Source organism: Chrysemys picta, chromosome 3, assembly GCF_011386835.1.
Source record: "Chrysemys picta bellii isolate R12L10 chromosome 3, ASM1138683v2, whole genome shotgun sequence".
Classification (NCBI taxonomy): Eukaryota; Metazoa; Chordata; order Testudines; family Emydidae; genus Chrysemys; species Chrysemys picta.
The window spans coordinates 148,056,249-148,197,023 of record NC_088793.1 but is presented as its reverse complement, the minus strand read 5'-3'; the positions used below and the strand labels follow the sequence as shown (position 1 = coordinate 148,197,023).

The window sequence follows — 140,775 nt, the reverse complement described above, 5'->3', positions numbered from 1 at the left end:
AATTAAACATTATAAGCCAAACACAGTGAGAGCTACATTTGCATGTCAAGTTAACATGAGGATGCGAAGTTGACATGGGGTCAGCACACCAGAGACCAAACAACGAGGGCATTTCAAATGTTTACGGGCCTCTACCTGGGGAAAAGAAAGCCGTTTGGGGTGTCCATTTATTGAGGAAATCACTTGAAGGGGACAGGGTATTCATGAAAACTTGGATCCTGGTTTTGACTGAAAACCAGCAGCACTGTGAAAGACTGAATCCTTGGGAGAAAAATCTTCATTAAATAGGAATCTACTTTATTTAATAGGAAATTTTATTAAATAGGAAAGCTAACCATTAATAAGTATAGATGTAGTATTGCATTTTATGTTATATGTATAATCCTGTTTCCACTTATCTTCACTCACTATCTTTCAAAACTTAACCTTTGATCACAAACTTATGATTGATTCACAATAAATATATTTCAGTGCTGTGATGTTATAAAGGACCTGATTGTGAGTTTTACTAGTCAAGCAGTGTGTGTACACCATCACTTTTGGGAACAACTTACTTGGCAATTTCTGTGACTGTCCAATGGTTAAGGACTGGATACTACAAGGGGATGCTTTCAGAGGGGCTCAGGGATTGGAATGCACCTATTGCCAACCTGCAAGGGGAAGTGAGGGCTTGCAAGACTCTGAGGAATCTGTTTCGGTGGCTAAGACTAGCAGATCAGGACACCCAGGTTAGCACCAGCAAGACTCAGTCCTGGGCACCCCAAGAAACTGTCACACCACCCTAGTAAACATGGTCACCAGCTCCTCTGCAATTCTCTTGGCAGTAGCACTGTGTAAATGAAACGCCTCAGGATATCGGGTTATATTGTCAAATAACTAAAATGTATCTGTTCCCCTGGATACGCCATTCTAATGGGTCCACAATATCCATTACAATCCTTTCAAATTATATGTGTACGGTAGAACTCAATAGATGTCTTTAATTGTTTCTGGTGCCACCATCTGACATTCAGGGCAGAACTGACACCATTCAGCTACTTCTTCAGGAACACTGGGCCAGAAAAATCTTTGTAAAATTGAGGCTAATATCTTGTCCCTCCCCCTATGCCCACTTAAGGAACTTCATGAGCCATCTTTACAAGCCCTTGCCTAAAACCTTGGTAACTACCAGCTGTTTCACCCACTTTTCAGTCTTAGGATGCTCACCTATCCATACAATATACCATTCAGCACTATACTGTAAGGGATTTTAGTTTGACCAACATTCTTCTCACCTAGTCCTTTATAGAAAGGTTTGAGGGCATTATCCTCTTGCTGATATTTAGCAATATCCATATTTTTTTCCATATTGTCAATATGGATACTTGCAGCCCTTAGCCCTCTTCCTTTCTCCCATGGTAGGGTGAGTCTTTCCCCTCTCCTTCAAAAGTATCTGAAAAAAGATCCTCGTCCTCTTCTTCCTTAAAACGTTTTCCAAACTGAGTCTGACTTCATGTGGTAACAGTCATAAGATCAGCCTCCTTTATTAAAGTTAGTGAAATGAGGAAGATCTTTCCTCGATACTACTGGGAAAGGGAATTTTTCAGCCATGCCCGTTCTCATAGGAATACTGTCTTGTCCATCTACTTGGAGCTTAACTGCTGCCAGGGAACATGCTTTAGTATCTCCATGGACACACCTAACGGTTATTGAGTTTATTGGCTGTGTATGTTTCAACACATGTTCTTGAACCAGGGGCTGGTGGTTTCCAAGTGAAGGTCTCCCCCACCCACCATGGAAAAGTTAACAATTTTTCCCCAGGAGCAGGTCTTAGCCCTGGAAAAAAAACCTCCTCAGGTGCCACAGTTTGTCATAGCGGTAGCAATTTTCTTTTTAGGTCTCCCATCCCACAATGTTCACCTCACAAGTAATGATGGGATTTGTTCTTAACCAGATTCAACATTGTTCCTGCTTCTGCCTTGCAGAGACAAAATCCTGACATTAGGAGACAGAGTTCCCCAGGGTCTCTGTTCTATGCTCCTCCACCCAGCTCTGAAATCACCTAGCAGGTTGGATAGAAACTGTTCCAGGACAAAGTATCTCAGTCATTTGAGCCATAGTGCAATGTTTCTGGATTTAATCCATTTTTGAAATAATTCCTTCAGATGGTTACTAGCTTCTCGAGGGTCTTCAGAATTTCTATATCAGAAGGACTAGGACCTCTGTTACTAGATCTTTGGATTATACCATCTCAACAGGGTTTCCATAACCCTTCTGTAGTCCTAGGCTTCTTGGCTCTCCAGTCCACTAGGCTTGTTGAGCCTTTCCAGTGAGATATGGGGTAAGCTAGAGGATCTTGTGGCCATCTGCAGGTCCAAGTTACCCTTTTGAATGTCAAGAGACATGCCTCCATATCATCTTCTATCTCTGGTATTAATGGTCTCATTTCTGGATTCCCCCATCCTGGGGTCAGGCGGGTCATCTCAGCCCACTGCTGATCCTCCTATTTGTGTTGCTGTTCTTGGCGTTTTCTGAACTCTGCTGTTAGTCACTGTTCAGTCTCCATCTGCTAGACAGCTAACCATCTTAATATCCCCGTCTCTTTGGGTGAGTCCCCTTGCAGTCCTTTTGATGATTTCATGTCTGCAACTGGGGACTTCAAAGACCACCCATCCTCCACTTGGGGCCCTGCCATCCAGGCTCTGGTCCATGCCTGGGGTCAGGCCCTACCTCCAGTTGCTGCTCCAGTGGCTCCAGCTAGCTCTTGCTCTGACCATCTTTCTTTCCTGGTCAGTCAGTAGCTGACCAAAGGTCTTCCCACTGGGTCTTTTGGGCTTTGTTCCAACTTCCAGGCCCTCAGACCACCCTGTCACAATGCTACAGAGCAGCAAAGGCTGGAAGAAACATGCATCATGTAGGCAACTATTGGTGATACAAGTTAGGCAGGCATCCGAGGGACAAGGCTCGAGAAGTGCAGCGCAGCCTCAAGATAAGTGGTTAATATTGTATGGCATGAGCACTTCATTGAGAAATGCCACACCCTAGATCGAGTTAGTCTTTTCTCCAACACATACAGGGATAGTTAGTGAAGTATACTCAGAAAACCAGACGTTGGATTTGCCACTGTTGGTGGCCAAAGTGGACTTAATTTGCAAAATCCCTTATTTGTTGGCTAAACTCTCTCTGTGCACGCACACCACTGTAGTCAGAACTCACATTGAACCCATTGTGCTCTACCAGGTGAGGTCACTAGGCACCAGTTGTAACTGTGCTATTCCCGTGTCAAAGGGGTATCACAACTTTCATGTCCCTTTTTCTGATATTTGTTAGCTCTAGAAGTTGCTGCCCACTCTCAGACTGACTTCTCATAAGCCCACAGGGGATCTGGTGCTACATGAAGGAAAGATTATTTTTTAGTAATATTTGGAAGGCCCGCTCTGAAGTTATGGCAAAGTAAAGCCTGCATGACACTTTATTAAAAGCTTCTCCAGTTGCCTCAGTGGAAAGATCCCCAATTTGGAAATGGTGATATAAAACAGATCTTCATCTAGTTTTACAAACGATGCCGGACTCCAGCACCTCAAGCTCACAGATGCATTTACATTTAAATCTATTTCAAAGATTTGCTGAGCCACAAACCAATTTGAAATTCTGCTGCCTGGGGCTACCAGGAATAAGTTTCTGTACAGAATGAGTGTACGGCAAGGCTGACTTGGATTTGAATGGAACTGAGGTCTCCCTGGCTACAAAGAAAGATTAAATTCACCATGGTTCTAGCCTTGTAATTAGCATCTGATCTGCCCAGGGTCACAGTCATCACTGGCTGTGATTGGTGCAGACAGAACAGTTCTCTGCATAAATCCTGGACTTGAAAGGTACAATGGTGAATGCCAGGGGCATCTCTCTCAGCAGAACGGACTCAATTTTGCTCTCAGCTGCTCATCTGGTTTTAGCAGCATGCTCGAAAGTGACCTTGACCTACCATGAGCTTTTGGGAGACGCTGTTATACATGGAGTAGCGGGAGGAGGTGCCCTCCACAAGAGAGTCTGCTTTGAACTCATTGCTGCCAGAGCCGAAGACCGGTCGCCTCTCATCGCTCTCACTGTCAGACCCACTGCCGCTACTGGAAGACTCTGAAAATGAAACAGAGGGGAGAAATTAACAAGCGTTTGTTTCACTAATCAGAGGGGAAGCTATATCCTGGGATTCCAAATTCACATCCCAGAAGGCTAGGGGATAGTGGAGAGTCTGCTTCAATAGCTCAGACTGGCTGTGAGGAGATGCAGACTTCAGATACGACTGAAGACAAAATACCAGCTGTCTTGCTACTTCATTTCACCATAAAGAAGGTGAAAGCCAACCCCCCTCACCTCAGGGGCTGCCACTTGACTTCTCCCTTGAGAACAAGCAGATATTTACATTTGTGAGAAACACCAATTCACATTCTTTTCTGATTAGTATAAAAAATGTTTTAGATATGTGGATTTACCGTACCAGATAATACCAATAGGGAAGGTGGGGGGTCATTCTTGACCATAATGATAATCCACTTATGCCCTGAACCATGATATTTAATTATCCTTATCTTACCGCATATAGGTAGGACCTAATTCTTTACCTTGCATATGTAAGTTTAGATGTACTGTAGCCTTGTATATAGCACATCTTCTCCCTATAATTGAGCAGTACACTGAAATGCTGTCAGAATGTGGTCCGAATTTCAGCGATACTGGGGAGACCCCATATGGCAGAATCTTCCATGACAACAAGGAGTGGGCAGCTGCCTAACCCCTTGGAGGTAGTGTTACCAGGGCAGTGGGACTGTTACTGAATGAGATTATGGGGGAGAGATGGTGCACAAAGCTCCCTCCTGGAGCAGATGCACAGCCTCTGCCTTTTCCTTCGTAAGAGTAGCTACTCGACATTCACCAAGTGGCTCAGTGAGGCATGCTGGAGACCTAGAGTGAAATACCAGCCCAGCACTCTGGATTCCAGGAAGGCAGATACCAGGATTTATCAATAATAAAAAAAAAAAAACCAAGAACAAAATAAAGCTTTTTACATGAAACCTGTTACACTGGAAACCAAACTCTACCCGCTTGCTGGGTGTAGGTCCGTGTAAAGGGCTCCAGCTCTTTCTCATATACCTGCTCACAAAATCTCTCTGGCCCAGTCAGCATTAAGGACTTTACGCTGGTGTAATTAGACTGATGGAGCTACACCAGTGCAAACCTCCAAAGACCCCATCTCACCCAAAAACAGGGAGCAGTGGGCTAAGGAGCAAGAAGGCCCCGGCCAGCCTGAACACCAGTGGTAGCAAGCTTCCCAACTACCTTCCTCCCACAGGGTTCTCTCGGGCATCATCCAACTGATATCACCCCACCAGAGGGCTCTGTGGGAACCCCAAAAATGCAACCCTCTGCTTGGGCCTCCTGCTCCAAATGCTGACACCCGTCAGTATCCCCCGTTTTTTAAATCGGTTTGAATCTGAATTTAATACAAAATATGTTAAGGCCTAAACTTATATCATCTTAAAATATTTGAATAAAAAAAAAAATGCTGCATCCATGAGCTTCTATCAAAAACTTGGAGTTAAAGGCTGCTTTTCTAAATAAAGAAAGAATCAGGGAAAAAACATCTAACTTTTGAGTTCAAGCTTTATAAATATGGCACAATAGGTCAGTCCAAGTAACTTAGGTGAGTAGGCACTTAAGCACTAGTCACTTTCACTTACGTATATTTGGAAAATTTCCCCGGCTGACCTGAAATAATCAGTTTAATTCAATGACTACAGTTAATCTCTCTGTTTAATAAATTATTTAGTTATAAATGTGAAACATGTTTTGATAAGAGAAGTTTATGTAGCCAAAACATTTGTGTTTAATAAAAATAAATGTTATATGCTGTTTTGTGCATGTAAATAAATACCAGTTACCATCCTAATGCATAAGAACGGCCATACTGGGTCAGACCAATGGTCCATCCAGCCCAGTACCTTGTCTTCTGACAGTGAACAGTGCCAGATGCTTCAAAGAGAAGACAGACAGATAGAGGAGGGCACTTACTGAATGATTCATCCCTTATTGTCCTGTCCCAGCTTTTGGCAGTCAGAGGTTTAGGGACACCCAGAGCATGCGGTTACATCCCTGACCATCTTGGCTAATACCCATTGATGGATCTAGCCTCCATGAATTTATCTAATTCTTTTTTTAATCCACTTATACTTTTGGTCTTCACAACATTCCCTGGCAACGAGTTCCACAGGTTGATTGTGCATTGGGTGAAGAAGTATTGCCTTATGTTGGTTTTAAACCTGCTGCCTATTAATTTCATTGGGTGACTCCTGTTCTTGTGTTAGATGAAGGAGTAAACAACACTTCCTTATTCACTTTCTTCACACCAGTCATGATTTATAGACCTCTATCACACACCCTGTTAGTCTCATCTCTTTTCCAAGCTGAACAGACCCAGTCTTTTTAATCTCTCCTCATATGGAAACTGTTCCATACCCCTAATCATTTTTGTTGCCCTTCTCTGTACCTTTTCCAATTCTAATGTATCTATTTTGAGATGGGATGACCAGAACCACATGCAGTATTCAAGCTGTGGGCGTACCATGGATTTATATAGGGGAGTTATATTTTTTTTATAGTTTATTATCCATCCCTTTCTTAATAGTTCCTAACACAGTTAGCTTTTTTTGACAGCCGCTGCACACTAAGTGGATATTTTCAGAGAATTATCCAGGACAACAAGATCTTTTCCTAGAGTGGTAACAGCTACGTTAATCTCAAATACACATACAAAATGATGGAGTCTACGTTTTCCAATGTGCATTACTTTGCACTTCTCAACAATGAATTTCATCTGCTATTTTGCTACCCAGTCACCCTGTTTTGAGAGATCCCTTTCTAACTCTTCACAGTTAGCTTTGGACTTGACTACCTTGAGTAATTTTGTATCATCTGCAAATTTGTCATTTCACTGTTTATCCCCTTTTCCACAGGATTTCCAGATCCTTGGGGGACCCTACTATTTACCTCACTCCACTATGAGGACTGACCATTATCCCATGACTGCTTACTTTGCTTAAGACCCCTCAGGTGTGGGACCTTGTCAAAGGCTTTCTGGAAGTCCAAGTACACTATAGCTAACGGATAACCCTCGTCTACAAGCTTGTTCACACCCTCAAAGAATTCCAATAAATTGGGGAGGCATGATTTCCTTTTTCAAAAGCTGTGTTGACTCTTCTCCAATATATTGTGTTCATCTGTCTCTCTGATCATTCTGTTCTTTACTATAGTTTCAACCAGTTTTCCTGGTACTGAAGTTATGCTTACCAGCCTGTAATTGCCACGATCACCTCTGGTGCCTTTTTCAAAAAAATCAGCATTACATTAGTTATCCTCCAGTCATCTGCTACAGGGGCTGATTTATGCAATAGGTTACATACCACAATTCGGAGTTCCACAATTTCATATTTGAGCTCCTTCAGAACTCTTTGGTGAATAGCATCTGGTCCTGGTGACCTATTATTCTTTAATTTATACATTTGTTCCAAAACCTCCTCTATCGACATCTCAATCTGGGGCAAATCCTCTGATCTGTCATATAAAAAGAATGGCTCAGATGTGGAAATCTCCCTCACGTCCTCTGCAGTGAAGACTGAGGCATTTAGTTTCTCTGCACCTCAATCATCCATTGGCTCACTGGTTATTTGGCAGGCATCCTGCTTCTGATGTACTTTAAAAGAAAAAAAAAATTTGCTGTTGGAGTGTCTTTTGCTAGTTGGTCTTCAAATTCTTTTTTGGCCTGTCTCAGAATACTTTTACACTTGCCTTGCTAGAATTTGTGCTCCTTTCTATTTTCCTCAGTAGGACTGACTTCCAATTTTTAAAGGATGTCTTTTACTTTCTAACTGCCTTTTTTACTCTGTTTAGCTATGGTGACTTTTCGGTCCTCTTACTTTTTTTTGTTTGTTTGTTTTTAATTGGGGTATTAATAGAGGCTTAAACTAAATTTTAGTGTTTTTAAATAGTTTCCATGCAGCTTGCAGGCATTTCACTCTGACTGTTCCTTTTAATTTCTATTTAACTAGACTCCTAATTTTTGTGTAGTTTCCCTTTTTGAAGGGAAATGCCACCGTGGCGGCTTTCTTTAGTATCTCCCCCCTACAAGGATGTTAAATTTAATTACATTATGGTCACTATGCAGCTATATTCACCTTTGTACCAGATCCTCTGCTCCTTTCAGGAGCTTGCCTCTCCCCTTGTGGGTTCCAGGAACAGTTGCTCCAAGAAGCAGATATTAACAGTGCCTAGATACTTTATCTCTGCATCTCATCTTGAGGTGACATACCCAGTCAATAGGGGGTGGGGGTGGGGGGGGAGGAGAAGAGAATAGCTGAAATCTCCCATTATTAGTGGGTTTTCTCTTTCTATAGCTTCTCTGATCTCCCTGAGCATTTCACAATCAGTCACCATTCTGGTCAGCTTGTCGGTAGTATATTCCTACTGCTATTATTCAATCAACTGGAATTTTCATCCATAGAGATTCTATGGTACAGTTTGATTCATTTAAGATATTTACTATATTTGACTATGCTTTCTTTCACATTTAGTGCTACTCCCTCACTAGCATGATCAACTTTGTCATTCACTTATATATTTATTTTGCAGCTTAGCACAAACCATGAGCAAAACTAAGTCGTAAATAAGCAATATCACTCACAATTTTCTGAGCATACTAACAATATACAGTTAAGAATCTAAAAATATTAAGCTATATAATTGCTTAAATAAATGTATAGTTATATTGTACCCTCTTGAGTAGAAAAAAATACACCTCTACCCCGATATAACATGAATTTGGCTATAATGAGGTAAAGAAGCGCTCGGGGGGGGGGGGGGGGTCTGGCTGCGCACTCAGGCGGATCAAAGCAAGTTTGATATAACGCAGTTTCACCTATAATGCAGTAAGATTTTTTGGCTCCCGAGGACAGCGTTATACCGGGATAGAGGTATATGTACCAAATCTAGCATAAAGGCTCTATGTAGTTATAAATAAACATGTTTTATTGGCTATATCAACATGTAAGAATGCACCTTTCTTTAGAAAGGTAACTGAAGTACAAATGGAAAAGTTGATTAAAACTGATTATTTAAATTGTGGCTTAATCCACCCTGGCCCCAAGGATCCTTGGCATCAACACTCCCTTCCCAGTGAGGAGAAACAGCTCTTTCAGAGACATCAGGTTGTCAGGGATTTGTAGAATATTTGTAGTGACCACTCAATAACTCTCTTCATTAGCTGGGAACATTGAGCAAGACTAGAGACCAGAAACTGTGTGGCAAGTGTCACCACTGCCACATCCCAGTTAAAGAGACCCCCACAAGTGGCCCCACAAGCCAAGCTGGCAGTCTAGTAGCTACCATGCCTACAGCCATTGGCAGCTAGGAAGGTTTCTGCACTGCAGGGCACAAAGCTGCCTTCTTCTCCCATATTGAGCTGGAATACTGCCTGAGGCCCAATGTTTTCAAAGTAGAGAAGACATCAGCCACAACTCCCATCTCAGCCAATAGAAGTCACTCATTTAACACTTTTGCACAACTTTGTGATCAGCCATTCAGTGTAAGCAGAACTGCTGGGCACCACTGTGGTTAATGCTATCCAGGTACCAATTAATAAGTTACTAAATTTCATCTGAGTTATAGCCAAATGGTGAATTATTAAACCAGCTTTAATAGCAATTTTTAAGAAAGCATTTGACCAACATGAAGGTTGGGTTTTAAAGCAAATACATTGGTTTGGGAGAAGGAGTTAATCCAGTGGTCAAATACAAAATAAACATATCAATGTAAAACAGTAAGCGTTCACACTAAATTCAATCGCAGTCATCTGCAACCAATGTGGCAGAGCCTACTGTGGGCACACAGAGATGCCCGAGGTGTGCCAAACTGAAGGCTATACTGGCAGCTTCCCAAGAGCTGGAATGTGACACCTATATCTTTTCTGCTTCTTCCTAATGGACAGATAAATGTGGAGGTGGTGAGGGGGGCAGGGTGTTCAGATATTTCAGGCCTGTTTTTTAATGTTAGAAATCCAGGTAGTGTCTGAAGAACAAGTGAAACAAGAGGTCATCAGAAGAGCCAAGAGAACGAAAGTAACAGCAGTGGAGAGAAGGGAAATGTAACCGCTTTTAAAAAAACTCTGTTCATGTTATTCAAATTCAGTGACTAATTAACACTACAGAGAATGGATGCATTTGGATTCAGCACACTGCCCCTTCAATTAAGGTGCATGAGCTCGCAATATGCATCTTTTGAGAAATTCAGAAGGCCCTCCAGGTAAGCCCATCCATGACATTCTCAATATTTCTAATGTACAAAAGAAAAAAAAAAGTAGATACAAGGGACAAAGCAAACAAAGGTTATAGGATTCATTGTTATTTCAGATGGCAGTAAAGAGTGTCCAGATAAGATTATGAAGGAGAAAAAATGTGTGTCTCCCCCTCTCCCCACCCAGTTCGGGGACAGAAACTATGTAGTCCTTCCTTCTAGAGAGGGTTAAGGCACTGAACTGGGATCCAGAATACCTGCAGCCAATCCAGTTGATTAATTAAATCCCTGAAGAGAAAAGCAGCCTTTCCTACGGTCATTTCCTTACAACTCTGATGCCCCTACTACTACTAATCTTACCTTGAGTTGCATGATTACTACATGGAGGTTCATCATCGGAAGTGGAACTGAGGTTCAGTCCCAGATCTTCCGCTCTCTTTTTCTGCTTCTGGTTGCTGTTAAATTCAGGCTCTGCTCGTCTCTTCATTTTTACTGCAAGAAGAGATCAAAGAGTAACCATCCAGCAAGTTCACTTCCTCCTACACCTTGATGCTGGGGCAAGGTCTCTGTTGTTGCTGCAGCCCAGCAGAGTACATGATTTTTCATGCTATTTGGGCAGTATGCTTTGCCTCCAAAACCGGTCACAGATAAAAGTGGTTGCTTTTCCCTGGAAGCCATCCAAACCTGTTAGTCCAAAAACACGGAACCAGGACACCCAGCAGCTTTCCCTACTGTGGATTAAATAGGTCAACAACTATATGTGAAACTCGCCAACCAGGAGACGAGAGAGTAACTGATGAGAGGTCTCCCCACACTTGGGAACTCAGACGTTTGATTTGGCTCCAAAAGGGCTTTTTAACAGTGCATGTTCGAGATTCATACTGCACTTGCAGTAAATAATTGAGGGAATACAAAATCAGTTCAGTGGGTGTTTTCAGTTTCCTCTGAAAAGCTGCATAAAGGAGCCAACTTCTTCTGAAGGAGACAGAACATTCTGAAACCTGATCAGTGTTCGCAGGATTTTTTTTTTTTAAAGTTAGTTTTCCTACCCTTTTTATAGCAAAGCTGTAAATAAGGATGCATACGGAAGTGTCTTTCCCATTACACTACATTAGTTGGGACCCTCCTTTCAGATGATGTCATGGTATCCTCTCACACTGAGGATACCTCTCCAGAGGAGGAAACTCCAGTTATTAGAGACAGGCAATAGTTGTGGGGGATTTAGTCATTAGAAATGTAGATAACTTGGTTTGCGATGACCGGGAGAACCGCATGGTGACTTGCCTGTCTAGTGCAAAGGTTGCAGATCTCGAGTCATCTAGATAGACTTAAGTGTAGTGCTAGGGAGGAGCCGATGGTTGTGGTACACGTAGGTACCAATGACATAGGGAAAGATAGGAGAGAGGTCCTGGAGGCCAAATTTAGGCTGCTAGATAAGAGATTGACATCCAGGACCTCCATGTTAGCATTCTCTGAAATGCTTCCAGTTCCACGCACAGGGCCGTTAGACTGGCAGAACTACAAGGTCTCAATGCATGGATGAGATGAAGGTGGAGGGAGGAGGGGTTTAGATTTATTAGGAGCTGGGGAAACTTTTGAGAAAGGGGGAGCCTATACAGGAAGGATAGGCTCCACCTAAACCAAAATGGAACTAAATTGCTGGCACTTAAAATTAAAAAGGTCGTAGAGTAATTTTTAAACTAAGGGCTGGGGGGAAATCGACAGGTGCGGAGGAGCACGTGGTTTGGACAGAGATATCCCTTAGGGGAGGATCTATTAATGGAGATTCTCCATGTCCTAGAAAGGAGAAGAGGATGGAAGATGATAAAATACAGGTAGGATCTGATGAGAAACAGTCAAATGAAAAAAAAGTCCAATTCAATTACATCATGTAATGGCAGACAGCTAAAAAGTGACAAGTTTTTAAAGTGCTTCTATACCAATGCTAAAAAGTCTAAATACACCTTTACCCCGCTATAACACAACCCCGCGTATAGTGCGGTAGCAGCGGGACTCTGGCGGCGCTTTAAAGGGTCCAGAGCTCCGGCTGCTGCGGGGAGCCCCAGGCCCTTTAAATCACTGCTGGAGCCCTGCCGCCCCTACCCCAATATAACGGGGTTTCAGTTATAACGCAGTAGGGATTTTTGGCTCCCCACAACTGCGTTATAGCGGGGTAGAGGTGTAATAAGATGCGTGAACTAGAGTGCCTTATATTAAATGAGAATATTGATATAATAGGCATCATAGAAACTTGGTGGAATGAGGAAAATCAATGGGACACAGTAATACCAGGGTACAACATATATCAGAAGGACAGAACAAGTCGTGCTGGTGGGGGAGTGGCACTATATGTGAAAAAGCGTAGAATCAAATGAAGTAAAAAAATCTTAAATGAACCAAACTGTACCATGGAATCTCTATGGATAGTAATTCCATGCTCTAATAAGAATATAGCAGTAGGAATATATTACCAACCACCTGACCAGTATGGTGATAGTGATTGTGAAATGCTCAGGGAGATTTAAAGAGGCTATTAAAATAAAACTCAATAATAATGGGGGATTTCAACTATCTCCATACTGACTCGGTACATGTCACCTCAGGATGGGATGCAGATAAAGTTTCTTGACACCTTAAATGACTGCTTCTTGGAGCAGCTAGTCCTGGAACCCACAAGAGGATAGGACTAAATCAGGAAGTGCCTAAGTGACGCACAGGTCGTGGTCCAAGAGGTGAATATAGCTGGACCACCTGGCAATAGTGACCATAATAATTAAATTTAAACATCCCTGTGGCAGGGAAAACACTACAGCAGTGCAACACTGTAGCATTTCATTTCAGAACGGAGGGCTACACAAAAATGAGGAAGTTAGTTAAAGAGAAATTAAAAGGTACAGTGCAAAAAGTGAAATCCCTGCAAGCTGCATGGAAACTTTTTAAAGACACCATAATAGAGGTTCAGTGTAAATGTATACTCCAAATTAAAAAAAAAAAAACACAGTCAGAGAACCAAAAAAGTGCTACTGTGGCTAAACAAAGTAAAAGAAGCAGTGAGAGGCAAAAAGGCATCCTTTAAAATACTAGAAGTTAAATACTAGTGAGGAAAATAGGAAGTGTAAAAATATAATTAGGAAGGCCAAAAAGGAATTTGAAGAACAGCTAGCCAAAGACTCAAAAAGTAATAGCAAAAAAAAAAAAAAAGAAAAAAAGAAAAAAATGTGTAAGTACACCAGAAGCAGGAAGCCTGCTAAACAACCAGTGGGGCTACTGGACAATCGAGATGCTAAAGGAGCACTCAAGGATGATAAGGGTATTGTGGAGAAACTAAATTAACTCTTTGCTTTGATCTTCACAGCTGAGAATGTGAGGGAGATTCCCAAACCTAAGCCATTCTTTTTAGGTGACAAATCTGAGGAACTGCCCCAGATTGAGGTGTCATTAGAGGAAGTTTTGGAACAAATTGATAAACTAAACAGTAATAAGTTACCATGACCACATGGTATTCACCCAAGAGTCCTGAAGGAACTCAAATGTGAAATTGCAGAACTACTAACTGTAGTCTGTAACCCATCATTTGGTACAGAAGCTGATTTAAATGACTGGAGAATAGCTAATGCGACACCAATTTTTTAAAAGGGTTCCAGATGTGATCTGGCAATTACAGGCCAGTAAACCTGACTTCAATACCAGGCAAATTGGTTGAAACTATAGTAAAGAACAAAATTGTCAGACACACAGATGAACATAATTTGTTGGGGAAGTCAACATGGTTTTTGTAAAGGGAAATCATGCCTCACCAGTCTACTAGAATTCTTGAGGGGGTCAACAAGCATGTGGACAATGGGGATTCAGTGGATATAGTGTACCTAGATTTTCAGAAAGCCTTTGACAAGATCCCTCACCAAAGGCTTTTAGGTAAAGTAAGCTGTCATGTGATAAGAAGGAAGGTCCTCATGGATTGTTAACTGGTTAAAAGATAGGAAACAAAGGGTAGGAATAAATGATCAGTTTTCAGAATGGAGTAAAGTAAATAGTGGTGTTCCCCAGGGGTCTGTACTGGAACCAGTCCTATGCAACATATTCATAAATGATCTGGAAAAAGGGTTACGCAGTGAGGTGACAAAATTTGCAGACGATACAAAACTACTCAAGATAGTTAAGTCCCAAGCAGAATGCGAAGAGCTACAAAAGGATCTCTCAAAACTGGGTGACTGGGCAACAAAATGGTAGATGAAATTCAATGTTGATAAATGTAAAGTCATGCATATTGGAAAACAATCTCAACTATACATATAAAATGATGGGGTCTAAATTAGCTGTTACCACTCAAGAAAGAGATCTTGGAGTCATTGTGGATAGTTCTCTGAAAACATCCACTCAATGTGCAGCGCCAGTCAAAAAGGGCAAACAGAATGTTGGGCATCATTAAGAAAGGGATAGATAATAAGGCAGAAAATATCATATTGCCTCTATAATAATCCATGGTACGCCCACATCTTCAATACTGCAAGCAGATGTGGTTGCCCCATCTCAAAAAAAAGATATATTAGAATTGGAAAAGGTTCAGAAAAGGGCAACAAGAATTATTAGGGGTATGGAATGTTTTCCGTATGAGGAGAGATTAATAAGACTGGGACTTTACAGCTTGGAAAAGAGACTACTAAGGGGGGATATGATTAAGGTCTATAAAATCACAGCTGGTGTGCAGAAAGTAAATAAGGAAGTGTTATTTACTCCTTCTCATAACAAAAGAACTAGGAGTCACCAAATGAAATTAATAGGCAGCAGGTTTAAAAACAAAAGGAAGTATTTCTTCACACAATGCACAGTCAATCTGTGGAACTCCTTGCCAAAGGATGTTGTGAAGGCCAAGACTATAACAGGGTTCAAAAAACAACTAGATAAATTCATGGAGGATACATCCATCAATGGCTATTAGCCAGGATGGGCAGGGATGGTGTCCCTATCCCCTCTTTGCCAGAAGCTGGGAATGAACGACAGGGAATGGATCACTTGATGATTACCTGTTCTGTTCGTTGCCTCTGGGGCACCTGGCATTGGCCACTGTCAAAAGACAGAATACTGGGCTAGATAGACCTTTGGTCCAACCCAGTGTGGCCATTCTTATGTTACCGAAGAGTTTGTTGACAGATAAACAACCACTGCGTAACCCAGGGGAGCAGTAACAAGTGATGGTCGACTATCTTCCACTGAACTCAAACAAGCCTGAGGAGTTTGCTGGGGAAAATGCCAGTGAATGGAAAGGGACATAGTGTAAGAACTAGGTTCTTTTGGGGTAGGTGAAGTGCTGAAGGAATCTCACTTAAATAATTAACATGAAGAACAAACAATCTCTGTCTGTAGTCTACAGGATTAAAACCCAAGGAAATAAAGAACTGAAAGCTAACAGACTGGCAGCACCATAGACCTATCCAGACTAAAAATCCACCCAGGTGGTGCGGGGGGGGGGGGGGGGGGGGTCTTGAAACTACTCTTAAAATCGCGTCAGCAGAAACGAACTGAGCACAATTCTGCCCTGAGATACACATTCGCGACATCCCACGAAGTCAGTGGGTGCTGCAGGTTTGTAACCAATGGCAAAATTAGACCCACACGTGACAGCAATTGTCTCCTACTCCGAATTAGGATGTATGTACAAAGCCCTTCACAAAAGACCGCAGCATCAGACAGATTCATTAGCCCAAAGGGGCCCACTTCATTGGGGGCCCGCGGTCCGCTCTCAGTGCGGCGTCTTACACCCCCCTCAGGCTGTCCCCAGAGGGCAGCGCAGAGCGGGTCCCATTCGCAGCGGTGTTTGTTTCTCCAGCCTCTTTCCACCGCCGACACCCGGGAGCGCTACACAGGCGGCGAGCACGGGCGCGCCCGCGACGGGGGGATGCGAGGCGAGGCGCGGCACACGGGGAGAGGCACAGCACAGCCGCCGCGCAGAGCTAGGCCCTGGGGGCCGGGGCAAATGCCGACCCCCTGCAGCTCCCCTGGGGGAGCAGGAACGCCCCCGCCGGGCGGCGGGCGCAGGGGAGCGGCAGGGCCGAAGGTCGGGGCGAGGGTCACGGGCGGCACTCACTGGGGCGGGGTCTCAGGCCGGCACCATGGCCCGCAGGCGGCGGCGGCGAGAGAACCAGGCCGACTCCGCTCCGCTCACTTTCGTTTCTCCAGCTCCCCGTCGCGCTCAGGGTCCTCCCTCTCTCGTGGCGCGTACCAGTGACGTATGGGCTACCCCCCACCCCCTCCCGCGCCTGCGCCGAGAGTAGCTAGGGCTGGGGCCACCCGAGAGCGGGTTGAAAGCAGACGGGGGGAGGAGAATAAGGAGGCGGGAGAAGGGGGCGGGACCATTAGTCTGGGTCCGTCACTGCGGGGCGGGGCATCCTTGGCCCAACCCCCGCCCCTGGGAGGGGCTGGAGCACGACGGGCAGAGCCGCGCTCTGCAGTACCCGGCTTCCGCCCTTCCCCGTTCCCGCGCCGCCGGGGGCGCTGGCACTGGCAGTCTCTCGCCATAGAAATAGGAACCCTAAGGCCCCAGGGGCTGCTGTCTAGAGCTGGATGGGGAGCAGGAGCGGGGGAGCTAGGCCCAGCACTGCTGCTGCTTGGGCGGGGGGGGGGGGGGGAGGGGGGCTGTTCCCATTGAGCAAATCGTTTCTCTTCTTTTAGCTGTTTTCCCTTCTCCCACCTTAACAAGGAGTCCAGTGGCACCTCACCTGAAGAAGTGGGTGTTTTTACCCACGAAAGCTTATGCCCAAATAAATCTGTTAGTCTTTAAGGTGCCACCGGATTCCTTGTTGTTTTTGTGGATACAGACTAACACGGCTACCCCCCTGATACTTCTCCCAATTGTCTTTCTTCTCTGTTTAAGGCTTGTCTACACTGGCTCTTTACAGCGCTGCAACTTTCTCACTCGGGGGTGAAAAAACACCTCCCTGAGCCAGGGCCAGATTAACCTTTTGTGGGCCCAGACCCAAACATATTTGTGGGCCCCCATGGGGGCAAAGGAGCATGGCATGGAGAGGTCAGTCCCCAGAGCAAGTAGACAGCTGGGGCAATGGGGCGTAGCATGGTGGGGCTAACCCAGTGTAAGGACACTGTATACAAATTGGCAGTTGCCAGACACACACTGGCCTGGCCCGCCCCGCCCTGTGCTGCCAGGGTGCCCCTTCCCCTTGGGGGTGGGCATATGCCATGCCACATAGCCCCTGACTCCCTATGCCCAGCAGCCCCTGACACAGACCCTCCACCACAAATGCACAGTAGCCTGCACACCAGCACCCCTGCCCAGCACCCCACTACACAAGATTTTTTGTTATAAACTGGGGACGCATCACTTGGAAGTAACAGATGAGAAGGACCTCGGAGTACTGGTTGATCACAGGATGACTATGAGCCGCCAATGTGATATGGCCGTCAAAAAAGCTAATGCGGTCTTGGGATGCATCAGGCAAGGTATTTTCAGTAGAGATAAGGAGATGTTAGTACCGTTATACAAGGCACTGGTGAGACCTCATCTGGAATATTGTGTGCTGTTCTGGTCTCCCATGTTTAAGAAGGATGAATTCAAACTGGAACAGGTACAGAGAAGGGCTAGTAGGATGATCCGAGGAATGTCTTATGAAAGGAGATTAAAAGAGCTTGGCTTGTTTAGCCTAACCAAAAGAAGGCTGAGGGGAGATATGATTGCTCTCTATATCAGAGGGATAAATACCAGGGAGAGAGACGAATTATTTAAGCTCAGTACCAATGTGGACACAAGAACAAATGGATATAAAAACTGGCCATCAGGAAGTTTAGACTTGAAATTAGACCAGGGGTAGGCAACCTATGGCACACGTGCCAAAGGCGGCACGCGAGCTGATTTTCAGTGGCACTCACACTGCCCAGGTCCTGGCCACCAGTCCGGGGGGTTCTGCATTTTAATTTAATTTTAAATGAAGCTTCTTAAACATTTTAAAAATCTTGTTTACTTTACATTCAACAATAGTTTACCTATATATTATAGACTTATAGAAAGAGACCTTCTAAAAATGTTAACATGTATTACTGGCATGCAAAACCTTAAATTAGAGTGAATAAATGAAGATTCAGCACACCACTTCTGAAAGGCTGCCAACCCCTGAATTAGACAAAGGTTTCTAACCATTGGAGGAGTGAAGTTCTGGAATAGCCTTCCAAGGGGAGCAGTGGAGGCAAAAGACATATCTGGCTTCAAGATTAAGCTTGATAAGGTTATGGAAGGGATGGTATGATGGGATAGCCTAATTTTGGCAATTAATTGATCTTTGACTATTAGCAGTAAATATGCCCAATGGCCTGTGATGGGACACTAGACAGGGTGGGATCTGAGTTACTATGGAGAATTCTTTCCTGGGTGTCTGGCTGGTGAGTCTTGCCCAGATGCTCAGGGTTTAGCTGATCGCCATATTTGGGGCTGGGAAGGAATTTTCCTCCAGGACAGATTGGCAGAGGCCCTGGGGTTTTTTCGCCTTCCTCTGCAGTGTGGGGCACGGGTCACTTGCTGGAGGATTCTCTGCACCTTGAAGTCTTTAAACCACAAGTTGAGGACTTCAGTAGCTCAGACGTAGGTCAGGGGTTTGTTACAGGAGTGGGTGGGTGAGATTCTGGGGCCTGTGTTGTGCAGGAGGTCAGACTAGAATATCATAATGGTCCCTTCTGACCTTAAAGTCTATGAGTCTCTCTCTGTTCTAGAAGGGCAGCACACTGATGTTTTGTCTAGGGTGGCAGATTCTTTTGAGCAGTCTCTGGCTTAGGTGCAGGATCACTGCAACACTTAGGCATGTACTTCACTTGCCTGTTTAACAAAGTGCTAGGCTCGCATTCCCCTCCCCATCAAAATGTACACTGGCATTTATCCACAGCGGGAAGCTACGTGGATCTCAATGTGCTTTACAAATAATTAAACCTCACATCCCCGTGAGGTTGACATGCATATATTATCCCCTTTATACAAGTGGGTAAAACAGGCAGTGAAACGGAAAAGAGACTTGTACAAGGTCCAACAACAACAGCAGTGGCACAGTCAGAAATAGAACCCAAATCTTCCAACTCCCAGTCCTGTGCTTTAACCACAAGTCCATGTTCACCCTAAACCAGGTTTAAACTGAGTTAGTCTGATATGCTTTTAAACCCAATCAGCCAACGCTTCTGAATGTCCAGCACAGACAAGACTTTAATCTGACCTATTAAATAAATACAACTAACAGGAAATGGCCAGAAAATGGAAAAGTCATGTTTTTGTTGGGGAAAAATAAATAGGATGTACCATAAAATTTAACAGTTTAGGTTTTCCCAGAAAAATCCTGTTTCCAAAGAACCAAAACAGAATTTTTTGGCTTTCTAGCTGCCCATGTAGAAGGCTTCTGAAATTGATGAGAGCCCCAGCCCAGCAGCTGGAGAGGCAGAGAACTCTGAAACTCAGCTGTGGGGTTGGAGAGGCAGAGAGCCCAGCCGCTCAAGTCTCACCCAGAGCTCTGGGCTGGAAAGGCAAAGAGAGCCCAGCCCTAGAGCTGATAAGGAAGCTGAGCAGCTGGTCTCTCTGCCTCTTCGCCCCAGAGCTATGAAGGGAAGGTGCCTGTGTGTGTGAAGCAGCAAGTCAGGGCACTCAGCCTCAGCAGCCTTCCTTGAAAGCTTTTGTTAATTTCACTGGCAAAAAGTGAAATAGACAAGATCCTTCTGATGTAGGGATATAAAAGGAGGTACCAACAGTGATTCCCCCAAGTGACCGTGACCCCTTCATAATTTGTCCCCCACACTTTAAAATCCAACAGTTTCACCAAGTATAAAAATCTCTTGAGTCTTCTGTTAAAACTTGTAAGCTACTGTCTGTAGAAACCATTGATTATATCTATCCTGTGAAAGATACTTTATTACTATGTAAACCTTACAAACAAGTTAATTGACTTTGTTCTTGAAGTAATTGATACAATGTAAACAAACACTATAAGCTGTTAAGTGACTTTCACTTCATTCAACAGCTCCTAGGACAGACCCCCACCCTCTGTGATTAAAGGGCCGGGAGTCTCAAATGAATTAGCACACACCCCGAAAGTGGTGGAGACAGTAAATTAAAATATGGTTAAGATATGGAATGTATGTTGATGAATGCTTGATGTACATAAATGGGACAATGTTGGTTTTCCAAAAAGGACATTTATTTTGGTTGGAAAAAAATCACTGATGAAAAAATTTCAACCAGTTCTAATCACTAATAACAGGTTTCAGAGTAGCAGCCGTGTTAGTCTGTATCCGTAAAAAGAACAGGAGTACTTGTGGCACCTTAGAGACTAACAAATTTATTAGAGCATAAGCTTTCGTGGACTACAACCCACTTCTTTGGATGCATCCGAAGAAGTGGGCTGTAGTCCACGAAAGCTTATGCTCTAATAAATTTGTTAGTCTCTAAGGTGCCACAAGTACTCCTGTTCTAATCACTAATACTAATTCGTAAGGTGCAAGTAGGTCCGATTACTTACCTAAGGATCACCTAGTAAACTAAAGCTCAAGCAACTGATTCCAGGAGCCACATTGGATATATTTCCCTTCTCAGCAAGCTGAGGCAGAAGAATGGTTAACTCTAAAGAATAAAGTGATAGCTGTGCTAGATACAAAGAGCTCAAACAAGGACCATATAGAATATTCGCCTTCCTGAAAAAATATCCACTCTGAAGAGAGGCATTGTAAGGAGTAGAGCCTCACTGACAATTTTGTTTGTCTAGACACCATTAACAACTGCTTCATGGAGCAGCTAGACCTAGAAACGACAAGGAGAGAGGCAATTCTTGATCTAACAACTTGTCCTTTTCAGTCCTTGGCATTTCTTTTGACTCTGCAAGTAAAGAGTTGCAGCTGGTACCTACTGTGATGTAGATTCCTGTCCACTGGGAACTTGACTGAGACCTCCAGCTCCACTGAACTCCTAAGTGGCACTCAAGATCTGGTCCAAGAGATGAATATAGCTGAACTGTTTGGCAATAGCAACTATAATGTAATGTAATGCAATTTAACATCCTGGTAGGGGGCAAAATACCAGAGGAACCCACCACAGTAGCATTTAACTTCAAAAGGGAGAACTACACAAAAGTGAGGAGGCTAGTTAAACAGAAATTAAAAGGAACAGTCACAAGAGTGAAATGCCTGACAGGTGCATGGAAACTTTTTAAAAACATCATAGTAAAGGCTCAAACTATATGGATAGCCCCCAAATAATAATTAATAAAAAATAAAAATTAAAAAAAAAAACAGAGGACCAAAAAATGCCACCATGGCTAAACAGAGTAAAAGAGGTGTTTAGAGATAAAGAGGCACCTATTAAAAATTGGAAGTAAAATCCTACTGAGTAAAATAGAACAAATTCTGGCAAGTCAAGTGTAAAAATACTAGACAGGCCAAAAAAGAATTTGAAGAGTCACTAGCAAAAAACACAAAAGCTAACAGCAAATTGTTTAAATATATCAGAAGCAGGAAGCCTGTCAAACAATCAGAGGTGCCACGGGATGACCAAGGTCCTAAAGCAGCACTGAAGGAACACAAGGACATTGGAGAGAAGCTAAATTGATTTTTTGTATCTCTTCACTGCAGAAATTCCCATACCTGAACCATTCTTTTTTGGTGACAAATCTGAAAAACTATCCCAGATTAAGGTGTTTGTAGATGTGGTTTTGGAACAAATGGATAAATTAAACAGTAATAAGTCACCAGGACCAGATGGTATTTGCCCAAGTGTACTGTAGGAACTCAAATATGAAACTGCAGAACTAATAACTGTGGTGTGTAACCTATTGTTTAAATCAGACTCTGTACCAGGTAACTGGAGGATAGCTAATGTAAGGCCAATTTTTAAATGAGGCTCCAGAGGCAATCCTGGCCATTACAGGCCAGTTAGCCTAACTTCAGTACCAGGCAAACTGGTTGAAACTATAAAAGAACAATTATCGGACATACAGATGAACACAATATGTTGGGGAAGACTCAACACAGCTTTTGTGAAGGAAAATCATGCTTCCCCCATCTGTTAGAATTCTTTGAGGGCGTCAACAAGTATGTGGATGAGGGTGATCCAGTTGAGATAGTGTACTTGGACTTTCAGAAAGCCTTTGACAGGGTCCCCCACCAAAGGCTCTTATGCAAAGTAGGCAGTTATGGGAAAAGAGGGAAGGTCCACTCAGGGATGAGTAACTGGTTAAAAAACAGGAAACAATGGTAGGAATAAATGGTCAGTTTTGACAGTGGAGAGGGGTAAATAGCAGGGTCCCCAGAGATCTGTAATGGGACCAGTGCTGTTCAACATATTCATAAATGACCTAGGAAAAGGGTGGCAAAGTTTGCCAGCGATACAACATTACTCAAGCTAGCGAAGTCCAAAACTGACTGTTAAGAGTTACAAAGGGATCTCACAAAACTGGGTAAGAAAATAGCAAATGAAATTCAATGTTGACAAATGCACATTGGAAAACAATACCAACTGTACATACATAATGATGGGGTCTAAATTAGCTGTTACCATTTAAGAAAGATCTTGGAGTCAGTTTGGATAGTTCTCTGAAATCATCCATTCAATGTGCAGGGGCTGTCAAAAAAGCTAAAAAAAGTTTAGGAACCATTAGGAAAGTAATAGATAAAATAAGACAGATAATATGCCACTATATAAATCCATGATAAGCCCACTGCTTGAGTACTGCATGCAGTTCTTGTGGCCCCATCTCAATAAGCATATTAGAAATAGAAAAGGTACAGAGAAAAGCAACAAAAATGATTAAGGCTATGGAACAGCTTCCATAGGAGGAGAGATTAAAAAAATTAGGACTTTTCATCTTGGAAAAGAGACGAATAAGGGGAGATATGATAGAGGTTTATAAAATCATGAGTGGTGTGGAGAAAGTGAACAGAGAAGTGTTATTTACCCCTTCACCTAACATGAGAACCAGGGGTCACCTAATGAAATTAATAGGCAGCAAGTTTAAAACAAACATAAGGAAGTACTTCTTCACACAATGCACAGACAACCTGTGGCACTCGTTGTCAGGGGATGTTGTGACGGCCAAAAGTATAACTATGTTAAAAAAAAAGAACTAGATAAGTTCATGGAGGATAGGTCCAACACTGGATATTTGCCAAGATGGTCAGGGATGCAACCCGTGCTCTGGGTGTCCCTAAACCTCTGACTGCCAGAACCTGAGACTGGATGACAGAGGACTGATCACTCCAAATTGCCATGTTCCACTCATTCCCTCTGAAGCCTCTGGAACCAGCTACTATCGGAAAACAGGTTACAGGGTTAGATGGACCATTGGTCTGACCCAGTATGGCCCTTCTTATGTTCTTAGTCATTGACCTTGTTCCTGATGTAAGTCCTACCAAGGACCTTAAATCTGGGAAAGGGTTAAATGCAAGATGCCAGGTTTTATCCTTACTCTTGTTTTCCAGTAGACATTCACTTACCAGACCATGTATTCTGTCACCACCATAAGGTAAATCTTATCTTATTGGACTAAGAACTCTATTTGTGCCTTAGAACCCAAAATATGTGAAACTGCCCACTATTGCTCCATTTGAAATATTGCTGTCACCATGTGGTGCCTGTTAAGGTAATCCCACTTAGCAGAACTCATTTTTCACACAGTTGTTCCTTGGATAGTCTGTCCTCAGTGTGTTTCTGCTGTTCTGCTCCTTGCAAAGAGCACATTTAATTTTAAAGGGGGGAAATTTACAGTTGTGAAGGGCTATTTTGTTGATAAAATGTACATGCAGGGGAGCAATGTCTCCCTGGACCTGGTCTATCACATCATCTCATCTACACACAATGCACCTACTGACAGTATTGTAAGGTGAGCAGATTTCATTCATCCTAGTCCTCTTTGCATTGCGGTTTTATCTGGCTTTAGGGAAGAAAAGAAACCACCCGCAGACACACTGAGAAATTAATTTCTTTGACTTACGTTTTGGAACAGGTATAATTAGACAATGACAGAAATAGCAAAGAAGCAAAATAAATATATTTAGTAAAAATAAAACAGGCAGAAAAAATAATACAGCAACATGGCAAAATACATCTGATAGAAGAAATCTGTAATCCTTGAGCTCCAAAGAGCTTATCCTATGCTAGATGGAAACGGATCTCTTCCACAGAGAGACCTGGGTTAGTGTCAACCATTCTCAATCCTCTATTGACACTCCCCACCCCAAGTGACTAGCACTTCTAAAGAGAATATACATGTAGGAATTGAATGTCAAAAGCACAGGAGAGCAAGAAACCTCAAGGTAGTGTTGGCTCCTCCACAGCAGGAGAGAAACTTTATATTGAAGTTTAAGGAGGGTGACAGTTACCTGCACCTTAGTTTCTAGACCAGACATTTTGTCCCTGTTACAGTCCTGATCACATAAATCATGTCAGGAGGACACACTCGCCTTGTGGAATGGCATCACTCTTCACACATTCTTGAAATGAGTCCTTTCTTTAGCACAGGATAGTTTAAATTAAGAAATACTACATCCCCAGGGTTAGGGTGCTGTGTGTTCCACCTATATTAAATTGTTGGCTTATCTGCCCCAACAAATGCAGGGCAAAATGGTCTGTGTGATTTGTCATACAAATCCCTGAATGCACGAGTCTTTTGGAATAACTTCATAAAAACAGTAAAATGCTGAGGCTGCTATGACTATCAGAAGGGAAAATGTTTTTAACGTTAAGCAACCAGATCTATAAAAATGAGATCAGGACCCATTTTTATCATTAAAGTCAAAAGTAATTAGCAGAATGAAATTTGTGTCCCTGGGTGTGGCAGGCAGAACAGCGGAAATGGTTCACATTTCTCTCCTTAGAAGCAGGAGAAACACAGAAACGGGTAAATACATACACATGGATAGAGAAATACTACTACAGATGATTGTGTTTTTCTCTCTCACACAATCAAACGGTACCTTTCAGCTAACAAAACTAACTCAAGTATATAGGCCAATGAAAACAGAGCTTCACAGTCAGGCGCTTGCAAAAACGAGGCAAGATTTGTTCACCGACCCCTCAGTGAGGATTTTCTTTGCTGCAAGGCTAGTATTATGTCCCAGCTGAACAGCAACATTTTGTAAACAGTAAAAATATGTAGATACAGTACTTTCCCCCTTCTTGCCTTGTGTTTTGCCCCTGATGCTACCTCCCCACCAGGCCAACAGGACATTCCATTAACTCAAATAGCAATAGTACTTCTGAAGAGAGAAACGTTCTCTCCGCTTCTGGCAGGGACTGACTAGGTTTTTTAAGTTATTGTTCTTAGATGTGCTCATTTCCCATCTCCTTTAAGCAGGAAAAGGCCTGGAAAGAGAACGACTAAGATGCTTTGTGAGCAACGAGTACAGCACTGGTTCGGGCTGACACTTGGGTAATTGTATCTTCTCCATCTCTACCTAACAGAAAATAAGTCACATCAGTAGAGCAGCCAGAGACCCAGCACCCCAACCTACAATGAACTGAGCACACTGGGACTGAAGGGCGGTACAGGTACTGTCAGCCAAGTGTTAATGACATAAAGACAAGCATGAGTCAAGCTGTCATGTAAAATCACACAAGGAAAACCCATCTTAAACTGGCACTGTACTGGTGTGTTAGGTGTACCTCTGCTATCTGCTGGGTGGAATGGCAGGCCTGCTCAAATAGCTATCCATTCTCTCCACTAGCTGAAATAAAGGAAACGGACAAACATTTGAATAGGTATAATTCAACCCAGCAGACAAGCAGCGGTGCATGCAGGGAAACCAGGACGTTATTCTACTGATCAGGTCACAAGTGATCGTGGAAATCAAAGTTTGTATGTAAATGTACTTAGCATGACAAGCATTAGTTACCCCCACAATTCCAGTTTGGATGCTTTAGAGGGCAAGAAATTATACATTCATTTAAAAACAAAAACAGTGCTCTGATAAGCACTCTTCGTCTGCAGCTCGACTTCCAGGCTGTTCAACACCTATTTTTCCAAACATCCAATCCATTCACCTCTGATGGCAGTAGATCCAAGCACACTTAGGTTGATTCTGCATGGCTCACAGGCAATCCAATCTGCGATATGGGTTTTCAGATGCCATAGATATCATAGATATTCTCGTAGTCAGAGTCCTCCTCAAAGTCATCACTGTCATAACTGCTCATCGACAAGATGGAATAGATAGAAGAAATGATACTGCTCTCACTGTCCGTGGCTGGGTTCACTAAGACATCCTGTTTCTCTGCATTCAAAACATACACAGATACTGTAGTTAGCTGGTGGCTAGATTACAGGCAGGGCTAATTGCTAGAATTCTCTTTGAAACTTTAGTACCTCCTCTGACTGCCACACTGTACGCTTTACAGCAAGTTTTTCAAGCTGTAGGTCTGGAGACCATCTGGGTGGGGCTTGTCTTTTGTATTTATAATCTTGAAAAAACAACATGAATGGGATTTTCTTTGATTTCTTGTATGCTTATTCCAGTTCCAACAGGGCTGCAGGAATAGCACTGAGGGCAAGGAGACATTCTCTTCACCTCTTGTTAATGCTCTCCCTGTTGGCACCCAACCAAATGCTCCCTTGTTGGTACCAATCAATGTGGAGTCGCCAGAGGAGATTGCAGCAGCTGGCTACCTCAGAGCCTTATCAGTAGGGAGGGTGAAAATGAACAAAGTCAAAGAGGGGCATCAAGGAGCAAAAGACTTTGGAAGACAACAAGGGCTCCATTCAAGCCTCTGGAAACTAAGAGCCTGCTGGGGCAGGGACTGTCTGCTGTTACTTGTTTGCAGAGGCCCTAATCTTTGACTGGAGTTCTTAGGTGCTATTGGAATATAACTAACCATTCCCTGTTGAGCCTGTCTCCCAGCCAGTTCCCTTCTGGAATCCACGTATAACTGGAGCTCATTCCAGTTTCAGCCAATCTTTCCACCACTGCATAGAAACAAGCTCATCCATCTCACTGAAATGTGTCAAAATAAAGGCTATTATAAAGCTTTCTTTGCCTTAGTATTCTATTAATAGTTAAACAGTGTATCGGGCTCACATGAAGGTGGATAAAATCCTGAGAGGATAAAATGTTTGAGAACCACTGATTTCCTGTATGTGAGAATGAAGTGGATTCCCATAAAGACACCATTTCATCTGGTCACATTAACTCCACGACAAGACACTTCAATGCTGCTTTGGTGTACTCTACAGATGTGCATATTAGGATATTACACCTGAGCAGAGTCAGTTCTGCAGAGATGAAAGCAATCCATGAAGCAGTGCTGGAAAGCCTCTGAGCAGTGCAGCATTTTCTGAGGGAATCAGACTGATTTGGCTAAAGGTGGTTTTTTTCAGGTTAGCATTGACAATGTTTAGTGATGTCATTCTGTTTCACCAAGGAGGATCTGAAATATTTCAAAAGCACCTTTCGTTAGGATGGATCCCAAAGAGCTGTACACATTATACATAAAAGGGATCATGCACCCTCCTCTAAAAGGGAACCAAGTAGTGATTTAATAGCACACAGAAACAACCGTTTTTAGGAAGAGCAGTGGAGAATAAATTCTGTATTTCAGCACCTAGATAGTAGTGGTGGGTGCTCTAGAAACAGATTTGGAACAGGGATGTAGAATGGTGTTACCCACATTGGAATTGTGTCAGGATATCAGCTTCACACCCTTACTACTCTTGTTTTAATGACAAGTGGACAGGACCATGGTTTTGTGCCTCAGTCATGCTGAGGCACTAAATTCAATATTCACTCAGAGGGAAGAGTGAGCAACCTGCTGAATGAGCAACACTACATGCAGCACTCCAGTTATCTTCAGTGGTCTCCCACCCAATGCCAACTATAAATTACCCCTCTAAAAAAGCAGATTAGAAAACAATATCTAGCAACTGTGTTCTGGTGCCAAGCTTCTCGCTGGCATGTTGCCCATGGAACTTGCCAACCAGCCCTCCCACCACTCAGCTTTCATATTGATCTATAGCCAGTAGGTTTAATCCACTGTCTAGAAGTCACTTGGTAGATTTTTCAAGACCTGCTCTGAGCAATGATAGTTTATTAAAAATATCTCCAAATAAACTAATACTGCTTGGCCTCTAATAGTGAAGTCTTCCCACTTCCCTGGTTTGTAGGGTTCATACGATATAGTCTCTAGAAAGTTGCCCAAAATATTTTACAATGCAACAATCTGGCTATGTAACGTATTCTAAACCGTTTCCCATCCTAACCTCTGAAAAATCTATTGGAAATACTGACACAGCTTTAACCTCATACAGGAATAAAGGTTCATTCCCAGGACTCTGTGCATTTCTAGTGCATTCCTGTGGTATACAGATGCCAAAGAAAGTTCTGTTGAGGACACGGAGACAAAGACTGCATTTCTCACACCTCATCCACCCACCTCTCACCTTTGCGCTCTCGGATGAGAGCCAGGCGGTGCTCCTTCATCTCCAAGTTCAAGTTTTCTACCATCCTGTCAATGCAGTTGTCCAGAACCAGAGAGCGCGTCTTGGATTGTATCTCCCGCCTGCAGATGGGACACTCCACTTTACGTTTCATCCATTCATTGATGCAGTAGGAGCAGAAGCTGTGTGCACAGTTCAGAGTGACAGCCTGCAAAGGTCAGGAGGAAGAATACCATCAGAGCACTGAGATTGGGATAAAAAATTCCTGTGAAACTAGCAAAACATCACATGGGCATTTCCTCTTAGAGAAAATATTACAGTGCCCTTCTTCAGTACCTGCTGTCCAAGGATCACACAGTACTTATGAAACAATCAAGCCTCACAAGCCAAGATACATAGAGATTATCCCTATTTTTCAGATTGAAAAACTGGTAAGTGAAGAAACTTACCCAAGATTACAGCAAATCTGTGGCACACTCGGGAAGAGAACCAAGAACTTCAAAATTCCAGTCCCGAGCCTTAAACACTAGACCATGCTTCCAATTTAAAGCATATTTCCTGAGGCACCACTCCATAGTGAAACTAGATGGAGTTTAATTTTCTGATTCTCAGACACTAGAACAAGGCCATTGTGTTCAGGTTTCCACTGCTACGAAGGAATTTCTAAATGACTCGTTTAAACTAAAATAAACATTTCTATTCATACTTTAATAGCCGACATTTCAGGCCTAATCTGAGTTGAGTGTCCCTTCTAGGATTACTGAAGGGGAGTCAAATTCTACCCTTATTTATAGCTATGCAACCCCAGTTAATTCAATGTAATTCTGTACGTGTAACTGACAATAGACAGTGACAATATTCAGTAAGGGGAGCAAAACACAAAAATTTTGGTCAGTGTGAATAATTTCCTAGATCTAAAGAGAAGAAACTTAAAAAAAAAAAAAAAAAAAAAAAAAACACTGCTTTGACTTTCAAAAATAAAAGCTTCTTAAATCCTTTCCCTTCCAAACAAAGCCATGTCAGTCACTGTACCTCAATGAAGTGTTCAGAGCAGATTGTGCACTGCAGCTCATTCTCCAGTACATCATTCATCTGACTCAAAACCTCCTCCTTTTGCGCTCTCGCCTTCTCCTTCTCCTCCTGTAAGGAAGACACACATGGTCACCTGCTGAGGAGCAAAGGGTTTACCAAATAAGGGGTGGAGGAGCAGTGGAGGAAAGAGATGGATATAGCACACAATCCCAGGGTTTTCTTGTCTCAGGTCTGCATTCTTTCTATATGGAAAGGAGAAGACAGGGGTTTCAAATCAGCAACCACAGCAGTACAGAGAACAATCCCAGCCAGTGCAGAGATAGTTGTTACAATACATAGTTTCAACGACTGATGTCCTACTTTGGTGAAGAAGGTGCAAGCTGAGTCAGCCTTTCCAGAATATCTTCCAGATCTTTCCTAACTACTTAAAGGATATTTCCTAGAAGCAAAAATTCACCGCAGGATGAACTCGGCATAAAAGATCTAAGGTCTGAAGAACTATTGTAGCAGCAGGAATAGAAAGTACACCTCTACCTCAATATAATGCTGTCCTCGGGAGCCAAAAAATCTTACCGCGTTATAGGTGAAACCACGTTATATTGAACTTGCTTTGATCCACCGGAGTGCGCAGCCCCCCCCCCCCTCCCCGGAGCACTGCTTTACCGCGTTATATCCGAATTTGTGTTATATCGGGTCGTGTGATATCGAGGTAGCGGTGTATCTGTTCAGCCAAAATGGTTCAAATGGAGGAGTGCAACAAAATAAGTAAAGCCTGGGAATTTAAGATGCTTCCTTGCTCTCGTGGAGTGAAATGTAACAGGTTGCTAGTCACCAAGGTATACTAGGCATCTGGTCTACTTCCTAAGTAAAATGGAGAAAGTCACAACCGAAGCTACATTTAAAACAATCCTAAGGTTGTGAAAGAACTGAAAGTCAAAGGAAATGCAGCCAAAGATGGGAGATGCCATGTCCTCCTAGAGTAGGCACAATAGGGAGCTCTCTCGATTGCTTTCCATCATGCCCTAGTGCAGGAGACATGCCTTGTTTCAGTCAATTCCTTTGCTCTTTTCAGTCCCAGATAGAAATCGTTGCAGTTTTAATTATATGAACTTTAACAGAAAGTAAAACACTAGCTTTCAAACTCACTCAGTCTGGTAGGGCTTTTTTTGAGGGAGGGAAGATTGGGCCACTGCTCCTGCACATTGTGCCATGTTCCTTTGCTCTGCACTCTCTCTTTGAGTTTGAGCATCCTCCACTAATGCCTATTCACAGTGCCACTCCATATAGGGGACTGTCCAAGCAAGACATCTTGTCCCTGCCATCTGGAAAGCAAGCCAGTCACCTCCTCAATATACAAGATTTCCATTGCTCCAGGCAATAGGAAGCTTTGAGGAAAGTACTGAACAACCTGTTTCCTCCATGGCAGCAAATTGTGCTGCTCTAATGAACAGAACAGAAAAATCAATTTCTGTTCAGTACCTTAGTCTCTTCCAACTCTTTATTCTTAGCTTGAATTATCTCTTCAAAATCCTTCTTATTACGGCTCAGCTCATCCATCAGGGCACGATGCTGTGAAAATATAAATCAAGAGAGATTCTCATAACTTGCCCCAATGAAACGTACATGCTCCCTACCATCCTACTCACTCATTGATTTTTGCCATTTTTTTACTGAATCAATGCAACATGAGCCCAACTCCTAGGGATTTAAGGACTCCAATTACTTCTTTAGATGAGGAACCAGAAGGATCAGTCTTCTATAAGCAAGTAAAATGTATGCCACACAGTAACGCACAACAGGAAAAAACTCAAGCACTAAGCAAACAGACTCACAGTTAAAAAGGGCAATACCCTTATGTAATACATACATCTCTGGGGAGATATAAATCATACCCCAGAGTTGTGCCTCACTATACCAGGTAGTGGCATAGGAATTTGGGGGTTAAATCCCAAGAGGTTCCAGGGTTTTCCAGCTCCCAGTGGGAGTGTCTCCTTGGGCTGAGGGTAACCGGGATAGCCCTAGTTAGCTTCTTATCCATAACTCAGGCCTTGTCTACACTAACACTTACTTCTGTATAACTTATGTCGCTCAGGGATGTGAATAATCCACACCCCAAGAGCTGGTATGGATAGCGCTATGCTGGCCGGAGAGCTTTTCCCACCGATATAGCTACCACCTGTCGCAAAGGTGGCGTTGTTATGCTGATAGGAGAGCTCTCCCGTCGGCAAACAGCATCTTCACCAGACGCACTGCAGCTGCGCCGAAGTAGCGCTTCTAGTGTAGACTAGGCTCTGAGCCTAACAAAAAATCTGGACTCCTTTCAGGAAGGAGCAGATGGTGCTGCCTGCTTAGACCCCAGGACAAGGAGCAATGGAGACACAAGAGCTGTCCCATTCACATTAATTTACTTTAGTATTTAAACACAAAAAACAGATGAACAAAGTTCCTTTATTTTGGTCAGGCTAGAAAAAAATATAAATAAACCTGAAACCCAAGAGGACTCTTTCTACTTAACCTGGGATATTCCTACTGAGTATGTCCAGCTGCATGGACTCCAGGCCCACTGTCCGAATTTTTTGTACTACACCTCTACCTTGATATAACGCTGTCCTCGGGAGCCAAAAAATCTTACAGCGTTATAGGTGAAACTGCATTATATCGAACTGGCTTTGATCCACCAGAGTGCGCAGCCCCTCCCCCCCCCCCAGAGCACTGCTTTACCGCGTTCTATCCGAATTCGTGTTATATCAGGTCACGTTATATCAGGGTAGAGGTGTAGTTAAATTAGAATTAAGCAGGATGGAAACTGATTTATGTTCTTTGAAGTCTGACATCTAAATATCGAGATAACAGATTTAAGTATTGTACTGGCACCATCACCATTGTACCTGGCTAATTTCACCACAGACATGGCATGTTTCATAAGCTCCCAAAAGCTGACTGAAAGGAAGAGTTTTAGTTTCAAGCTGAAACTCACAGAAGTGACTTTCTAACACATATGCTAGTTACAAAGGACAAGTCAGTCAGAAGCAAGGAAGCTTTCATCTTCAGCCTCTTGCTAAAAAGCTGAATACTAAGTCTGGGCTACATGAGATTCTGAATGTAGAGCACACTCAGGATGAATGAGGGAAGTATTTGATAAATCTGAAACCCTTATATAAGTTCAACATTTTATGCAAAATCAATGTATTTGTTATTTCATTTCTAGGAGTACATGCCCTCTAGTCTTTCTTAACAAATGACTAATTAGAATGTAGATGAGTTAATATCTTTTATTGGACCAATTTCTGTTGGTGAGAAAAACAAGCTTTTGAGCTACACAGAGCTTTTTTTCAGAGTCTTGAAAAGATACTGAGGACTGGTCTACTCTACAGACCTATTTCAGTATAACTAGGTCACTGAAGATTGTGAAAAAACCACTCCCCTGAGCGACGTAGTAATACTGACCTAACCCCACATCTAGATAGCGCAGGAGAAGTTCTCCCGTCAACACGGCTACTGACTCTCAGGAAGGTGGATTAACTATGCCAGGAGCTCTCCTGTTGGCATAGAGCAGTGGTCCCCAAACTTTTTACCTCCCCCCCCCCCAACACATCCTCCCAGGGCCAGGAGCAGGGCCACGGCTGGGGGTGGGGGAGGGGGGACGACGACACAGACAAGGGTAAGAGGGTGGAGCCTGGTGCCACAGCAGGGGGTGGGGACGGGAGCACAGCCTTGGGCGGGGCAAGCAGCAAGGACCCTGGGTGCAGGGCCAGCAGCTGGAGCCCTGGCCCCAGTGTGGGCCTGGCAGCTGGGGCCAGGGCCAGGAGTGGAGCTGGGTGGCGCTCCCTCCCCAGCCCCAGCCATGCCCCCCCCCCCCCCCGAATGGGGGCACATCCCACAGTTTGGGGACCTAGCGTAAAGCATCTTCATTAAAGCACTAAAGCGACACAGCTGTATCAGTGCCACGAGTATCACCGCTAAATACAAGATGAACAGATACGGTAGTTTAGTATAAGTAGTTAGCACATATTCTAAGGGCCCATTCAAGGTGAAGTGGCCTGATAACACCCCTTTAGTCATAGAACAAAAAGTGGGGTTAGTGGGTTACAGATTGTTGTAATACACCATAAATCCAGTGTCTTTCTTAAGACCATGAACTGGCCACCCAAATACCCAGAGAAAATCTGCTTTAATACAGAAATAAAACCCCCTCCAACCGCACTCTAGTTGTCACCTACCACCCCACAATGAACCCCATATGGGGTATCAAACAACTACAACCCATACTCGATGGGGACCCCATCCTGAAAGAATTCTTTCCTGAACCCCCCAGTCTCTCCAAGCTCATCATCAGAAGCAAGCTCCCCAGAGATCAGGATGCACCAACTCAAAGCGGCACCAGACCCTGCCAGAACAACAGATGGAAAACCTACAGACATATCTCCGCTACTACAATGATCAACACCCCCCCTCACCCCCTCCCGACAATACACCTTTCAAGATCCTTGAGTCCTACACATGCCCATCACAACATGTGGTGTACCTCATCCAGTGCACTAACTGCCCCAACAACAACTAGGTGGATGAAATCAGACAATCACTATGCTCTTGAAAGAACTCACACAGGAAAATGATAAAAGACAAAACACACCATATCACAAAGCGATCACTCTATATCTGACCTATCAGTCCTCATCCTCCAAGGAAACCTCCACAACACTTTCAAAAAACAAGCCTGGGAGCGTAAATTCCTAACTTTGCTTGATACTAAAAATCATGGTCTTAATAAAGACACTGGACTTTATTACAACAATCTGTAACCCATTAATCTCACTTTTTGTCCTATGACTAAAGGGGTGTTAATGGGCCACTTCACCTTGAATGGTCCCATCAAATATGCGCTAACTACTTATGGTAAATTTCAGAGTAGCAGCCCTGTTAGTCTGTATCCGCAAAAAGAACAGGAGTACTTGTGGCACCTTAGAGACTAACAAATTTATTAGAGCATAAGCTTTCGTGGACTACAGCCCACTTCTTCGGATGCATATAGAATGGAACATATATTGAGGAGATATATATACACACATACAGAGAGCATAAACAGGTGGGAGTTGTCTTACCAACTCTGAGAGGCCAATTAAGTAAGAGAAAAAAAACTTTTGAAGTGATAATCAAGCTAGCCCAGTACAGACAGTTTGATAAGAAGTGTGAGCATACTTACAAGGGGAGATAGATTCAATGTTTGTAATGGCTCAGCCATTCCCAGTCCTTATTTAATCCTGAGCTGATTGTGTCTAGTTTGCGTATCAATGGTAAACTATCTGTTCTATCTTGTATTTAGCTGTGACACTCTCAGGGCATGTCTACACTACAATTTTAAATCGACCTATGGTAGGTCAACTTACAGCCATCACAGTAATTACTGCGGTGGCTGATGTCCACACTACCCTTCTTCTGTTGGTGGTGCGCATCCTCCCCAGGAGCTCTTCCAGCAACTGAAGAGGGGCAGTGAGGGGAGGTGGGGCTAATAACCAGCATCCTCAGCTCCACACAGCTCCTCACCAGGAGCCCAGCTGTCCCCAGGGGCATCTGATCTCCATGTTGGGGGGCAGCCACCCAGGACTTCTTGCCTCCAGCAGGGAGATCCACACCCAGTCCAGCTGCCATGCTCCCAGTGGGGAGCCAGGACACATGGGGGGTGGGGAAGGGGAAAGAGGAGCAGCAGGTCTCCCAGTGGGGAGCCCAGGTGGCAGCCCATCCGGGAGCAGAAACCCGGCAGCAGCCCAGCTGGGGAGCCGGGAGCTGCTTTCTTGTCAATTGGAGCTGTAGTTGACAAGAACAACAGCCAACAGCAGATAGAAAGAACCCAGGGTCTACAATGACACTGCGTCACCCTAAATACACCAACATAACTCCATCTCCATGGAGGCATAGGGGTTATTTTGTCAGGCCTTGTCTACACTGCAAAGTTTTGTCGGCAAATGTTACACCGCTTTAATTAAACCACAGCATATGCCAACAAAACTTTGTAGTGTAGACAAGGCCTCAGTGTAGTAGGACACTTACATCGGCAGGAGCAAGGCTGTAGTGTAGACACTGAGGCCTGGTCTACACTGGCAAGTTTTTTTTTGCCAAAAGGCAGCTTTTGGCACTGAAACAGCAGAGGTGCACACACTGCAAACCACTTTTTGCGCCCAAACCGCTCAGTTGCAGTGCTGTAATAAAACCAGCCCTAGGAGAGCCATAAGGCTTTTCGCACTGAGGCTTTAGCGCTATAGTGCCAGTGTGAATGCCTTGATTGCTTTTATGGCTGTGATTGGCCTCTGGTGGTGTCCCACAATGACTGCTCTGCTCATTGTTTTGAACTCCACAGCCCTGCAGGCATGCGCCCCTCCCCTTTAAGCTCCCTTCTATCATTACAGCTACCTAAAGCTTTTAGGTTGTATTTGGATTTTAGTGTATTTTTTCCACAGTATTTCTGTTTGCCAATTATCATGGAGTGTGGAACTTGTCACCTGTATCACACAGATGAAAAGCAGTTGCAATCTGTTCTTGAGGGACAGTCCTCGGCTCCCGGCCAGTTGCCAGAATAGCAGGCAAAGTTTAGGCATTCCCCACATTACACAGCTGGATCACGCCTAGCTCTGTAGTAAGTTACCTCCTGCAGAACCTGGGCCAGTTGCTCCTTCAAATTCTCTTCCCCTTGCTGCTTCTTCACTCCCTGAAAAAATAAGACACAAAGGGAGAGTTTTGCTGGGGGAAGAAAAACAATTATGGAACCAAACTAAGCAATATAAAGAGGTCAGGAACAGCTAGTCGATTATTTTTGTCAAGATATATTCAAGGTCCAGACTCCAGAGAAAAAAATAATAATAAACAAAAGATAAGTAAATAAAAAGATGTCGGGGTCCATTCTTAAGTGTCTGGCAGTCTGGCTTTGGCCTGCAGTCTGCTGATGGGGCTAGAGGAACAGGGAGAAAGAGAACCCCGTATTCTCTCATGTTAGAAACTGATAAATTAAGGAAGTGTCGCCAGTGTAAAGCAAACCTAAGAAATATCTCACCTTCAGTGCTTCCCGGGCTCTTGAATGATCAGAGCCATCTAAACTTACACATTATAACTCTTGGTGGACAATATCCCTGAATATTAAATATCTGAAACATCTCCAAGTTATTTTAGCTTTAATGGGACTAGAATGTTCACAAGGCAGAGAAAGGGAAGTAACAGGCTGTGAGTGCGGAAACAGAAATGTTTGAACTCCATTTGGGAACACATCTAAAGAGATTAACCTGCCACACTACTGTAGACAACTCCCACTGCTGCTTTGGATCCCTCCTCCAGTATGGGCAGAGAGAGAGAATCTCTCTTCCTGTACGCAAGGTTTCTACAATTGAGTGTTCAATTATCTGGACCAATAGGTTTTCTTGGCTGTTCCCAATTACTAGGCAGAATGACCAATCCACTTTCAGTTGGATTCTCTCTTGCTTTCAAACATACTTGTTAAACTCAAGAACAGAGAGACAGAGAACTGAACTTTTTTTTTTTAAATCTGACAGCTAGTTACTTATCCGTATCAATGTGTACAGGCCTGTAAGGTTTCCAGATTGAGCGCTTTGTGAAGGAAACCCTAGTTACAAGTAAGGAAATGGCCCTTCCTGCATTTTATTCATTAGACAATCTGGATCACTGGAAGTAGTAGTGCCCACTGATTCTCCTGCTTGAATGGGAAAGGGCTTCCAATTCAACTCCGTCTGGACCTGGTAACCTATGTCTAGAGGTAGAAGAGAAGTTCAGTCTCAACGACCCATTCAGTCCTCGTCCTCTCTACAACCACAAGGGAGAACACAGAAACAATATTCATTTCCCACAGACCATTCAGCTTTCAGATGGCAACAATGCTTTTACTATCAATTTGTGCTGAACCTGCCTTTGAGGTTAAACCCCATTACTAATCTCTTGCCTAGTTTAGCCCCTCTTTTTTCTATCCATTCTCTAGGTCTGTATGTTTGGAAGTGGCATACTTCTGGAATGGATGATAATGTCTATACAAATGCGCATACCTCCAGAAGCTGCTGCTGCTCCTCATAGAATGTCCTCTCCAGCTGTTCCACCCTCTGCTGCTGATGTTCCTGTTCAGTGCACAGCTGGTCCTGCAATTCCCGCAGCTCCTGCTCCATCACTCTGATCTCTTTTTGGCCAGACTTCCTGCTCTTCTTCACACTCAAAACAGCTGTCTGCTTCTCCTCCACCTTGACTTTCAGCTTCATTATATTTCCCAGGGTTTTCCTCAGCATTTCCAAACCAGTCCAAGACTGTGCCAGACTAGAGGCTTTCTGGTCCTTATGGCTAAGAGATACAGCTTTCTCAAAGTTCATAGGATTACAATATACTGTAGCTTTATCCTCCTCCATGCTTGGTCCAGGAGAAGGTAGCTTGACATCCATGTTTTCTGTTGGCTGTTTGGCCAATTCTGCCCTCCCACATGATCTACCCAAAGGTTCACTATCGCAGGACACTCTGTCCCTTTTAGATCTGGAATTTGAAGGGCCTTCTGCTCCAGATGCCTCTGATTCCTCCAAACTAAGTTTACGTTTAGTTCTTGCACCCTTAGGTTTCCCCATCAGTTGGTCATTCCTCGGGGCTAAAAATGGACTAACTTTCTCCCATTCTTCCTTAATCACTTCATATTCATATTCAGCAGTCTCTTTGTTATCCAAAGGCACTCCTAGTTGAATATGGTCTCCTTCACCTATTGGATAGGCCTTTAATGGATCAAGCCGTTCCTTATTCAACCAAACACCATTTAGACTCTGAAAACAAACAGAAATCAGCAAAAAACTTATCAATGTACATTTAAGTGAACTCCTCCACAAGGTATTTTTGGTTGCTGCAAACACAGCCTACCTTTTCAGAAAGAATAGTGCAAAGACAATTCAACAAATTGCCTAACTAGCTTTTGCACTACCCAAACAACTGAGTCAGTGTCGTTCCTGTGTGTGTGTGTGAGAGAGACAGAGAGAGAGATTGATTTAGTTATACCACCAGTAAGGATTTCCTTCTACGACTCTTAAGAATAAAATTGATTTAGGCAACCACATGGAAAAAAAGGAAGGAACTGTTTATGATGGCCTATGGTGGTTTAAAGAAGAAACAATGGTCTGAAGCTTAATGGGAAATGCTTGAGCTAGCCCCTAGGAAAGACTCTGCAACAGAGAGATCAATGAGACACTGGTATGATTTGTCAAGAATACTTATTTAGGCATGTCACCAAGAGTTCAAAAACAGGCTACAAAGAAAAGAGGATAAAGGGACTAAATTTATACAAAAAGAAAGCAGAGGGGAAAATGTAAACCAGCTCTGTACAAATGTAGAGAAACACAAAAGGAAGGAGAAGACATACCAGAAGATGTATAAAATGTAGCAATGGTTATATACTGAAAAGAGGGCTATGAGGAAAAGCTTCCTAACAATAATCATAGAATATTAAGGTTGGAAGAGACCTCAGGAGGTCATCTAGTACCCTGCTCAAAGAAGGACCAACCACCAACTAAATCATCCCAGCCAGGGCTTTGTCAGGCTGGGCCTTAAAAACCTTTAAGGATAGAGATTCCACCACCTCCCTAGGTAACCCACTCCAGTGCTTCATCACCCTCCTAGTGAAATAGATTTTCCTAATATCCAACCTAGACCTCCCCCACTGCAACTTGAGACCATTGCTCCTTGTTCTGTCATCTCCCACCACTGAGAACAGCCGAGCTCAATCCTCTTTGGAACCCCCCTTCAGGTAGTTGAAGGCTGCTATCAAATACCCCCCTCACTCTTCTCTTCTGCAGACTAAATAAACCCAGTTCCTTCAGCCTCTCCTTGTAAGTCATGTGCCCCAGCCCCTGAATCATTTTTTGTTGTCCTCCGCTGGATTCTCTCCAATTTGTTCACATCCCTTCTATAGTGGGGGGGACCAAAACTGTACACAATACTCCAGGTGTGGCCTCACCAGTGCCGAATAGAGGGGAATAATCATTTCCGTTGATCTGCTGGCAATGCTCCTACTAATACAAACCAATATGCCATTGGCTTCTTGGCAACAAGGGCACACTGCTGACTCACATCCAGCTTCTCGTCCACTGTAATCCCCCCGTCCTTTTCTGCAGAACTGCTGCTTAGCCAGTCGATCCCCAGCCTGTAGCGGTGCAGGACTCTGCACTTGTCCTTGTTGAACCTCATCAGATTTCTTTTGGCCCAATCCTCCAATTTGTCTAGGTCACTCTGGACCCTATCCCTACCCTCCAGCGTATCTACCTGTCCCCCCAGCTTAGTGTCATCTGCAAACTTGCTGATGGTGCAATTCATACCATCATCCAGATCATTAATAAAGATGTTGAACAAAACCAGCCCCAGGACCGACCCCGGGGCATGCCGCTTGATACCGGCTGCCAACTAGACATCGAGCCATTGAGCCCGACAATCTAGCCAGCTTTCTATCCACCTTATAGTCCATTCATCCAATCCATACTTCTTTAACTTGCTGGCAAGAATACTGTGTGAGACCGTATCAAAAGCTTTGCTACAAGATATATCACATTCACTGCTTTCCCCATATCCACAGAGCCAGTTATCTCATCATAGAAGGTAATCAGGTTGGTCAGGCATGACTTGCCCTTGGTAAATTGATGTTGACTGTTCCTGATCACCTTCCTCTCCTCCAAGTGTTTCAAAATGGATTCCCTGAGGACCTGCTCCATGATTTTGCTGGGGACTGAAGTGAGGCTAACTGTTCTGTAGTTCCTCGGGTTCTCCTTCTTCCCTTTTTTAAAGATGGGCACTATATTTGCCTTGTCCCAATTGTCCAGGACCTCCCCCGCTCACTACGAATTTTCAAAGATAATGGCCAATGGCTCTGCAATCATATCAGCCAACTCCCTCAGCACCCTTGGATGCATTGCATCCGGCCCGATGGACTTGTGCATGTCCAGCTTTTCTAAATAGTCCTTAACTTGTTCTTTCACCACAGAGAGCTGCTCACCTCCTCCCTATACTGTGCTGCCCAGTGCAGCAGTCTGGGAGCTGACCTTGTCTGCAAAGACCGAGGCAAAAAAAGCATTGAGTACTTCGTTTTTTTACACATCATCTGTCACTAGGTTGCCTCCCGCATTCAGTAAGGGTCCCACACTTTCCCTGACCACCTTCTTGTTGCTAACATACCTGTAGAATCCCTTCTTGTTACTTGCTAGCTGCAACTTCAATTGTGTTTTGGCCTTCCTGATTACACCCCTGCATTCTCTAGCAATATTTTTATACTCCTCCCTAATCATCTGTCCAAATTTCCAATTCTTGTAAACTTCCTTTTTGTGTTTAAGTTCACTGAAGCTTTCACTGTTAAGCCAAGCTGGTCGCCTGCCATATTTGCTGTTTTCTGCACATCGGGATGGTTTGTTCCTGCCCCCTCAATAAGGCTTCTTTAAAATACAATCAGCTCTCCTGGACTCCTTTCCCTCTCATATTAGCCTCCCGGGGGATCCAGTTCCCTAAGGGAGTCAAAGTCTGATTTTCTGAAGTCCAGGGTCTGTATTTTGCGACTCTCCTTTCTTCCTTTTGTCAGGATCTTGAGCTCAACCATCTCATGGTCACTGCTGCCTAGGTTGCCACCCACTTCTACTTCCCCTACCAATTCTTCCCTGTTTATAAGCAGCAGGTCAAGAGGAGCACTGCCCCTAGTTTGTTCCTCCAGCACTTGTACCAGGAAGTTGTCCCCAACTCTCTCTAAAAACTTACTGGATGGTCTGTGCATTGCTATATTGCTCTCCCAATTGAACTGTGCTCAGTACAGACTGTAGGGTCATCAGCAATGGAAGTATCCCAAAGAAATATAACAAGCTTGAGGGAATAGTATGCAGCAGGTGCAGCAAGGGGTTACACTTGATGACTTAGCACAATGGTTTCCAACTACTGCTATATACTTCAGGACTAGAACTTCAGACTTATGTGACTAATATGGTAGACACCTCTATCCCTAGCTTAATAAGGAACTCTGTTGCCCCAATGAAAGAGAGGTTGGTATAGCCAATGGTATTGCTGTGGATGACTGGTACTCCCCAGAAACATTGGACAGCACAGATTTAGAAAGTCTCTTCCAGCCCCAACTTGTAGGAAACTTTGGAGATCAGTTGTGCAGTATTGTACAAATATTTCAAGTAGGGTTACCATATTTCCACAATCAAAAAAGAGGACATTGGGGGGAGCCCCACCCTAGCCCTGCCCCCACCCCACTCCCTCCCACTTCCCACCCCCTGACTGCCCCCCTCAGAACCCTAACCCCTCCCTGCTTCTTGTCCCCTGACTACCCCCTGCTGAGAACCCCCCTCCCTAACTGCCCCCCTAGGACCCTACCTGTCCCCTGACTGCCCCAACCCTTATCCACTCGCATGGGTGGCAGAAATTTTGGTGGTGCCCAGAACCCACCCACCCCCCACCTGCCTAAGGCTCTGGGAGGGGGGTTGGGTGGGAGGAGGAGGTCTGGGGTGCAGGTCCTGGGCTGGGGATTGGGGTGCAGGCTCTGGGCTGGGGCAAGGGGTGGGTGTGCAGGAGGGGGTGAGGGGTGCAGGCTCTGGGATGGAGTTTGTGGGTGGGAGGCGGTGCAAAGGGAGGGGGTGCAGGCTTTGGGAGGGAGTTTGAGGGCAGGGGGTGTGTGGGAAGGGGGAGGGGGTTTGGGAGGGAGTTTGGGGATAGGAGGGGATGGAGGGGTGAGGGCTGTGGGTCTGAGGATGAGGGGTTCATGATGCAGGAGGGGGCTCAGGGCTGGGGCAGAGGATTAGGGTGCGGGGGGATGAGGGCTGGGGATGAGGGGTTTGGGGCATTGGAGAGGCTCAGGGCTAGGGTGGAAGGGCAGGGTAAGGGCAGCCTGTCTTCCCATTAGTGGATGGGGGACGCTAGGACCAGGGGGCAGCAGACAGCAGTTGCTGCTGGCTCTGGCAGTACAAGCAGGCAAGGGAGAGGCAGGCAGGGAAGGGGAGCCCATGGGGGGTGGGGAAGGAACGCGCAGAGGGGGGTGGCAGATGGAGGCCGGGGACCCATCCAACACTCCCCCGCTCCCTGACTGCCCCCCCCGGACTCCCCTTACCATTCTGGCTCCACGTGTAGGCAAAACACGCTCCCTGGTGGGTCGGTTTGTGTGTTACACAGGGCTGCAGACAGAGGGAGGGGGGAGCAGGGGAGGGCTCTGGCTGCTGGAGGCCAATGGGAGCGGCTCAATCGGCCCAGCCGCCCAATCAGCAGCCGCACTCTGCATGGAAGGGAGGGAGGGAGGCGAGGGAGAAAAAAACCCCGGACATTTTAACCTTGTTACCAATTCCTCCCAGACGGCTACTTAGAGACGCAAAAGCCGGACGTGTCTGGGGAAATACGGATGGATGGTAACCCTAATTTCAAGGCAACTGACTGCAGGACTCAGCAAGGCCTTTTCCACTCTAATCTACTACAAACCAGCTACAACCATTTCAACACTCTCAGAAATGGAATGAGCATACTTAAAGAATGCCTTATGACTGAGAAACTATTGAGAGAGAACAAAGTGATGCATCATGATGCAGTTAGATATACAACCTCAACATCCAGATCACCTAGAAGCTCTCAGTTGCCCTAGCCCCAGAAAAGGAACTGGAGCTTTGATCCTTCACCGTGTACTTCCTTGCCTTTGTGGACAAAAAGAACAGAGGTAGAGCTGCCATCACAGACAACACATTGTTCACCCAGAAGAATTTTAAACAGCAAATGTAAAAACAGGAGGTCTCAAGTACAGGAAAGAAAAAAATAATACCTTTTATTTTTAAGTTTACTTTTATAGGGATCTGGCCTATTTCTAGTCTCTATTTTTCCTTCCAAGAAAAGTGTGAAATTTACATCTGAGGAAGGTGAACTACAACTAAAATGGTGAGAAGGTGCATATGAACACATGATTATATTTTTTGGGGGCAGGGGAAGAGAGTTTTCATTTAATCTGAAAACATCTCCTCTTCCTTACTGTCTCCAGTGGGTGCATGTAAGCACACGTCACTCTGCAATGATTGTAGTAACTGATCTTCTATTCCAACTACAACACTGCAGCTACTTGGGGCTGTGTGCAGGAGACAGAGGCCTGCGGATAGGGCATGAGGGATCTTTCCATTTAAAATTCACTCCTCTCACTGCATTTCACCTCCAAAATAACTGGAATCAGTTGACTATTAGGGCATGCTGTAGAGCCCATCTCTTTTCCTGACTCTCAGGGAGGGAGGGATTCTTGGAGCTAGTATTTGTAGATGGGAGATTGGTTATTTTCTGGTTTTACTTTGTTTTTCATGTTAAAAATAAAAAGTATTTAGAGTCTTGGCTATGGACTTCGTTTTTGATGCGTCAAAACAAACAAGGTTGAGATTTTAAGAACACTCATTGTATGTCTTCTAGTCCCTCCACCTATTCTTGGCCTTACAACTGAATCCTTTATAAGTCACCTTGTACTATAGAACATTCTGAATGTTACATCTAACTGGTTTTCACTCAGCTTCCTGACTTTAATAATTTTCCAGCCTGAAGGAAAGCATGGGGAAAGGGACTTGAATCAAAGGGGACAAGCATCTTGCCATTGTCAGCAAATGAAATAGAAGGCGTTTTAGTACTTGGATCTCAATTCTTTACTCTAGCCAAATGATTAAGCAGTGTTTCATGTCAACCAATGGAATCAAAAGCCAGTTTCATGATCAGAAAACCATCTCCAACTTTAATTTATTAAAATGCAATTATAGTTGTGCCACTACAATAACTGGCACTAGTTTGTCATTTAATTAACATTGCAAGAGCACTATCCTTTTTAAGAATGTCAGCCTTCATAGTTATTCTTTGCACAGCAATACAAAGTTCACAGACAGGCTCTCAGGACCAATACTCCCCACAGCATTTCACTATCTGATAGCATCAAAGTGCTCTATTAAAGAGAAGAAGCTAAAAGCAGGAAGTATCCCTTGTAGTCAAACATGAATAAACCTGACTCAGCATCCTGGGTCTCAGCTAGGATGAAGTTCCAGATTCAGGGTGCACAACTAGAAGCACATGTTCCCATAGGTCTTTTACCCAAGTTAGACTATATTACAGCATGACTCAAAGTTACATGTACTTCCTAAAACTATGACCCCACAGCTACTCAGACACAGCTCCCAAATGGGAAGTCATCTTAAATATCTCTCAGTGCAATTAAAACGCCTTCAATCTCAGTACCTTGTTGTCTGTAACTGTCCACTGGCCTTGTGCATTCTGCTTGAAAACACAGTGGTAACGAGAGATCATCAGTGGGCAGGTTTTTGAGACCAGCTGGTAGGCGAGACCAAATCCTCGGCCTATAGTTACCTAAAGATAAAAACAGTAATAGCCACCATTAGCAACAAATACAGAAAAAGTGATCTATCTGCTTTGGTTTTAAATACAGTCAAATAAACACATGGGATGAATTTGCTTTGTACAGTAGTTTCTACTGGGGTTCAAAGTAGTAAGTTAAACACTAACCACACACACATAGCTACTATTTATAACTTTTACTGAATGTGACATAACTTCACGTTTAAATCCAAGAGTCAAAAGCTAGGGGAAACCTTGAAAAAGCCTGAAGCACAATGGTGTTTTAGGAGTGGGGAACATTTGTGTCCATTTAACTGATAAATCTCCTTTAACAGAATACTCCAACAACCAAACCTCTTCTGGCTAGAATACTTAGTAAAAAGTCTCTGATGAAGGCTTCAGAAAAAATGATGCTAGCAGCCTCACATTTTCTTTGTTCAGAACTGTAGTGAGCGATCTTAGAAGCTTTAGCTGCATAAAGTCCTTCAGGTTGCTCAAGACTCTACAGAGACATTGATGTATAGCAGTATGACTCTCCAATCTTACTTGAGACAGCTAGAATCTCTAACTGAGCCGGAGGTTCAGACATTGAAGGCTCACTTAGAGGAGAATTTTCTTGGTGAATAGGGAGAGCAGGAGTTGTGGTTCCTCTAACCTGGGAGACGCTGAAGTTTTTAATTGTTCAATCTCTAAGTCAATTTAACAGAGCATTTGAACAGTTTAGTTATTTCCTCCAAACCCTGTGACTCTCACAGGAGTCATTATTTACCTGAAGAGTATGGCATAGCTGAAAGCCAGGCATCAATGCAACTTGAAAGTTCATACTGAGAAATGAAAAATGCCATTGTGGCCCAATAATTAATAGCAAAGGCAGCAAGATTAAGTACAGTACATCAATGATGCTACCTTTGACTTGGTAACAAATGACATTTTGATTAAAAAACTAGAACAATGTAAAATAAATATGGCAGACATTAAAGGGATTAAAAGTTGGCAGATAGGTCTCAAAATGTAATTGTAAATGGAGAATCACCATTGAACAGGTGTTTCTAGTGGGGTTCCACAGGGATTGTTTCTTGGCCCTATGCTATTTAACATTTTTATCAATGACCTGGAAGAAACACAAAATCATCATTGATAAAGTTTGCAGATGACACTAAAAATGGGGGGAGCGGACAGGCCACTGATTCAGAGCAATCTGGATTGATTGGTAAACTGCACACAAGCAAACAATATGTGTTTTAATACAGCTAAACGTAAAGGTATACATCTAGGAACAAACGATGTAGGTCATAGGTTTGCGCCACAGCTCAGAGAGCCGAGTACTAACAGCATGGGGGACCTCATCCTGGGAAGTGTGATTCTCAAAAATATTTGTGGGTCAGGGTGGATAATCAGCTGAACATGTGCTCTCAGTGCAACGCTGTGGCCAAAAGAGCTAAAGTGATCCTTTGACGCATAAACAAGGGAATCTCAGGAAGGAGTAGAGGTTATTTTACCTCTATATTTGACACTGGTATGACTGCTGCTGGAATACGTGTCCAATTCTGGTGTCCACAATTCAAGAAGGATGTTGATAAATTGGAAAGGATTCAGAAGAAACATGAGAATGATTAAAGGATTCCTTATAGTGATAGACTCAAGGAGCTCAATCTATTTAGCTTAACAAAGAGAACGTAAATGGGTGACTTGATTACAGTCTGTAAGTACCTACATGGAAAACAAATATTTAATAATAGGCTCTTCAGTCTACCACAGAGGTTCTCAAATAGGGGAGGGGAGAATTATTTTGGGGAAGTTCTATGGCCTGTGTTATACAGGAGATCAGACTAGATTACAATGGTCCCTTCTGGTCTTGGAATCTATGAAAGAACGGCATTTCACATATTTACCGAACAATCCAGAATTATGCAGAAAGTCACATGATCTTCAAGGAAGTGAAAACTTACACATGCATACATCAGTATTGGTTATGTCATTTTCAATCCCTTGAATACTACTCCACACATAAATTACTCAACCGGCACCTACTTCGTATTTAGTCATTTCTGATGATTGTACAGTAACTCCTCACTTAAAGTCATCCTGGTTAACGTTGTTTCGTTGCTGATCAATTAGGGAACATGCTCATTTAAAGTTGTGCAATGGTCCCTTCTAATGTCTTTGGCAGCCGCCTGCTTTGTCTACTGCTTGCAGGAAGAGCAGCCCATTGCAGCTAGCTGGTGGGGGCTTGAAACCAGTGTGGACCAGCAGCCCCCTATCAGCTCCCCCTAAGTTCCCTGTGCAGCAGCTGCCTGCAGTTCAGATGTGTCCCTCTCCCCACTGCCATGTGCTGCTCCTGCCCTCTGCCTTGGAGCTGCTCCCTGAGACTCCTGCTTGCTGTGCAGGGGGGAGGGAAGGAAGAGGGGGGCTAATGTCAGGGTGTCCCCCTCCCCCGTTCTCCTGCACCCCGCTTATCCCATCTTCCATGGAGCAAGGGGGACACACCAGGGCTCAGGATGGAGGGAGCTTGCAGCAGCTGCCAGCAAGCTGATCTAATTAACAAGGCAGTGTACTTAAGGGAAATGTGCATATCTCCCTCCATTCCTGCTGCCTTGTGTAGAGAGAGAGTTAACCCTTGAGGGCTCAGCCAATTGCTAGTTCATTTTGCAGTAAGGTAAATATCCCACCCTCTGACTCCTCCACCTCAACCAAGCTTCACAATCATCATCACTGTGTACCAATATTAAATTGTTTGTTTAAAACTTATACTGTGTGTGTGTGTGTATGTATATATATATAAAAAAATACAGTATTTTGTCTGGTGAAAAAAATTTCCCTGGAACCTAACCCCCTCATTTACATTAATTCTTATGGGGAAATTGGATTCGCTTAACGTCGTTTTGCTTAAAGTCGCATTTTTCAGGAACATAACTACAATGTTAAGTGAGGAGTTACTGTACCCTTTTTAGCTTCTGTAAGGTACAGATCAGAAAGACTAATTTTTAAAGAGAATTCTCACCCGTTTCTTACATTAGAAATTCATGTCTTGTTAATCATGATTTTCTAGTATTGAGAGGGAAAATTAACTCACTGCTTATAGCCTTATTTTGTTTTTTTTTGTTCCATTCTGTTTAAAATATATCTGGTAAACAGCAGGGTGGAAGGAATCTGTCAGAATTTCAGCACCCTGTTCCTTCAATTAAAGATTGAGAAAGCCCCCACTCCAGTTCCCTGAACCTCTGAAGAAAAAAAATTTCGCTTCCCCTCCATCACCACCCACAAGCATTTTAGGCCTTTTCTATGTCCAAGAGGCAACAAAAGGTCACAAACTCTCTGCTAGGACTCTAACACCTGGCAGGACCTGTAACACCTCTGGAGAAGACTTTCACTCATTCAGAGGACTATTATACAAGCAACTCTGAGGAAGCTGCCACCCACTCTGCCAAGATTTCCACACACTGCCCTAGTCAGCAAAGAGATCCTCCATCTGTAAAGCAGGGCTGGTTTCCTGCAGAGAGTGGGAGAAGCTTGCACTCAGCCCTGCCCACTAGACCTTGGCACCTCCCCTCCCCCCCCCCAAAAAGACAAGGACTGGAATGGAAACCAACCAACCCTCACCCCATACTAAGGGCTGCTGCCTCATCTAAAGCAGTGGTTCTCAACCAGGGATACGCATACCCCTAGGGGTACATCAGCTCATCTAGATGTTTGTCTAGTTTTACAACAGGCTATACAAAAAGCATTAGCGAAATCAGTACAACATAAAATTTCACACAATGACTTGTTTATACTGCCTGAAATGTAAGTACAATATTTAAATTCCAGTCTATTTATTTCATAATTATATGGTAAAAATGAGAAAGTATGCAATTTTTCAGTAATAGTGTGCTGTGACACTTTTGTATTTTTATGTCTGATTCTGTAAGCAAGTAGTTTTTCAGTGAGGTGAAACTTGGGGGAACGCAAGACAAATCAGACTCCTGCAATGGGTACAGTAGTCTGGATATTTGAGAATCACTGGTCTGCAGGGCTCAGGGCCCCATTTCAACAGTGGCTTTGGGGCACATGAGAAACACCAGGGAGCCCTCAACCCCCCATCACCTCACTGCCCCCTCCCCCGCCACCCCCGACCCCTTCCCCCCCATCACCTCCCTGCCACCCCAATCCCATCCCCCCATCACCTCCCCGCCACCAGCCCACAGACCCCTTCCCCCCTACTCATTCCTCACCACTCCTCCCCCGCCCCAACCCCTTCCCCCTGCTCATCACCTCCCCGCCCCTCCCCCACCACCAGCCATCTCACCCTGCTCATCACCTCCCCACCCCTCCCCTGCACCAGCCCCCCCCCCCCGACCCCTTCCCCCCCCCACTCATTACCTCCCACACCACCAGCCTACAGACCCCTTCCCCCTGTTCATCCCTCACCGCTAAATCCAGGGTTGTGAGTTCAATCCTTGAAGGGGACATTTAGGGATCTGGGGCAAAAATCTGTCTGGGATTGGTCCTGCTTTGAGCAGGGAGTTGGACTAGATGACCTCCTGAGGTCTCTTCCAACCCCGATAATCTATTATTCCTCCCCCCCCCCACCAGCCCCCTGCCCTACAGGTCCCACCCCCCGTCCCTCCCCTGCCACCAGGCCCCCAACCCCCGCTCATCGCCTCCCCGCCACCAGCCCCCCCCCCGCTCATCGCCTCCCCGCCACCAGCCCCCCCCCCGCTCATCACCTCCCCGCCCCCTTCCCCCCCCGCCACCAGCCCCCTGCCCTACAGGTCCCACCCCCCGTCCCTCCCCTGCCACCAGCCCCCCTTCCCCCCGCTCATCACCTCCCCGCCTCCTTCCCCCCCGCCACCAGCCCCCTGCCCTACAGGTCCCACCCCCCGTCCCTCCCCCGCCACCAGCCCCCCTTCCCCCCGCTCATCACCTCCCCGCCACCAGCCCCATGCCCTACAAGTCCCACCCGCCGCCTCACCTCGCTGCCGCTCTCCAGCAGGAGCCACTGGCCGCTCATCCCCACTCGCCTGAGGCACCAGGTCCGGCCGGAGCCCCCCGCGGGCGAGGGGCCGCCGCGCTCCGCCATCCCGCCTGCACCGTCCGGCCTTGGCAGCAGGCAGGAGCAATCGCTAAAGGGGACGATGGCACCATCCAACTCCGGGCGGCAGGACGCTCGCTTGCCTCCGTCACCCACAACAAAGATGGCACCAAACCCACAGCGCCTGCGCGAGCGCAGCAGCCCAGTCAATCGATGCCAGAGCCGTAACTCTAAGGGGCAGACTCTATTCTGCGCGTGCTCAGGACTCACACCGGCTGCCACCGCCTTCAGCGGCGAGCCCACCCCGTCCATCTATTGCTCTGTGCGCCAGTCCCCCAGCCCGGGACTGTTGTTGCAGGCTGCTGCGTAGACTCAAGTTAGGGCCAGTTACTGCTCCCATAGGTTGCAGGCAGGGGTCAGTGCCATAGCACATACTGTGGCCCCTGGTGGGAGACAGGGGGGAGTCTCTGTGCGCTGCCCGTGCCCTCAGCACCAACTCCACAGCTCTCATTGGCCGGGAACTCTGTGCAGGAGCAGCACCTGTGGTTTGTGTGCTTACACAGTTGGCAAACCTAAGGGGAACTGTCACTGAAGACAAAAAGGAAATGGGCAAGTAACTGGGGTTAGGGTGACCAGATGTCCCGATTTTATAGGGACAGTCCCAATTTTTGGGTCTTTTTCTTATATAGGTTTCTATTACCCCCCCCACACACACACCACCTGTCCCGATTTTTCACACTTGCTGTCTGGTCACCCTAACTGGGGTTTATGTAACACTCCACCCCCGCCACCAACCTCCCCAGAAAAGCCACCTGTGCTCCAGACTGTTACTTGGCCACCAGCTGGTGCAAGCCGAGCTCGCTCCCCCCGCTCCGGAGCGGCCGGGTGCATCGGTGCCACGTGCTCGGAGGCCGCTTCAGGTAGGCCTGTAAAAGGCGCAGAGCATGCTGGGAGGATGAGTTCCGCACACTCCCTGCGGCTTCCCAATCCCATCAGCCCCTGCAGTAGGGCGGTTTCTCTTGCTGCCGCCTCTCTCGTTGAATGGTTTCCCTCTGACGAAGTGAAGCCGGGCCCGGGTTTCAGGAGTTCCGCCCACAGTTAAGATGGCCACGGCAGGCCATGTGCGGGGGCTGCTCCGGGTCCCCCCGGGTTGGCGCTGCGGCCCCCGCCGGGCTCGCTCCGCCGCCGCCTGCCCCCCGGCCGGGCAGATCCGCCAGGCCTTTCTCCGCTTTTTCCAGGAGCAGCACGGACACCGGCTGGTGCCCTCGGCCCCGGTGCGGCCCCGCGGGGACCCCGGGCTCCTCTTCGTCAACGCGGGCATGAACCAGGTGGGGGCGGGCCCCGCTGCGGCGCTGCCTGAGCCTGCAGACAGGCGGCTCCAGGGGCTGACGCAGCCCCACCTCCCCCCCGGGGTCCCCCAGCTGTAGCTGCTGGGCCGTGCCCGAGCTCCTGGCAGCCTCCCCGGCCCTACCCCAGGGGCTGCCTGACACTAGCCCGAGCTGCGGTCATCTCGCAGCCGCATCTTCGCTGCTAGGGGAGCTCTCAGTAGCCCCAGAGCTGTAGTCTCTGGTGTCCTTCCCCCCCCCCCTCCCGCCCCAGCACCTGGCTGATGAATGCTGGGGTCAGCCAGTATCTGGTAAATCTTTCAAGCACTGGTGTAGTTACCCATCTTTAGCTATCAGAGGGGTAGCCGTGTTGGTCTGTACCCACAAAAACAACAAGGAGTCTGGTGGCACCTTAAAGACTAACAGATTTATTTGGGCATAAGCTTTTGTGGGTAAAAAAAAAAATCCACTTCTTCAGATCCATCCTTAGCTGTGAGGGTGGCATACTGCATCGGGGCAAAGGGCTACAGCCGCTCCTCTGGGCAGCACCCATGGATCCATTGTACATGTAGTTCACCCCATTGCATCTCTCTGTAATAAAAAATACCAATTTGTCTGCCCCTTAGCAGCATAGCGTAGTCTAGGTGCCTCACTGTCATTGCTGGGAACACCCCTGTGAGGCAGGAGAGGGCTGTCCGTGCCTGACTGATTAAGTGATTTGTTCAAGGTCTCACACAAAGTCTGTGTCTGAACTGGGAATTGAATCCAGGTCTCTTGGGTCCCAGATCAGTGCCTGGATCACTAGCCCATCCTTATGCTTGTCTGCTATGGGGACCGATGCAATATGCAGTGCTTAGTCTCCCATTAGAGTTGAAAATTCTGCTTCACAATGCCTTTTGAAGTTTTCCACCTTGGACTGAAAATGAAACCTTTGGAATGTTTTCCACAAACATGGAATTGTTTGGGAGGAGGGGGGAAAGGCCTGTGGGAGACTCAGGTTCAAGTCCCACTCTGCCTTGATTTGGGATGAAAAACTCTGCTCTCTGAATCAGCGACTTGAACCTGAGTCTCCTCCCTTCTAGGCCAGTGCACTAACCACACAGCCAAGGAGTGTGTCTCAAGCCTCTCTGACATATTTCATGGAAACAGATACGTCTCTGTGAAACTGTATGAAAATGGCGTGATTTTCTTTGTGTTCCCTTTTAGTTCAAGCCCATTTTCCTGGGCACCGCACATCCCCGAAGTGAACTGGCACAGTATCAGCGTGTGGTGAACAGCCAGAAATGTGTGCGCGCTGGCGGGAAGCACAATGATTTGGATGATGTGGGCCGAGATGTTTACCACCACACCTTCTTTGAGATGCTGGGGAACTGGTCCTTTGGGGATTACTTCAAAGTGAGATACTAGAGCATGAGCTCCTTAGGGCAGGGATCAGGTCTTGCTGTAAAGTGTCAAGTGCACCCTGTGGCACTGTAAAAATAATTGTACCAGACATGTTCTTTCAGCTGCTCTGATAAGCTTGGGATTTTTTTGCTGCAAGTTCCATGATTTAAACCGGAGGTTCCTAACCATAGTCAGCAGAGCACATGCTATCATTCTGTGGAGAGTTTGCTCGTCTGGAGGGGCTGGCTGATTTTCCAGCTGCCAAATCACACTAAAAGAAGCTACCAATACGTTAAATATTTAGCTAATTCTTCCATGAAAGTGGCAATTTGTGTAGTTGTCATAAAAATGGTATGTGATGGCAAATGGGGTGGCAGGGGATGGGGATGGGTGACACCAAATGGGAGGGAAGGTTTCCATGAAGTAATCTCTGGTTTAAAATATGATCCATATTAGGAAAAGGTTTGCTGACCCCCCCCGGTTTAAACAATGCATCTCCAAAGGGAACCCTGAATTGGATGCTTACCTCTAGGACAGGGATTCTCAAACTGTGGATTGGGATCCCAAAGTGGGCCACGACCCCATTTGAATGGGGTCGCCAAGGCTGGTGTTGGCCATGGGCACCAGCAAGTCTGAAGCCCAAGCCCCACTGCCCCGGGCAGAAGCTCTTGGGCTTCAGCTTTTGCACCCGCGCCCGGGGCTGTGGAGCTCGGCCTTCAGTTCCCCCCCCCCCCCCCCGGGATCGTGTAGTAATTTTTGTTGTCAGAAGGGAATCATGGTGCAATGAAGTTTGAGAATCTCTGCTCTAGGAATTACCCAAAGAAAATGGTGCCAGCTTCAGATGATTTGGGCTAAGAAATGCATGGTTCATGGAACGGGCTGTGGAGTCTATGACCCAAATTGGGGTATAGGTTGTAGCCTAATTCCTGGGGAACAGACATCCATACTTCAAATATTACCGTGACAGTCCTAATGTCCCCCTGGTTAATTTACTCATCAAGACTGTCCCCATTGCAAGAGGGTACCACTCACAGTGCTCCGCCTATTGGACAGGCCATCCTGGGATACTCCGGTCACCAGTAGGAAGGTCATAACTTGCCTTACTTAGATACTCGAAGACCTACCTTGGTGGCCTACCCCCTTAACACTCTGTGAAACACTATAGAGTGGCAAAGGGAGAGTGCAGCCAAAACTAGCTTCTTGAGTGTATGATTCCCTTTCCTTCTACCCCTAATGCTCAAGTTGGAGTCTCTCACCTGGGTGCTCCTGACTAGCTGTGCTCTCCTTTGTTTTTCCTCACTCCATTCAGGAGGAAGCATGTGGCATGGCATGGGAGCTCCTAACACAGATCTATGAGATCCCAAAAGACCATCTCTACATCACCTATTTTGGAGGAGACGCCTCACTGGGTCTGAGCCCAGATGAGGAGTGCAGGGACATATGGCTCAGCCTAGGGTAAGTGTGTGAGAGAAGTGGGACAGGAGTGCCATGGGCAGAGATGGGAGATGCAAGTTCACTCACCTGCTCTTTAGCTGTTAGGATACAGGCGTGGAAGTGAAAAGGATCCATCAGTTCTTTGACTTTCTTATTTGAGTCCAGTTCAGTTGAATTGTTATGAATTCAGTAGTGGCCCGACATCCCTGAAATGTCTTACCCCTAGCTTGCCACTTCAGATGCAGCTCTGGGTTAGTCAAAGTGATTACTGTCTGGCCTGTGTGAAATGAGACCGGTGGTCTCAGTCCTGTCCTTAGTAAAGATGTCCACACAATTCCACTACCACAGTAGATAGTATAGTAGAACCTCAAAGATACGAATACCAGAGTTACGGACTTACTGATCAACAGGGCACCTTCTGGAACCGGAAGTAATCAGGCTGCAATGGAGACACACACAAAAGCAAATACTTTAGTGCCATGTCCACAGGCTGCTCTGGGTCCCCCTGGTTTGGTGCTGCAGGGTAAGGAGGGCTCAGGGCTCTGGGCAAGGGGTGGGGCTCAGGGCTTCAGCCCTGTGGGGAGCACCGGGGCTCCTTTCCCCACTTCAGCGCCCCGTGGGGGGTGCCAGAGCTCAGGGCTTTAGCTATGAGGGGAGCGCCAGCCTCATCCCCAGCTCTCCCCCTGTAGCTAAAGCCCCGAGCCCCAGCATGCCCCACGGGGCTAAAATCGGGAATGGACCCATGGGGCTGAAGCCCCGAACTCCAGTGCTCCCCCCAGATCTAAAGGCCTGAGCCCTTGTGCTCCCGAGGGTCAGAAGCCTGCCCCGCTCCCCACGGCTGCAGCCCCAACCTCCCCCCCCATTGGCTGAAGTCTGTAACTTTTGACAGCAGTAGCCTCTTCTGCAGGTGCAGAGATAATATTTTCTTCATTTCAGTTTATTCAAGTACTCAGTTCAATGACTAATACATTGATTTCTTAACTTTCCTGCTTTTTCAACTCCCAGCTGAAAGCTTGTTTTCCTCTTCCAATATATGACTTAAAAACTAGGTATGAGAGGATGAGATCTACTAGTTCTAAAATCCTGAAGGACATAGTGACCTGAAACAATCAGTTAAATTCACTAACTACAGATAATACTCCATTTGTTTAGTAAATCAGTTAGTTTTTAAATGAAAAACCTGTGTTGGTGATACATAAGGAAAAAGTATCCAGCACATTTGTTTTTTAATTAAAAAAAATTAAAATGCTGTTTTTGTGCATTAATTATTGAATTTGAATTTCCATCCAAATTGAGCTTGACACAAATCACAAGTAAAAAATTAATTTTCATATTGTATATAAAAAAAATGCAACAGGCATCATTTTCTACAATAATAAAGACATTTTTAAATTAAGAATCTGAATATGCATACATTAAGATATATAATTGGTTAAATATATGTGCATAAGTATAATGTATCCTCCAGGTTTGCCAAAAGAAGCACTGGATATAGTGTAAAGGCTATATTAAGTTGCAGATCAACATGTTTTCAAGGTTACCAACAATGAGAATCAGCCTTTATTTAGGAAAATAACTTAAAAAGTACTAATGCAAAACAAAATTAAAATCGATGATTTAAGTTTAAATCAAGGTTTTCTACTTGCTGATAAAAATTGATGATTTAAATTGATCCACCCTACTCCAGGGCAGGGAAGAAGCTTGTTGGTGGGAAGTGCTGGTGTGTGTGGCTAGCTTGTACAACAAGGCAGCAGCACATGTTCTTTGGCCCCATGCCTCTCTCTCTCTAGCCCTATTCAGTACCTTTCAGATCTTGACTCTATTGGAGTTTGCTCCAGTGAAGGAAACTGGTTGATTGACCCAGTGGAAGAAGAAGCATCTCCCACATCAGCTTGTGCCAAAGTGAGTCTGTTGGCCAAATTCAGCAGTGAGCAGGGTGCCCTGTGCTGTGACTCAGTTTGTTCCTGCTTAGTGGCCATTGTTGGAATAGAATGTTATTAACGTAGGAGAAATGGCTAATTTAGCTCCCTATGAGCAGAAGCAAGTTAACCCTATAGAGTTTGGAAGGTGAGGTGGCAATACAGTCAGAGAGAGAATTCCCCCAGACTCCTCTCCCTGACCCATGGTAGCCTGTGACTCATGCACTCTGAAGGGAACAGTCTGCTACCCCAGCCCTGTCAACTCTGCTGCTTTCCTTTTTAGGGTGCCTCCCAGTCACGTGCTTCCTTTCCCACTGAGGGAAAACTTCTGGGAGATGGGTGAGACGGGCCCTTGCGGCCCCTGCACCGAGATCCACTATGACCATGTGGGTGGCGGCAGGCACGCAGCAGCACTGGTGAACCAGAACAGCCCTGATGTGGTGGAGATCTGGAACCTGGTCTTCATGCAATACAGCAGGTACTGGGCTGCTGGGGGCTGCCCCAGAGGCTCATTTCCATAGTATGACACTTGTACGTCACTAAAGACATTTATGTTCAAGGAGTCCCTGCTCCTCACTAGCAGATGGCAGCACACAGGGCAAGGAGGAGCCTTTCTGTAGCTCCCCACTGCTCTCATCTGTCCTGACCGGTGTCCCCTCTTCCCCTGCTGCTTTTTCCATCTCTACCTTGTCTCACAGACCTCCCCTGCCCTGCTGCTGCTCCTGTCTGGCATGTCCCTGGGGTTTCCCCCTTTTTTGCTGTGTAGCTGCACCTGTTGAGTCACCTCTGTGCCCCTTCCTGCGCGCTGCCTTGCTGCTTCCATCCCCAGTCTGTGTCCCCTCCCCACCCCACCAAGATGGATCAGCACTTGGCCTCAGACTAACTTCTACTTCTCTGGCTTGTGTTTTGGGTGGGGGCTGGTGTGTTGCCAGAGAGGCTGATGGGAGTCTGCGTCCATTGCCCCAGCACCACGTGGACACGGGAATGGGCCTAGAAAGGCTGGTGACTGTTCTGCAAAGCAAGCGCTCCAACTACGACACAGACCTCTTCACCCCCATCCTGGATGCCATCCACAAGGTGATGATCAGCTGCCAAGGGGTCACAGCTGAGCCTAAAGCACTTCCCACTCTGGGTGTGTAGAGGTTACTCGCTGAGCATTGAAATGCTACATCCCACCCCAGAGGGGGCTGCAGCTGTCAACCAATACACAGCAATGCTGCACAACAGCTTAGGACAGGACGTCTGTCCAGTTTGAAGAACAATGGGAGTTTAGGAAGACGAGAGAGAATTCCCAGGTCGGAATTTAACCAGGACACCAGAGTTGATAACCCATGTTACAAGTGGCCTGGGATTTTAATTGCCCCAAGTGGCCAGAGCCTGGCTTTCACGATGACTCTGACATACATGAGCCCTGGTCTCTCATGTGCCAGATAGGTGTTAATTTGGTGCACTTGGCATGCAGGGCAGACTGGCGTGGGAAGGGAATTAGACACATCCCTGGCATTAGAGAGGACCCTCCCGGGGGTCAGCCCTGAGAACACCCACCCAGAGCAACATTACGCAGAGTTTATGGCCAAATGCCTTTTGGAGCAACTGTGCCATTCAGAGCTGGGTGCCTCCACTAAAACATCTCCTTTTCTGTCCCCACCCCTCCACAGGGCTGCGGAGGGCCTGGGTACCAGGGCCTGGTGGGGGAGGCCGATGTCGGGTCTGTGAACATGGCCTACCGCGTGGTGGCAGATCACGTGCGCACCCTGTCTGTGTGCATTGCCGACGGCGTATATCCTGGCATGTCCAGAGCCGAGTAAGGATGCATGATAATGGGGGGAGGAGAGGAGAGTACAAGCAGCAGTAGGGTGGATGCCCTGGCTGGAGGGGGAATGGGTGAGTTGAGTGGAATGAGATGGGGGTGAGAGAGAATATAGGGGGTACAGGACAGGAGGGGCATGGAGAAACCAGTATGGTTATGCAGAGTTGGCCCTTTAGGGATCAGATGGAATAAGTGTGAGGTGGTGGAAGCTGGCGTGGGCAGGACAAGGGGAGCTGGCGTTTGGGTTTCTGTGTGGGAATATGGGTGGAGAAGGCAGAGCTGGTTTGTGCCTGTGGGGAGACCTGGGCAGGGTGGGGAGTTGGCTTGTGTGTGTAGGGATCTGGGCAGAAAGGGTGAGCTGATTTGGGTAAGGGAATGGGTAGAGAGGAGGGAGCTGGCTTGTGAGTGAGTCATGGGGGGGAGCTGGGCAGGGAAGGGGAGCTAGTTGGGACTACTCATATGGCTGTCTTAGGAATCCTCCCCGTCTGCAGGCTGGTGCTGCGCCGCATCCTACGCAGGGCTGTCCGATTTTGCTCTGAAGTTCTCCACGCTCCGCCCGGGTTCCTGGCCAGCTTGGTTCCTGCTGTGGTGGAAGTTCTGGTAAGTATGAAGGGCTCTTCTTGTGGGGAGGGAGATTTGCTTATCAGCCAGGGTCTCCTACAGCCGGATATTTCTCAGCTGAGCAGTGGAACAGTTTCTCTTGCCAGTGCTTGCGCCAGAAGATTATATCCAGTGGTGATCTCTGACTCTGTGAGATGTTTATCCCAATGACACTTGGCCGCCTTCTTTCTATAGGCTCAGGGCTCATTGTGATAAACAATACGTTCAGCACAAGCATGATGCGTGAGTGTGAAAGAAGAGAGATGGGCTGCCAGCATAGACACTTCTCTAGTGTGGTGGTTCCCAAACTGGTCTTGGAAAGGTGACTGGTCATATGTTGCTGGCTCTCCTCCCTTTTGTTTCTTCCTGCTAAATCCTATGAAAAGACACTAAAAATACATTGAATATTTTCCTAATGTTACATTTGCACATAAGCATTTGCTAGAGTTGCCCCAAAGATGTCGTGCAACAGCGAAGGGGAAGAGAGGTGGAATCGATGCAACATCAAAGGGCTGGAGAGGTGGCTGTGAAACAGTAGCTATTAATCCAAGTGTGATCCCACTCTAGGAAAATGTATTTGAGGCTGTGCATTGGTGCTGTCTTTCTCCTCTTCCACCAAAGAAACACTGTCTTCGTACCAGTCAGGGACCTGCCACCCAGAGTCACAAGGAAGTCCAGAAAGTATCAATTAATTAAGATTTGTTCTGTCTGGGATGCAAGGTGTGAAGTGGTTAGACCAGGGGATTTGGAAGTGGAACAAGTGGTTCTATTCCTGGCTCTGCTATCGACAATGTCTTCACGTGAGCAAGTCACTGCCTCACTCCGTGCCTCAGTTTCCATATCTGTAAAATGGGGGCTAGCACTTACCTTACAGGGAGGTGAAATGCGTCTTTAATACTTGCAGAGTGCTTTGAGAGCCTCAGATGAAGGTGCAGTAGATATGCAGAGGCATCTGACTAGCCCAGACCCATCCCTGAGATGAGGCCCTCTGGGAGAGGGCCAGTGCAAAGGCTATATTGGGGCTCAGACTGGCCTGTGTCCCCAGGTAGGGAGGAGTGGTGGTTGTACTGGCACTGCATACAGCTATTCCTGATGCTCAGTGAAATTTGCTCTGCAGGGAGATGCCTATCCGGAGCTGAGGAAGAATACAGACCAGGTGAGCAGCATGGAATCTGCTGGAGAGAAGCAGTTAACCCATCATCATTACCAGCCTCTTTAATTATCCCTGACCTCTTGGAAGTGCTGCACAGCCGCCCCTAGCATGCTATCAAAGTGGAGTGGGAGCGGGAGATTCACCTCTTTGGGATGTGGGCGGATGAGTTTGCCCTACCCCCAGCATGGCCACGTTCTCAGAGGGAGGTGATGCGGCGCAGATATACAGAGAATGGACACAGATACTGCATGCAGAGTTGGGAACTAGCCGGGGCATGTTGTGGACTCCCCTGTGGCCGCTGACTGTGGATCTTGAAGGGATGTCTCCTGTGCCACGCTTGGCTGGTTGGTGCCCAATGAAGCAGGGCAGCCCCTGTGACTACAGAACTAAGGTAAAGCCCAGGCCTTAGTTGGGCCATGTGCCCATGAGCCTGGTTCCCCTCCCAGCATAGGAACCCTTTGCCCCTCCTGTGGTAACGTTCCCTCTTTAGCTACATAAATATTGACTAGATGCTTGGAAATCATAAGGGCAGCTGTTTTACAAGCTTCCTCCCTGCCCAGCTCTGCTGATGCCCCTCAATCCTGACCAGCAGCGTGCACTGCTGTTCTAGCCCTGGGCACCTCATGCAGAATTTTCATTGGGTTGCAAATGTGGATGACCTGCCTGGAGTGCCTGGTTAGCCTGATCTCTGGTATCTCTCAACAGGCAGCTGCTCCAGGTTACTATTTCCTTATTGCAAGTCATGAGCCCAGAGCTGAGGTATAGGTGATGCACAGTGATAGCAAATGCAGCGGCCTTCTTTGGCACCCACTCTTCCTGTTCCCAGCCATGTGGAGGGCTGGGTTCTGGTGGCTGGGCTGAGCCAAGCAGTGGTGGAGCTCACCCACAGGGAAGGAGGCTGAATCTGCTCCTCTTCTTCCTGCAGATTATGAATGTCATCAATGACAATGAGGCTGCATTTCTCTCCTCCCTCCTGCGGGGGCGGCGTATCATTGACAGGACTCTGCAGCAGATGGCTCCCTCCAAGCTCTTCCCAGGTGAGTCCCTCCCTGATTCCCCTGGGAAGGGGAGTGCAGCCCGGGGAGGAGCAGCAGCTGGCATCTGCCAGTGGTTAAGGGTGGCTTGGGCCCTTGTTTCCTGGGTGTCTCAGGCGAGGGCTGGACTGTGTTGGGCCCTTTGGGCTAAGCGGGAGAGAGCCTTGGAAGCAGGCACCCTCCCCACAGCTGGTGGCCTGGCGTCCTGTCTTTGTGCTGAACGTTAGGCAGTATTAGGCTACAGGTGCACACTGAATGACCCCTCCTTCCCTTCTGCCCCAGACAAAGAATCAGAATTCCTCCCAACTTCCAAATCAGAGCTACGATGGATGCTTGCCTACCTGCTGCTTTGCCATGGGGCAATACAGCACCAGCCCCATGCTCTGAGCTGGTACTGGGAAGCAGGTGCTGCTGCTCCATCACTGGCACTCCCCATCTCCCAAACACTTCTGAGATGACTACCTCAGTGCTTTGCTCACCAGAGCAAACAAGGGGCCCCTTTGGTTCGTAGGTGCTGCAGTGACCGGCTCCGAACAAATACAAAGGTAGAACAGCTAGCACAGTACCCGCATGGAGGCGCATGTTTGGGTGTGATAGGGAGAGTGTGGCTTAACCCTTTCCTGCGTGAGCAGATTTGAACCAATTTCTCCCCACCTGCTCACTCATCTGTGTGATTCAGTACTTGGTAGCGTAAGGCAATGGGGGAATTCCAGCTGACACCCTTTCTTGTATGACTCAGGAGCTTGCAGGACTGTGTGCTGATACGGCTCACTCTACCTGTATTTGGAACACCCTGCCACTGTGCTGAGGCCTTCCTAGGTGCACGTGCTCTGTTGAGCTCTTGAATGTACCTAATGAGACAATGGCAAGATGCACCACGTTGTCCTGCTTATGGGAGCAAATGCTTTCAAACCTACATGGAAACATCTGTGCTCACAGTCTCAAGGGAGCTGAGGGTTGGAAGCCCTGTGATTTTAGAGTACTGCTGATGGGATGCAATGGGCAGTCAGTCCTTGTTGGCTGCACAGATTGGCGGGGGGGGGATCCCGAGGATCTCATTAGGGATGTGAAGACACCCCCCACACCCTACCCCCAGAAAAAACAAGAGATTCCCTCCATGACCCTGCTGTGTGTTCTCTCCGCTGCCACCTAGAGTTTGTGTTCTCATTCTTGTCTCTCTGCAGCGGAGGTGGCCTGGTCTCTCTATGGAAACTTGGGGTTCCCCCTAGATTTGATTGGCTTGATGATTGAAGAAAAGGGGATCCAATTGGACTGGGCAGCTTTGGACCAGCTAGCCCAGGAAGATGCTAAGGTAGGATACAAAACCCTGCCTCCCATGCAAGCCTCCATCACTGTGGCTAATGCCCTATTCTTTCTGGTCAGGGTTCCCATGTGTACTTTAAATCCACCGCAGGTGCTCTCCATCACTCCTATATTCCATCAAAATCATGGAATGTCTTTCTCCTCTAGCTCAGGGGTTTGCAGCAGTGTCCCCCAGGGATCTTCACTGGGACCAATGCTGTTAAACATACTCATAAATGAGCTGGAAAAAGGGGGTAAACAGTGAGGTGGCAAAGCTTGCAGATGATATGAAATTACTCAAGATAGTGAAGTCCAAAGCAGACTGCGAAGAGTTACAAAGGGATCTCTGACTGGGTGACTGGGCAACGAAATGTAATTTTGATAAGTGCTAAGTAATACACATTGGAAAACATAATCTCAACTATATATACAAAATGATGGGGTCTAAAGTAGCTGCTAGCACTCAAGAAAGAGATCTTGGAGTCATTGTGGATAGTTCTCTGAAAACATCCACTCAATGTGCAGCAGCAGTCAAAAAAGCGAACAGAATGTTGGGAATCATTAGGAAAGGGATAGATAAGACAGGAAATATCATATTGCCTCTATATAAATCCATGGTAAGCCCACATCTTGAATACTGTGTGCAGTTCTGGTCGCCCCATCTCAAAAAAGATACATTAGAAATAGAAAAGGTAGAGAGAAGGATAACCAAAAATGATTAAGGAGAAGGAACAGCTTCCATATGAGGAGAGATTAAAAAGACTGGGACATCTTAGAAAAGCGATGACTAAGGACAGACATTATAGAGGTCTATAAAATCATGACCCGTGTGGAGAAAGTGAATAAGGAAGTGTTGTTTACCCCTTCACATAACACAAGAAGCAGGGGTCATCCAATGAAATTAATAGGCAGCAGTTTTAAAACAAGAAAAAGGAAGTGCTTCTTCACACAAACCACAGTCAACATATGGAACTCGTTGCCAGGGTGTGTTTTGGATTCAAAAACTGTAACTGGATTCAAAAGAGAATTGGATAGGTCCATCAATGGCTCTTAGCCAAGATGGTCAGGCACACAACCCCATGCTCTGGGTGTCCTTAGGCCTCTGACTGCCAGATTCTGGGGCTGGACAATGTGGGATGGATCATTTGATTGTCCTGTTCTATTCATTCCTTTTGAAGCATGTGGCAATGGCCTCTGTCAGAAGACAAGATACTGGGCTAGATGGACGATTGGTGTGGGACAGTATGGCCGTTCTTATGAATCCAGCTTGGGTCAGCAGTGACTGTAAACCCCCTGACAACTATTTGGCTGGTGACCTTTTCAGGCCAGTTTCTAGTGGACACATTGCAAAAACCATCATCCCAGCGGCATTGAGCTCAGCAGAGAGGGCAAGCATTGAACGGGTGGTGAAGAGTTAACAGAGGTGGAGTTCATCCAGGACAGGAAAGTGGCCCACTGAGGGGGCAGCATGTAGGGATTGGGGTGCGGTTTGTATTGCCACCCCCCATGCTGTGGATAAATCAAGGCCTTCAGCCTCAGGGGTGTGTATGCAGCACTACGCTGTGCAGGGAAAGCGTACCTTAGCTGGTGCTTGTGACTCCCCTGGGGATGGTGCAGGGCAGTGCAGCAGTGCTAAGTGCCTGGTGGGGGCCCCAGGTGTAGTAGCAGCCTGGGATTTATTACTTCCTGGGGCAGCACAGATTTGACTGTGTGTGTTACAGGGATGATCTACTGCCACAAAGTCAAAGTCCTCAGCCACTAACCTTATGGAGCAGGCGCTCCTAGGGTGCCCTCAAATCAAGCTTTGTCTTCACACTTGTATAGCGGAAAGCTCGGACCCAGCAGGCAGAACAACTGGAGGGCTCCAGTGTGCGATTGGATGTGCATTCGCTGGCTCAGCTGCAGAGGGACGGTGTGCCGGCTACTGACGACTCGCCGAAATACACCTACACGCTCGGGCAGGACAGGAGATATGGTATGAGCCGAGGCATGGCCCAAAGAGCCTGCATGGGGTGGAGGGAGGGCAGTGTCCGATTCATCGCCTGGGAAGCTCTTAGGGATGGATCTAACCAGCTAACCGCCACGCCTACAAGGGGAATTATGATCTCCGGCATATTGGAGAGTGCCCTGTACAGAATGTAAACTCGCGTATTATCTCCCTCCTCAGCCTGTGGCCAATAGCACGAAGCAGGTCACATGCGTGTCCACTGAATACATGCTCACAATAAGGTTCTGTGGTGGTTGCTGAGTTGGGAGTTAACTGCTGTTACCCAGCAGTGTAGAATTGTATTAGGTGTGGTGTCCGTTGGAGATGGGGGTTCAGCGTGCTGGCGGTCAGCCTGTCTGCAGGAGTGGGGACTGGGATGGTGGGTGCTAGGCATGGTAAACATACCTTAGCTGGGGAGGTCCATGCTGTTAAGGGTTCAGGTGGGTAGGTTCTTTCCTTAAATCTCTAGTTTTTTACATTTGTGGCAGAGTAGGAGGAATAGACACTGAGGACTTGGTTCACCCTAAGAACCTCGGTACCTGCCATTACAGCAGCTGGCCACTAGATGCCCCTGCTACTTTACATATAGTTTAATACAGTTTTGGAAGTCTTGGCCCTATTGAAGGAATGTGAAGCTCAGCTGTTGCTGGTCATCGGCTGGACATTAGTTCTCAGGCTCCTGCTGAGAATCCCTGGCCAGGAATCTGAGCTGCAGCCCTGTCCCAGTTTGGGGCTTGGTTAATGAGACACATCATCGTGAGACTGAGCCTGGCGGTGTTAGGAGTGCACCCCATCCCGACCTGGCCCGTTTGCTGAGCCCATGTCTGCTGTGAATAAGTGTCCTTTGCCAGTTCACGTGGTTTGTCAGAGGGAGTTGTCAGAATTAACTCGAGTCCCATCCCTACACACGCCCCTAACTGGAGTTGTGGTGGTGCTTTTCACTTGAGTTGGCTGCCCATGAGGGGGTATAGACTAAAGCGCCAATGAGCACAAATCATCAGCCACTAACACAACCACCACATGGTGTGGACGCAAGCTAGCTCCACTCGGGTGCCGCTGGTCCTCCAGTGCCTTCCCAAATTCCCCCTGTGCCCAGAAAAGACCAAGTTCTCCCACACTGGGAAAGAAGTCATGGAGCAGTTCAGCTTACCATAGCATCAAGAACCAGCAGTCTTAGGGTATGTCTACACTACAGCCTCTAGCGGCACAAAACTACAGCTGTAGCACCGTAGCATAGACACTTCCTACGTCAACAGGAGCGGTTTTTCTATTTATGTAGTTAATCCACCTCTTTGAGAGAGAGCAATTAAGTCAACTGAAGAATTCTTCCACCAACCTAGCTGCGTCTACACCCAGGGTTAGGTCAGTCTAACTATGGCGCAACAATTTTTCCAACCCTGAGCAACTCCTAGGTCGATCTGATTTTGAAGTGTAGACCAGGTCTTAATGCCAGACACTAAGTGGTGCTGCACTCCTCAGGCAGTCAATGAGTGCAGCGCTGGTGAGCACACAGCAGCTCCAGTGTTGTTTTGCAATGTGGCTGCACTCACTCAAGCTAGGCCAACTCGAGAGAAGTCACTGTCAAGTAGATCGCTTGAGTTACCTTGGCAGTGAGATGAACCTTAATGTCTCTGGTTCCCTGGGGTGAAGAGCTGCCTGTCTATCTCTCAGCCACTTCCGCTGGGAGACTGGAGCTTTCTCCTAGTGTGGATCCAGATGTTCTCAGCGTGCTGGTGGCCCCTAGAGTGCTAGCCGATCACATGGTGCTGGCTCCTTATTTCCAGCTGCTACCTCACTGATAAAGAAGCTAGAAACCTCCCAATGCTCTCTTCCTGTTGCTTTTCTGTGCCCTGGGTGCCACACAGAGTAGGTGTTCCATACTGCCATGAGTGGGAGAGGTTGCACCTGAGACATTCCCCCTGTTAATATGGGGACTATACTGTGAAGAAGTTCTAGACTCCTCTCCAGAAACTTTCCCTTCCTTAATAACCACCCCTGACCCTTTGTCCACTTCTCAGCTGCTGAGGAACATTGGGGCCTCGCTCTTCATCCCTGCAAATCAGCTTGCCCCACTGCGGCAGCTCTTTGTGCTTCTGCAAACATCTCGCCTGTGGTGCTCACTTCTCACTCACTTACTTTCATTACCTGAAGCAATGTAATTTTTCTGAGCATAGGTTTTTTTCTGGTACTTCAAGAAGGATGAAGATGAATCAAGTGTGCACACCTCTTGGAAATGGTTTTGAAGCCTAGCGTTAGTGCTTGCACTCAGTGGATTGACACTGCCAGAGTCTCACATGAGTGTGGGTTAGTGATGATGGAATTTGTTGCTGCTGCTTAGCAGGCACGCCACGTAACCCAGGGTCTATCGTTGGAGACTAAGTAGTTCATCCCCTTTGCTAACCTAGCACTGGTGACTGAGTGCTCTATCTCAGCTGGTGCAAGGTGCAGTTTATCCAGTCAGGTTTAACCTTGTCCCTCTGCCCCCGGCCAGCTACATGCGATTGTTTTGCGCAGTCACTTCAAACCGCGCCCTCTCGTGGGCTATAGACGCTCAGCGTCCAGGGAGCGTCCTAGACTTGTAATTTGGGGGAGGAGTGCACAGTGCGATCCCATAGCCAAACAGGCCTGTACCACTTAAATAAGATAACCACCCAATGCATGACACTAGATTGAGGGTTGGGGAGGAGTTGTCAATGCAGTTGAGATTGCAGGTGGACAGGCGAGGAAATTCAGTGAAGGTTCCCACATTACGTATGATAATGTCCTACTAGGTGTAGTAACACCATCTGCATAATGCACAGGAAAAATATACACGTCTTGCAGCTGCAGGAGGGCTTGCAGTGAATTTCTTGCGTTTTGTGCCTGGAGTTTGCATTCAGTAGTGAAGCAGCTACATTAATTAGAGCAGAATGGTGACCAAGCTGGCACTTAATCAAGTCATGGTTGGGGCTGGCCCCCTGGGGACCCATTGCTTGTTAACAGATTTGGGGGAGCCTCCTTTACTCCTGGGCTTTTGGAGCAGGAGGTGCCGAGCTCTGTCCCCTCTGTGGCTGTGAAATCCCATGTGGTCTCAGGAGGCAGCAGAGTGAAAGCTGTGAAGTGCTAGGTTTTGTTAGAAAATAATTATGAACCTTTCCTTCCTTTTTGTCAGTGTCTCGGCTCCAGCTCTCTTCCCAGAGAGTGAAGTGCCTGGTTTTAAAGTACCCTGAATGCTGCCAGGGTTCTGAGATTAACTGAGTCTTCCTCCCCTTGCACAGACTCTGTACTCTGTGTGGGGTGGAAGGGCTCCGGGGTGACTGGGTTGGCCAGTCAAAACCCCCGGTGCTTCCAAGGGAAGGCAGAGAAGTGGGAGGCTGATGCACGTTGCTGACTTGTTCTTACCCTTTGCAGCGTTTAGCCCGTGCCAGGCCACCGTCTTGATGCTATACAAAGATCAGTCTCTTCAGAAGGAGGTTGGGGCAGGCCAGCGCTGCGGAGTCCTCCTGGACAGGACCAGCTTCTATGCAGAACAGGGAGGGCAGGCACATGATCGGGGCTACCTGGTGCGCCTGGGACAACAGGTGAGCCTGTCTGCTGCCTGAGACTGGAATTACTACCAGGCCAGGCATGACCGTCCTGAAGCTGTGATCCCTCTCCGCTGTACTAGGCTGCTGGCTGGAGTCCTCAGGCTTGTCATCTTCAGGCTCTTCCTCTTCTCCCAGCTGCTTGCTGAGCTGGGCACTAGCTCTGGTCACTGCTTGGGGTCTGGGAGAAGCCCAGTGACTCAGAGCAGAGATCATTTCAGGGAGCTGACAGGCTCATCTGGCTATCTCTCTAGCCCTTGTCACTCTCTCTTTAGCCCCTGTTTGTAACACAAAGTGCTGGGGGCGGCAGGAGACCCTTCCTCCTTCACATCCCTTTCCCTCCAACAGGCTGCCTTCTTCCTCAGCTGGGCCAGGAACATGGAGAAGTTGATCAGTCATCAAAAGGTCCTTGGACTGAGCAACTTCTGCATGGCCAGCCCTAGAGACCTGTTAGTGGTGCCCAGCCTGAGGCTCACTCTTTCCCCTTTCCCTTCTCTCCCTCCCAAAGGCACTGGGGAGAATTGTCCACCGCCACCACCTCCAAAGCATGTTGCTTCAGCCTTATAAAGAGGCTCAAAGGGAAGGAAACGGAAGCCTCTTTGGGGAATTCTGATGCAAAAGCAGAATCTACTGTAGTCCTATGGAGTTGGGCTGGATACAGCACCTTAGATTCAGCCATGCAGTGACATAGCTCCTTTCCCTGCCCCCTCAGCCTTGAGAATCACCCCCATGTCATTGATGCTGCCCGTCTATCCCAGGAAAACTAGCTGGGATTCCTCTACAGCAGTGGTCCCCAAACTTTTTAGGGTCGCCCCTCCCCCTCCCTTAGCCTTGTCCGGCCCCCGGGAGCCATATGCGGACAGAGGTAAGGGGGCAGGGCCAGGAATGGAGCCACAGCCGGGAGCCTGGGCCATGGCTGGGGGCAGGGCCGGAGTAGAACTGGGAGCGAAGTAGAGGCTGACCTGGGCCCTGCCGCACCCCCCTCCCCCACTCGGAACATTCCGGGACATGCCCCACATTTTGGGGATCTCTGCTCTACAGAACTCATCAGTGCTACTCCTTCATAAGCCAAAGGGGGTGCTATTGAGTAACATGAATTACTGTCTGTCCTACCCTTTATCCAGCCCAGTGATCTGAAAGCTGTCCCTGTGTGTGAAGTGAGCTAGTGGCTTCAGTCCAGTTCCTAAGGGACAAATGGCCATGTCTCAGAACATCAGGCTCACAGCTGGCATTGTCTCCCCGCTTGCTGGCAGCCTCAGCAGCGACATGTGGAACCACAGGGCCACAGAGATGGAACTCCTGGGTAGGGCTGAAGCACGCTGGTGGTGAGGATGGGATGGTGTTTGCAGGACGCTTGCCCTGCCTGTTCCCATCCTGTACCTGTTCTGAGGATAGATGGGGGATTCCAGTCTCCAGGGAAGTCAGGCAGCCACCTTTCACGAGCCATTGAACTCCCCTAAAATCCCTGTACTGCCAGGGAGTTGAGTGTCTGTGCTAACCACTCCTCTCTCTCTCTGCTTGGAGGACGTGCTCTTCCCGGTGGAGTCGGTTCAGCTTTCCGGTGGCTACGTGATCCATGAGGTGTCAGCCCCTGAGACCCTGCAGGCTGGGGATCGAGTGCAACTCTTTGTGGATGAGGTAAGGACTCACTGCTCTTAACCCTTTCTTGGCCTTGCTGCTGGAGGGCAGTGTGTGGCACTTAGCAACTGAGTGCAAAGAGCTGCCGCTCGACGGGGCTTTTGTCTGTCTCCCATTCTCCTGAGGTTTTGGGTTAGGACATTTCTCCTCATATAATGGTGTGTGGAGGGGTGCTCCCTATGGGTCCTGTCTGCCATCCCCTAAAGGGGGATGGGACCCTGTCTAGCAGAATCTAGTCTAGCATTGGTGTCTATACAGTGCTGATCAGACAGATGGGAGGAGTCAAGTGGAGTCAGATCGTGAGAAGTCCACCTAGTGCGTTTGGAATACCCCATCTTGTGCACACTAATGATTCTCTTCCCCCATCCTCCCCTAGCCCCTTTATGGTGCAGGGTCCCCACATGGACTCTGTCACACTTAGGATACACCTACACGCTCTCCTCCCCTCTCACTAATAGAATTGTGAGGTCCTCCTGCTTGACCTGCGGCATGTCTGCGGTTTCAGGCTCAGCGGCTGGCCTGCATGGTGAACCACACCGCCACCCATCTGCTGAGCTTTGCGCTCCGCCGTGTCCTAGGAGACCAGACAGAACAGCGAGGGTCCCACGTGACTGCTGAGCAGCTGCGATTCGACTTCAGTACCCAGGTGATGGGGATCCCCAAGCGCCCCACTCTGGAAGGGTCCCTGGGGGTCAGGGGAACATCCCTTGTCTGTATAAATCGCCCTCTCGATTCCTCTCTCCTGCCTGTAGCCAGGAGAACTAAACACTCGAGTCCCTCGTCTGTTTCAGCCATTGCTGAGTGTCTCCTAGGTGGAGCAGGGGCTGGGCTTTAGCTGTGCTTCACCTTCTCTTGTGATGGGATTGTTCCATATGAGTCAAGCCAGGCTTTGGCTGGCTAGAGGAGACAACGCGCTCAAACCAATCCCCTGAAGTAACCTGAGCCCTGCTCTGACTAGGGCCCAGTGTGACCTCTGTGGGGGGAAGGGGCGGGTGGGTGGGTTTGGCGGTACAGAGGATTGGCAGGGGGGCCCTGGGGTGATAGTGATGGGATCTCACAGACTTGGGCTTGCTGACTTGATTATAGTATGTGCTGGGGCATGCTTTAGCGGACACATGGTGTCAATGCCTTAGTGCTCTGAGGGCATCCTTCCTGGGGCAAGGGGAAGGTGTACAAATGGGTTACACAGGCTGTCGGGGACAGATGAGGAAACTTAGTGAGTTCATTCTTAGTATGTGGGTAGTGTCTCACTTGAAGGACTTTACTAACATTTGGATTGATTCTGGCCTGTTTCATGGAATGGGGCAGCGGGGAGGGAAGGGTCGTGATGATCACAACCCCCTTTACACATTGGGAAAACCAGGCACAGAGAGGAAGCATTTTATTCAAGATCTGACACGGAGCTGGGAATAGAACCCAGGAGTCCTGGCACTGAGCCTTCCTGCTCTAACACACCACTTTCTCCTTTGTGACACCTGAGACTGTGCCCCTCAGGGGACGTTTCCTGATGGTGGATAATCTCCTCTCCCAGGCCCCAGTGACCACGCAGCAGCTGCAGGAAGTAGAAGGTGTGATCCAGGAAGTGGTTGACCAGAATGAAATTGTCTATATGGCAGAAGTCCCCCTGGCACTGGCAAATGGCATTCAGGGACTCCGGACTATGGATGAGGTACAGTAGGAGGGCATGTAATAAGCTCACAGGCCTCAACAGAGGGCAGCTCCCAACAAGGGTTATGAGGGTCATGAGAGCTGTACAATGATGGACTCCCCTAACCGGGGAATCTCCATCTAGAGCATGGAAAGGGAAGTGTGCGCTAGAGAAGGGTGAATGAAGGTATGTTCCTGGGGGTGCCCAGGCAGCTTCAGGTCTGCTGATGTGGAGGCTGCCTGCTACAGGGAGGTGGGCATGGAGCTGCAGTGTGGTCCCACTAATCTGCTCTCTCAATTGTTGTTTCTGAACAGCAAACCCTCTGTGTCAGCCTGTGGGAGGAGCAATGCTGCTGTCTGCCGCTGGATCTGCTGGGGTCTCTCGGGGGGGGTGGGGGTGTAGCGGCTGTGCTCTGAGGCACTGACTGGTTCTGTGACACCGCATGAATCTTCTTGTTTGTTTGCAGCTGATCTTTCTCCTCTCAGGTGTATCCAGATCCGGTGAGGGTGGTATCCGTGGGGGTCCCCGTGGAAAGTGCACTGATGCCCAACTCCCAGGCTGCGATGCAGACTTCTGTGGAGCTGTGCTGTGGAACGTAAGTGCTCTTCTCTAGGGTCAGAGAGAGCTTTGTGGGGGCAGGGCGCATACTCCTGGCTTGTCTTCCCATCCAGATCCAGAGGCAGGGCTTGACTGAGAGTCTCTAAACAGTCTGTACCAAGACTATAGAGGGAGAGCATGTTGATCAAGACACAGGAAGCTGAAAGCAAAACCTGGCTCCCTGTTGGAAAGCTGAGACTGAATCTAGACAATGGACACGCTGATATTTCTCCTCTGTCCACCTCACAGGCACTTGCTGCAGACAGGAGCTGTGCAGGATCTGACCATCACCTCCGAGCGTCAGCTGGTTAAAGGGATCAGTCGCATCATCGCGTTGACCGGGGAGCAAGCCAAGCAGGTGAGACAAGGGAGGCTGAGATTTCCCTGGTTTGATGGCACTGAAACTGGGGACTGCTGTATGCTCCTCCCACTCCCCAGCTCTGCTGATGCCCCTAGGGCCTGGCCTGCGGCAACCTCTTATCTCCCCGTCTTCTCCCTCCCACCCCCAATGTGCAGACAACTCTGCCATTGCACTTCACCAGTGATCTATAGCCCCCTTTCTTTCCAGTCCTGGTTTCCCCACACGTAGCTCTGCCCATGCTCCTCGCTCCTGATCTGCAATACCACTTTTGCGATGATAATTCAGCACTGAATAGCAGGAACCCTTTAACCTCTCTTCACAGGTGGGATTTAAACCCAGGTCTCAGATATGAGTCTAATGGTTTGATCCTCTCTGCCCTAGTTTCATTTCATATCACAGCAGCTTTTAGCTGCTGACCTCTTGTGCTTATGGGGCTCTGGTCTCATTCTAGCAATTTTTACTTCTTGGCTTTGATCTTTGACTCCTGCTCAGCAGTGATCCTGGCTGGCGAGTCCGTGTGCAGAGCAATTGACCTAGTTACTCTGTGCGTGGGAAGCCCCAATGTGCTTGAGCACCTGGAAGTTAGGGACTCAGCATCCCTTGCCGTCTCCTCTCATGCAGCAATACAAGGAGAGTGCAGCCATCAGGAAATGACGTTTCTCCTTGGTGGAACCGCAACCCTTTACCCACCCCAGCAGATCTGTTGCTGTTTGATTCTCCCCTGTGCATTCCTGACAAGCCGCCTCCTGCCGTGGAGGAGTGAATGCTGCAAGGCGTGCTTGCCCTGCTTGCTAGGAGCGCTGACCCGAAGCCGCATGTCAGTGCTTCACGTTCACCCGCAGGTTGCTGTTGTGTTTGGTGCCGAGGTGAGCGGCTTGGAATCAGGACTGTGCATGTTAATCAGCCTGCGGATGCCAAAGAGCAGCACAAAGCCAAGGGAACGTAGCCAGGCTGGGCAGAACACTGTCCCTGCTCTGTGCCAGCTCTCCCCTTACACCAGGGGTGGGCAAAATTTTTGGCCCGAGTGACACATCTGGGTGAGGAAATTGCATGCAGGGCCATGAATGTAGGGCTGGGGTTGGGGTGCAGGATGGAGTGCGGGGTGTGGGAGGGGGTGCGGTGTGCAGGAAGGAGCTCAGGGCAGGGGTGCAGCGGGAGTGCAGGAGGGGGCTCAGAGCAGGGGGTTGGGATGTGGGGTGCAGGAGGGGTTTGGGATGCAGGCTCTGGTCCGGCGCCACTTACCTTGAGCGGCTCCGGGGTGGCAGCAGCATGCAGCGGGGTGAAGGCAGGCTCCCTGCTTACCCTGGCCCCGTGCCACTCCTGGAAGCAGCCAGCACCACGTCCGTGGGGGAGGGGAGGCAGAGGGCTCCAGGTGCTGTCTTCACCTGTGGGTACCTCCCCCGAAGCTCCCATTGGCCACGGTTCCCCGTTCCTGGCCAATGGGAGTTGCGGGGGACGGTGTCTCTAGGCGAGGGCAGTGTGCGGAGCCCTCTGCCCCCCCTCTCCCAGGGGCCGTAGGGACGTGGTGCCGGCTGCTTCTGGGAGCGGCGCGGGGCCAGAGCAGGCAGGGAGCCTGCCTTAGCTCTGCAGCACCATGGGGCTGGCAATCCCGCGGGCCGGATCTGGCCCAACCCTGCCTTACACCCACTGCTCTCCAGGGACAAATTCCATGGCTTCCTCCTCAGCTCAGGATGGGCACAGATCCCTGTAGGATTCTGTTTCCTTCCTCCTGGGTGTTAGATGAAGGCACCGCAGGGAGAGGATACTCCAAGCTAGGAGAGTAAAGGATGTCATCAGGAAAAAAAAATCCTGCCAGTAGAGATCTGTGAGCCCCACCACTTGGGATGTTAACACTAGACTAGGTAATGCAGGTAGAAAATGCACCACGCAATCCTATACTGGCTCCGGGGGGGATGCGCCAGAAGAATTAACAGGTCTCCAACCCCCACAGTGCATCTGTTAGTGAAAAACAGCCCAAATGACGGGGCTCAGAGTTTCTCCAGCCAGAGCCCCTGACGTCGCTGTCACACATTTAAACACGCTGTGAAGTGTTTGTTGAAGGGCCTGTCCTGTGGGTGGCTCGGTCCCCTACAACTGGCCTGTTTATCAACAGCTATAAATCTATGGCAAGGACTGTCTTCCAGACCCTCGATATTTCAGACACCTGTTTGTCACTAATAAAATCCCAAACAAGAGCCACTTGGTGACAGAGCACAAGCCTGTACAGCACCCACTTTCTAGCTGTCTTCCTCTTGGAAGTTTGAAGGGTTAACACCTGCGATTTCACCCATTCTCGACCCTGCTGAGTGTCTCTCTCCTGAACGACTGTTTCTCTTGCTGTCCTAGGCCCGGGAAGTAGGCCAGTCCTTGGCTAAAGAAGTGGACTCGCTCTCTGCACGGGTGAAACAGGGAAGCTCTTCCCTTCCTGAGGTGCAGAGCCTCTCCAAGGAGGTGGGCTACCTGACTGAAGTGAGTACTGTGTTCCTTATGCAGAAGCATCCCACCAGGAGTTTGAAATGTCAGGTCATGTCTCTCTCCACCACTAGGTTCCACTCTCACCCAGGTCAGCAGCAGCAGAAAGCTGCTGCCACCGGATGATCTGTTTGGTGGCTGACATGAAAGGAGCTGGAGAGGTCTCGGTCCACTTCCGAGTGTGTGTATGGCAGGAAACCCTGTGGTCACATGGAACGTGGGAGGAGGTGGCAGCAGGGGGAAAGCTGGTCTAGCTTTGGAGATGATGCCCAGATCATTAAATCACTTTCCTCCTTGGCACACTCTTGGGTGGGTGTGGGTGTGTTTTTTTTAAGCAGCTGCTTGTTTTCCAGGAGGTGAGCAGCACTGCAATGCCTCAGTGGCAGAGAAGGGAACTACAGGCCATTCTCAAAGCCCTGCAGAGAACAGCAAACACAGCGATTAGAAAACTAGAAATCAGTCAGGTAAGGATGCAGCAGCAAGATCTCTGGCAGCTTTGCAGCCTGCTGAAGGCCACCAGATTGTTCTCCACTGAATGGGCAGATTCTCTCAGCTTGATCTTCCCTTACACGAGAACCACAGCTGTTCTGTTCATCAGAGTGACCTCTCCAAGAAATCAGGTCCCTGGGAATGCGGGGGAAAGGGAGGCCATTTCCAGCTGTGTAGGAGAAGTTCCATGTTGCACTTTTGGTTGCTGATTCACCTAACCTACACAGCAAGTCGTCCAATTTGGTTTAAGTGCTGAAACGAACTTTTCACCAGGGGCAACCTCCCTGCACTGCGAAGATGGGGAAACAACATATGAGTGCTTTCTCACAACCGCCGCCCCACTGAAAGGCAGGTAGACATTATCCCCAGTGTTACAGGGGGCGACACTGAGACCCAGAACTACAAAATGACCTTTCCCAGACTACAGAGCATCAGTGGCAGAGCAGGGACTAGACTCTGGGATTTCCTCCCATCCAGCCCCTTGCTTATTGCTCTAGCTCATTCAGCATCCAGCAGCAGTCTGTGTTTTGTTCGTTAATCTGATTGTATTTGACACTCCAGGAATGGTGGCTAGTCATTGAATCTTCTCTGCAACTAGTTCTGGGAACTGGAGTCTTTTCAGAACGCTAGTGCTAACCACTCGGTTGCTGCAAAACATACCTGAGATGTCAGACTGAACTTCCCTCTCCCTTGGGGAGTTTGGGGGGAAGGGCAGGGCAGTGCACGGCTGAGGTGTGTGGCTTGCATAGCCTGTTCAGTGGGTAAATAGGGGATTTCAGTCTGCAGGGCTTAGTCTGGCCCCTGCCATGGCATTCGACGGCTCCCCACCCCAGGACAGCATTCCCTTCCCTGTGACAGGACTGGATGTCCCCTCCATCCTCCCACGTCATGGGTGATCTCCCACAGTGCTGTGTTTCTCCTCCTCCAGGCTGCAGAGAAGGCGCAAGGCCTGCTGGAGAAGCATACCAAGCAGCCAGTCATCATCGATACCATCCCGGCCGACTCGCTCTCAGTGAGTGTTTGAGAGTGATCTTTCCGTGCAGTTGCCTTGTCCCCTAGTGCAAAGGAAGTCAGTAGGGTTGGGCTCTGGAGCCGACACAGCTGGCTCGGGGCTGGGGGAGGTGAATTGAGGCGCAGGGGAGCTGGCGCATGGTTGGAGCAGTTTGGGGGTGAGGTGGCAAAACTGCCAGAGAGCAGAGTAAGCTGAGCTGCTCTGCCGAGCAGCACACTGGCCATGCAGTAACCTCCTGCTCTAGTATTTCATTGGCTTAGTCATCTGCTCAGGAGTCTTCCCCTCCCTTCCTGACACTGCCCCTCCATGCCTCTCCTAGATCCTGATGAAGGTGGTGAACCAGCTTTGTGACAAGTCTCCTGGGGTTTCGGTGTTGCTGCTCAGCCCTCAGGTGTCCGGCGAGGTGCTCTGTGCCTGTCAGGTGTCCAAGGTACACAGCTGGGAATCTCTGCCTGCAAAGGGTTAATGCCCCGTCTGTGTTCTGTTGTGGGGGGAGCTCGTAGCCCAGAGTGTGGCCAGTAACTGCCTCTGCCCCTTTTCGGAGACCGGCCCTGGGCTGCAGCACGCACCGTCCAGCAAGGACTATATGGGGTTGCCTCTGGCAGCCTGTCAGTGCTGCTGCTTAGTCATCTGGAGGAGTCAATGATGAGACACAAGGGGCTCAGGCTGAGCCTGGTGTGGCCCTGGTGCTTCCGGCCTCTGCTGGCCTGGAGAGGGAGGAGTCAGGAAAGAGGCCCACCTCTGCCATGGGGCAGGACAGACCACTCACCGCTGGGCTGTTGGGCTCCACTTCCACAATACCGCCAGTCCCTACCGGCTCAGGGAGCAAGGACCCCAGGCTGCCTGCGTGCTGAGAAAGGGCCCTACGTGCCCTCTTGGACCCTTCTTTCCCCATCCAGGCCGGGGTGCCTCCTGGCCCGCAGTCAGGCTAACCTCTCTCCTCATGTCTCTCCCCAGAATGCCCTGCCCATGTTTTCCGCTGCGGACTGGGCCCTGGCTGTCTGTACTCACATGGGAGGCAATGCAGGGGGCTCTGGCATTGTAGCGAAGGGTACTGGGAACACCAAGGACCTTCAGGGGGCCCTGACTGCTGCACTGGAGTTTGCCCGGAGTAGACTCTGAAGTAAGGATGATTCCTTGTTTTGTGGGGTCAGCTGGAGGCAGCAGGGCTGCCCGTCTCAGGGATGTTGCCACAGAGCTGTCCCTTTGCTGCACCACATTTCAGCCTCCGACCAGCTCTGTGTCTTGGGTGGCTTAGCAGCTCCCATTGCTGAATGCTGCTGCCAAGCACTGTGGATCAGGGATCTCTGGCTTCCTGCCACCAGGGGTCAACATAGGAATGGGGGCAGAGTCGGGCCGACCATCTTGCCCCATAGGACTGACTGGAGGAAGCAGCTGACTCTGCTTCTGGCTGTCTAGCCTGGATTCATGGGGATTGTCACAGAAGGAGCCAGTTTTTCTCCAGCTTGGGGGGAGGCTGTGCCATGGCTGGGAGAGATTTACCGCCATGTGAGCCACATGCACAAGGAAGCTCTGTGGGGGAGAAGGGGAACTGTGCAATGGTATCCTGAAGCTAATAAAGAACTGAGATTGACTGAGCTGCTGACACCTTTTTCTGATTAGCTGCAGTTTCCTTTCTGGTCCAGTGCAGCAAGGCCTCATGGGAGTTCTGTCCCTGCAAACCCTACCCTCAGCAGCTGCTTTAACTATTCTCCTAGCAGTGCTGTTCACCTTCAAAGTGCAGGTCAAGGACACACTCCACCAGGGCCGGTAGCGTAATAGCATCGTCCCCATCTTACAGAGAGGGGAGCCAAGCAGCGCAGAAACTGGCCTGGGAAAGTCCTCTAGCTCACTATCTCAGCCAGTAGCTTCTGCAGTGTCTAGGGTTGTGTCCAGTTCCTGGTGGTGGGGTTTGAAGCCCTTCCCCAGGGGAGCTCATCCTGCAGCCCCAGAGATATCGGTGTTAGGAATGTGTTCTGGCTATTCAGCCTGTTTGCTTTGTGTGCATCCCATTAAACCTCCTCCTCCTCCCCCCTCCACCACTCTCCTAATGCTTCCCTTCTCAGGGCTAGTGTCCTGCTCCTCTGGTTTGTTACATTCAGCCCTGGCCCTTATTCACATACCAAGAGCAAACTCAGCCATGGGGGGATGTCTATAGAGAGTCAGGAACATGTTTCCCAGAACATCCTGGGCAGCAAACACTGTTGTACTGGTGCTGATGTCATGGCTGTACCAATATAGAAACAACCTGTGGAACTCCCTGTAGCAGGAGATAGTAAGGCCCAGGCTGCACTGGGCTTTAAAAGGATTGGTTGATTTTTATGAACACTAATAGCATATACGACTCCACAAACTCACATGACCTGGGTAATTTAAACCTCATTATTATGTGTATTACAGCAGTGCCTGGAGCCCCTGCCGATCTAAAGCGAAGACACTTGCAAAGGCCTTGCAAAACTTGGCTTATGCCAAGATGCAGAAGGTGGGGGGAGGGAAGGACTGACAAGGTAAACTGTGAAATCGCTGTAAGCAGTAGTGGTAGCTCACCCCTGGCCTGGTCGTTATCAGCTGCTAGGGTTCGGGAGGCATCACAGCAGCGTTGAGCTTGAAGGATGAGGTAGTAGCGGCATGGATTTTCAGGGGAATTGTCCCATTCATAAAGGGTGGGATGGGGGAAAGCCTGGATGCACAAAGGTACTTTGGTGTTGCAATGCTGAGTGTCACAGCGCCTAACTGTTAGGGGGTAGAAAATCACAGGAACATGCTGCAAGTCACAAAGCCTGAGTTCAGCACCTATCGTCCCTACAAAGTGCATGGGTGAGACAAGCGCTTTAGACTGCACATCCCAAAAGCCAGCATGGTAGACAGGGAGCTGCCTAAGCTAGCCCATGGGAGATGCTGACCAGCAGGGGATGTGCTAAGCCCTGCTCCTCTCACAGAGACAGGCACCTAAGTCCAGGCAGGGAGGTGTGTATCTCTTCCGGCATCCTTAGCCAGGAACCCTCTTTGGAGTTAGGCACCTATGCCACTTTTGCAAGAGGCTGGGCGGGGAGGAGGGCCTTTTTCACAAGTTTTAGCCCAGTGGTTCGGATTCTCACCTGGAAGACCCCCAGGTAAAATCCCCCCTGAGGATTTGAACTGGGATCTGCCCCATCTTAGGTGAGTGCCCTAATCGCTGGACATGCATTTGCTCTGTCTCCCTGGCCCAAATGACTAATTATTTATCCACAGTGGAACAGCCTCAACAGGAGAGATTCAGGGAGCCCCACATAGGACTATCCCATAGCCCAGTGGTTAGAGCACATTCCCGAGAGGTGACAGAGTCCAGTTAAAATCCCTTCTCCCCCTCAAGTGGAGAGGGGACTTGAAACAGGTGCTCTCCCACAGCCCAGGTAAGCACCCTAACCACTGGGCTAAAAGAGCCATGAGGGAGGGCTACTCCCCTGGCTGACTTGTGTGTGCCTGAAGGGCCCAACTGATAGGCAGCCTCTGAGCATGCCTACGGCTCAGGCCCCATACATGACTTAAGTGGCCAAACTCCTACTTCCCGTCATGGGGCATAGGCAGGAGCCAGGCATCCAGATTCCTAGAGTGAGGCAGCAGTGCACATGCCCAGAGCCTCAACCACTGTCACCACAAGAACTTTTACAGCAGAAATGTAGGCGCTGAGAGAGTTTAGGCACCTAGAGGGTTTGCCAGTTGTGTGAATCACCTAAAACTGGGACGTGGGGCCTCGACCCAGACTTAGGTGCCTAAGTCCCTTTGTGAATCGAGGCCAAAGTGACTGGGTAGTGCAGTCAGGGAATGCTGGCAGAGCAAAGGCAGCGTCTCAGCAGCACAAGGAATTAATAGAGCAAGTGGGGCTAAGTTGTGAAGAGAAAGAAAGGTAAGTAGCTCGTGCAGAAGGGGGAGCCAGAGGTGGGTGATGAGCTGGGAACCTGATGTTAGCAGCACTTTGAATGCACACAAGGGGGCAAGAGTTCAGTGGTTAAGGCTAGCCAGGAGGAGGTCGCTACAGAGCGTGAGGCTGCAGCAGGCAACGTGTGAGTGAATGTCCCGTGTCAGGATCTGAGCTGACCACTGTGCAGGCAGCCGTGGAATCCTTCAGCCCCACAGCCAGCACTGCACAGCTGCCAGCACTGTCACGCCATCCTCTGGCACTGGCCGCTACCCCACTTTCACCCAAGAGCCTTGAGTTTGTAGAGCGGCTCCTATGGGCCTGGAACTCAATCCCGTACCCGATGATCAACTCAAAGTCATTCTTAATAGGGACACAGGCTAGTGCCATAACACACGAGTCAAATACATAGCTGTAGAGTGAGCTGACACAGCACATCCTTTGAACTCCACCCCTGGTTAAAGAACCTTCCAGCCCTTCCCTGCTGCACCTGGCGCAGGACCCTGCTCTGGGCCGAGGGCTGCCTTTCCTTCTCTTTAGCTTCACGTACGCTGTAAGAGTGTGGGTGGGTTGCTCGGTTGGGGAGGGAGGAAGCGCAAGCACCTTGTTCTGCCCAGCTGCCTCCAGTCTGGAGGCAGAGAGGGGGGGTCTGAATGAGAATACTGGACCGACCTATTATGTCAGATAAGCAGCCCACTTATCCCTGTCTCAGAGCTTAGGCTGGAACTGCCCCGGTGGCTGCAGCTCTCAGATCTGGAAACTCCATGTGAAGCTTAACCCTTAACATCACACAGATACCCCACTGTGATCTTGGCTCCCAGCCGCTCTACGAGGACTCTTCCTAGGAGGGCTGCTCACTGCCATGTGATTAATGTTAATCTGGTCCTTTGAGCAGGAGGAGGAAATGCTGGCGGGGGGAGGTATTGGCCTTTTCGTGGAGGGAGAGAGCAGATCTGGTGCTCCCCGGTGCACTGAATCAGCTACTGCAGCAGCACTGAGAACGCAGGCAGCCTCAGCTCTTCTGGGTTCAGCAAGAGCTTGTGTCCAGCCTGGCTAATTGAAACCTGCCTTAGTGAGAGGGACTTTGGCCAAGACTCCCAGGTTTTCTCTCGGTGCCAAGGGACCTTGAACTTCCAGCGGGGTGCCCAAGCCTTGCTTTACCATGCCACCCTACAGCACAGGGCCACTGTTCCCAGATCTCTCTCCTAGCTGTTGGCTGTTTGCCTTCCCTGTGTTTAAAAACAGCTCAGAGCTTGATTTTGCAGCACACCGGCCACCTCGAGCTGCCATTCGTGTTGCCAGCGTTACGGCTCTGCATTGGGTGCTGTAGGCTAGCGCACTTTCTGTCCTGTTCAGAGCAGCACCGGTACCGTGGGAAGGGGAGGAAGTTGAACTTGTGCTGACCTCTTGCCGTTTCCAAACACAGAAGTGCGGGTGCTCGTATCTTCGCTGCTGGAGGCCTGAGTAAAGAGGGAGTTATAACATCCAATTCTGTGTGCTTACAGGAGCAGAAAGGCCCTGTAACAAGCTGGAGGAGAGGGGGGTCATTGGGTTTGTGTAGGTCACTTCCTGCCCTAGGCTGTAGTGTGTTGTTACTGTCTGCTGTTCAACAGCTGCTGGGTTCCAACCCAGAAGTGGCTGTATTGGACAATGGGGAGGGATGTTGGTATATGGAGAAAAGTGGCTCCAGCCGTCCAAGGTGCCATTTGTTGTGGGTGTTGCTATATGAATAGCTGCTGCAAACGCCACCTCCTTCCTGTACTGGCACGTGGGTGGGAGGAGCAGCTTGGGGGCTACCAGCAGGAACACCCAGGCTGAGCCCCTTTGTGTCTTATCGAAGTCGCCAAGCTGCTGGCAGGAGCATTTCGTAGATTAAACACCTCAGGCCTGAGTTCTGAGTTTACAGCCAGCTGCGACCCTTTGCTGGCTGCCCGTTCCCTTTAGGAGTGGGTGTGCAAACCTGTCCGCTGACCTTCAGGGCAATGCCCCTGCTGACGGAGAAGGTGTAAGTGAAGCTGTCCTGCTGCTTGCTCCCCTTCACGTTGGCGCGCTGCTGCAGAGGAGGCAGCTGGAATGTTTGTGGTGGGCCCTGGGACCGCTCAAACAGGGCCCGTCTCTGCTGTAGGAGCTGCTGGGCTCTCAGCACTGCAGAGGGAGAGACAGTCACGAGAAAGGGTCTGATTTCTCATTTTCTCTCCACACCCAGCCCAGGACTCCATTCCCTCTCCTCCCCCTCAGCCACCCGGGGTTCTGCAGCCCAAGCTAAAGATCAGGTGTGGTCAATATTCGGATGAGACTACCCCCTTCCTCCAAAGGGAAGTTCAGGATGATTCAATGGGGGTGGGGTGGGGGAGGTGGGTGGACTCTTCCTAAAAGCCTGTGCCCCAGCACGGTGCCAGATGTAAAGCCAAGGTCTTGGCTTCTTGTCATGAGAGATCCTCTTGCACTTTTCCTCACAGGCAGGAGGCTCCCCCTGGTGTTGTGGTCAAATCAACTCTGGTAATAATATTCTGCCGCTCTTTAGTCCCCCTGCAGTTTCCTGTGGACGGTGATACTTCACTTCCCCTTGTGTAGTGACTGGGGCAGTGTGACTGCTGTGGCCTACCCCCATGTTGGCTGCACTTAAGTAGCACTGATTCTTGTCTCTACGTTGTCTGTAAAGCTTTTGGGATGAAAAGGGCTCGGGGAAGAGTAAAGGATCTGACACTGAGCCCTTGGAGGGACAGTTCTCTCTGCCCCAGCTCAAGGAAACAGCTTAAGTGCTGCCAAGGGACTTCTGTGGCTCAGCGTTTTGAAAGGGCAGCTTTGCGCCTGGAGCACCTGGCCAGCGTGGAGGAAAAATCTCTCAGCTCAGCATCGTCCCTGCAGATGTTTACTGATGTGGGTAGAGCAGGCACTTAGCCTGCACGAGACAGGAACTGGTGGTAAAAGCCTGTCCGGGCAATAAATACTCCATTCTACAAGGCAGTCCCGTGGGGAATTCATCCCTGAGGGCAGGACCACCCTTCTGCAATTGCTAGGGGCGAAAGGCCCTACTAGCCTCAGCGTGATTTCGGTCTGCACAGGGGACAAGAGACGCACAAAGCTGAGCCGTGGGGGTGCCCTTCCCTGGGGCCAGAGCTGCACCATGGGCTTGAGATAAACTGGGTGAAAAACACCCCTCCCTGCCCAGAGAATGAAAACCAGGAGGGGGGGACATCTGGCCATTCACTAGGAAGTGACCTGCCCCACCCAATGAGAGATCAAAGGTCCTTTACATCCTGCCTCAGCTCTGGGCAGCTCAAGGTGCTGACAGGCTGGAGGGAGCTCAGAGATGAGTCCCACAAAGAGCAGGAAAGTCTAGCTAGGAGCAGTGGATGAAATAAAGCAAAAGGAGCATTCAGGTGGCATCACTCCTGCCAGGGTAAGCTACTGGGCTCTGGCATTATTTTCCCAAGGGGAATGAGGAAGGCTTCATGTGAGCCACACAGGTCATTTTTTTTCAATTGGCCATGGGCCTTTGTGAGAGCCAGGCCTGCACATGCTGTTTCTTTAGCATGGGTATTGCACTTGCAAATGTAAGCACACAACTGTCTGCACATGCCCCTTCAGCCTCTCTTGCTTGAAGTGTGCTGCCCAGCTCCCACAGCAGGGAACCCTCCTGGAGCAGCTGCAAAATCCCTGCCATCTCCTGCTCCTCGGATTCTCCAGAGAAGGAGTGGGCTCCACAGCCTGACAGGGGCTCAGGGTGATGAACGTACCCGGGGCTCTCTGGGCACTCTCAAGCGACCGCTTCAGCCAGGCCTTTCGGAACCCAGCCCAGTACGGCAGTAGGGTGCTGAAGACGGACTCCCTCAGCTCATCGAACAGGCCGGGAGGTGGTGCTGGGGCATCCTGCTGGAGGGCCTGCTCAGCTGCCCGGACAGCTCTCCCCAGCTTCTCAGCATCCACCGCCACCTAGAGAGCAAGCCACAAACACGGTCAGGGGCCTGGGGCAGGGGAGCAAGTCTCCATGTTACCAGCTGCAAAAAGATCTGCTAGATATCCCAGCTGCTTCTACGCCAGTTTGGCCTCTCATTCTGCACAGGCTGGTGCTGGGCTCTCTCAGCCCAATGCTCCCAGAGCGCAGGTGCTGCTGTGCAGGGCGTTTCCCAGACCAGGTGAGCTGAGAACGGGCTTGGGGGGGGCTGAGCTGGGGAAGTGGGGAAGCTGGCCTGGGGAGTACGTTGGGGTTGATCACTGTATTTCATCATCTTGGAATTTTTTGGGTGGGGGAGAAAATTGGGAACTAGCCAGTTCCCCCATACAGCATTAAACATGACCATTGAGGCCCAGTCCTGCTGTCACTGACTTCAGTGGGAGCCCATAGAGTTTACACACCCACCACTCTGTTTTGCAGAACTCCTGTGTTCTATATCAACTCACTGCTAATGCTTTAGATCCAGCTCCTCCTCTCTCTTGCCCTAAGCCTGCCTGACCGTCTCTTTGCCCTGTCCCTACTCCTCTGTCAGAGCGCGAGGCCTACCTGCAGCCGGGGCTCCAGCTGGGAGACAAGGAAGCAGTTGCGGATCACCTGCACCTTCTTCCTCAGGAGAGCCCTGTCCGGCATGGCGTGATGGGCGTTCTTGAACTTCTGCACCTCCAGCTGGAAGTGCAGGCCGTGTTCCAGCACAGGGGGGCCATGGACCTGCAGGTGTTTGAGGAAGTGCAGCATCTCCAGGGTGGGCCAGCCTTCGGCAGCAGCCCTGAGGAATTGGCAGAAGGAGGCCTTGTCTTCCTGGCTGGGCTGGGCTGTAGCTGCTGACCCCACCGCGGCTTTCCTGTTCTTTAGACGCTTGAGGGCCACCTTGGCAGCCAGCAAATGCAGGAGTGGCTGAAGTTTGGGCCAGCCCTCGTCTTGCATCTGGGAGGGCTGTACTCCGTGCCTGCCCAGCCCCTCGCTCACCTCAGCCCAGAAGCTCTCGAAGGCCGGAGCAACGTGCGCATACAAGGCAGCTTGGATTTCATCCATGCTTGAGTTGCTTACTCCTCCCTGGCCCACCTCTGCCCTCAGTCTCTTCCTCAGCTCCCTGGGGAGGGGAGGAGTCAGCGGCCCAGCCCCTTGCTGGTCCCAGAGGTCCAGGAGCTTCAGCACACAGCTCAGCCGCATCCTGCCCTCTGGGGCTGCCTGGCACCGCTCCAGCTTCTCCAACAGCCCCAGCACCCTCTGGAGCCCTGCATCTTGCATTTCCTGAGCCGCCTTTCTGTAGGCTTTGAAAACCACCTTGTTGTTGAGCAGGTCCAGGGCACGCTGGGGTGTCACTGACCCTTCCCCGCTTGCCAGGCCAGCCTGGCCTGAGCCCTGGGGCTTGGCCGCTGCTTTCTTTCGCCGCCTCCTCTGCTGCTCTCTGCCTTCCTGGGCATGAAAGCTGGTATTTTCCTTCCTCTTCCTGGCCCTGCAAGGATGCAAACAGGTTCTCAATACAGCCATAGCACATCAGGCTATGATCTTGTTGGATCTGATAAGCTGAACGGCATCAGGCCTGCTTTGTGCTTAGATGGGAGACCCTTCCCCCACTCCACAGCCAGGGAAACCAAGAAGCAGTGATGGTGGTTTTGAGGGGGTATCTACACCGAGTCTGTGCTGTCCCTATGTCCTCACATGATGCTGGTGGCTGCTGTGCTGTTGGAGATGTTTTTCAGGGCCTGACCACTTACGGTCATTGTAGATCCCATGAGACGGAGGGGTTGTCCTAGCCCTATTCCAGGGCAGGGAATTGTATCCTGCCTCCTAACTTCCCTCTGCAGTGGGGTGCTGTGTTCTTCATGTCCTCTGCAGTGTTTGTGTGATGGGGAAATAGCTGCCTTAATCCACCCCAGACGCAGCTGTATGCCAGTGGAGGGCACAGTGATTCTCAGCTCGAGAGTTCTGTGAAGTGATTTGGGTCTTTTCGCAAATGAGGGGTAAGATCGAAATATAAGATCATTATCAGCATAGCAGCCTTCATTCCCTCTGGGCATCAGGGCTCTATCGTGCAAATATCACCAGAGCACACGTTCTTAACTAGACGCGTGCCGTAGAGGCTACCTACACACAGTGGGGACAGTGGGCAGCAGGGGCTTGACTAAAACGGCTGGAATTTTAGCTGTGAAAATGATTCATCAGCTTGGTAACACCTCTGGGAATCCAAATGTCCAACTGGACACCTGAGTTCCTTTTGCAGCACTCACAAAGCCGGGTTTGCCAGCGCGAATCCCAAGCAACTGTGTCCCCTTTGCTGAGTTCAGATAAAGAAGTACCTGTCTCTTCTCTGCTTTATTCTACTGTCTTTGCTCCTGACATCCTGCACTTCCAAGTAAGAGGCTGGGGTGCAGTACCTGCAAGAAAGAGGGTGGCACAGAACAAATGAGCCAGGTGGGCAGTTGTCTCGCTTAGAAGCAGAGTTTAAAAGATTTTTGCGACGCACATTGGCCGAGTGGAAATAATTCTCTCAAGCTGCCGCCAAAGCTGAAAGTGAATGAAATACCCAGGCCAATCCTTAATTTAGCTGCTCCACTCTCAAGTGGAGGTGCTGTCAGGAGTGGAGCAGGAACGCTGGCTATGGAGCAGTTCCCAGCTACTCCAGTCCTGGCCTCCCACAGCAGAAGGGGCTGTAGGGAGAGGAGCAGGAGCCCTGGCTGTGGGGAGAGTTCATAGGTACTTTCAGCAGGCCAAGTGCAAGAAGGTAGTGGGTGAGCACTGGCTTTGGGGCAAGGGGGAGCTCCTAGATTACTCCAGTCTGAGCTCCCAGCAGAAAGTACTTCAGAAGATGGTGCAGGAGCACCTACTTTAGAAGGCCTGAATCCAGGACTGCCAGCATTTTGTTTGAGGCTGCAAAGAGCCAAACTGCTCTGAGAGGAGGAGTAAGGCCCTTCACTGGGTGCAGTTAGGGAGCTTTCTGAGATGTGTCCGTGGACAAAGCAAGAACTGAATTCTCCCATAAACCACTTCTCTCCCCCTTGCCTGCCAGTGCCTTACACCCAGGTCTGGAAACCAAAGAAGAGGACCCAAGGCTTCTTGGGACTCACTCCAGGAAGGTGGCTATCTCATAGCGGAGGTAGCGGAGCCAAGCCTCACAGAGAACAGCGAGCACATGCTGAGCCACTGGCTCCAAGGCCAAAGGCTCCAGAGGTTGGTTGCTGGAGCTGAGCATCTCCTGGAGATGCTGGATGTAATGTGGCATATCGGAGCTGAGTCCTGCAGGGAGAAGAAAAGCAGAGCAGAGCGGTGGCCTAGGATTCCATCTTCAAAGGCAAATTCACTAGGGCAGGGAAGTAACATGCAGCCACTCGACACGAACCCTCCTCCAGTGCACCCCTTTGCACTGGTTCTCCAGAGGAGTCCAAGGAAATCTCCCCATAAGGCAATGTGTTGGTCCCCAGCTGCCATTTGTGGAAGACAGTGGTGCAGCAAGTCTACTTGAGCAGGAAACTTTCCCCCCACCCTATACACTGGCCCGTGCCTCCCATGTGTCCCTACAACTGCGATGAGCTGTGGTAGAGACTCCCCTCCCAGAGGATGGGCTGCTTCTCTGGCTTCGGGAATTCACTGGGCTATTGCTCCCATTCTAGACCTTCTGTCACCGGGACTATGGAAAATGGGTCATTTAGCAGCTGAATGAGCGGGGGCAACTTGCTTTCCAACCTCAAATCCATTTTGGGTAGCTGCAGGTTCAGACTCAGACTGTCCCTCTAGACCCCTGAATGTTTTCTGGTACCACATCCCCACTCACTTATGTTCTCCAGCACCAATAATTTTGCTCATTAGTCCCTACGGTCCCCCTGGTGCAGGTCTCTGGGATTCAGCCCGGGATCCCCACGCACACCCAGCTGCAGCTGAATCCAGCACCAAGTGGATTTGGCCATTGAATGCAGATGGTGCGGAAGAGCCAGTTATCTGGGAGCTCACCGACATCACATGGCGCACCATGCACCAAGTACTTGTGGAAGATCTGCCAGGCTGAGCGGTGGGGTTTGAGCCGGTCTGCCTGCCACTCCCAAGTGCCCTGGTGCTCTTCTAGCGCTTGCCACAGCTGGAGGTTATGGACCTTCTGAGCACCCTCAAACCTGGAGGGTAAGCAGGGAAGGAATGTGCATCAGCCTGGAGGAGTGTGAACAGTGAATTAGTCACATCTCCTCTGGAGCGGCCAGCAGGGATAGAGCCCAGCTGGCTTGTACAAGGCTGTATGGTGGCCCCTGGAGAAAACTACCATAACCCAACATTTGCCTCTGATCCATCAAGTATCTGTCGCAGCTGGAGGCAATGCAGCAGCAAAGTCTACATTCCCCTGCTCAGTCAGCTGGCTGAAAAGGATAAGGACAGGAGAGAGAGACTCACCTGGTCAGGTAGTGAAGAAAGCTCCCCCCAGCCCCAGGATCACACATTAGTGCTTGGAGGAGGTGGGAGCAGGTCAGCGGTGTGTCAGGGAGATTCCATGGGAGGTCTGGCTGCCGAGCGGACGCAATCCTGCCTCGCCAGCTTGCACCAGCGTGCGGAAGCTGCAGCGGCTGGACAGCAAGAAGAGGTTTTCAGTGCTATATTCATTCTGACCCTCACTGCTGACTCTCCAAAGGTGACAGAGAGCTGCCTCAGGCCCTGGCCAGAGACAGATCCCCAATGAGAGAAGAGGAGCCCCACAAAATAACCCCTTGCTGTGTTACTGCTAGCGATCCTGCATGGCAGGCAGCTGGCTACTAACAGTGCAGAAGGACATCTCAAGTACTCGGGGAAGAACTTGGGCTGGAGCAGAATTGGTCTGTCTTCTTTTATGGCCCTTCTCACCAAGGCTCTATTCATTCACCCCCTTTACAAGCCCTGCAGCTCCTGTCAGGGGCTGTCTACACTGGTGCTGATCATTTCCAGCCCGAGGAGACATACCCATGCTAGCGCCATCTTCTAACAGAAGCGTAGCTGCAATGGTGCAATTAACGGGAGGGCCTAGCCACCCTGAGTACAATTCCATCTGAGACCCTAGCCTCACTCTCAGGGGGGCTGCTCCTCCTTTCATTCACGTCACTGCGGCTACATGGCTATTTTTAGTGCATTAAAAAGAGTTTGACCAGAGCTATTGCAGGTATGTCTACTCGGGCTGGAAATTACACCTCCAGCTCTAGTGAAGACATGCCCTCTGTCTCAGAGACTCAGGTTGTGGTGAGCTGGGGAAGAGGGGACTTACACATGCCATCCCCTGCTACATCACTCAAACCGTTATGTGCTATGACCTTCGTGTTAGAGCTAAAGCGCCCCCCCCCCAACTAGCCTAGTGGTCAGGGGGCCTGTGATTCTGCTGGTGCCACCTCTGCCTCCTATACCATTTTGGTGGTGTCCCTGCCACAAGCTTGGTGGCTGTCTGCCCCACCTCCCACAAGGCAATTACAGAGCCACCCTTATTTTGGATGGCAGGGTGTTGTGTCCACAGGCTGTTAACCTGCCTCAGTATTGGATTGTGTCACGTTGGGAAGATACCCGCAGAGAGACACACACAATATCCAAACCATGCTCCCTGGAGGCGTTACGTACGCTGAACCAGTCTGCGCTTCTATTCATGTGGCTCATGCAGCCATCACCCACAACAGGAAGCGACGCAAACACCTTGAGTGAAGGCAGGAAGTCAGTGTTCACGGGAGGCCTAGGCTTGGTCTGGAAGCCTGAGGTGGGGACAGTCCTACCATGGAGTCAAAATAAATACGTAACAACACCCTGCTTTCCAACATATCAGTCTCTTCATTTTAAGAGGGGAGAAACTGAGCCAGAGGGAGAAGGCGGGACTGACTCAAGGTCAGGCAGGAAGTCAGTGGGAAGAGAACCCAGCTCCCCAGTAGGAAACTATGCCCCAGTCCTCTAACCACTGGATCTCACTCCCCTACTAGGTCCAGGAATAGAACCCAGGAGTCCTGATTCTCAGCCCCTGCTGTAACCACTGGATCCTCCCTCCTCAAGGCCTCTGCAGTTAGTGAGGCCAGCAGGGGCTGTGGAGTCTGGGAAGAGCTCCAGCAAGCTTGTGGCTTGTCCAATACAGCAGCAGGCCCTGCCTCCTGAGAGCTACAAAAGGAGGAGCTTTCCCTCCCCACACCCCATCATCTCCTGGATGGTTCCCATTGCACGAACCTGAGGTGTCTGGTTCTCTGGTGGTGGAGGAGAAACCTGGGAACCCAGTAGGCGCGCAGGCGTCTCAGAGCATCGTACTGGCTCCTGCTGAAGGCAGTGAAAGTTGCCTCGATTCCGTCCTGAGCCTCGCACGTCGGCTCCTGCCAGCAGAGAGGGGAGAAGAGCACACGTCAGCCACACCACCTCTCCCCATTGCCCAGGCCAGCCACTCCCACCAAGCCACACTGTGCTCTGGGGTCAGAATATCCCACTGCATCCCTGCTTGAGCATGGATCAGTCTTGGTTTCCTCCACCCTCTGCCTAGGCTTGGCTCCAGCAATGTGCTTTAATACCAAGGTCCTCAGTCTAGTGCCTTTGTGACACCAAGGAAGAGATCCCAATGCTCGGCTCCATGGGGATCCCAATGTGATGCTGATGCCCCTGATTGGGTCGTCGGCAGTGGGGATCAAACCTGGGACCTCTTGAGCTTAATGCATGAGCCTCTACTGCCTGTGGTAAAAGACACAGCCAAGGCTGTAGTAGGCCCATCAATCTTTAGCTGGCCTCGCCACCCCTAGAGAGGGACAGGGCACCACACCAAGCTGGGCCAGAGGAGAACGATTAGAAGGGAAAGTCACCCAGCCCCCATCTGCCATTAACCCTTTGCGGGACTTGTGGCTAACAATATCTACCAGCCAAGAGGAAGCATAGACCCTAGAGACCAGGACCTTAGGGGTTGTTGGTTTCACAAGCTCTCTCTCAGCATCAGAAGATAAATGAACACAATGAGCGCAAAATACTCTGCTGAGCCTGCCTTGTAGCTGACAGAGGCCCATTGCATACCTGGGGAGGGGCTGTGATGGGGAGGGACTCAGGGGCATGGAGCATTCCCCTGGTCATACAGTGTCCCACCCACACCACCAAACCATGGCCCAGTTTGGTACAGACAGGGCCATACTGGCAACCTCTGTGCAGGGTGCACCTCAGGCTGTCAGTCAGGGGCAGTGGCAGGCTTGTGAGGTGGCGGGGGAGCTCCAGCCAGCGCTGTTCCTCCCTCATTCCTTCTGTCCCTCCCGAGCCCTGCCCGGCTCGCTGCCCTCATACACTATTGTGTGGCTGGCCCCTCTGCCCGCTCCGGCCTGGGCGATCGGTCACGATCCCGCGCTAACAGTGACCATTGGCCACCAGCTCCTGGATGCCCTCGAGAGGCAAGCGATGCAGCAGGCAGAGCTGGGATGTCGGGCTCAGCACTAGATCACGGGCTGCATTAAGGCCAGAGTCAACCCCCATGGATGGCCAGGCAGTCGCCCTTGGAAACGGGCAGCAGCAGGACCCCAGTGTCACTGGGAGGCAGGAGCAGAGCAGCTGCAGAAGCAGCTGGCAATTTAATGAGCCCAGGCATTTCCTGGTGGGGGAGGCAGTTCACACAAGGAGCGCTCCCTAGGGCTCTGCTGTCTCACCTCTGCTAGCAGCTGAGGTGTGAGATTCACAGCCCTGCCAAGAGCAAACGTATGTGTCTGCTAAGGCTGCAAGGGGGGGTTAAGAGGGTGGGCACCTGCACCCCAGCAGCTTCACTCACCTGGGAGGCCAGAAACAGGCTCAGCTTGTACTTGTCTTGAATGTTCCTGCAATGAAAAGAACAAGGGCTTCACCCCAGTAATGGCTGAAGCAGCTCAGGCCCTGGGCTTCAGACAGCCATGGTCTCAACGCTAGAGTAGCCGGGACCTGCAGGGTACTTCCTAAGCACACTGATCGCCGCAGCTGAGAACCGGACAAGCCTTCTGTCCCCAAGCACCTCTGCCCAGAGGAGATCACAACCTGGACAATGTCCTCTGTGCTTCTCCTGTCGCCCTGTCTTACTGGGTGCCAGCTATCTCATAGAAATGGAAGGCCGCAAGAATCCAGAGACATCTGCCAGGCAGAACAGACCCATACAGGCTGCTCTTCTCTCACACCTCAGGCCTCCAAGAACCCTAAAGATCCCAAGGGGTCCTGAAAGTGGGTCTGGTTATTCTGCATGGCCTGACCCCTGCTGGGCCCAAGGACGATGCTGTCTTTGCAGTCCCTGGTATGAGTCTGTCTGACTGGGGTTCTCTAGATGGTAGATCTGGGGGCTCGTCACCAGGATTTGGAGCTAGGATTCTCCAATCTCTCTATACCACGGTCTGAGTGACACCGCCTGGCTGCTGGAAACACAGTACCACCTGCCACTACTGGAGGGGGAGCAGATCCAGACCTGTGGGCAGCAAGAGTGTGAGGCCACCACCTGGGATGAGCTCGACAGCGGAGCCATTCCCCCAGTATGCAAACAAGGGGATGGGCACAGGAGCAAAGCCACTCCTTCTTGCCCCCTCTCCCAGTGTGTGAATGAGGAGGTTCATTGGGACACCCATCCGTACCGGCAGAGGCTGACACAGAGGCTCTGAGCTTCCCGCTGGGCAGCACTGGCCTCTAAGCACTTGGTGCGCTCCATGACATCCTCACAGTCCAGCCAGAAGTGAAGGAGATGGATCCCCAGGGTACCATGGAGAAACTCCTTGAAGCCATCCATGCCAGCCCTCTGCAACACAAGGGGATAGGGGGCACAGTGGGAGGATGGGTTCTGCACGTAAGGGGGGAGGCTGGAGTTCAGCCCCAGAGCAGGGAGGGGCCCCACCTCCCCCTTTAACAGAGTCTGACCCCCTCTGGGAATTGCTCTACAGTCGGACTTATAACAAGGGGCACCCAGGGCCCCTTTCCTGTCCATCATTGCTTGGCCCAGGTGCTGCTGCAGCTGTGAGGGCCTCCCATCTCCCATGAGCTGGCACCCAGAGAAATGAAGACAGCTCTTCAGAGTCATGGCTGCAACCCTGCTTAGGCTCCCCTCTCCTGGTGGACAAGCCAGGAATCTGATGGCTTATCTGCCAGGCATTCCCTCACCACTGGGATAAGCCAAGGTACCCCACTGGCTGCTGTGGTGAGGCCCAGCCCAATTCTCCCCATGATCTCCTGCCTAGAGGGGGCTGGGAGGTCTCAGTGCTGGGATCAGCACTCAGTTGTCCCCGGGTGGCTATGTTACCCTGGGTCCCTATGACAGCTTCTACGAGTACAGAGCAGGGTCACCAGCGCTGCAGGACCGGGGACAGACCAGTGGAGGGAAAGTGGCCAGCCCTAGCAGAGGCTGCAGCCAAGGGTTATTCCTAGAGACCCATAAATCCCCCAGTTCTCCATACTAGTGGAGCTGCAACAAACAGGTTTCCTGCCCCAAGGTCCAGAGCAGAGCAGAACTGGCGAGGCAGCTGGTTGTTCCTGACTGGAGGGGGATGGATAGGGACAGGAGGGGAGGTGGCAGGGACAGGAAGTTGGGAGGGAGCAAGGGAGATACAAGGAGCAGTTAGGAGTGAGGCTTGGGGAGATGGAAGTGAATGGGGCCAGGAATCACTAATGGGCCTGCAGGCCGACACCTGGCACAGGGGAAGGGGAGACAGTATGGCAGCTGGCTAATATCTCCATCAACGTGCACCGCAGCCCCGTCCTTCAGCAGGGTCCAAGGAGACTCACCGTCCCCAGCACGTCCTCCTTCAGCTGCTGCAGAGCAGAACAGCCAAAGCCAGGGAGCAGCCAGGATCCCTCCCCTCCCTCAGAGGCACTTGAGTCGTCCAGGTCAAACTGCAGCACCTTCCTGGCGCCTGAGGCCGGCTCCCCTTGGCGCCTGCCGCGAGAGAAGGGGGAGGGGCTGCTCTGGCACTGGGCACAGGGTGTGTCGGAGCGCAGAGCCTGGGCAACTCACAGGGACACCTGCTGTGTGCAGGGCTACAATGGAAATACCCTGCACATCCCATCCTGCCCTACACTAGCACCCAACCCCACATCCACCCTACCTCCCGCTGCCACTCATTCATTGCACCCGCTGAGCCCCCACCCCCTGCCAGAGAGGGAAACGCCCTTTGGGGGACCTGGTGGGTCAGCACTCCGGGAACAATGGGTCCTTCTAAAGCAGAAAGGACACAAAAGGCACAAGGGGTCGGCACTAGTGTGATAGGGAGGTTCCCACCCCAGCACACAACATCCCAGCGCAGTCACATCCCCCGCACATCCCCAGCACACACCATGGGCACCCCAGGGCAGCCGCACACCTCACCATGCACAACTCCCCCAGCAGACACACCACAGTGCTCCCCCCAGGGACACGCACAACCCCATGGCGTCTGGAAACAGAGCGGCAGCTCAAGCTCAGTCTCGAACCTGGCCCAGGGAGGTGCATGGAAAGAAAGCCATTGGGGTCCCTGGGCTCGGTGTGGGGTTATTCCCCCCCCCCCCCACTACACAGAGCAGGAGGAGCCCTGAGAGCAAAAGAACCTAACAACCAGACCCCCCAGGCAGAATGTAACAGAGGGCTCCTGTCACGGAGTGTGGGGGAGTCAGGGCCCCGCACTCCCCACTTCTTGCGATTCGCCATGACTCTCAGACAGCCGGTAAAACAGAAAGTTTATTAGACGACAGGAACACAGTCCAAAACAGAGCTTATAGGTACAGAAAACAGGACCCCTCAGTCAGGTCCATCTTGCGGGGTAGGGAACCCAGACCCCGGTTCTGGGCCTCCCTTTGTTTCCCAACTGAAACCCCCTCCAGCAGTCTCACCCAGCCACACACCCCAGCTCCTCCTCCAGCCTTTGTCCAGTTTCCCCAGGCAGAAGGTGTCACCTGGCCCCAACCCCCTCCTGGGCTCAGGTTACTTACTCCAGTATCATCCCTCAAGTGAAGTCACACCCTTGTATCCCACCACCAGCTAATATCAATGCAGACAGTAAACTAGTAAAACTCCCATGCAACATTCCCAGGTTAATACTCCCTGCTCAGTCACAGCTCCCAAGTAACAGCCCCCACTAACGCTATGACAGGCCTGAGACTGGGCCCCATGCTCCAAACTGGGCCCTGGGATCAGACCCGGAGCAGTTGCAGCCCTGGCCTAGAGTAGGGTTACTATATTTAAACATTAAAAAAAGAGGACACTCCACAGGGCCCTGGCCCCGCCCCTTCCCTGACCCCGCCCCAACTCCACCCTTTCCCTGCCCCAACTCCGCCCCCTCCCCTGAGCGCCCCGCATTCCTCCTCCTCCGTCCCAGCCACACGAAACAGCTGCCCGAGCGCTACCAGCTTCACAGTTTGCCGGGCAGCCCCCAGACCTCCAGACCCTGCGCCCCCGGCCGGGTGCTTCCCCTCCCGGGCTCCAGCTGCGCTGGGGAAGCGCCCGGCCGGGGGTGCAGGGTCTGGAGGTCTGGGGGCTGCCCGGCAAACCATGAAGCCGGTAGCGCTCGGGCAGCTCGGCTCTTCAGCTACACAAAGCTGAGGTGTCTGGGGGGAGCAGCAGCAGCCGTCACCACCACCACCGCTGCGGGGGAATCCGCCTGCAGCTCGCAGCCTGCCAGAGCTGCTCTAAGGTAAGGAGGGGACTGGGGCAGGGATGCTGACAAAACAAAGCTGGGAGTATTTTCCTGGACATGTTTGGCTTTTTGGTAATTCCCCCTGGACGGGGATTTGAGGACCAAAAAGCCGGACATGTCCAGGAAAATCTGGACATATGGTAACCCTAGCCTAGAGCTCTTCCTTTCCTGCTGCACGTCTGGAATCCATGCCTGGCCACGTGCTGAGGGAGAGACAGGGAGAGAATCCCTTCTCTTCCCCCCCCCATGTCCCCCAAGTCAGCCCCCTCACACCAGGCCCCCTCTCTGAGGGTTTCACAAGATCACACAGGATGCTGCACAGAGCCTCTCTCAACTCCCCCACCCTCCCATCAGACATAAATCACTCAGCAAGCGGAGCCTGCCTCCCCCACAGCGCAGCACCAGGTCACAGCCCGCCTCCGCATGCCCCTCACGCTGCCTCTCTGCCTGGCTGAGTGCTGATGACACAGCACCCCCTCCCGCACCGGAGCATTAACAGGCAGAGAGCACCCAGGCATGAGAAGGCAGCTAAGAAGCCAGCCTGTGAAATGTTAAAGCAAGGCACTGGGAATCAGGGTGCCAGGCCAGGCTCTGCCCCAAGACACGCTGTGCCACTTCGGGGGAATTACAACTTCCCAGTGCCTTGGTTTCTCCATCTGCAAAGGGAGGCTGAACTCTGCAACGCACTTTGCGGTTCTGGGCTAAAAGGTGCTAGACAAGTGCAAGATATTGTCATGCTCATGAAAAGGAGCAGTCAGTGCTTAGTCAGACCACCACGTACTCTCACTTCAGCCCATTCCCAAGCCCCCAGCCTGATCTGACTGTGCACTTGGCAGGGCTGCCACTTCAACCTGGTTACTGCACATTGCCCTGCTGCTCCTCCCCAGCACCGGGAGGTGCATTAACCCTTCGTAGCCTTACCTGCCCAAGTGGTACTCGATGTGCCCTGCCGTGGGTGAAGAGCTAGAGGTGGCTCTGGTCAGGCCAGCAAGGAATCTCTCGGACCCACCAGCATTGCTCCAGCCATCCACGTAGCCTTCTGTAAGCAGGACACAAGTGACATGTCATAAATGAGTCCATGTGTCTAGACTCCGCAGCAGCCCTGTGATGGCTGGACCAAAATGCCTCTGTGGCATGCTCCTGTCCAATGCCCGTGGTGGCCCTAGGCAGCAGCCTGTGGGCTGTACCTGTCTGGGATCCCGGCTCCCACTCTGGGATTTCACAGGAAACCAAGAGCAGTGGAATCCACTCCGCGCCCTAGGGAGCAGGGGAACCCAGCTGTTATTTGCTCTAAAAAGCTGCACAGGTTGCCAGCTTTACCTGCCACAGAAATGCAACCACATCTGGGATGGAGCCGCATAACACAACAGCTTAGGACCAGAAGAAGTGATACAGAAGATTGTCCCCAAATTAAACTGCAAGGGGCACTTAGGGAGATAGAACTTAGTTGTCCCTATTGCAACGTGATCCGGACACCAGAGCTAATACCCTGACGTCCACAAAAATTGCCTGGGCTCTTTAATGACTATGAGTGGGCAGGGCCTCAGTTTTACATCTCATCTGAAAGCTGGTACCTCCTGCAGCCCTGCCCCTCCTAGCAGCACACTGGGGTCAGTGCTGGCTCCCCGAGAAGAGCTGCCCTACTGAATCCCACATTTGCTGCAGCACCTACACTTCCCTTGTGTGCCTCCCATCCAAGTACTGAGAAGCTCAGAGCCTGGGGAGGGAGGAGATGGTAGCAGGTTGAATACAGACTTATCCTCTGACAGGCAATGCGTGAATGTATCCAAGAGTAACGAGCAGGCGCCTTCCCACCTGTGACTGGGCGGAGCACTTGGTGTGGGGGGGCACTCCGGACTGGAGTACAAGGCAAACCAGGGGCCCATCACTCAAAGGGGTTTTCAGCCAAAAGCAAGAGGATGCATCTGGGTGTGTCTGACAGAGCCTCCGTCCACCCCTCTCCAAGCCGCGGCAATCTCACCGTTGGCCACTCCCGTGCCGGAGTCGGGCAGGAGGCTTCGGAGCGGCAGCCTGCTCAGCCCCTCTGCAAAGGGAGATTTCCCCAGACTCACGGCAGCTGGGAACTCCACAGAGCTCCCCCAGGGTAGCTCGTCAGGGACGCTGGAGAAGCAGCCTGCAGGAGGGCAGAGAGTCAAAGGGGAAATGCCCAAGGACAAGCGGCTGTTGGTGGTGGGAGTCTCCATGCTGGTGCAGGGAGGAGTCTGGGGGGCTATGGGCAAGCACAATGGGGTGCTCAGTCAGTGAGTGGCCTGGATTCCTAACACTTCAGGAGTGATGGGGGTGGCATCTAGATAGACTGTAGGGAGGGCCCAGTCTCCTTGACTCTTTCAACAGTGGGGTGTCACCGATGCTCTCCAAGACCCTGCCTGATGCAGAGAGACCATCAGCTTCCCAGGAGCCCTTCCTAGAGGGACAGCAACCCAGGGGAGCGGAACGGGGCAGCTGAAAGACGCTCTCGGAGGAGATGAAGAGCTGCTGGGGCAGCCAGCACTGCAGAGGAGGAGGCTCTCGCACCGAGAACAGCCAGGCTGCACTGAGGATCAGAGAGGAGGCCGGTGCTAGATGACCAGAGGGAGCAGGGAGGAGGCAGAGAGAAAGGCAGACGAGTTCTGCGAGATCAGCTGTGACCAAGGAGGGTGACTGTGCATAGCATAGAGTTGGTGGGGGCAGGGCATGCTTGCCCTTCTGTGTCACATAGAAGGCCCTGCTCGCTGTTCTGTGGGGTGGGCCTGCTCTAGGCTGGTCTTTAAACTACACCTGAGCAATGTTTGAAAACGGGACCCTGGGTAGGAGTTCTGTTTGCGTCTCAGCCTTGCCCTGGCTCTTGGCCAGCCTGGGGAGAGCAGCAGGTAGGTGGAGGTTGGTGAGGGCAGGCACCAGGCTGGGTGTCTTTTAGGGTACGTCTACGCTGCAATACACCACCTGCGGCACCGAGGCTCAGAGCCCGGCTCAACTGACTTGGGCTCATGGGGCTAAAAATAGCAGTGTGGATATTCGGGCTCGGGCTCGGGCTGGAGCCCGGCTCTGGGACCTTCCCCACTCATGGGGTCTCAGAGCCCAAGATCCAGCCTGAGCCTAAACATTGATGCCAATTTTATAGTCCTGCAGCCTGAGCCATCTGACCCCGCAGCCGGCCCATGGGTCTTTTATGGCAGGGTAGATGTACCCTTATGGTCCTTTCCTAATTCCCTTCCTAGCACAGGAAGGAAGGTCGCTGTAGGGAGCCCCTCTCCTTGGGGACAATAGGATGCTCCTGGAGTGGTTGTGGGGGACTCACCTAGGTGGGCTGGGGTGCTGTGGGTCTGACTAGGAGGCCTCCACAGCCCGAGGCTGGGGACCCTGGTGGGCAGCCCAGCCGTTGATGGGTGACTGGGGATGCTGGAGACGGCGGCGCTGTCAGACTGACGGCTGTACCCACGAATCTCATGCCGGCTCACTGGGTAGCCTTCATCCAGGGGACGAATCAGCAACTTTGCCAGCTTGTACTCCAGGTAAAGGGCCGTCCTAGCACCAAACAGTCAAGCAATGACACTGCCATCAATGATGGCCAATAAACAGGGGCTGAGCAATGGCCCCATGCCACCCACAATCATCAAATGCACCATTGTACATGAACAAAACAAATCCAGAGATTCTGCTGGGGTAGGGTGCCCAGGGCTGGGATAGCGGGGGGCTGCAGGTCAGGGGTGAGGGGCATGGGCAGAGCTGTGTGGGGGGAGCTCAGGGCTGGGATAGCGGGGGGGCTGTAGGTCAGGGGTGAGGCTCTCACCATCTGCCCTTCACCAGCTCAGTCAAGAGTGGGTTAAGTAAAATTTTCATAGCAGATTCTCTCCCAAGTTTGTACCTTCCTGCCCCAGCCTGTCCAAGCAGGGACTGCTGCACTCGCTATGGCCCTCACCGAGGAGTGCTGTGGTTCCCATTTCATTCTCTGCTCTCTCACAGTACGTGTAGCTCTGTTACTTCTCCCTGCCCCACAGACTGCACTGCCACCCCGGCCCCAGATGGCTAGACAATCTCTCAGAGTTCACACCAACCTCCCTTGCTGCGCTGGCAAGTGTTCCAAGGGGACTACCACACACCCAGTCACACAGGGCTTCTGAGCAGCAGCAGGGATGGAACTCAGCTCCCCCTACTCCCAAGCATTAGCCCCCATCCATAGCTAAAGGAAAGTCTCTGTTACCACTCAGCACTACGGGGTCCATGACACACAGTGGAGTAGTTCTGATCCCATCCTGCAGTGGGCACACACATCCGCACTCACCTCTGAAAAGGGGGTAAGCGCTCCCTCCTCAGCCAGCCCAGGATCCTTTCCCTCTCTGTGTCAGTGGCTCCATAGTGAGGAGAGTTTGGCTTCATCCCCACCTGGCTGGGAGACTCTGGGAGGAAGCCGTCCAGCTCCTGCAGCTGCCCCCTGAGCCGGTCGTAGCGCAGTCTCAAAGGAAAGGCCTAGACCAAAGGCAAAGCCTCCCATCAGCCTGGAGATAGACACAGTACTGGGGACAGACAGGTCGCAGAGGGCTCCCTCTCCGGGGATCAGCTGTTTGCTTTTAATTCTGTTATACTGAATGAATCAAACTGAGTGCAGGGGCAGCAGGCTCAGTGCTGAGGAGAAGCAGAGACCTCTCCCCCACTCACATCTGACTTGCACCCCCTGCTATCCCAGCACTGGGCTCCCCTCACACAGCTCTGCCAGTGCCCCTCACCCCTGACCTGCAGCCCCCCTGCTATCCCAGCGCTGGGCTCCCCACACACAGCTCTGCCAGTGCCCCTCACCCCTGACCTGCAGCCCCCCTGCTATCCCAGCCCTGGGCTCCCCACACACAGCTCTGCCCGTGTCCCTTGCTCCTGACCTGCTTCCTGACCCTGATTCTAAGCTATGCCACCTTTGTATCCCATTCCTCAGATTCTAAAGGCAGCCAGAGACTAATCCAGTTCCTGGTACACCTCCACCCCAGTATAACGCTGTCCTCGGGAGCCAAAAAATCTTACTGCGTTATAGGTGAAACCGCGTTATATCGAACTTGCTTTGATCCGCCGGAATGCGCAGCCCCGCCCCCTCGGAGCGCTGCTTTACCGCGTTATATCCGAATTCGTGTTATATCGGGTTGCGTTATATCGGGGTACAGGTGTATAAGTAAGAGCTGCCTCAGGGGCTGCTTTAATGTACAGTGCCTGCCATGGCCCCTTATGGGCGCTGCAGCAGCCCAGAATAGCTGGAATGCAGGTGCTCCGGCCATACCCTGCCTTCCACAGCCATGCCCCCAGTAAATCCCTGCTCGGGGCGGTGTGGTGATGGGCCATTTCATGGCCCTATACCACCCTACGCTGGGGGAATTCCTTGGGGACTGGTTCTATCACTCGGCAGTCCCTTTGCACTCGCAGGGTCTAAGGCAGGGGTGGGCAAACTTTCTGGCCCGAGGGCCACATCTGGGAATAGAAATTGTATGGCGGGCCATGAATGCTCACAAAATTGGGGTGGGGGTGAGGGCTCTGGTTGGGAGTGCGGGCTCCAGGGTGAGGCCAGGAATGAGGAGTTCAGGGTGTGGGAGGGAGCTCTGTGCTGGGGTGGGGGAGTGGGGTGTGTGGGGGGGTGAGGGCTCTGGTTGCCGGGCGGGTTTGGGGTGCAGGAGGATGCTCTGGGCTGGGATTGAGGGGGTTGGAGAGCAGGAGGGGATCAGGGCTGGGGCAGGGGATTGGAGCGTGGGGGGAGGCTCAGGGGTGCAGACTCCGAGCGGCACTTATCTCAAGCGGCTCCCGGAAGCAGCGGCATGTCCCTTCTCCAGTTCCTACGCGAAGGCGTGGCCAGGTGGCTCTCCACGCTGCCCCATCCGCAGGCACCGCCCCCACAGCTCCCATTGGAGCGCCGGAGGGGGCCATTGGAGCAGGGCCATTGGAGCATGTAGGAGCCGAAGGGGCACCATGCTGCAGCTTCCGGGAGCCATGTGGTGCAGCCCCCAACCCGGCACCCCAGCTGGAGTGCCAGAGCAGGGCCATGGGGCTGCTTCCAGGAGCTGCGTGGAGCAGCCCCAGACCCCACTTCCCAGCGGGAGCTCGCGGGCCAGCTTAAAACGGCTTGCAGGCTGGATTCAGCCCGTGGACCGTAGTTTGCCCACCCCTGGTCTAAGGGAAAGGGCTAGGGTGACCAGATGAGAGACGTGAAATATCGGGATGCCGGGGGGGGGGGGGGGTGCTGGCGGACCAAAAAAAACCAACCCCAAGAGCCGGCGGCGGAGGAAAGAACAAAAACAAAAGCAGCTCCACGCTCCGCCCCCCTGCACCAGCTCGCCTCCGCCTCCCCTGAGCGGGCTGCCGCATCCTGCTTCTCCCCCCTCCCTCCAGTACTTGCGCCGCCATACAGCTGATTAGCGCAAGCCTGGGAGGGAGGGGGGAGGAGGAGGAATGTGGCGTGCTTGGGGAAGAGGCGGGGCCAGGGCGGGGATTTGGGGAGGGATCCAATGGGGCAGTGAGGGAGCAGGGGTGGGGGCGGGACAAGGGCGAGAATTTGGGGAGGGATCCAATGGGGGAGGGAGGAGGTGGAATCAGGCCAGGGCCGGGGCGGAGTTGGGGGGGGCGCAAGCCCCCTCCGCCTGTGTGCCGGAGGGCAAAATATCGGGACAATTCGGGTCCCGACCGAACATCAGTCAGGACGCGGGACAAACAAGTAAATTATGGGACAGTCCCGATAAATTCAGGACGTCTGGTCACCCTAGATGGGGCTGCCACAGAGCTGAGCCTCGGGGCCCAGCTCAGTAGCGACTGTAATAGGCTCTGTGTGACATTAGAGGTGTAGCCCAGTTTCTACTGGTCACATGTCCACATCAGACCCTCCCCATGAAGATGAGCACTAATTGGGTGCTGAGGAAGATCTCCTGCCAAGGACTGGGGAGGCTCCCTGATCAGGGCTCACTCCTGTCCACAGCCCGGCCTCCCAACCACTGGCCATCCGCTGAAGGTGCCATGCTAGTGCCTCTTACTTCTCCCCCATCAGGCCCCTGTCTCCTACAAACACCCACTTGTAGGAGTTACTGAGAAGGGTTCCTTCGGAGTAAATCTGCCCAGGCACTTCTCAGACTAGTGGCCGGGCTCTTCTCTCATGGGCACTAGTGTAAATCAGGAAAAAACCCATGGTAATGGGGATAAGTGAAGGGAGAATCCGTCCCTTGAGGTGAGTGGAGGCAGAGCCCAGACTATGAGAGCAGGTGGAGGGAGGAGCTGGACTCACAGGCAGCGCCAGGAAGGCATTGAAATACTCCAGGAAAAGGTCATCATAGGTCAGCAGCTCCTCCAGCACCCCCGGACCTGAAAGGAGAGAGAGACCAGCAGGGATCCCAGGGCAGCAGCTGGAGATCCCAGCCCTGGCCATGGCTGCAGCATCAAAGGGAGCCCACATCATCTGCCAAGCTGGGGTGCCCCAGGGCAGGCAGATGCATGAAGATCAGATGGTGTTACTGGAGGCTTGGTCAGCATCCACTGCAGAATGAGGAAGGGAATAGTCCTGCTCTGGATTTCCATCTCCCCACTCCTCTGGACTGGACCCTGAATGCAGATCCCAGCCAGTGAGGCCAGAGAAACCGGAACTGGATTCCTGTCCCTGCTGGAACGGACTCTGGTGCGCTTCAAGCTGGGCTGCTTTCTGCAATGAGCTGCCCAAGGAGTTAGTACTGGGATATTTGGAGGCACCCTAGGATCACAATGCCCCCAGTGGCATTGGACTTATTCCCCATTCCCCGCTCAGTGACCCTCCTGTTCTATCCCACACACGCACTTGGGGGACTTGAATAGAAGACCCTCGTGGGATGGTGTATTTTGCCAAATGATGGATCCACAGAGCGGCTCCCTGGTGTGTGTCACATAAATCAGCAATCATTGTACCCCACACTCTGATTAAACAACCAGTGTCTCTAGGAGGCGTCTAGCTGGGGTTCTGGGGGTGGGAGTCTACGTTTAAATACATTCCCTCTCTCTGGTATTTTTATGATGGGAGTGTATTTAGAGCTTAGGAAAGTGAGAAACTGACAGCAAGAACCAGAGCCAGGCAGAGTCAACCTTACTCATGCAACCCTGCCCATGCCCCTCACCCTGATCCGGAGCCCCCCTGCCTCTATCCCAGCCCTGCGCTCCCCACACGCAGCTCTGCCACTGCCCCTCACCCTGACCTACAGCCCCCCTGCTATCCCAGCTCTGGGCTACCCACACAGCTCTGCCAGTGCCCCTCACCCCTGACCTGCAGCCCCCCTGCCTCTATCCCAGCCCTGCACTCCCCACACGCAGCTCTGCCACTGCCCCCCACCCTGACCTACAGCCCCCCTGCGTCTATCCCAGCCCTGCGCTCCCCACACGCAGCTCTGCCACTGCCCCTCACCCTGACCTACAGCCCCCCTGCGTCTATCCCAGCCCTGCGCTCCCCTCACACAGCTCTGCCACTGCCCCTCACCCCTGACCTGCAGCCCCCTGCTATCCCAGCCCTGGGCTCCCCACACACAGCTCTGCCAGTGCCCCTCATCCTGACCTACAGCCCCCCTGCTATCCCACCCCTGGGCTCCCCACACGCAGCTCTGCCACTGCCCCTCACCCCCAGATACTCTAGTTCTGGATATCAATCATGCCAAACTGTGAGGTGGTTTTGTGTTGGGCACTAACACAGACTAGAAAGAGAGAGGCACCAAAGTCCATTCCGCTTATCCTATGCTAAGATTCAAACCCGGAGCTTCTATGTCCCCAAGGAGTTCCCTCCCCCCATCCTTCCTGTGCCACAAGTATCCTCCAGACCAGTCACATGAGCTTATTAGGTCTTTGACTCTCTCCTTGTATCAATATTAAGATTCAGGCTCCTCCAAACAAACCCAGGTTGTTCTTGGCCCCGACGTGTCCAAGCAACACTGTGTAATCGCCTCCATGAGCCAGGGAGGCAAGTGCTGGCAGCTCGCAGTGAGGAGGCTGGGTCTGTCAGGGAAAGTGACAAAGGCTGCGCTCCTCTGGGCCATGCTCTGTCTGCTCCCTGCCTGCGCACTCCACTCTGGGCAGGGAAAGAGACCAGACAAACCGCGTATCTGCGAGGGGGGCAGAGCTGCCCACCCGGCTGACCTCACTGGGGTGAGGCCCCAGGAAGGGGTGTAAGTGTGTGACTGTAGCACCTGTGCCCCCAGAAGCAGGACAGGCCATACTGGCCCCAAAGAGTTTCCTCATGCCCTGTCATTGCTGGGAAGATCCCCCTCTCCACACTTGCTCCCCTAACCCCTAGTGTATCAGGATGGCAGAATCTCGCTGGGGTCGGGAAGAAACTGCTCCCTATGGGACAGTATCACACAGTTCAATGTCCTGGGAGAGGCTACTTGTCTTGCTGAAGCATCCAGCAATGGCCGCTACCGGAGATGAATACTGGACTGGAGGGGTCACGGTATGACCTGCTACTGGGGGGAAAGGGGGAGGCTAGTGTGAAACCAACTGAAAGTAACTGGAGAGGGGCTGTCTCAGATCAACGGTGACCAATAGTTGTCCGCGTCTGAGAGCTATTTGGTGGCCCCATATGCAATGAGTTTGATGGGCCTCAGTGCAATTCCCCACTGGCCAATTGTCTGCATCACAGACCTTACCCCCATAACAGGCCCCCGCAGTAGTCTAAGCAGAGTGGCCACAAACTGATTGGGACATGGAGACTGAGTAACCCTCCCTCCCCTAGAAGGGGCCCTTTGGGGCAGGGCTGAGGCAGATGTGGGGGGAAGCTGGCCTCGCCTGCACCTGTTCTGCAGCTAAACAGAAGCTCCGAGTTGAGGGCTGTTAGACTGGAACCTTTCACCAGCCTCAAATTCACTCCAAAAAAATCATTCCCCACCCAGCTGCTTTCCTGTGACAAAACTCTGCCCCTACTGACCTGCCCCAGGAGACCTTGCTCTGGTTGCTTCCTCTGCATGCATGGTTAGCCAAGCTGCTCTGGGGGGACTCAGCGTCCCTCTCCTCTCCCCGCTCTGTGTTTACACGCTGCTCTGTTTGCCAGGGACGTACTTACAGTTGGTGGCAACTGAGTCACTGGGTGGGGCAAGGCCAGTCACTTACGCTGTTCTATGCACCCTGCTCTCTTTGGGCTCGGCAGGGCTTCAGTCACAGGTGAAATGAGCAGGATGGTTCTCAGCAACTTGTGCTTGGCTGGAGGCTCCTCGCTCTCGCGGGATCCAAGCAATCTCAGTCCTAGAATTAACAGATGCTAAGCTATCCGCTGCCCCAGACATTCTGCTGTCCTCACTGGAAGGCACAGCTAGCCCAGCTAGATCCAACATAGATCCTCTGAGCTGTGCTGCCCCCTGCTAGCACCAGCATCAGCAACCAGAGATTTAACCTTCACAAAGCACCTGTACCCCACAGGATTCCAAAGCATCACACAATCACTGTTTGCACTGTCACAGCTGCGCTGCCTCTAGAGGAGAGTGCACAGCCTGGAGTGGGGAGAGATCCTGGGGAAAACCTCTCTTCTTACCACAAGGTCCTCTGATGAGGGGTACAAACCCCACACTGGCCAAGAAGGGGTTAACAGGAGCCTCTGGGCTCAGTCAGCCCTGCCCTGCTCCCCCAGTAGTGGGTGTCAGGCTAGGAGGACGGTGATAAGAGGAGAGCCCAGCTCAGCTAGGTGCTGGTTAGGAGGAAGAGCAAACCTCATAGAATCATAGAAGATTAGGGTTGGAAGGGACCTCAGGAGGTCATCAAGTCCAACCCCCTGCTCAATGCAGGACCAACCCCAACCAAATCATCCCAGTCAGGGCTTTGTCAAGCCAGGCCTTAAAAACCTCTAAGGATGGAGATTCCACCACCTCCCTAGTAACCCATTCCAGTGCTTCACCACCCTCCTAGTGAAATAGTTTTTCCCAATATCCAACCTACACCACCCCCACTGCAACTTGAGACCATTGCTCCTTGTTCTGCCACCTGCCACTACTGAGAACAGCCAAGCTCCATCCTCTTTGGAACCCCACCCCCCTTCAGGTAGTTGAAGGCTGCTATCAAATCCCCCCTCACTCTTCTCTTCTACAGATTAAATAAGCCCAGTTCCCTCAGCCTATCCTCAGAAGTCATGTGTCCCAAGCCCCCTAATCATTTTTGTTGCTCTCCAATTTGTACACATCCTTTCTGTAGTAGGGGGCCCAAAATTGGACACAATATTCCAGATGTGGCCTCACCAATGCCGAATAGAGGGGAATAATCACTTCCCTCGATCTGCTGGCAATGCTCCTACTAATGCAGCCCAATATGCTGTTAGCCTTCTTGGCAACAGGGGCACACTGTTGACTCATATCCAGCTTCTCGTTCACTGTAATCCCCAGGTCCTTTTCTGCAGAACTGCCACTTAGCCAGTCGGTCCCCAGCCTATAGCAGTGCATGGGATTCTTCCGTCCTAAGTGCAGGACTCTGCACTTGTCCTTGTTGAACCTCATCAGATTTCTTTTGGTCCAATCCTCCAATTTGTCTAGGTCACTCTGGACCCTATCACTACCCCCCAGCATATCTACCTCTCCCCCCAGCTTAGTGTCACCACAAACTTGCTGAAGGTGCAATCCATCTCATCATCCAGATCTTTAATGAATATGTTGAACAAAACCGGCCCCAGGACCGACCCTTGGGGCACTCCACTTGACACTGGCTGCCAACTAGACATCAAGCCATTGATCACTACCCGTTGAGCCCGATGATCTAGCCAGCTTTCTGTCCACATTATAGTCCATTCATCCAATCAGTCCATACTTCTTTAACTTGCAGGCAAGAATACTGTGGGAGACTGTATCAAAAGCTTTGCTAAAGTGAATGTATATCACATCTACCGCTTTCCCCGTATTCACAGAGCCAGTTATCTCATCATAGGAGGCAATCAGGTTGGTCAGGCATGACTTGCTCTTCATGAATCTATGTTGACTGTTCCTCATCACCTTCCTCTCCTCCAAGTGCTTCAAAATGGATTCCTTGAGGACCTGCTCCATGATTTTTCTGGGGCCTGAGGTGAGGCTGACCGGTCTGTAGTTCCCCAGATTCTCCTTCTTCCTTTTTTAAAAATGGGCACTATATTTGCCTTTTTCCAATTGTCCAGGACCTCCCCGATCGCCACTTCTGGAGCTTCATGCAGGGATCAAGAGGGGAGTATGTATGCCCTGGATTCCCGCTGCAGGTGTGAGGAGGGGGTGGCTGTCACTGCAGCTCAGCCCCTCCCCAGCCCTTCTTCTCTGAGAGCCTCCATGGCTCCCCATCCCCAGAAGGCTGATGGCACCCTTGCTGTGTGGGCTCCAATGTGCATTTTTTGGGCTCTCAGCCAAGTGTAGCAGCTGGGGCAGAGTTTTCAGAGATAATGGCCAATGGCTCTGCAAGCACATCAGCCAACTCCCTCGGAACCCTTGGATGCATTGCATCTGGTCCCATGGACTTGTGCATGTCCAGCTTTTCTAAACAGTCCTTAACTTAAAAAGAAGAACAGGAGGACTTGTGGCACCTTAGAGACTAACAAATTTATTAGAGCATAAGCTTTCGTGGACTATAGCCCACTTCTTCGGATGCATATAGAATGGAACATATATTGAGGAGATATATATACACACATACAGAGAGCATAAACAGGTGGGAGTTGTCTTACCACCTCTGAGAGGCCAATTAATTAAGAGAAAAAAACTTTTGAAGTGATAATCAAGCTAGCCCAGCACAGACAGACAGTTAGATAACAAGTGTGAGAATACTTACAAGGGGAGATAGATTTCAATGTTTGTAATGGCCCAACCATTCCCAGTCCTTATTTAAACCGGAGTTGATTGTGTCTAGTTTGCATATCAATTCTAGCTCAGCAGTTTCTCGTTGGAGTCTGTTTTTGAAGTTTTTCTGTTGTAATATAGCCACCCGCAGGTCTGTCACTGAATGACCAGACAGGTTAAAGTGTTCTCCCACTGGTTTTTGAGTATTTTGATTCCTGATGTCAGATTTGTGTCCATTAATTCTTTTGCGTAGAGACTGTCCGGTTTGGCCAATGTACATGGCAGAGGGGCATTGCTGGCACATGATGGCATATATCACATTGGTAGATGTGCAGGTGAACGAGCCCCTGATGGTATGGCTGATGTGATTAGGTCCTATGATGATGTCACTGGAATAGATATGTGGACAGAGTTGACATCGGGGTTTGTTACAAGGATAGGTTCCTGGGTTAGTGGTTTTGTTCAGTGATGTGTGGTTGCTGGTGAGTATTTGCTTTAGGTTGGGGGGTTGTCTGTAAGCGAGGACAGGTCTGTCTCCCAAGATCTGTGAGAGTAAAGGATCATCTTTCAGGATAGGTTGTAGATCTCTGATGATGCGCTGGAGAGGTTTTAGTTGGGGGCTGAAGGTGACAGCTAGTGGTGTTCTGTTATTTTCTTTGTTGGGCCTGTCTTGTAGGAGGTGACTTCTGGGTACTTGTCTGGCTCTGTCAATCTGTTTTTTCACTTCAGCAGGTGGGTATTGTAGTTTTAAGAATGCTTGATAGAGATCTTGTAGGTGCTTGTCTCTATCCGAGGGATTGGAGCAAATGCGGTTATATCTTAGAGCTTGGCTGTAGACAATGGATCGTGTGGTGTGTCCTGGATGGAAGCTGGAGGCATGTAGGTAAGTGTAGCGGTCAGTAGGTTTCCGGTATAGGGTGGTATTTATGTGACCATCGCTTATTAGCACAGTAGTGTCCAGGAAATGGACCGCTTGTGTGGATTGATCTAGGCTGAGGTTGATGGTGGGATGGAAATTATTGAAATCATGGTGAAATTCCTCAAGGGCTTCTTTTCCATGGGTCCAGATGATGAAGATGTCATCAATGTAGCGCAAGTAGAGTAGGGGCGTTAGGGGACGAGAGCTAAGGAAGCGTTGTTCTAAGTCAGCCATAAAAATGTTGGCATATTGTGGGGCCATGCGGGTACCCATAGCAGTGCCGCTGACTTGAAGGTATATATTGTCCCCAAATGTGAAATAGTTGTGGGTGAGGACAAAATCACAAAGTTCAGCTACCAGGTTAGCTGTGATATTATCAGGGATACTGTTCCTGATAGCTTGTAGTCCATCTTTGTGTGGAATATTGGTGTAGAGGGCTTCTACGTCCATAGTGGCCAGGATGGTGTTTTCTGGAAGATCACCGATGGATTGTAGTTTCCTCAGGAAGTCAGTGGTGTCTCGAAGATAGCTGGGAGTGCTGGTAGCGTAGGGTCTGAGGAGAGAGTCTACATAACCAGACAAGCCTGATGTTAGGGTGCCAATGCCTGAGATGATGGGGCGTCCAGGATATCCAGGTTTATGGATCTTGGGTAGCAAATAGAATACCCCTGGTCGGGGTTCTAGGCATGTGTCTGTACAGATTTGTTCCTGTGCTTTGTCAGGGAGTTTTTTTAGCAGATGGTGTAGTTTCTTTAGGTAATCCTCAGTGGGATCAGAGGATAATGGCCTGTAGAATGTGGTGTTAGAGAGCTGTCTAGCAGCCTCCTGGTCATATTCCAATTTATTCATGATGACGACAGCACCTCCTTTGTCAGCCTTTTTGATTATGATGTCAGGGTTGTTTCTGAGGCTGTAGATGGCGTTGTGTTCTGCATGGCTGAGGTTATGTGGCAAGTGATGTTGCTTTTCCACAATTTCAGCCTTTGCACGTCGACGGAAGCACTCTATGTAGAAATCCAGTCTGTTGTTTCGACCGTCCGGAGGAGTCCACGCAGAATCCTTTTTTTTTTGTAGTGCTGGTAGGGAGGATTCTGTGGGTTAGTATGCTGTTCAGAGGTATGTTGGAAATATTCTTTGAGTCGGAGACGTCGAAAGTAGGATTCTAGGTCACCGCAGAACTGTATCATATTCATGGGTCTGGAGGGACAAAAGGAGAGGCCCCGAGATAGGACAGACTCTTCTGCTGGGCTAAGAGTATAGCTGGAAAGATTAACAATATTGCTGGGTGGGTTAAGGGAACTACTGTTGTGGCTGCTTGTGGCATGTAGCAGTTTAGATAGTTTAGTGTCCTTTTTCCTTTGTAGAGAGGCAAAGTTTGTCTTGTAAATGGCTTGTCTAGTTTTTGTAAAGTCTATCCTGCGGGTGGCTATATTACAACAGAAAAACTTCAAAAACAGACTCCAACGAGAAACTGCTGAGCTAGAATTGATATGCAAACTAGACACAATCAACTCCGGTTTAAATAAGGACTGGGAATGGTTGGGCCATTACAAACATTGAAATCTATCTCCCCTTGTAAGTATTCTCACACTTGTTATCTAACTGTCTGTCTGTGCTGGGCTAGCTTGATTATCACTTCAAAAGTTTTTTTCTCTTAATTAATTGGCCTCTCAGAGGTGGTAAGACAACTCCCACCTGTTTATGCTCTCTGTATGTGTGTATATATATCTCCTCAATATATGTTCCATTCTATATGCATCCGAAGAAGTGGGCTATAGTCCACGAAAGCTTATGCTCTAATAAATTTGTTAGTCTCTAAGGTGCCACAAGTCCTCCTGTTCTTCTTTTTGCGGATACAGACTAACACGGCTGCTACTCTGAGTCCTTAACTTGTTCTTTCACCACAGAGAGCTGCTCACCTCCTCCCTATACTGTGCTGCCCAGTGCAGCCGTCGGGAGCTGACCTTGTCTGTGAAGACCGAGGCAAAAAAAGCATTGAGTACTTGGTTTTTTTACATATCATCTGTCACTAGGTTGCCTCCCCCATTCAGTAAGGGTCCCACACTTTCCTTGACCTTCTTCTTGTTGCTAACATACTTGTAGAAACCCTTCTTGTTACCCTTCACATCCCTTGCTAGCTGCAACTCCAATCGTGCTTTGGACTTCCTGGTTGCATCCCTGCATTCTCAAGCAATATTTTTATACTCCTCCCTAGTCATCTGTCCAAGTTTCCATTTCTTGTAAGCTTCCTTTTTGAGTTTAAGCTCACTGAAGATTTCTCTGTTAAGCCAAGCTGGTCACTTGCCATATTTCCTATTCTTTTTGCACATCGGGATGGTTTGTTCCTGCACCCTCAATAAGGCTTCTTTAAAATACAGTCAGACTCATAGACTTTAAGATCAGAAGGGACCATCATGATCATCTAGTCTAACCTCCTGCACATTGCACTCCAGAAATAGAGCCCAAACCTCTGGCTGACTTACTGAAGTCCTCAAATCATGGTTTAAAGACTTCACGTTACAGAGGATTCACCATTTACACTATTTTAAACCTGCAAGTGACCTATGCCCCATGCTGCAGAGGAAAGCAAAAACCCCCAGGGTCTCTGCCAATCTGACCCTGGGAAAAATTCCTTCCCGACCCCAAATATGGCGATCAGTTAGACCCTGAGTATGTGGGCAAGACCCACCAGGCAGACACCTAGGAAAGAATTCTCTGTAGAAACACAGAACGCTCCCCACCTAGTGTGCCGTGTCCAGCAGAAGCAGCAGATCTCTAGCTTTTCCTCTGGCAGAGAAGCCTGGTGGGGGGCCAGGAACTGATGAGAGACTACTGGCTGCCATAGCCTCTCTGAGGGAAGGGAGGCCTGATGCAGAGAGCCCAGGTGAGTGTTAACCAGCAAAGACAAACCCTGCGTATAGTGTTTTATATTGGTTTTGGAATCCTGATACTCCAGAGGAGGTGGAATTTTGGCATGACTTAGCTGAGAGCTAAGTCCCCACAGCCCTGAGCCCTGTTGGAGGTGACTGCCAGCCATTGATGATCTGGAGGGAAACTGAGGTAGGATGAGTAATGCCATGATGAGCCACAAGAGGATGTTGCAGAGCCAACCCTGCCACAGACCCATTGGCTCTTTAACCGCCATGCAGGGCAGACAGGAGTGTGCTCCTTGAAGTCTTGTCCATGAGGTAAGTCTGATTCGCCAGTAAATGATGGACACACCAGCTGTGGGTCAGCAGTGCACTTCCTCTCTCTTTCACCACCCCCTCCCTGAATAACTTGTGCAGCCCCCAGTTTAAGTACTACAACAGGGGTGAGGAGACTTGATGCAGAAAGCCCTGAGCCATCCCCGGATCCTTCCGCTGTGCAACTCTGCTGGCTGGCAGGCGCTTAGAGGAAGCAAGTGTGATGGGCAGGGCTGGCCCCTCAGCTCTGTCTGGCTCGCTCACACCCAGCAGGTGCTGCAGCATTTCCAAGACTGTGCTGTGTGCAGGGTCCAGGGAGAGCAGGGCTGAGCACGGCCCAGGTTGTCGGGGCACTGCAGAGCGCTCCCCAGTCTGCACTGTGCTGATGCTAAACCAACAGAAAGGCCTGCAGCTCCAGTCACCAGAGCCTGTCTTTCCTTTCCTCCATCACAAAGGCCTTTCATTCCTCTACTCCCTGGGTCCCTGGGCTGAGAGTTACTATGAGGGAGCTCACAGTCCAGCTCCTAGGTGCTTCTCAGCTCACTGCTGGTTCCTGTGGAGCACTGCTGTGTGATGGGCTCATCATCTGGCACACACCATTTGTCCCCTGGTTCTTCTGTGCTGCCATAGACACTGGCAGCAGGTGGCAGCCTTGAGTCTCTGCTTTGCTCCCAGCTTACTGCATCGTACCCAGGAAAGTGAGGATGAGGGAAAGGGAGACTCTACATATGCAAGGAGCCAGGGACAGGATGGGACCTGAGCTGTCAGCCAGCACTGAGTCTGGGGGCTGCAGCAAATCCCCTAGTAGCAGCAGCCACTAACCCTGTGATCTGTACTCCGGGTCTTAAATGTTAATACTAAGACCTAACATAGTGCTTCTCATCAGTAGATCTCAAAGCGCTTTGCAAAGGAGGCCAGTATCATTAACCCCCATTTCACAGATGGGTAAACCGAGGCACAGCGGTGAACCAACTTGCCCCAGGTTACCCAGCAACCTGGTGGCAGAGTAGGGACTAGAATCCAGGTCTCCTGAGTCCCAGTCTCGTGCTTTAGCCACAAGGCCACTCTGCATGCCTTCAAGAGCTCTGGGATTGGGCTCCTACAGATTAGCTCTTGCCTGGCCCATATGGATGATAGGGAGGGACACTTCATCATGTGACTTGGACTTGCAGTGCTGGCTTGGCCATGAGTCAAGTGCCAGTGCTGGTTTTGGAGAGTGGGAGGCACTAGGAAGGGGATGGCCTGGGGTCAGGTAACTTCTAGTAAGTGGGGAATTAGGTGAGCCCAGAAACAATCAGGGTACGTACAACAGCAGAAATAGAGGCATTGAACCCCACCAGTGTCTCTTGCTGACTATTTGCTCCCATTCACTCTGCACACACCTGCTCCTCTCAGTTCAGTAAGACTTTATTGGTGTGACGAGCCAGGCAAGTGCCAGTGAGGTGAAAGGAAGGGCAGGTCTCTGCACAGGGTTACACACGGAGCTTGGGGCTGTGTCCACTCACTACCTAGCGGGCACAGTGGCACATTGCCATGTGGAGTGACATCACAGTATCTCACAGGTGAATTGGCCCTGCCCCTGTTTCTCTCCGCCTGCCTGCACAGCAAATACAGCTGTGTCAGGGGACCGGGTTAGACGGTTCCAGTGTGTGGTGTAGGAAGGGCTTTGACCAGATACCTCAGACAGGCTTCATACAAGCACCTAGAGAGAGATGTGACCAGGCCATGCCCTAGGCTTGAGCCTAGCTACATAACACATCTAAGGACCTGTCTACACCCCATACTGCAGCGGGGCTGGAGCCTGCTCCCCTGACTCAACGGCACACGTTGTGTAGCTGAGCAGAGACAGAGAAACCTGAGGGGGAGGGGCACGTGTTCCTGCTTAACCCCACAGCTGAGAGCACATTCCCATGAGATCCCCCTGCTCCGGGCATCAACTAGTCCCCTATCACACTGACAAAGGCCAGTCATGTGAGCCACGCTGCTTAGCAACCGCGCTGTATGGGAGCCATGGACACAGACTGTCTCTGTTTCACAAATCTCGGCGGGGGGGGGGGGGGGGAGGGGTTGGAGGAGGCCTGTGAGGCACTGGGGAGTGTCAAAATTTCTCATACCTCACACGTACTAATTCCTGGGCCTCCCCATCTCTTCCCTGTGCCCTTATAGAGAATCCTCATGGACCCCACCACCACTGTCCGGATTGTGGGCACAGAGCCATTGGCACCTCCTCCCCAGCCACAACCCCACCAAGCTGCCCCTCTGGGACTGGCTAATGATGCCAGGGCCAGAGGAGGCACCTGCCGAGTTCCTGGCCAGCAAGAAACCAGATGCTAGTGTTGCCCTGGGACGTAACCTTCATCCCATTCCCCAGTCCTGTCCCCACCCCTTCTCTGGCCAGACGGAGTTCTGCTGGTGACCCAGGACGTGGGTGCAATGCCAGGCTGAACCACTATGGCCAAGCTAGTCCAACTCTGGGATTTCTCGTTGTGACAACCCCTCACATCTGCAGAGCGCAGCTGGTCCATGTGTGGAGCAGCTGGGCTTCCCTGGTACCAGGCTGGAGATAGGCACATGGCTCAGAGGGACTGGAGAGTTTGAATGAGCCTCCTCCACACCAAGGGGGCTGCCTAGGGTGAAATGTCCTGCTCCCAGCCCACAGTTTCCTTTGCAAACAAGCAGCTGAGAGGAGGCCCAGCTAACATAACCCTGTCCCAGCCCCTCAGACAGGGGGTTATAGATTCCTCCTTCCTGTCAGCGTCAAGCAGCAATGTGTATGGATGAGATGCCTTCTGCCCCACCCCCGCCATTCACCTCTAGCCAAGATACTGATAAGACAGACAAGTGGCCAGATGGAGGAAGGACTGTGCAAGGAGAGCAGGGGGTAGGAGAGACTTCAGTTGCCCTGCTGATGCACTTAGTGAGTGACCAGAGGGAAAGAGGAGGCAGGTCCCAGGGCAACAGAGGAAGAGTAGGAGTGATTTCACAGCCGGAGGTGCAGGGGGGACTCTCACAGAGGAGGCAGCAACTCTCTCCAGGGCGAGTCAGAGGCAGCATCCCACTGTGCCTCTCCGTTCCTGAGCGAAAATCCTTGGCTTGTCTTATGGGATGAGTTTAAATAGGGGGAACCCTCCAGGAATCCTGTGAGACAAAGTCCTCCCGGCACGTCTTCAAGGCTGCATCTGACTGGCAGCATCTGGAAACCCCACTGCCATGCAGATGAGGTTCTCAGCGTGGCCTCTGGGCTGAATCTTAGGAAGCTGCAAGGTGTGATCCCCAAACATACCCATGGTGGCAGTTTCCAGCAACTCCTCCCAAGGCCAAGCATTAGGCCGAGTCTCCAGAAAACCTCCCCACCAAATGTCCATCCCTGTGGACTAATCCATAAAGCAGTGCCTCCAAGGGCAGGATCTGAGTGGTGTTCTCCAGGTCTGGGCCCCGATCCGGGGCAGAGTTGGGAGTCTGAGAGTACAGGGGAACCCTGAGAAATCAGAACAAAGAGCCTCAACACAACAGGAACCAGAATAGAGTGCTGGCAGCTGAACTGTGCAGTGGGTCATGCTCACTCCGCGTCAGATCCCAGACCCTGACTGGAACGAAGGCAGCAAGACTAAGTGTCTGGACCTGCCATCCCTAGGGCAAATCTGGGGAGTCCCATACCCCTACTGTGCTGCCAGGACACCACAAGGGCCACTGAGACAGACTGCAATAGCCCAGCCAAACTGGCAAGCTTGAGGGAGGGAGACCTGCCAACAGCTGGGCAGATTCTGCTAGCAGCTAGGAGAGAGGTTCTTAAGGAACTCCAGAGAGAGAACCACCCAGCCATGAGCTTGATCTCAGACAGAGGCTCCAGGTGTCAGAGTGGGTGGGTGGGCGAAGGGTGGGGTCTGCAGCTGTGGACGCCCTTCCCAGTAGAGACGCTGCCTCCCCATCTGGAAAAGCACATTGCGGTGTATGACCAGGGTCTGATACTTAACCAGGGGGACAGAGCTTCCCTGCACGGCCAAAGAGGTCTCTTCACAGGGAGGCATTTCCCCTCTGGTGCACTGGGGACTCTGGCAGGGCTGCTTGCTTCTCCTTCTGGAGCTTCATGCAGGGATCAAGAGGGGAGTGTGTATGCCCTGGATTCCCGCTGCAGGTGTGAGGAGGGGGTGGCTGTCACTGCAGCTCAGCCCCTCCCCAGCCCTCCTTCTCTGAGAGCCTCCATGGCCCCCCATCCCCAGAAGGCTGATGGCACCCTTGCTGTGTGGGCTCCAATGTGCATTTTCTGGGCTCTCAGCCAAGTGTGGCAGCTGGGGACCCCTCCTCCCCAGCACTGGGCCCCAGCTGGCTTTGCAGCAAGCTGTTCAGGGCTGGCTGGCATGGCATACTCAGCAGCTGCTGAGCGGGGCGGGAGGGAGAGCCTGGTGGAGCAGCTCAATCTAACATGGAGGAGCTTGGTCATGAATTCTGGGCAAGCGCTGCTACTCGAGAAGGGCTGAGGGAGACCAGCACACAGAGCAGGATTCCCCTACACATGGGGATTTGCACACACTTGTGCAGATGGTCTCGCACGCCTGCTCTTACACGTCGACTTACATGACCATGCATATCATGCAGGCACTCACATACCACAGCACTGAGAGGAAGAGAACTGTCAAGAGAGAGACTGGCTAGACACAAGCCTGTGAACGCCTACACGCTTGGACAGGCAGCTCCACGTATGGCCGCTCATGGAGCAATCTGTCTGTGTACTGGGCTTTAAGTCAGCCATGGCTGTGCTATCTAACCCACCAAGGGGCTTCACACTTATGCACCTGCACACTAGGACTTTCACATTCAGACACCTGAACCTTTGCACGGACTCTTGCACACATATACTCTCTCCTTCAGTCTTTCACATGCCCATGCACTTTCAGACACACTCCTAGCACACTCTCACGTTGATTCACGCCTGTACATACGCATGGAGTCGCCTGCTCATGCACACTCAAGTACTCTCTCCTATGCTTGGACACATGCACGTGGGCTCACATGACAGTCTCACACATGTACACGGGGAGAGCCGTGGCTCCCTCTCTTATACCTCCGGCATTGTAAAGATGCCAGGATGGTTTCCACACGGTGTATTGATTTAACAATGTCGGGTTGGGGACTTACCTCCATTTAAAAGCACCTCCTGTCAATTTAGGTATAGTGGGGTGTTTACCCATTTAGGCTTAATTGAACTAAAGTGCCCATGTCCACCCATGGTGGCTGACCAGTTAAACTAAGCAGCTTCCCCTAATGTCTGTGTACCGGTTCAATCGGCGCCCAGACTGTGTGCAGCCAAGACCCCATCAGATCGAACAGCTGGAACTGACAGGACCCTGGGCACAGAAGACTGAGCTAACCACCTGTTGGGCAGGTCCTACTCACCTGCCTGCGAGGCGAATCCAAGGGCACTGGAGAGTGGCTGGTGCACAGAATAGAGTGGTACCTGCCGCTCATCTTCCAGTGTTGCCTCTCGATCTGACCCTGGGTTCATGTGCAACAGGTTCTCCAGCGAGGAGGTGGGATGGCTGAGCTCTGTGACCCCTCAGCACAGTGATTGGCGGAGTGAGGATGTGGGCATCCGGGTTCTGCTTTGCCAACCACTCCATGGGCCAAGCTTCTCCCCTTCTAATCACTGGTGTTTTCTCCCTTGTCACAGCCCATGCACGAGGCAAGGACACAGGCCTTTGAACCTTCGTTTGCTTCATGCTTTGCTTGAGATCTCGGAGCCCCGCCCTGAGGTGCTGAGCACCCCTGGCCACCTGGGACCTTGGCGGGGAGCTGCAGGCCCTTTCCCCTCTCAGGATTGGTCCTTACAGAGCCAGAACTTAGTCCTTAGTGTGGAGCCCAGTACCTGGGAGGTGGGGAATACATCTCACAGAGAATCCCAACAGCCAGTGTTTGTAGCATGTCCTTCATGGCCAAACAATTAATCCCCTGGCGCGATCGGCCCTTACCATCGGTTCTGAGCGCTCTCCCAGGCTTGAATTACAGCCTGCGTTTTTGAGCCTACCGCTGAGCAGAGCAATTGCCTTGGCCACAAGGTGACCTCCCCTCTCACCCTAAGACAAGTGCAGCGAAAACCCGCTCAGCAGCCAGCTCTAATTGGCAAAGGGGCTGATTCCCAGGTCCAAACACCCCCTGACTTTGGGAAGGCTTCAGTCCTGAGCCCATCTTTATTTCCACCTTAAACATCACAAGAAGGAACTTGAGGGCTGGGTTTTCAAAGGAGCCTTGGATTGACCTGGCTTTGTGTATGTGTCATGCTGCCTTCTGGTGGCTGGGCCAACAGGGAGATTAAGGGACCTGCTATACAAATCACAACCAGCAGGTAGGTACTCGCCTTCAGCTTAAGTGGTATAGAGGCCTGGGCATGGGTGCTAGGGAAGCAGCATCCTAGTCTAGGCTCCCTTGGTGTGTGATTTCTATCCTCACTGTCGGCAGTAAGTGGATTTGTTGGGGTCTTTCTTGTGCATACATTTCTGAGCTCACAACCCTATGTTTATACAGGGAAACAGGAGGCTGCGGCTGTGTGTAGGTAGAGATCACAGCCAGAAAACAGGCCCCTGTTGCCTGTGTGCCTTTGCCTGCTCCTGCAGGACTGGAAGTTGCAGATGCTTCTTGGAGGGGATTTGGAAATGTGCCCGTTTGTGCTTGGAAATGAAGCAAGTGCCAGTCTTCTAATAAGACAAAGAGAGGCCATGCCCACGCCCCCCTGTTCCCTCTCCCCCGATCCCAGAGGCTCAAACCTCTTTGGTTTGAACCAGGAAATCAGACATTGTGCAGCCTCACCTGCCAAACCACCCTCCATCCAGGTGCCGCTGGCAGTTGTGAACACTGCTCAGGTTCCTCACCCGTGACATAATAGAGCTGTTAACACCAAGGTGCATAGGTCTCAAATGCACTGCGAGGATCCCCTGGGATTAGGATGAGACAGTTTGCAGAGAGGCCTGGTCAGTCCAACTCCACATTCGTACCACCCAATGAGATCTACAATGTTCTCTGGAGAGATGAATGTCCTGCAGATGGACCTCCTGAATAGGGCTCTCAGCAGAGCTCAGCTAATCAGGGACGGTCCATGGCAATGGTGCCGGTGGCTCAGTATGAGAGAGCTCTCCCCTCTGAGTCTGAAAACCCCCCAGACCCCAGCATGGGGCTGTGCTGCCAGCAGTAGTGTGGGTGATTCACTAAGAATGCTATTGCCTCTGAGTCAGTATTGACCCCAGTGTAGTGCTAAGGGGCTCTGTTGCTAGATGTCTTCAGGGGGAGACATTGAACCAAAATCCTGACCACTTGTGGTCACTAAAGATCCCCTGGCTCTTTAGAGAGGGGGAGAGGTATTCACCTCCGGGTCCTGCCCAAATTCCAACTTGGGTATAACTACATTCTGCTTCCTTAAAAATCTTCCCTGAAGTTCTAGTCGGAGATGGGAGTCCCTCTTCCAAATCTGTTGCCAGTGTTCTGTCAAATGGCTGCCAAGTTCCACCCCAGAGACAGCTGCATTTCCATGCTGCGTGACGTAATTCCTGTGTAGATTTGATGGGATCCCTCAGGATACAAGGTGCATAGAAACATAAGACACCAGGCCAGGCTTATCCACAAGGGATTGGTTTCTCCGTATGACTGTTGATTTATTATTTGAATACTCTGGCAAAGATTGCCAGGTCATCTTACTATCCCCCAACCCTCAATGCTCTCTTGATTTCGCTCAGCTCTCTCCTGCTTTTCAGCAGAGACTTTCAACTCTGGGCCCCAGACACTGGCTGGGAAGAGGGGGGCAAATCAGAGATGACATGGACCTTATTTTCACATGGAAAGGAATTATTTCCACTCGGCTTGGAATTTGCTGCTCCACTAATTTTGTTGTTTCCTGGTTTGCTCATTTGTCCCACATTTCAGTGACTGCTCCCTCCCTCCCTCCTGCGTGCCGCCTCTCTCCCCCCCACACACACACTATCCCTTTTGGGACTCGGGCAGGTGCAGACAGAGGCTGCACATGGAAGATAATCCATCAACTCAAATATCACTGAGTTTTATGAAGACGAGGGGAAAGAGATGCAAAACCGATTGACCTTTAAAGCACCGGAGTTCTCGGTTTCCCTCCCTCATCTGTAAGCAGCTCTCTCCTCTCTGTCCCAGCATTTATTTCTAAGCAGTATCAATAATTAAGAGGCTGCCTGCTTGCCTGTGCACCCGTGCTGTGGCACTGACGGAGGCATCACTGACATTTCCCACTTCCTGGCCACTTTGTTTCCACTTTTTGTTTTCTCTCTGCCTTGTTAGAAACTTAGGAATGGCCAGCCTGGAATGGTCCAGAGCTCCATCTGGTCCCCGTTACCTGGAAAGCCCAGAGGTCCCTCTATCCAGGTAACCCACCTCTGGCTGTTCCTGGACTGAGCAGGCACAGGAGTTATTTAATCCAGTGCCCCTGCAATGATGAAACAGATCAAGTCCTTCTTTGGTTTTCCAGTGCCTATTGCACTAGATCACACCTTTATTCCATACAGGCTGCACTTTACGGTGACTGTTTCTTGCTATGTGTTTATACAGCACCTGGCTCAATGGGACCCTGAATTTGGTCTAGGTACCTCTCTAGGAATAATAATAATAATTATTATTAATAATATAATCCATTTCCTGCTGCATCAGATCAAACGTGTGTCCGTCCTAGCCCAGTATCCTGTCTCTGGCAGTAGCTGATACCTAATAGTTCAGAGAAAGGCATATCCACCCCAGAAGACACATATTTGTGTCTTCTCTGTTATAGGGGGATTACTTCCATAAGCCGCCAGCTGGTGGTAAGTGTGTGCCCAGAAGCTGAGAGCCCCAGTGATTTTATTTAGGTATAACTGCAGCTACTACAAGGCCGGGTGCACTAGCTAGACACAGATGCTATTCTCATTCATAGCAATGCCTAATCCTTTGAATTGTGCCGCGTTCATTGCCTTGAGAGCAGTGAGTTCCACAGGCTGAGTGCACGTCGCTAGAAAAGCCGTTCCTGCTGTGTGTTGAAATGAGCTGCCTGTTCGTTTCGCTGAGTGGCTCCTTGTTGCTTTGACATTGGCTCTGCTGGGAGGACAGCTCTGAACCCAGCCCTGAGGCCTGTTTTCAGAAGCCCCCACCATAGCAGGCCGCCCATACACATCACCACAATCTGCTGTGCATGAATCCAGCCGGAGGCACATGTTGGGGGGGGGGGGGGGGCGGGGATAAGAACAGGGTGGGAACGGGGTGAATGAAGCAGCTCAGCTGGAAATATCACTAAGAAGTGTTAAATATGAGGGTAGCTTTTCTTCTCCAGTGTGAGGGACGCGATGGGCTCCCCCAACCTCCCTTCCCTGGGAATCAGGTGCCCTTTCCTAGCAGTGCGACCCAGGAGGCTGGGGAATCATCTTCTCGGGGAAGGGATGGAGCCCCAGCACTGGGGTTATTTCAAATTGGGCTGGACAAGGAGCAGGCCTGCCCTGCGCCCCAGGAGATAGACCCTAGCTAGGCTAACAGGGCTTGCCATCTCTAGTGTCTAGGACTGTGTGTGGAACTCAGCCCCACCCCACTACTGGGCCACTGGTGCCAGCTGCCTCCTCGGGACAATTCATGCTCCCAGCTGAAATGGGCAGGACTGGGGAGCTGCCCAGTGTTCTACGCAGAGTCCAGGGGGACACACCACTGACTGGTCTGGGTTTGCCCCGCTTGGGCCCAATGACCATTATTCGGACACAGTCAGGGCTATGGGATATTGCTAGAGCCACTCTTGAGAAGGCTGGAAAGCATCTCATCTACTGCCAGTTCTTCTCTGGAGTGGGGGGCAGCCCCTGCTGAATCCTAGGAGAGGGATCCTGCTGTGCACATGCTGGGAGTCTGGATCCCGGGGCTGGTGTATTGGGGAGAATCCTGGTGCTTCCAGGAGCTGGCTCAGTTCCTGGCATGTTAACAGGCACATTAGAAATGCCCAGACAAGCCCTGGCATGCTGAAGTGGCTGGGCTAGTCCATCAGGTGCCTGTCACAGTGGGCAGCTTGCAGTGTGCTTGTTTTCCATCCCTGCTGCCTCCTGGAGGGAGGCTGGGAGCTCTTGCCTGTCCCAGCACCTGGTGCAGTGCCGGTTGGGCCGGCGGAGGACCGGGGAGCAGGGAGCTGGTTAAAGAAGCAGTGGGAGGCAAATGTGTCATGGGGAGTCTCTCCGACAGGACAGTGATGTGTTGCTGGCAGGCTCCCTGGGCCTGTCAGTGCTGGTCTCTTCTGATGTCAGGGGGGCCGAGGTGCGCAGGGAACAGGGCACAAAAGGACAGCGTCAATTCAGCAGGCCTTGTAGCACCAGCTTCCGAGCTGTCATATCCCATCAGTGTCCAGCTCTTGCCACGCTGACCTCACTGCCATTTTCCTTGCTGGGCTGGGCTGGACAGAGCCGCCTCCCTGCCTCATCTGATCACCCTGGGCTGGACTCTCCTCCTGGCTGAGCTCTCCCCACCAAGTGCACATGCTGCACAGGGACACTGATGGTGCCAGGGGCCTGCTAATGGGGGGCACCATGTCCTCTGCCCCAGATCCCACACCTCTACCACTGTCTCATCAGCCATGTCAGCACACCTCCAAGGGGTGCCAGCCCCACCCCCTCTGGGGAGGGGGACAGAGAGGGGCTATGAGAAGGGGGAGGAAACCTTCCCTTCCACTCTCTGTTCTCTCGCATGCCTTCTCTCCCTTCCTGTTCTGTTGGTCCAGGTCCCTTTGGACCCCAGCCAGAGGGATCATAGCAAAGAAGGGCTCAGAGATGGAGAAGGCGAGGGCGGGACAACCCCAGCTGGAGCATGAAGAGGCCTGTGCATCTCTGCAGCGGGGGAGAGAGCCTTCATCCCCCTCTCAGGAAGGGCTCAGCCTCTGCTCCTGACAGCAGGAATTCCCAGGTGGCCAGGTGAGGTGCCCCTCAGGGAAGGAGGGTGCCATAGAATGAATCCACCAGTCTGGGCATTTCTAACACAAAGATGGTTCTTCCTCGCCCCTCCCCACAGGGAAAAGGAGTGTGGTGCCAGTGTGTTGCACAGTCCCCTGGCATCGCCTCCCATGTATCACAGGGGTGCAGATGCCCTGAGGAATCCAGCTGTGGATTCCCTTAGTCACATTGCAGAACAAGGGCCACCCAACACCCTCCCACCCCCAAGAGGGAGGGATGTAGCTGCCATGATGTGCTGGCCCAGACCTTGAAAGGGAAGGAGATGCCTTCAGATGCCCAGCAGAGATCCTGAGAAAAAAATAGGGAGCAGCCCCCACTCTGCACTGGCAGAAGGAGAGGGGAATAGCTGAAGGAGACAATCCTTCTGCAACATGGCCCAACTCCTGGAGGCCAGGATCTCAATTCTCAGGAAAACAGCGAGCGTCTAGCCCTGATGGTTGCAGAGAAGAACTTGGAAATAGACTTGAGGGGGTCCCAAAGGCTCAGAAAACAGGCGGCTAAGAAAAAAGACACCAACGGTTACTATTTTTTAAAAATCCCATGATTTCTGAGCCAATCCCATGATTTTGGGGGCCTGACTTGTGATGTTTGAGTTCTTAGGGTTAGTGATGCTGCTTCTGTAGCGCTCGAGATGGACGGGCTGCACAGCAGAAGTGGGGTGCATAGAGTCATGGGGAGATGTGTGTTGGGGTTCCCCTGAGGAGACATGGGGAGAGGGGCAGGTTATCTGAGATGTGTGATGGGGGTTTCCCTTGGGGAGACATGGGGAGAGGGGCGGGGTATCTGAGATGTGTGTTGGAGTTTCCTCTGAGGAGACATGGGAAGAGGGGTGGAGTATCCGATGTGTGTTGGGGGTTCCCCTAAGGAGACATGGGGAGATGGGGGTTACCCTGAGAAGACAGGGGAAGAAGGGCAGGGAATCTGAGATGTGTGTTGGGGGTTCCCCTGAGGAGACATGAGGAGATGGGGGGTATCTGAGATATGTGTTGGAGTTGCCCCGAGAAGACAGGGGGAGAGGGGCAGAGTATCTGAGATGTGTGTTGGGGTTTCCCCAAGGAGACATGGGGAGAGGGGCAGGGTATCTGAGATGTGTGGTGGGGGTTCCCCTGAGGAGACATGGGGAGATGGGAGGGGTATCTGAGATGTGTGGTGGGGGGTTCCCCTGGGAAGACATGGGGAGATGGGGGGTATCTGAGATATGTGTTGGGGTTTCCCCAAGAAGGCATGGGGAGAGGAGCAGGGTATCTGAGATGTGTGTTGGGGTTTACCTGAGAAGACAGGGGGAGAGGGACAGGGTATCTGAGATGTGTGTTGGGGGTTCCCCTGAGGAGACACGAGGAGAGGGGCAGGGTATCTGAGATGTGTGTTGGGGGTTCCCTGAGGAGACATGGGAAGAGGGGCGGGGTATCTGAGATGTGTGGTGGGGCTACCCCGAGGACACATGGGGAGAGAGGCAGGATATCTGAGATGTGTGTTGGGGGTTCCCTGAGGAGACATGGGGAGAGGGGCGGGGTATCTGAGATGTGTGTTGGGGGTTCCCCTGAGGAGACATGGGGAGATGGGAAGGGCATCTGAGATGTGTGGTGGCGGGTTCCTCTGGGGAGACATGGGGAAGTGGGAGGTATCTGAGATGTGTGTTGGGGCTTACCTGAGAAGACAGGGGGAGAGGGGCGGGGTATCTGAGATGTGTGTTGGGGGTTCCCTGAGGAGACCTGGGGAGAGAGGCAGGGTATCTGAGATATGTGTTGGGAGTTCCCCTGAGGAGACATGGGAAGAGGGGCGGGGTATCTAAGATGTGTGGTGGGGTTACCCCGAGGAGACATGGGGAGAGAGGCAGGATATCTGAGATGTGTGTTGGGGATTCCCCTGAGGAGACATGGGGAGGTGGGGGGTATCTGAGATGTGTGGTGGGGTTTACCCGAGAAGACGGGGGAGAGGGACAAGGTATCTGAGATGTGTGTTGGGGGTTCCCTGAGGAGACATGGGGAGAGAGGCAGGGTATCTGAGATATGTGTTGGGGATTCCCCTGAGGAGACATGGGAAGAGGGGCGGGGTATCTGAGATGTGTGTTGGGGTTTCCCCTGAGGAGATATGTGGAGAGTGGCGAGGTATCTGAGATGTGTGGTGGGGGGTTCCCCTGGGGAGACATGGGTAGGTGGGGGGTATCTGAGATGTGTGGTGGGGGTTCCCCTGAGGAGACATGGAGAGAGGGGCAGGGTATCTGAGATGTATGTTGGGGTTTACCCGAGAAGACAGGGGGAGAGGGGCAGGGTATATGAGATGTGTGGTGGGGGTTCCTCTGAGGAGACATGGGGGGTGTATCTCTGAGGTGAGGTGGGGGTTCCCCTGAGGAGACATGGGGAGATGGGCGGGGTATTTGAGATGTGTGTTGGGATTTCCCTGAGAAAACAGGGGGAAAGGGGTGGGGTATCTGAGATGTGTGTTGGGGGTTCCCCTGAGGAGACCTGGGGAGAGGGACAGGGTATCTGAGATGTGTGTTGGGGTTTCCCCGAGAAGACAGGGGGAGGGCAGAGTATCTGAGATGTGTGGTGGGGGGTTCTCCAGAGGAGACATGGGGAGAGGGGCAGGGTATCTGAGATGTGCGTTGGGGTTTCCCCAAGGAGGACATGGGGAGAGGGGCGGAGTATCTGAGATGTGTGGTGGGGGGTTCCCCTTGGGAGACATGGGGAGATGGGCGGGATATCTGAGATGTGTGTTGGGGTTTCCCTGAGAAGACAGGGGGAGAGGGGTGGGGTATCTGAGATATGTGGTGGGGTTCCCCTGAGGAGACATGGGAGGTATATCTCTGAGGTGTATTGGGGGTTTCCCTGAGGAGACACTGCAATGCACCCGACACAGCCCACAGGATGAAAGGGCTGCCACTGTACTGGACAGTTTAAAGAGCTAGCATGTGAGGTGCAGCGGAATGAGAGGAAGGCCTCAGACCTTCCAGCCAAAGCACTGGATTTAGGGATCCTAGGTTCAGTTCTCAGCCCTGCCATGGACTCGCCATGTAGCCTTTTGCTTTCTAATCCCAGCTCTCCTCCAGACTGGCCTTGGGCAAGGGCCTGGCTCCTCTGTTCCTCAGGCTCTCACAGGGGTGCTGTGAGGATACAGTCACTGGGCCCCTGGTGGATTGTGTTATATTGGACATGGGGGTGGTAGTCATGTTCCCAGAAGAAACTCTTGGCCCCTGGTCTCCATGGTGCACAGCTTGATAGAAGGGATGGTAGGAGGGATGAGAGGAGTCTGGGAACTGGATACGACCAGCCACAGACAGAACAAACCGGGGCTCGCAGACTGCAGATGGACCCCAAGGTACTGGGAGGCACTGAGGGGGGGTCAGTGCTGAAGAGCTCACTTCACCCCTAGCTAGCTCTGTCTGTGTCACAGCTGGGTTGTCCCTGATGTAACCACATGGGCCTCCCTGTGCTGGCTGCACCACAGCATGACAGGGAGTGATGGAAATCAGTGTGATGGGGGAAGAATGAAACCAGAGATGCTGCTAAGTCACTGTTTACAATACACATGATGAGAGATCCCCAGAAAGGGAGACTTCCCCATGGAAAGCCAGGCAGGAATTCTCTGTGTAATGCTGGAAGAGCTAGAGATGGCCTCAGACTATGGGCAACCTGCCCACAAATCAGAAAGGAGGAACCTTACAAGCTGGATATGGGGTATGAACCGCACTAGTGACAACTAAGTCAGGAGTCCTGGCTCCCAGTACCCTGCTCTAACCACTAGGTCAAACTCCTCTTCCACAACTTCTGAACTGGGGTAAATCCAGCTAGACTGCATTGACATTGGGGGTTTTACTCCAGATTTGCACTGGCAGCAAGAAGATCACAATCTCTCTCTCACAAACTTGATGGATTAACTTTTTCACCCCTTGTATAACGCCTCGTGCTAAGGGGGTTATTGCAACAGAGCTGAAGAGCGTGAGAGATGGAGAAACAGCATCTTGTGCTAGGCCCTGGAGGCAGCCAGTCCCCTGGATAGCAGTCCCCACAGACACTGCTGGCTGAAACAGACATGCCCAAAACACTCAGCAGCCAGATCCAACTCCAGCCAGATGATGCTTTCCTGGACAGCTCAGGGGAGCAGCCATTCCTACCCTGGTAGGCATCTATCAGGAGGGAACTCTCCCCTCTACAAGAGCCAGATTCTCATGTTTGGCTATACATCTGTCCAAGCCATCAGTTGTCCAGAGGTCTGACTGTCTAAATGAACCCGAAATACTCCATGGAGGAAAGCCCAGTTTAAAACAGGTGAGGATCAAGAGCACTTAAAGGCCTAGGGACAGGCTTATGCAGCTAGGTCCTCACTCCAGATCCAGCCCAGGTCACTCCTGAGCCCCTCAGTAGCCCATGACAGAATTCAGTGGAGAGGTGTGCATGGCACTCCCAAAAGCCCCCATCACAGTGGATGGTAACTGTCTCCCTGGTTGGCAGCCTCGGTAGGGAGGCCCAGGCGAGGATGGGGACCCAGAAATCGTACTCCCCTCTCTGCACAGAGGGGCACCCCCAGCGCAGAGCTGAGACACGTGAGCAAGGTCGCCGTGCATGGGAAGCTTGCCGAGCTGCAGCCTGTGCTTGCTATTCTGAGACACAACCAGCAGAGGAGCACAAGGCCAGGTAGCAGCATGGGGGCAGAGGGACCTGGGGATAGAGGACAATGGGAGCAGAGGAGAAGAGGGCAGTTTTCTCTGGGCAGTTTCCCCACGCTGACAGTTACTGTTCCACCCTCCCATTCTCTCTCCTAGGGGCATGTTTTCACCATCCCACCTCACAGAGCTGGAAGAGCAGTGAGGAGGCAGCCAGGAGCCAGCACCATATGACAGGCAATGGAAGGTGCCATGTGGCGGACCCATGGGAGGATTCCAAAGCGCAGCACCCACTGTTCTCACTAGGAGGTGCCCAGGTTCCTGCCAGCCATCTGGAAACAGACTGCTCCCCCTCCCCTGTGCTGGACAAGCAGGGAGCAGCATGGTCTAGTAGAGCCTGGGAGTCAATGTTTTCCCAACATCAGGAAGAAACATGGGCTAGTGACTACAGCTGCCGACGGGGAATCAGGACTATTCCTTAGTGTGACCTTGGGTAAGTTACTTCATTTCACCATGCCTCAGTTTTCTCATCTGTAAAATGCAGCTAGTCGTACCATCCTCTCTTGTAAAGCAAGGTGCTGTTGCTATGTAAGTACAAAGCAGCATTGTTAATTTGTGGGTTAAGTGGGTGGGGACATAAGAGCCTGCCACCGTGATTGAAGGGGTTGTTTAGAGTGGTCCAAGGGGCCCTCTAGAAATAATGAGATGAAATAAAGACTGAGAAAATACAGGCTGTATAGCAGGAAAAATGCCTCTACAATGCAATCTATTTATTTAATTTTTGTCTTTATTATTATTATTTTATTGTTATCTTAGTAGAACCTACAGGCCCCAATTGAGATCAGGGCCCCACGGTGATAGGTGCTGTACATTGTACGTGTAGTAGGAGACGGTCCCTATCCTGAACAGCTCACAATGTAGACAAGACAGATACAGGAAGTATTATTATCCCTATTTTATAAATGGGAAACTAGGGCACAGAATGATCACACGACTTGCCCACTTGAAGGGCTGTGGCAACATTGGGGATTCAGTGCAGGACTCCTAAGGCCCAGTCCAGTGGCCTGACCCCAAAACCATCCTTCTCCTAGGGATCTGAGGCCTGACAAACCTCCTTGCTGGAAGTGGGTGGAGCTCAGAAGCTCTGACTCTCAGGCTCATTGGTTAGTTTTTGGAATGTTTTATTCTTCCCGTTTCTAATTTAAAGAAGTGGGATCAGGGGTCTCCCACCAGGGAGAAGCTCGTTAAGCATGAGGCATAGCCCCACATGGTGGAGAAGCCAGCAAAAGGCTGTATGCGACTGTATCTGAGCAAGTTTTGTAACTAGTTAGGAAAGGATGGAGGGTGCGGACGGGAGATGGTGTGGGATGAGATGAGAGAAGACGATGGGGGCTGCAGTCATAGTGTATGTGCTGCACAATCATTAATTATAATATAGCCCGAGGGTCTGCTTCTGTCTAGGCCCTTTCCGACCTGGCAGCTATTTGTCTTAGCTTCTGCCAGCCCCCACTGTTTGATTTCCATTGCCCCCAGGTCAAGAGACTGGGGAAGTCTCCACATCCCTAAATTAACAACCAAAGCAGCCCAAAGCTATTTCTTCGTCCTCTTTCCTGGGGGTTCAGAAGGAGGGAGGTGGGAGCCCAGCCCAGCACATGTTGGAGTCTAGTTTATTTCATTTTTAACTGGTGTTCTGGTAGAAGGGAACATTGTCTCCCACTCAGACACACTGGTGACAGAGAGGAGAGAGGTCTGACCTTTCTGCCCCGGTAGTAATGAGATCACTGAGAACCCAGAAGGGAGGGCAGAGAAAGAGGGAGAGCTCTGCGAGCAGGGAGAGAAATTGAGAGAGAGCAAAGACTGAGAGTAGATCCTCAGGAGCAGGGAGAGAAGTGGAGAGGGAGAGCCCTGACATCAGATCTCTGAGAGTGATCAGAGAGCAGGTCAGTGAGAGCAGGACCAGAGAGATCCCTGGGCACAGATCATCCCAGCCTGGCTGCTTTTATCTTTTATATAGAAAAAAAAAATCCTTATGAAATTAACAAAAATCTGACAAATTACCTTTAAAAATAAGGTGACAGTTAAACTGTCTAACCCCTGGGTTCTCCACCTGGGGACCTTGTAATGAAAGAGACAGTGCCATGAAACCAGCCGTTAGGGGCATGAGACCTGCCCTTCCCATCTTGCTACGTGGGATGAGGGTCCTGGCTAGATCCAAACTAGATGGGAAGGGGATTTGAGGGTTGGCAGTGTGGAAAGGGGGTCCCCGATATGGAAAAGCTTGAGAACCACTGCACTGAACCATGCTGGGAGACTGTCTAATCCGTAAAAAGAACGAGGAGTACTTGTGGCACCGTGTGCCTCTGTTTCCCCTGTGTGCTGCATGGTTAATTACTGGGGGGAAAGGTTGTTTACTCTTTGCAGAGATCCAGGTGTGACTGACACCTGGCTGTCTGGAGCCTGGGCCCACGCCCAGGGAGAGTCCCAGAAGACAAGTGCCTGGACATTTTGCACCTTGCAACTAATGACCATGTATGGCCCACCCTCTGTAGGAAGCCAGCTGGAGAACAAAGAGGGCTAATGAGGATGGCCAGGTGACAAGGTTTCCCCGGGAACAAGAACAAAGGACTCAGGAGGGGCCAGATAGGGTTGGTAAGTGTGGGGCTGCTGGAAGCAGGGAAGCTTCAGGACGTGGACTACCGACGGGTCAGTTGGCTCTGGACTCTGGACCGACCCAGATGGACTTTGCTATAATTTTTCATTCTCAGTGTTAACAAACGACTTTCTACGCTGTGTTCCAGACATCTAATGAACCCTCCTTCTTTTACTACGCTGGCTGCGAGTCACTCCAGATTAAGGAAACTGGGGGTGCATCGCTCCCTTTGGATGTGTAAGTCTCCCTCCGGTGTCCAGGCCAGGTGGACTCGCTGCAGGGAGCTCACAGCATGAAGCAGGGATGCTGAAGGCTCTGAGGTTGTGTCCCAGGAGGCCGTGAAGCAAAAGAGCTTACCCCAGTGAAAGAATGTGACACACTGCTGGGGTCCTCCCAGGGACTGTTCCAGAGCTGTGTGAGAGCACCAGACCTGTGGATCTGTGAGACCCTCCAAACCAGAGGAAGTGAAATACTGAAAGGACCGGGTGCATCAGCAGTTTTTCTCTAAACAGGGGGGCTTATTAATAATAATTCTACAGTGCCATTTAGGTGCTTGGTGTCTGACAGTCCAATAGACGTAGGTCACTGATTTTCAGTGGGACGCAGCCTCCTTTGTCACTAAGGCAAGGCTGAAAACATTGCCCATGATTCCTGTCCCAAGGAGTTTCCAACTGAAATGAGTGGACAGGACACTGAGCCAGGGGGCTGGTCAGAGAAGGCCAACACTCACCCCAAATAAGCTCACCGGGTCATTCATGTCTCTAGCTCACACATCAGGTTACAGCCACTTTGTCGGGTTATTGAAAAATCAGCATGGTTGTCAGTCATTATTCCCACGTATTTGGCACAGTGGTGTGGGGGAAGGTGTGGGAGGAGGTTGGGGAGAGAGTCTCAAGGAGGGGTTGGAAGGAGGAGAAGGGAGGCCATTCTTGTGGTGCGAGACAGGTTCACCAGTGTGGTGTGAAGGGACGTGGAACTGCTGGAGTGCAGGGCAGTGGCTGGGGAAGAAAGACATTGAGGCAGGGGCAGAGCGGAGTGCAGCCTTGAAGAATTAGACATCCAGAGCCCCATTTTGGGCTTTACAACCAGGTGGAAATGGGCAGCAAACACCTAGATGAGAATTCCCCCAGAGCAGGTGTAACATAGGACATAGAGGCCCTATATCTCCCCTGCTTTTTATAGCATCTGTAGTAGAGGTGTGCCAAGGTCACGGCTGGGGTCCCACGGGAGCATGTCAGTGGCTGGAACACTCTGGCTGTTCTGGGCTGGCAGAGTGGCCCACAGAAGGCTGTTCAAATCTGGCATAAATAAAGAGCAGACCAGGATATGAGGAGGCCCCAGTTGGGACCAGAACCTGGGAGGTGCAAAGGTGGCTTGAAGCTATTTTTGCCACCTCTGTTCCTGGGCTGGGCCTCCTGGAAGGTGCAGCTCAGAGTTTTAACCCTAGATGGATAATGAGACTATCCAGAGTTAGGATAAAATATAATATGGCTATAAACGCTCCTGCTTCAGGATATGCAGTAACTTCTAACAGATGGAAGTAGGAAGAAACTTCCCCTCTGGACAGGTAACTGTAATTGCCCACTACAAGGATTCGTGCACCTTCCCCTAAAGCAGCTGGTGCCAGCCACTGTCAGAGACAGGCAACTGGGCTAGATGAACTGTGGACTGCCCTTTCCCAGCAGTGAGGCAGGGATACTGAACTAGATGTGCCTTTGCTCTGATGTGGTGTGGGAGGGACACCAGGCGCCAGGGACCACTGGGCAAATCTGGTTGGCAATTCCTATTTTTTGTCTTTCCCGTTTTCTAGAGCTCTTTAAAGGGAAAAGGTCTTGGAGTCCTCAGCTCCTTGTGGTGTTATTTGCTTTCACCCCCGACTGCTCCTGTGCCACATTTTAAAGGCCAGGGTGACAACATTTGCAGCCTTCCAGCTGGCAAGTACTGCCTCCCTCAGTGCACTGAGCGGCCGTGGGCAAGTGCTGTAAGATGTCCCAGTGAGATAAGCCCCTGCCAGGGCTGCTGAGCCTGGCTCCCACAGAGCAATCACAGGCAGCAGATGGGCTGATTTCAGTGTTAGCGGCTCTCTCCATTGGCACAGGGGGGTGGAACCAAATCCAATCTAATTAAGGGTAATTACCATTCATCCCAGCAAACTGCAGGAGACAGAACTCACTTTCTCCCAGCCTATTAATAGCTGTCAGCAGACACAGGGATCCTGCTGGGAGCCAGGGGGAGTGGAAAGTGTTGGGAGGAGATGAACTCAGAGACATGCAGCAGTTTCTTTACCGGGGATTCCACTGCCCCAGGGGTGTGGAAGACAGGTAGCTTTTAATGCACGCTTTCAAAATTAAATCTTGTGTGCTAGAAGCTAGGGGTTGTGGTGAGTCGAAGCATTAACCCTGCCCTTCTGTGGGCACGAGTTCAAAGCCTGACCTGAGTCACCAGCTGAATGAATTTGCTGATTCATTGTCGTGGCTGATAGCTCCACTCCTCAGGACCCAGGGAACTTTCTACCACAAGGGGAAAGCTTGTCTGCGTAGGAGTCAGAGCTCTCCTGCGGGTTGGTCCTGACTCCTAGACAGGGCCGGCTCTAGGCACCACCAAAACACGCTGGTGCTTGGGGCGGCATATTTTTAGGGGCGGCATGGCCGGTGCCAGAATGCTGCCCCTAAAAATGTGCCCCGGCCACCCTAGCTCACCTCCGCTGCTACCGCTCGCGTGCCGCTGCTCCCCCTCCCTCCCAGGCTCTCAAACCTGGGAGGGAGGGGGAGATCCCGAGCGGCTGCGGCGCGCAAAACAGCTGATTCGTGCGCCGCGGCCGCTCGGGATCTGCCCCTCCCTCCTGGGTTTGAGAGCCTGGGAGGGAGGGGGAGCAGCGGCGCGGGAATCAGCTGTTTCGCATGCCGTGGCCGGCTCGGGATCTTCCCCTCCCTCCCAGGTTTGAGAGCCTGGGGGGGGGGAGGAGGCAGGGCTGGGGATTTGGGGAAGGGGCGGAGTTGAGGCGGGGCCGGGGGTGGGGTAAGAAAAGAACGGGGGGGGGGAATTGTTTTTGCTTGGGGCGGCAAAAATCCTAGAGCCGGCCCTGCTCCTAGACAGTGGAACAAACTCCCCCAGAAGCTCAGGGCTATCACAAACCTCTAGTACCTTCCGCTCCAAGTGCAAGGGGCACTGCTTCAACCTGCCTTCTCCAGCGCAAACACAGAGCAATGTGTACATGCAGAGAACCCACCGCCCAGAACAAACCCCTCCACGGCACATCCAATTCTGCCCCAGGGGAGAGGAGGAGAGATAGAAAGAGTCACCCATGATGGATGTTGGTCACATCACTTAATGCACTGCTGGAAGGCGCTCAGACATGACGGTGATGAGCAGGGGGTAAGATTTTGTAGATTAGACTAGAACCACATCCTCATCCAACGAGTGATTTATAGTCATCACAGAAATGACATGTTCAGTGTGCTGGGCCTAGAACACCAAGGGGGGTCTGAGGAGCAGTAGCAGAGCAGGATTGGAGAATGTTTTGCACAGACTCCACGCTCTGTCTGGCTCTGGCCGCTACGATCAGTCTGCTGCTTTTGTGGGCAGAAAACCCACCCAATGTATTAGTGTGTTTCCAAGGTCAAATGTGGCCTGTCGGATCATTATATCAGTGCAAACCCCACAGGGGGGGTCACCAAAATCAATTCAAGGGTAACTGCGTTGGAGGGGGATGTTGCTGTTGCTGAGCAAAGCACCTGTATAGGAAACGCACAGAGGCAGCTGAGACACCTCCACTGCCTGAAAAGTTTCAGAGTAGCAGCCGTGTTAGTCTGTATCCGCAAAAAGAAGAACAGGAGGACTTGTGGCACCTTAGAGACTAACAAATTTATTAGAGCATAAGCTTTCGTGGACTACAGCCCACTTCTTCGGATGCATATATGCTATATGCATCCGAAGAAGTGGGCTGTAGTCCACGAAAGCTTATGCTCTAATAAATTTGTTAGTCTCTAAGGTGCCACAAGTCCTCCTGTTCTCCACTGCCTGAGCATTCCTTTGTCCTAGTTTGTTACTGATTGATGCCTGCCACTAGTGAGTCACAGGGAAAGCCTGTCTGGGAGTTTCCTGACTGTGCTAAATGGGATTTCAGCTACTCCTGTGTTCTGGGCCGCAAGGGATGAGGAGTCCACTGCATTAATGGTGAGATCTCCAGACTCAGCAACCAAAACTCTGGGACATCAAAGGCTGCTTTGGCATCTTGTCAGGACTCCAGCCTTGTACCTGCATCTTCCTTGATAGGCGAGCAGGAACTCAGCTATAGAAGCATGCAGCTGAAGAGCTTTGTGCTTTCCCAGAACTAGGAGGAGAGGGTGGATGGAGAGTGCAGGAGGGTGCTGCAGGCAGACTTTGGCCCATGGGTTGTGTTTAACGCACCACTAACCCAATGGAGCAAAGATGGTACCTCCTGTTCCTAGAGCTGTACAGTGCCACACTGGCCCCACCACCACCACCTCAGCCACAGCTGTGCTGGACAGACAGTATCAGCCACACTCCCACACCTGGACAGAGAGCCACATCCACGGCACATCAGGCCAAGGAGGGGCTAGTGGGGAAACATACGAAGAGCTGGGAAGCCCCACTTGAACAATAAAAGAGAATTCAAGAGGCCAGGGAATGAGCAGAGCACCTTTAGCTGGCCTGCAGCCCCTGCTGTTTGGTGTGCAGGTCTCCATAGGAGGTGGAGGTTCAGAAGTTGGTTTGCTGCTGTGCACCTCTGAGTTATCTGGATATTTCTCAGCATTCTGTAACAGCAATAAGAAGAACAGGAGTATCTTTTTGCGGATACAGACTAACACGGCTGCTACTCTGAAACCTGTAACAGCAATGTGCACACATGTAGGGCATTTCAAAAGATCAGGCAGGGCCGGGAAGAGGCTTGTGGCTCTCTGAAGCAGCCAGGGCTACTAATGTTGCCTATGCCTCAATATAAGTCACGAGCAATCAGAAGTTCAAGCTTCATCCAGCCAGATATAGTCCTTCACCCCTTCTCAGGACTTCACGGTGCTGCGTCCCTCATTACAAGTTTCAGAGTAGCACCCAAAGCTTTATGCTCAAATAAATTTGTTAGCCTCATTACAAGGCTCTTCTATCCCCTGTCTAAAGCTGTTACCTCTCCTGTCCTCATCAGAAATCCTTCCTTGTAGCAAAAAAATACTTTGACCTCTAAAAAATCCTTAGAGATACACAGAGAAATTTGAGATGGAGAAGCCCTGTTAGGTCCCATCTTGTTCAGCCCCCAGGAGCCTGGCTAGGATCGTTCTCTACAGTCATGGTCCATAGTGTCTATGAGGGATACTCAACCTGTATTACAGTAGGGACCCTGGAATTTTGGAGCACTACCCCCAAGATACATTAGAATCAGGACAATCTCATTTATTTTGATGTTAAGTTCAACTGATTTTATGCTGCCCCAAATCCCAGTGTGCCCCAGCAATATTTGGACTGATAATGCATAACTGTACCATAGAAGCTGGTTGGGGTGAGTTTGAGATTTGACAGCTGGATGGAGGACAACTGGGTTTTTTTAACCCAGGAAGGAGTGGGAGGCAGGACTCAGGAAGAGGATGAGGCTCTTGGTACTGAATAGGGAATAAATCTCCTTTTCCTACCCGCCCCCCCATTTTTGGCAAGGGCAGAGGAGACTTTAAATCTGGGTTATAATATAATATATGGAGATATACTTATCTCATAGAACTGGAAGGGACCCCCTGCCTTCACTAGCAGGACCAAGTACTGATTTTGCCCCAGATCCCTAAGTAGCCCCCTCGAGGATTGAGTTTACAACCCTGGGTTTAGCAGGCCAGTGCTTAAACCACTGAGCCATGGTATTGGAGTCCTCATTTTCCACCTAACAACTGACCACCCCACACTGTTGTGCCATAATATCTGCCACTGTATCCAGCACTAATAGAAGCATACATTAGCTGGATAATCAGCAATTAAATAGCTAACAATGATATTTCATTCATTCATTAGGTTTCAGGGTCAACACCTAATTGAGATGAATGAGTCAGTTCACCCCTCTCTGCAAACTCAGTCAGACATCACTACATCCTTTATGTTAGTTTCATATTTTGGAAGTTATTTTAGCAGCCATGAGCAATACAGGCCTTTTTTTAAAAAAATTAAAATTCCGATACTGTTGCACAATTATGCAGTCCACTCAGAAAAAAGGGCAATTAAGTGCCAGTTAATGCAACTGCATAATCTCATTCTATATGGAGCGCTGCCTATAGTCTATTCCCTAGGACTTTGTCCAATCTAGTTTGAAATGTCCTGAGTGACAGGGCTTCCAATTCTTCTCTTGAGAGACTATTCTAGCATTTAACAGAGCTCAGATGTAAGGAACATTTTCCTGATATTTAGTCTAACCCTCTCTATTCCTAATTTCATCCCATTACTCCTAGTTATAGGTGTTGGGCCCCTGCCATTCTTGGGGTTTATACCCTTCAGATATTTAGTCTTCTGCAATGTTTGGAATTTTCAAACAATCAATACATCCCATATCTAGTTCATATCTTCCAGATGCCAGTTGACAGACACATGGCTTGTTGCCATAGCAGATCTATATCTAGTTCAGTGCTTCTCAACTTTTCCCACCCCACAATCCCATGTTACAACAGAACAAATGTGGGAAGCCCACTCCCATCTAGCCATACAGAAAGGGAGAATGGTTACAACCCCCAGCTGGAGAACCCATGTCAGTTTCATTCTTGTATTCTTTCTACAGAAATCAGTCCTTCCAATGCCCGAAATGAGGAAGGTATATTGCGTTATTATGCATTGCCTCCTTTTTCTAGTCTTATTTCTGACTGCTACTTATGCTGCTTTTTAGCTTAAAGGGGAGGCTGTCAAAGAAATTAAGCCCAAAATGTGACCTTCTGTATCTTCCAATTGCTCCACTTTGGTGGGCAATGTCTTGTGGCATCTGCAGATCCACCTCGCTTTTTAAATCCATCGCTGTGTCAGGGAGCAATTAAACAAAAAAAAAGTCCAGTTGCTAATTGTTGTCTAACCAAGGAATCATCAGTGTCACCGGATGATAAGATTTATTCCCAGTGATGTTGTGAAGATTAATTGGTTGGTGGACCCAATCCTGATGTTTTTCTAAAAGACAGGCACTAGTTAAAACAGGAATTCATTCAGGGAAATCTTATGGCATGCCTTATGGAAATCTTATGGAGATCAGGCTAGTTTATTACAGTGATCCTTTCTGGCCTTCTAATCTATAAACGCTTACTTGCCCTCCTCTCTGTAGTATCTGAGCTGTTAATGGCCCAGTGGAAGTGCTCACATGCATAAGGGCTGTAGGATAGGGACCACTGTAAAGTGCTCTGAGGATAGAAGTCACTAGAGGCCAGATTCTGAAACTCCTACTCAAGTTGAGCAATAACTTGTCTCCTAGGTAGCCCCATTGGTTTCAGTGGAAATATGTGTGCTGAGAAAGTGTGGCAGAATCTGGCCATATATAAACATTGCATAAATTATTATTCTAAACTCATGAGTCAAGCCTCAAAACAGTGAGATTAGCTTAAAATCATGAGCTTTAAAGAGAATACATTTAGGGGGTCTTTTTCTTTGCCTTATGGTTCCTGAGCCTTTAGGTACACTAAGGTCTCCTTTTTAGGCTTTTCTCCACAACCATGAGGGACAGGAACAGCTTTGGTTTATGTGGTTTTGTTTGTTGTTGTTGGTTTTTAATTAAAAGAGCTCAGGCTTTTAAAAAAATACCAGCTATCCCTAGACTCCCAATAAAATCACAGGAGTTGGCAATACTTATTATTATTCATAGTTTCACTGCATCCAAGGCCAGAAGGGACCATTGTGATCATCTACTCTGTCCTCCGGGCAGGGACTGTCCATATGTTTGTGTATTGCTCAGCACGGAGCACATCATCAACATTTAAAAAGACATTGTCAATCCATCTGCAAATCTTGTTCCTACTGTTTGTACCAGGAAATGCTAAAATGATTAGAATTGAAAGTAATCAGAGAAAGACATTAATTTAATCTCTGTTTGTTCATGCTGTGTATTTGTCAGCACCTTGTGTGTAGTCACTTTCATTGTTTTACCTTAGAGACTAACAAATTTATTAGAGCATAAGCTTTCGTGGACTACAGCCCACTTCTTCGGATGCATATAGAGTGAAACATATATTGAGGAGATATATATACACACATACAGAGAGCATGAACAGGTGGGAGTTGTCTTACTAACTCTGAGAGACCAATTAAGTAAGAGAAAAAAACTTTTGAAGTGATAATCAAGATAGCCCAGTACAGACAGTTTGATAAGAAGTGTGAGAATACTTACAAGGGGAGATAGATTCAATGTTTGTAATGGCTCAGCCATTCCCAGTCCTTATTCAATCCTGAGTTGATCGTATCTAGTTCGCATATCAATTCCAGCTCAGCAGTCTCTCGTTGGAGTCTGTTTTTGAAGTTTTTCTGTTGTAAGATAGCCACCCGCAGGTCTGTCATTGAATGGCCAGACAGGTTAAAGTGTTCTCCCACTGGTTTTTGAGTATTATGATTCCTGATGTCAGATTTGTGTCCATTAATTCTTTTGTGGAGAGACTGTCCGGTTTGGCCAATGTACATGGCAGAGGGGCATTGCTGGCACATGATGGCATATATCACATTGGTAGATGTGCAGCTGAACGAGCCCCTGATGGTATGGCTGATGTGATTAGGGCCTATGATGATGTCACTTGAGTAGATATGTGGACAGAGTTGGCATCGGGCTTTGTTACAAGGATAGGTTCCTGGGTCAGTGTTTTTGTTCAGTGATGTGTGGTTGCTGGTGAGTATTTGCTTTAGGTTGGGGGGTTGTCTGTAAGCGAGGACAGGTCTGTCTCCCAAGATCTGTGAGAGTAAAGGATCATCTTTCAGGATAGGTTGTAGATCTCTGATGATGCACTGGAGAGGTTTTAGTTGGGGGCTGAAGTAACAGCTAGTGATGTTCTGTTATTTTCTTTGTTGGGCCTGTCTTGTAGGAGGTGACTTCTGGGTACTCGTCTGGCTCTGTCAATCTGTTTTTTCACTTCAGCAGGTGGGTATTGTAGTTTTAAGAATGCTTGATAGAGATCTTGTAGGTGCTTGTCTCTATCCGAGGGATTGGAGCAAATGCGGTTATATCTTAGAGCTTGGCTGTAGACAATGGATCGTGTGGTATGTCCTGGATGGAAGCTGGAGGCATGTAAGTAAGTGTAGCGGTCAGTAGGTTTCCGGTATAGGATGGTATTTATGTGACCGTCACTTATTAGCACAGTAGTGTCCAGAAAATGGACCGCTTGTGTGGATTGATCTAGGCTGAGGTTGATGGTGGGATGGAAATTATTGAAATCATGGTGGAATTCCTCAAGGGCTTCTTTTCTATGGGTCCAGATGATGAAGATGTCATCAATGTAGTGCAAGTAGAGTAGGGGCGTTAGGGGATGAGAGCTAAGGAAGCGTTGTTCTAAGTCAGCCATAAAAATATTGGCATACTGTGGGGCCATGCGGGTACCCATAGCAGTGCCGCTGACTTGAAGGTATATATTGTCCCCAAATGTGAAATAGTAGTGGGTGAGGACAAAGTCACAAAGTTCAGCCGCCAGGTTAGCTGTGACATTATCGGGGATACTGTTCTTGATAGCTTGTAGTCCATCTTTGTGTGGAATATTGGTGTAGAGGGCTTCTACGTCCATAGTGGCCAGGATGATGTTTTCTGGAAGATCACCAATGGATTGTAGTTTCCTCAGGAAGTCAGTGGTGTCTCGAAGATAGCTGGGAGTGCTGGTAGCATAGGGTCTGAGGAGAGAGTCCACATACCCAGATAAGCCTGATGTTAGGGTGCCAATGCCTGAGATGATGGGGCGTCCAGGATTTCCAGGACGGAAAAGAACTAATGGACACAAATCTGACATCAGGAATCATAATACTCAAAAACCAGTGGGAGAACACTTTAACCTGTCTGGCCATTCAATGACAGACCTACGGGTGGCTATCTTACAACAGAAAAACTTCAAAAACAGACTCCAACGAGAGACTGCTGAGCTGGAATTGATATGCAAACTAGATACAATCAACTCAGGATTGAATAAGGACTGGGAATGGCTGAGCCATTACAAACATTGAATCTATCTCCCCTTGTAAGTATTCTCACACTTCTTATCAAACTGTCTGTACTGGGCTATCTTGATTATCACTTTAAAAGTTTTTTTCTCTTACTTAATTGGCCTCTCAGAGTTAGTAAGACAACTCCCACCTGTTCATGCTCTCTGTATGTGTGTATATATATCTCCTCAATATATGTTTCACTCTATATGCATCCGAAGAAGTGGGCTGTAGTCCACGAAAGCTTATGCTCTAATAAATTTGTTAGTCTCTAAGGTGCCACAAGTACTCCTATTCTTCTTGCGGATACAGACTAACAGGGCTGCTACTCTGAAACCTTTCATTGTCTGTTAAGGG

At 50.1% G+C, this 140,775-nt stretch overlaps 5 protein-coding genes and 1 long non-coding RNA gene across 24 annotated transcripts in view; 1 reads left to right on the top strand and 5 right to left on the bottom strand.

Moving 5' to 3' along the window:
- Nucleotides 1-16,540, bottom strand: part of CMTR1 (cap methyltransferase 1) — a 50,002-nt gene extending 33,462 nt beyond the window's left edge. For both annotated transcript variants that reach the window (XR_255929.5, XM_005296336.5), the window contains exons 1-3: nt 16,403-16,540; nt 10,678-10,809; nt 3,962-4,113 (exon numbers count right to left, since the gene is read on the bottom strand). Coding sequence is in view for 1 of the 2 variants with exons in the window: in XM_005296336.5 (XP_005296393.1) it covers nt 3,962-4,113; nt 10,678-10,804 (279 nt within the window). In the remaining variant the exon portion in view is untranslated. The remainder of the gene's footprint in view (nt 1-3,961; nt 4,114-10,677; nt 10,810-16,402) is intronic.
- A 7,773-nt stretch (nt 16,541-24,313) lies between these two features.
- Nucleotides 24,314-51,078, bottom strand: RNF8 (ring finger protein 8). 18 transcript variants are annotated; one of them, XR_010599834.1, is made up of 10 exons: nt 50,041-50,813; nt 46,589-46,636; nt 44,973-45,101; nt 37,787-38,536; nt 36,385-36,447; nt 31,224-31,313; nt 29,745-29,986; nt 28,716-28,920; nt 26,649-27,706; nt 24,314-26,556 (listed from the first exon to the last, which is right to left on the bottom strand). XR_010599834.1 is itself a non-coding variant. In XM_065589259.1 (10 exons), the coding sequence occupies exons 2-10, from the start codon at nt 50,146-50,148 to the stop codon at nt 26,405-26,407; spliced, it is 1,653 nt and encodes a 550-aa protein (XP_065445331.1). In that variant the 5' UTR covers nt 50,149-50,191; nt 50,913-51,075; the 3' UTR covers nt 24,314-26,404. The 18 variants fall into 18 exon arrangements, 8 of the variants coding, with proteins under 8 accessions (XP_065445331.1, XP_042704421.2, XP_042704418.2 ...); XR_010599827.1 differs by having other exon boundaries at nt 28,709-28,920; nt 29,745-29,852; nt 50,041-50,804; XR_006174041.2 differs by having other exon boundaries at nt 27,155-27,273; nt 28,709-28,920; nt 29,745-29,852; nt 50,041-50,804.
- A 29-nt stretch (nt 51,079-51,107) lies between these two features.
- AARS2 (alanyl-tRNA synthetase 2, mitochondrial) lies at nt 51,108-77,425 on the top strand. Its single transcript, XM_005296332.3, has 22 exons — nt 51,108-51,428; nt 52,632-52,820; nt 54,118-54,263; nt 56,445-56,639; nt 57,094-57,238; nt 57,820-57,965; nt 58,463-58,571; nt 59,689-59,727; nt 60,650-60,761; nt 61,943-62,070; nt 63,885-64,035; nt 67,438-67,607; nt 69,135-69,248; nt 69,754-69,894; nt 70,780-70,917; nt 71,382-71,491; nt 71,743-71,851; nt 74,201-74,323; nt 74,680-74,790; nt 75,744-75,827; nt 76,147-76,257; nt 76,785-77,425. Exons 1-22 carry the CDS (start codon nt 51,204-51,206, stop codon nt 76,947-76,949), a joined length of 2,961 nt encoding a protein of 986 aa, XP_005296389.2. The 5' UTR covers nt 51,108-51,203; the 3' UTR covers nt 76,950-77,425.
- Nucleotides 77,426-77,790: 365 nt separating this feature from the next.
- LOC101933521 (regulator of G-protein signaling 22-like) lies at nt 77,791-86,931 on the bottom strand. Its single transcript, XM_005296331.3, has 5 exons — nt 86,752-86,931; nt 85,984-86,061; nt 84,230-85,139; nt 83,466-83,661; nt 77,791-81,870 (listed from the first exon to the last, which is right to left on the bottom strand). The coding sequence occupies exons 1-5, from the start codon at nt 86,904-86,906 to the stop codon at nt 81,626-81,628; spliced, it is 1,584 nt and encodes a 527-aa protein (XP_005296388.3). The 5' UTR covers nt 86,907-86,931; the 3' UTR covers nt 77,791-81,625.
- A 521-nt stretch (nt 86,932-87,452) lies between these two features.
- LOC135982600 (uncharacterized) lies at nt 87,453-98,221 on the bottom strand. The gene is made up of 10 exons (XM_065589981.1): nt 98,212-98,221; nt 97,214-97,366; nt 96,154-96,271; nt 93,350-93,500; nt 92,209-92,369; nt 91,389-91,434; nt 89,831-89,970; nt 89,243-89,387; nt 88,061-88,230; nt 87,453-87,789 (listed from the first exon to the last, which is right to left on the bottom strand). The coding sequence occupies exons 1-10, from the start codon at nt 98,219-98,221 to the stop codon at nt 87,525-87,527; spliced, it is 1,359 nt and encodes a 452-aa protein (XP_065446053.1). The 3' UTR covers nt 87,453-87,524.
- A 227-nt stretch (nt 98,222-98,448) lies between these two features.
- On the bottom strand, nt 98,449-103,460 carry LOC135982058 (uncharacterized). Its single transcript, XR_010599265.1, has 3 exons — nt 102,476-103,460; nt 99,515-99,699; nt 98,449-98,757 (listed from the first exon to the last, which is right to left on the bottom strand). It is a non-coding gene; the product is annotated as an uncharacterized LOC135982058 (long non-coding RNA).
- Between the last annotated feature and the right edge of the window lie 37,315 nt (nt 103,461-140,775).

Coding starts and splice junctions, on each gene's coding strand:
- LOC135982600 (XM_065589981.1), bottom strand. Junction 89,971..91,388: donor GCCTGTTTCTGGCCTCCCAG/GTGAGTGAAGCT, acceptor CTCTGCTGGCAG/GAGCCGACGTGCGAGGCTCA. Junction 89,388..89,830: donor CAGAGAACCAGACACCTCAG/GTTCGTGCAATG, acceptor ACTCCATGGTAG/GACTGTCCCCACCTCAGGCT.
- RNF8 (XM_042848484.2), bottom strand. CDS start 50,412: ATGGACGGGGTGGGCTCGCCGCTGAAGGCGGTGGCAGCCGGTGTGAGT. Junction 46,637..50,040: donor TGCTGGAGAGCGGCAGCGAG/GTGAGGCGGCGG, acceptor TGTGGACACCAG/AATTGGACACGTATTCCAGC. Junction 45,102..46,588: donor TACCAGTGTCAAATATAGAG/GTAAAATAACCT, acceptor TTTTATCTTTAG/GTAACTATAGGCCGAGGATT.
- LOC101933521 (XM_005296331.3), bottom strand. CDS start 86,906: ATGCCACATTACATCCAGCATCTCCAGGAGATGCTCAGCTCCAGCAAC. Junction 86,062..86,751: donor GAGATAGCCACCTTCCTGGA/GTGAGTCCCAAG, acceptor TCTTTCTTGCAG/GTACTGCACCCCAGCCTCTT. Junction 83,662..84,229: donor AGCTGGAGCCCCGGCTGCAG/GTAGGCCTCGCG, acceptor CTTGCTCTCTAG/GTGGCGGTGGATGCTGAGAA.
- AARS2 (XM_005296332.3), top strand. CDS start 51,204: ATGGCCACGGCAGGCCATGTGCGGGGGCTGCTCCGGGTCCCCCCGGGT. Junction 54,264..56,444: donor GACATATGGCTCAGCCTAGG/GTAAGTGTGTGA, acceptor TTTCCTTTTTAG/GGTGCCTCCCAGTCACGTGC. Junction 57,966..58,462: donor CCTGGCATGTCCAGAGCCGA/GTAAGGATGCAT, acceptor CCCCGTCTGCAG/GCTGGTGCTGCGCCGCATCC.